This window comes from Capra hircus, chromosome 19 (assembly GCF_001704415.2).
Source record: "Capra hircus breed San Clemente chromosome 19, ASM170441v1, whole genome shotgun sequence".
Classification (NCBI taxonomy): Eukaryota; Metazoa; Chordata; class Mammalia; order Artiodactyla; family Bovidae; genus Capra; species Capra hircus.
In genome coordinates, this window is record NC_030826.1 from 43358644 (window position 1) to 43500604 (window position 141961).

General features: G+C 48.3%; 5 protein-coding genes and 1 long non-coding RNA gene across 18 annotated transcripts; 2 read left to right on the plus strand and 4 right to left on the minus strand.

The window, feature by feature from the left end:
* Nucleotides 18643-29651, plus strand: CD300LG (CD300 molecule like family member g). Of its 10 annotated transcripts, none has more exons than XM_018065188.1 (7): nucleotides 18643-18773; nucleotides 19676-20002; nucleotides 20831-21365; nucleotides 22209-22321; nucleotides 24355-24407; nucleotides 27565-27684; nucleotides 28165-29651. In XM_018065188.1, the coding sequence occupies exons 1-7, from the start codon at nucleotides 18731-18733 to the stop codon at nucleotides 28276-28278; spliced, it is 1305 nt and encodes a 434-aa protein (XP_017920677.1). In that variant the 5' UTR covers nucleotides 18643-18730; the 3' UTR covers nucleotides 28279-29651. The 10 variants fall into 10 exon arrangements, with proteins under 10 accessions (XP_017920677.1, XP_013827784.2, XP_017920679.1 ...); XM_013972330.2 differs by having other exon boundaries at nucleotides 20924-21365; XM_018065190.1 differs by having other exon boundaries at nucleotides 20996-21365.
* On the minus strand, nucleotides 47019-93386 carry MPP2 (membrane palmitoylated protein 2). 4 transcript variants are annotated; one of them, XM_018065193.1, is made up of 14 exons: nucleotides 93279-93386; nucleotides 76444-76550; nucleotides 73563-73613; nucleotides 68723-68841; nucleotides 54449-54601; nucleotides 54186-54335; nucleotides 53661-53888; nucleotides 52765-52896; nucleotides 52566-52671; nucleotides 52416-52484; nucleotides 52034-52195; nucleotides 51187-51389; nucleotides 50714-50842; nucleotides 47019-49535 (listed from the first exon to the last, which is right to left on the minus strand). In XM_018065193.1, the coding sequence occupies exons 3-14, from the start codon at nucleotides 73591-73593 to the stop codon at nucleotides 49359-49361; spliced, it is 1659 nt and encodes a 552-aa protein (XP_017920682.1). In that variant the 5' UTR covers nucleotides 73594-73613; nucleotides 76444-76550; nucleotides 93279-93386; the 3' UTR covers nucleotides 47019-49358. The 4 variants fall into 4 exon arrangements, with proteins under 4 accessions (XP_017920682.1, XP_005693967.2, XP_005693968.2 ...); XM_005693910.3 differs by lacking the exon at nucleotides 93279-93386 and having other exon boundaries at nucleotides 76444-76629; XM_005693911.3 differs by lacking the exons at nucleotides 76444-76550; nucleotides 93279-93386 and adding an exon at nucleotides 76084-76293.
* Nucleotides 93470-94199, plus strand: LOC108638226. Its single transcript, XR_001919655.1, has 2 exons — nucleotides 93470-93615; nucleotides 93765-94199. It is a non-coding gene; the product is annotated as an uncharacterized LOC108638226 (long non-coding RNA).
* PPY (pancreatic polypeptide) lies at nucleotides 96993-98571 on the minus strand. Its single transcript, XM_013972519.2, has 4 exons — nucleotides 98509-98571; nucleotides 97556-97746; nucleotides 97288-97359; nucleotides 96993-97142 (listed from the first exon to the last, which is right to left on the minus strand). The coding sequence occupies exons 2-4, from the start codon at nucleotides 97744-97746 to the stop codon at nucleotides 97118-97120; spliced, it is 288 nt and encodes a 95-aa protein (XP_013827973.1). The 5' UTR covers nucleotides 98509-98571; the 3' UTR covers nucleotides 96993-97117.
* Nucleotides 105520-106912, minus strand: LOC106503280 (peptide YY). The gene is made up of 4 exons (XM_018064049.1): nucleotides 106616-106912; nucleotides 106027-106214; nucleotides 105857-105937; nucleotides 105520-105703 (listed from the first exon to the last, which is right to left on the minus strand). The coding sequence occupies exons 1-4, from the start codon at nucleotides 106721-106723 to the stop codon at nucleotides 105679-105681; spliced, it is 402 nt and encodes a 133-aa protein (XP_017919538.1). The 5' UTR covers nucleotides 106724-106912; the 3' UTR covers nucleotides 105520-105678.
* On the minus strand, nucleotides 117647-118778 carry LOC102179414 (caltrin-like). The gene is made up of 3 exons (XM_018064048.1): nucleotides 118207-118778; nucleotides 118034-118111; nucleotides 117647-117890 (listed from the first exon to the last, which is right to left on the minus strand). Exons 1-2 carry the CDS (start codon nucleotides 118548-118550, stop codon nucleotides 118036-118038), a joined length of 420 nt encoding a protein of 139 aa, XP_017919537.1. The 5' UTR covers nucleotides 118551-118778; the 3' UTR covers nucleotides 117647-117890; nucleotides 118034-118035.

Genomic DNA, 141961 nt, shown 5'->3' on the forward strand with positions numbered 1-141961 from the left:
GAAGCTCACACACCACAACAACGAGTAGGCCCTGCTGGCAACAACTAGGGAAAGCCTACGTGCAACAAAGACCCAGCACACCCCAAAATAAAATGCATTAATTACTTTTTAAAAAAGGAAATCAAGTATATGTGCCACACATGGAAGAACCTCAAAACATAATGCAAAGTGAAAGAGGCCTGTCCCAAAAGACCACATATTGTATGATTTCAATAATATGAAAATTCCAAAACGGGCAAATCTATAGAGGCAGAGAGTTGGGAGGACAGAGGTTGGGAGGGATTGATAATGGGTGTGAAGTTTCTTCCTGAGATAATGACAATGTTAGATTTATAGTGATTGTTTTACAACTGTGAATATCAAAAACCATTGAATTGTACACTTTAAATGCATGAAATGTATGGTGTGTAAATTACATCTCAAAGTTGTTTTTGTAAAAAGTAAATGGTTTATATCCTCCAAATAAAAGACAGAGACTGTCAAGATAGATTTAGAAAGATTTAACCAAATGTTAGCTAGCAGAAACTCATTTTAAACACAAAGACACACATGTTAAAAGAAAATGAATTAAAAAAAGACTTAGCTGGGAAGTGCTGAAAACTGAATAAGGAATAAGAAAGCTGAAGTGATTACATTAATATAAGGCAAAGTGTTAGGGGCTCAGTTGTGTCAGACTCTTTTCCAACCCATGGACTGTAGCCTGCCAGCCTCCTCCATGGGATTTTCTAGGCAAGAATACTTGAGTGGGTTGCCGGTTCCTTCTCTAGGGGCTCTTCCCCACTCAGGTATCAAACCCATGTCTCCTGCATATGCAGGTAGATTCTTTACCACTGCATCACCTGGGAAGCCCCAATATAAAGTAAAGTGGACCTCAAAACAAGGACTACTGCAAGGGATAAAGGGATAAACTGATGAGGGATCAGTTAATCAAGAAAATATATCAACCCCAAATGCGTGTGACTGTAATAGTCAAATCTCAAGGTGCCTAACCATCACCAGAGTAATTAAACATCACTCTTGGTATGTTGGCCAATACAGGTAAGTGAAAAAAAGAAATAACAGGCATAAATACTATAAAGAAGGAGGCAGCACAGATGATACATGTTATGTGTAGAAAACCAAGGGAATTGGCTAAAAGTAGAAATAGAAATGATGGGAAATTAAATAAGATGTCATAGGACACAATTGATATTAAAGTTCAATGACTTTTCTATGAACAAAAAGAATTATAATTCATAATGAAAGAAAAATTCCAAGCTAAAATATTTAATCAACCAAGATTAGATTAAATATCAAGTTCTAAACTGCATAGGAAAAGTATTAATAAAAGACCTATTGATATATGGTAAAGGACAGACACAGCAAACTGCAACTCAGGGAAAAGCACAGTTCAATACCGTAAATACATCAACTCATTCCCAGATAATCTCTAAACCCAGTGCAATCTCAATTAGAATATAAAGAGAGTTTGCAGAAGGAACTCATTAAATGGTACAAAAATTCATCAGGAAAAATAAGCATTGGTAAATAGCAGGAAAATTCTGAAAAAGAGAAGTTATGGGACTGGACTTGGGGGTGGGAGTGGCACTAGCCCTTTCAGATACGAAACATTTCTGAGATGAAAACTACTTTTTAAAACTTTGTGCAGAAGAAACGATCAACGGCTAGACAATAGAACAGAATAGAAAGTACAGAAATAGTTCTCATGTATATGGTAATTTAACTTTTAAGAAAGATGACATTATAAATAAGTTGGGGGAGAGAAATTGCTAAAAAATAATAATAATAATAATGTAACTACATGCAAAAGAATCAAACCGGACTACTTTCTCACACTAGATACAAAAATTAGCTCAAAATGGATTAAGGACAAATGACTCCATCAAGTTCCCAGGAGAAAACCAAGGCAGCATACTCTTTGACATTGGTCTTTGCAATACTTTTTTGGATTTGTCTCCTCAAGCAAGGGAAGCAAAAGCAAAAATAAACAAATGGGGCTACATCACAATAAAAAGCTTTTGCACAGCAGAAGAAACTATCAACAAAAAGCTACCTACTGAATGGGAGACAACTTTTGCAAATGATACATCTGATAAGCAGTTAATATCCAGAATATATAAAATATTCATACAACTCAACATCAAAAAAACAAATGAACAAACCTAAAACAGAGAAAGACTCTTAGATACAGAGAACAAATTGGTAGATACCAGAGTTGGTGTTCCCCGGTGGCTCAGATGGTAAAGAATCTGCCTGCAGTGTGGGAGACCTGGGTTCGATCCCCAGGTCGGGAAGATCCCCTGGAAAAGGGAATGCCTACCCACTCCAGTATTCTTGCCTGGAGAATTCCATAGACAGAGGAGCCTGGTGGGCTACAATTCATGGGGTCACAAAGAGTCAGACATGACTGAGCAACTAACACTTTCACTTTCAGAAGGGAGAAAGTGGAAAAATGAATGAAATATATGAGAGAGAGATTAAGAGGTAAAAACTTCCAGGTAAAAAAATAAATGTCAGGGAGATGAAATGTACAGTAAGGGGAATATAGTCAATAATATTGTAGTAACTTTCTAAGGTGACAGATGGTAACTAGACTTATCATAGTGATCATTTTGTAATGTATGAAAATATCAAATCCCTATGTTGTGTACCTGAAATTAACATAGTGTTAGGTGTTTGGATGAATGAGAGTTTAGAGCTGGAGAGCTGAGGAGAGGGCCAAGCTCCAGGACAGAAAAGGTGACTCAGGTCAGTGTTGGCCAGGATGATCGGAAGCCCAGCAGGGTCACCCACCCAGGACTTGGTCAAGACGCTCCAGCCAGGGCAGCTACAGATGAAACAGGAAGATGAGCTTGATGCCAGAGGAATGAATGACTTGGGGAGGGCATCTTTGGAGAAAGATTAGCGTACAGGAAGCACACAGTTCAGTGGTCCCTGATCTTCAAAGAGGTGACAAAGAATCTGCTTCAGGCTACAGTCTGCATCCTTTGGTTTGGCATTCATCCCAGACACTGAAGGGAACAGGGAATAATTCCAAGAGAAGAAATGGGCTGATGCCCAGACATGGGCTCACCAAGAGAGTGAGTCAGAAGGTCTGAATAAAGGATGGGCTCAGCCAATTTACATCTCAGTGAGAATTAGGGACAGTACTGCAAGTTTAGGGAGGGGGGGGTTGAGAATTTTTTTCTTAAGGAGTTATTTATTTATTTTTGGCCGCGCTGGGTCTCAGTTGCCATGCGTGGGCTTTCTCTAGTTGTGACAAACGGGGGCTACTCTTCGTTGTGGTGCATGGCCTTCTCACTGCACTGGCTTCTATTGTTGTGGAGCACCAGCTCTAAGCGCTAGCTCAGTCAGTAGTTGTGGCACACAGGCTTAGTTGCCCCACGGCATGTGGGATCCCCCCAGACCAAGGATCAAACCCATGTCCCCTGCATTGGCAGGCGAATTCTTAAACACTAGACCATCAGGGAAGCCCCCCTTTTTATTTTTGGAGATTTCTGATAACTTCTCCTCTTTGTTGTTTTCGTTACTCCATCTCCAAAAAAACACAAAGTTTAGGTTTGTGAAATAAAATGTGCTCACAGGGCATAAACAAGACAATTTCACAAATTAATAAAAAGTAAACATCCTTGGAAGAAAAGTTATGAGCAACCTAGATAGTATATTCAAAAGCAGAGACATTACTTTGCCAACAAAGGTCCGTCTAATCAGGGCTATGGATTTTCCTGTGGTCATGTATGGATGTGAGAGTTGGACTGTGAAGAAGGCTGAGCACCGAAGAATTGATGCTTTTGCACTGTGGTGTTGGAGAAGACTCTTGAGAGTCCCTTGGACTGCAAGGAGATCCAACCAGTCCATTCTGAAGGAGATCAGCCCTGGGATTTCTTTGGAAGGAATGATGCTAAAGCTGAAACTCCAGTACTTTGGCCACCTCACGCGAAGAGTTGACTCATTGGAAAAGACTTTGATGCTGGGAGGGATTGGGGGCAGGAGAAGAAGGGGACGACCGAGGATGAGATGGCTGGATGGCATCACTGACTCGATGGACGTGAGTCTGAGTGAACTCCGGGAGTTGGTGATGGACAGGGAGGCCTAGGGTGCTGCGATTCACTGGGTCACAAAGAGTCGGACACGACTGAGCGACTGAACTGAACTGAAACATCTATGTAGCCACACCCCGCAGAAGTCCCCGAGTGACCTAGAGGACACAGGTCTCTGGAGATCACAACATCTTCCCACAAAGAGAGGCACTACCCTACGTTGACTTTTTTTTTTCCTACCTTGACTTTTACAGGAATCACTTCTGCTTTCTAGCTTTTCCATGTAAGTATATATGCGTGCATGCTTGCGTGCTAAGTCCCTTCAGTCACGTCCAACTCTTTGTGACCTTACGGACTATAGCCCGCCAATTTCCTCTGTCCATGGGATTCTCCAGGCAAGAATACTGGAGTGGGTCGCCATTTCCTCCTCCAGGGGATCTTTCCGACCCAGTGTTCAAACTCACATCTCTTGAGTCTCCGGCACTGGCTGGCAGGTTCTTTACCACTAGCAGCACCTGGGAAACCCAAGTATATATATCTGTTTTTACATTTCATCTAAATGGAATCAGTTTTTTATATGCCTGGCTTCTTTTACTCAACATTATCTTTTTTTAATGCATTATCTATGTTGTCTGTAATATGCATGACACGTGCATGTAACATGCATGACACTCTGTGGGTGTGTCTCTTTGCTCTTCATGGCATCTTTTGATGAATACGTTTTCATTTTAACGTGGTCTGATTTATCAATCTTTTCCTCTGTGGTCTGTGCTTTCTGTGTCTGGTTGAAGAAACTTTCTCTACCCTGAGGCCATGAAGGTATGTTCTATAAGCTTTGAAAAGCTTCATCATTTTTCCTTTTACATTTAGTCTTGTAATCTGCCTAGACCGACTCTTGTGTTTGATGGGAGGCAGGAATCAAGTCTCATATTTTTCCTACATGTCCCAATACTACTTACTGAAAAGAATACCCCACCCCCATTGCTCTATTGTGCCATCTTTGTCACCCCTCTAATGTCCATATTGTACCTCCTTTGGACCTAGGGAATATGGGTCATGCCCCAGGACACAGGCTTTAGCACCTCACATATTATAAGCAACAAACACCTGTTAAAAAAACGCTGGAGGTCCAGTGGTTAAGAGTCTGCCTTGCACTGCAGGGGATACAAGTTCGATCCCTGGTCTGGGAAGATACCACATGCCACAACTAAGCCCATGTGCCACAACTACTGAGCCAGGACTCTAGTGCCCATGAGCCACAACTACTGAAGCTCATATGCCTAGAGCTTGTGCTCTGCAACAAGCCACCTCAATGAGAAGCCTGCACACCGAAATGAAGAGTAGCCCCATCATCACAATTAGAGAAAGCCTGTGTGCAGCAATGAAGACCCACCACAGACAAAAAAAATTAAATAAATCTAAAACAAAACAAAACACCGAGTGTGTTTCTTCACATTTGGGACGTTACTGCCTGGGTGACATCCTCTGTTTTCTTTCTTCCCGTGTCTCCAATAAAACATATCGATCCCCCATTTCCCATATTCTCATTTCTCTATTTCCCATCCTTTTGATTCTCTCTGCTTCATCCTGGATAGTTTCTTCTGAAACATTTTTCTGTCTATACATCTTTCTACACTATAATCATTTCAGCTGTGTCTAATTTGAAACTCTTCAGTTGAATTCTTAATTTAAATGATTGTATTTTTTCAGTTCTAGAATTTTATGCCGCTCTGTTTCAAATCTGCTATGTCATTTTTTATACTTTCCAGTTCCCTGCCAAAAGTATCTAGCCTGACTTTTACCTCCTTGAACATAGTGAGGATGGTTGTGTCAAGGCTGTTCCTCCTGTTTTCAATATCTGGACTCTCCAGGCGTCTGTTTCTGTTGTCAGCTGTCTCCGCACACTCTCACTTATGGAGTCCTGTCTCCTCATACATCTGGTTACCCTTGATCATATATTGGGTTTTATTTGAAAAAAAATTTTTTTAATAATTGGAGGCTTATATTGATACTATTTTCCTCCAGAAAGGATGTTTCATTGGTATCTTTATGATATCTAGAGATAGGGGCCAGGAGGGTGTTACTAGACCAGGACCATTTTATTATATTTATTTGAGTTTAGCTGATTTACAGCGTTGTGCCAGTTTCTGCTATACAGCAAAGTGACTCATATATATATATATATTCTTTTTAAAAATATTTTTCCCATTGTGCTTTATCCCAGAAGGTTGGATATAGCAGTTCTCTGTGCTATAACTGTAATAGTTTGCCTCTATCAACCTCAACCTCTCAGTCCATCCCTCTCCCTTCCCCACTCCCCCTTGGCAGAAACAAGTCTGATCTCTACGTCTGTGAGTCTGTTTCTGTTTTATAGATAGGTTCATTTATGCCATATTTTAGTTGCCACATATAAGTGATATCATATGGTACTTGTCTTTCTCTTTCTGTCTTACTTCACTGAGTTGTGATAGTCTCTAGTTGCATCCATGTTGCTGCAAATGACATTATTTCATTCATTTTTAATGGCTGAGTAGTATTTCATTGTATATATGCACCACATCTTCATTATTCATTCATTCATTCATTATTCATTATTCATTCATCTGAGCATTTAGCTTGTCTATGTTTTGGCTACTGTGAATAGTGCTGCTATGAACATAGCATGTATCATTTTGAATTATAGTTTTGTTCAGATATATGCCCAGGAGTCAGATTGATGGATCGTATGGTAATTCTATTTTTAGCTTGCTGAGGAACCGCCATACTGTTTCCCGTAGTGGCTGCACAAACTTACATTCCCACCAACAGTGTGGGAGGTTTCTCTTTACTCCACATCCTCTCCAGCATTTGTTATTTGCAGACTTTTTAATGATGGCCCTTCTGACTGTCCCCTTCATGGATCACAGCCTTGTCACGGCAAAGGGGCTTGAATAACTCCATGAAGATATGAGCCATGGGATGAAGAGCCACCCAAGATAGATGGGTCAAAAGAGATAAGAAAGCCTTCTTAAGTGAACAATGCAAAGAAATAAAGGAAAACAATAGAATAGAAAAGACTAGAAATCTCTTCAAAAAAATTGGAGTCATCACAGGAACATTTCTTGCAAGGATGGGCACCATGAAGGACAGAAACGGTAAGGATCTAATAGAAGCAGAAGAGATTAAAAAGAGGTGGCTAGAATATAAAGAAGAACTATACAAAAAGGTCTTAATGATCCAGACAACCATGATGGTGTGGTCACTCACCTAGAGCCAGACATCCTGGAGTGTGAAGTCAAATGGGCCTTAGGAAGCATGACTACAAACAAGGCTAGTGTAGGTGATGGAATTCTAGCTGAATTATTTAAAATCCTAAAAGATGATGCTGTTAAAGTGCTGCACTCAATATGTCAGCAAATTTGGAAAACTCATCAGTGGCCACAGCACTGGAAAAGATCAGTTTTCATTTCAATCCCAAAGAAGGGAAATGTCAAAGAATGTTCTATCATACAGCTGAGCTCATTTCACATGCTAGCAAGATTATGCTCAAAATTCTTCAAACTAGCCTTCTGCAGAACCTGAATCGGGACCTTCTAGATACACAAGTTGGGTTTAGAAAAGGCAGAGAAAGCAGAGATAAAATTGCCAACATTCATTGGATCATAGAAAAAGCAAGGGAATTCCAGAGAAACATCTACTTCTCCTTCATTGACTACACTAAAGCTTTTGACTCTGTGGATCACAACAAACTAAGGAAAATTTTTGAAGAGATGGGAATACCAGACCACCTTACCTATCTCCTGAGAAACCTGTATGCAGATCAAGAAGCAACAGTTAGAACAGGACATGGAACAACAGACTGGTTCAAAACTGGGAAAGAAATACATCAAGGCTGTATACTGTCACCTTGCTTATTTAACTTATATGTAAAGTACATAATTTAAAATGCTGGGTTGGATGAATCACAAGCTGGAATCAAAATTACCAGCAGAAATATCAACAACCTCAGATATGAATATACCACTCTAAGGGCAGGAAGTGAAGAGGAACTAAAGAGCCTCTTGATGAGAGTGAAAGAGGAGAGTGAAAAAACTGGCTTAAAACTCAATAGTCAAAAAACAAAGATCATGGCATTTGGTCTCATCACTTCATGGCAAGCAGAAGGGGAAAAAGTGAAAACAGTGACAGATTTTCTTTTCTTGGGCTTCAAAGTCACTGCAGATGGTGACTGCAGCTATGAAACTAAAAAACGCTTGCTCCTTGGAAGGCAAGCTATGACAAACCTAGACAGCGTATTAAAAAGCAGCGACATCACTTTGCCGACAAAGGTCCATATAGTCAAAGCTATGATTTTTCCAGGAGTCATGTCTGAATGTGAGAGTTGGACCGTAAAGAAGGCTGAGTGCTGAAAAATTGATGCTTTCCAATTGTGGTGCTGAAGAAGACTCTTGAGAGTCCTTTGAACAGCAAGGAGATTTAACCAATTGATCCTAAAGGAAATCAACACTGAATATTCATTGGAAGGACTGCTGCTGAAGCTGAAGCTTCAATACTTTGGCCACCTGATTGGGAAGAGCCAACTCATTGGAAAAGACCCTGATGCTGGGAAAGATTGAAGACAAGAGAAGGGAGCAGCAGAAGATGAGATGGTTAGATAGCATTACCGACTCAATGGACATGAATTAAGCAAATTCCAGGAGACAGTGAAGGACAGGTGAGCCTGGCGTGCTGCAGTCCGTGGGGCTGCAAAGAGTTGGACACAACTTAGAGACTGAACAATAACAAATTCTGACTAGTGAGAGGTGGTAGCTCATTGTTCTGATTTGCGTTTCTCTGATAATTAGTGGGGATTTCCCTGGTGACTCAGCAGTGGAGAATCCACCTGCCAATGCAAGAGATGTGAGTTAGATCCCTGGGTTGGGAAGATTCCCTGGAGAAGGAAATGGCAACCCACTCCAGTATTCTTGCCTAGGAATTCCCATGAACAAAGGAGCCTAGTGAGCTACAGTCTACAAGATCACAAAAGAGTTGGACAGGACTTAGTGACTCAAACTACAACAAGAGCAATAATTAGCGATGCTGAGCACCTTTTCATGTGCCTACTGGCCATGTATGTCTTCTGTGGAGAAATGTCTGTTAAGGTCTTCTGCCCGATTTTTGATTAGGTTATTTGTGTTTTTCATTGTTGAGTTGTATGAGCTGTTTGCATATTTTGGAGATTAAGCCCTTGTTAGACCAGGACCGTTTAAAATTCAAGTTCAAAGCTTGAAGTTTCCTAGGACACCCAAAAGACAGGAAGCTGAGTGAAGTCCGTGGTGGCTTGGTTTATTTGCAATTCATCCTTCTTCCAAAGTGCAACTCTTTGAGTGATAAAAATACATACATAACAGATTCCTCACCTTTAGAGGGCCCTACACTCTTAGCTCACTTCTTCTAAATCAGTAAATGCTCCCAGAGACAAAGGCACCTTGCCTGCATAGCTCATCTTTCTGGGTTTTCTACTTGCAGACCTCAGCTTGGTAATCCCTCATGCTCTTGTTGGCTCTTCGCTGCCATTTTTTTTTTTTTTTTAACAAATAAACTTTACATTGGGGAATGATTTTAGATTGCAAAAACTTTGCAAAGTTAGTACAGAAAATCCCTGAATACGAGTCACTGTTTCCCCTAATGTGTGTTTCCCTATCTTATATAACCATGTACATAGGTCATATCTAAGAAATTAATATTGATATATTACTATTAATTAAATTCCAGACTTTAATAGTATTTCACTAGCTTTTCTAATGTTTCCCTGGTGGCTCAGTGGTAAAGAATCCACCTGCCAATCCAAGAGACGTGGGTTCAATCCCCGGGTTGGGAAGATCCCCTGGAGAAGGAAATGGCAACCCACTCCAGTACTCTTGCCTGGGAAATCCCATGGACAGAGGAGCCTGGCAGGCTACCAACCACGGGTCTTAAAAGAGTTGGACACAACTCAGGAACTAAACAACAAGCAACAAGGGTTTCTAATATTCTTTCTCTGTTCTGGGATCCAATCCAAGATACCACATTGCAGTTAGCCTTCAATGTTTTTGAGAAGATTTAAAAATATGTCTGTTGCATCCAGCTTCTGAGAGAGGATGGTCCTAATTATTCCATCTTACATTGCTGCTCTCCCCCATCATTTCACTGGCATTCCTAGAAATGAAAAAGAAAATCCTTTAAACAGTCAACATAAGCAGTTTTCAGATTTGTACAGTGGAGGAAGTTGAACAATTGAGTTTGCCACTGGCTGGGGACAAGGGAGCAGTAAGTGGAATAGAGGATGAAATGTATGTGAGAAAACAAAAAACTTTGTGTTGACTTAAGCTACACCCCAAGGGCTTCCCTGGTGGCTCAGATGGTGAAGAATCTGCCTGCAATGCAGGAGACTAGGATTCAATCCCTGGGTTTGGGAAGAACCCCTAGAGAAGGGAATGGCTACTCACTCCAGTATTCTTGCCTGAAGAATTCAGCGGACATGGGAGTCTTTCGGGCTACGGTCCATGGGGTCACAAAGAATTGGACACGACTGAGCCACTAACACTTTGACACTTCACACACTCCACAAACTGCAGCTTCTTTAACCATCTAATGTGTGGCTAAACACATTAAAGTCTATCTTTTGCTCACATCAAGTTTCCTGCTGGGTTGGAAGAGTGTCAACTCTTTTCTAAGTGGTAACTCAGGGATCCAGGCTCTCTCCAGCCTCTGCCTCAGTCATCTTTGTTGGGTATAACACCTTTGATCTCTCTCTACACCTTCGCTTATTTGACGGATGAATTGGAAGGAGGAAGAAGGCATGTGTCACCCGGCCCTCTTTTCTTTGCTTTTTCCTTAGAGCTGGCTTGCCTGCAGAGAGTGTGTGTTCTAGGCTGCCTGTGACTGTTGCTGTTTAGTCCCTTAGTTGTGTCCAACTCTTGCAACCCCATAGACTGTAGGCCTGCCAGGCTCCTCTGTCCATGGGACTTCCCAAGCAAGAATACTGGAGTGGGTTGCCATTTCCGTCTCCTTTCTTCTGCCTGTGACTACAGTCTTCCTAACTCTGAGGTTCAGGATTAGAAAGCTCACTCTCCTACATCTAAAACCTGGTTACTTTTCGTTGCAATGGTGAATGGAATTGTTTCCTTAATTTCTTTTTCTACTTTCTCATTATTCGTGTATAGGAATGCAAGGGATTTCTGTGTGTTGATTTTATATCCTGCAACTTTACTATATTCATTGATGAGCTCTAGTAATTTTCTGGTGGAGCCTTTAGGGTTTTCCATGTAGAGGATCATGTCATCTGCAAACAGTGAGAGTTTTACTTCTTCTTTTCCAATTTGGATTCCTTTTATTTCTTTTTCTGCTCTAATTGCTGTGGCCAAAACTTCCAGAACTATGTTGAATAGTAGCTGTGAAAGTGGACACCCTTGTCTTGTTCCTGACTTTAGCGGAAATGCTTTCAATTTTTCACCATTGAGGATAATGTTTGCTGTGGGTTTGTCATAGATAGCTTTTATTATGTTGAGGTATGTTCCTTCTATTCCTGCTTTCTGGAGAGTTTTTATCATAAATGGATGTTGAATTTTGTCAAAGGCCTTCTCTGCATCTATTGAGATAATCATATGATTTTTATTTTTCAATTTGTTAATGTGGTGAATTACATTGATTGATTTGCGGATATTGAAGAATCCTTGCATCCCTGGGATAAAGCCCACTTGGTCATGGTGTATGATCTTTTTAATGTGTTGTTGGATTCTGATTGCTAGAATTTTGTTGAGGATTTTTGCATCTATGTTCATCAGTGATATTGGCCTGTAGTTTTCTTTTTTTTGTGACATCTTCGTCAGGTTTTGGTATTAGGGTGATGGTGGCCTCATAGAATGAGTTTGGAAGTTTACCTTCCTCTGCAATTTTCTGGAAGAGTTTGAGGAGGATAGGTGTTAGCTCTTCTCGAAATTTTTGGTAGAATTCAGCTGTGAAGCCGTCTGGACCTGGGCTTTTGTTTGCTGGAAGATTTCTGATTACAGTTTCAATTTCCGTGCTTGTGATGGGTCTGTTAAGATTTTCTATTTCTTCCTGGTTCAGTTTTGGAAAATTGTACTTTTCTAAGAATTTGTCCATTTCTTCCACGTTGTCCATTTTATTGGCATACAATTGCTGATAGTAGTCTTTTATGATCCTTTGTATTTCTGTGTTGTCTGTTGTGATCTCTCCATTTTCATTTCTAATTTTATTGATTTGATTTTTCTCTCGTTGCTTCTTGATGAGTCTGGCTAATGGTTTGTCAATTTTATTTATCCTTTCAAAGAACCAGCTTTTGGCTTTGTTGATTTTTGCTATGGTCTCTTTTGTTTCTTTTGTATTTATTTCTGCCCTAATTTTTAAGATTTCTTTCCTTCTACTAACTCTGGGGTTCTCCAACTCTTCCTTTTCTAGTTGCTTTAGTTGTAGAGTTAGGTTATTTATTTGACTTTTTTCTTGTTTCTTGAGGTATGCCTGTATTGCTATGAACTTTCCTCTTAGCACTGCTTTTATAGTGTCCCACAGGTTTTGGGTTGTTGTGTTTTCATTTTCATTAGTTTCTATGCATATTTTGATTTCTTTTTTGATTTCTTCTGTGATTTGTTGGTTATTCAGAAGTGTGTTGTTCAACCTCCATATGTCGGAATTTTTAATAGTTTTTCTCCTGTAATTGAGATCTAGTCTTAATGCATTATGGTCAGAAAAGATGCTTGGAATGATTTTGATTTTTTTGAATTTAACAAGTTTAGATTTATGGCCCAGGATGTGATCTATCCTGGAGAAGGTTCCATGAATAAAATACTTAGGAATATATCTACCTAAAGAAACTAAAGACCTATATATAGAAAACTATAAAACACTGATGAAAGAAATCAAAGAGGACACTAATAGATGGAGAAATATACCATGTTCATGGATCGGAAGAATCAATATAGTGAAAATGAGTATAATACCCAAAGCAATTTACAAATTCAATGCAATCCCTATCAAGCTACCAGCAACATTTTTCACAGAACTAGAACAAATCATTTCAAGATTTGTATGGAAATACAAAAAACCTCGAATAGCCAAAGCAATCTTGAGAAAGAAGAATGGAACTGGAGGAATCAACTTGCCTGACTTCAGGCTCTACTACAAAGCCACAGTCATCAAGACAGCATGGTACTGGCACAAAGACAGACATATAGATCAATGGAACAAAATAGAAAGCCCAGAGATAAATCCACACACATATGGACACCTTATCTTTGACAAAGGAGGCAAGAATATACAATGGAGTAAAGACAATCTCTTTAACAAGTGGTGCTGGGAAAACTGGTCAACCACTTGTAAAAGAATGAAACTAGATCACTTTCTAACACCCCACACAAAAATAAACTCAAAATGGATTAAAGATCTAAATGTAAGACCAGAAACTATAAAACTCCTAGAGGAGAACATAGGCAAAACACTCTCAGACATAAATCACAGCAGGATCCTCTATGATCCACCTCCCAGAATTCTGGAAATAAAAGCAAAAATAAACAAATGGGATCTAATTAAAATTAAAAGCTTCTGCACAACAAAGGAAAATATAAGCAAGGTGAAAAGACAGCCTTCGGAATGGGAGAAAATAATAGCAAATGAAGCAACTGACAAACAACTAATCTCAAAAATATACAAACAACTTCTGCAGCTCAATTCCAGAAAAATAAACGACCCAATCAAAAAATGGGCCAAAGAACTAAATAGACATTTCTCCAAAGAAGACATACGGATGGCTAACAAACACATGAAAAGATGCTCAACATCACTCATTATTAGAGAAATGCAAATCAAAACCACAATGAGGTACCACTTCACACCAGTCAGAATGTCTGCGATCCAAAAATCTGCAAGCAATAAATGCTGGAGAGGGTGTGGAGAAAAGGGAACCCTCCTACACTGTTGGTGGGAATGCAAACTAGTACAGCCACTATGGAGAACAGTGTGGAGATTCCTTTAAAAATTGCAAATAGAACTACCTTATGACCCAGCAATCCCACTGCTGGGCATACACACTGAGGAAACCAGAATTGAAAGAGACACATGTACCCCAATGTTCATCGCAGCACTGTTTATAATAGCCAGGACATGGAAACAACCTAGATGTCCATCAGCAGATGAATGGATAAGAAAGCTGTGGTACATATACACAATGGAGTATTACTCAGCCGTTAAAAAGAATTCATTTGAATCAGTTCTGAAGAGATGGATGAAACTGGAGCCGATTATACAGAGTGAAGTAAGCCAGAAAGAAAAACACCAATACAGTATACTAACACATATATATGGAATTTAGGAAGATGGCAATGACGACCCTGTATGCAAGACAGGGAAAGAGACACAGATGTGTATAATGGACTTTTGGACTCAGAGGGAGAGGGAGAGGGTGGGATGATTTGGGAGAATGACATTCTAACATGTATACTATCATGTAAGAATTGAATCGCCAGTCTATGTCTGATGCAGGATACAGCATGCTTGGAGCTGGTGCATGGGGATGACCCAGAGAGATGTTATGGGGAGGGAGGTGGGAGGGGGGTTCATGTTTGGGAAAGCGTGTAAGAATTAAAGATTTTAAAATTTTAAAAAAAATAAAAATAAATAAATAAATAAAACCTGGTTACTGCACCTGTGTAAACACAGCTTCAGCTTTTTTTTTTTTTTCAAAGATTCATGCATCATCTAAGGCAGTGGTTCTCAACCCAGAGTAATTTTGCCTCCCAGAGAGACATTTGACAATGTCTAGAGAGTTTTTGATTGCCTATACTTGGGGGGCAGGGAAGAGACTGACAGCATCTAGTGAGTAGTGGCCAGAGATGCTGCTCACATCTCTGTCGGGGATTACTGACCCCCCACAACAAAGAATTATCGGTCCCCAAGTGCCAATCGTGCTGATCTTGAAAGCCCTGATCCAAGGGGAACAAATGACCATCAACAGAAGTGACTTAGTCCAAAGAAAGTCCAAACCAGAGGGAATGGATGGAGGTGACAAAGTGGCCCCTTCCTGGGCCAGATTTTGTCTGCCCTGCCAACAGGCTTTTTCTAAATCCCGCCCGGCAACTGGGACTTCCATTTCAATCTGGGTCTTCCATTTCAATCTGGGTTTTCTCAAATGACTCAGGGTAAATTCAGTCTCTTTATAATTTTCTCTGCTCCTTCCTTCCCCCTGTGTGTGTGTGTGCTGAGTTGATTCAGTCATGTCAGACTCTTTGCTATCCTAAGGACTGTAGCCCGCCAGGCTCCTCTGTCCATGGGATTCTTCAGACAAGAATACTGCAGTGTGTTGCCATGCCCTCTTCCAGGGGATCTTCCCAACCCAAGGATCAAACCCGTGTCTGTTACTCTTTACCAGATTGGCCAGTGGATTCTTTACCACTAGTACCACCTGGGAAGGGACTCTAAACCTGGAGGTCTTTACTTACCATCAGGGCCTAGAGCACTAGAGGGCAGCCTTCCTCACTGTCTGCCCAGTACTAGCATCCACTGTGCTCCCCAGTTTCTGATGGGCTGCACTGTGGCTGTTTCCTCCTCCCCAAGGCAGCTGCCCCATCTCCTCATCCCAGCCATGGCACCAACAGGCATGGCCAAACCACCTTTGGGCTTATGGATATCGTGAGGATGTACTGAGGCTGCCACAAGCCCGTTTTCCAGGAACGCTTTTGCCTGCCTGCTCTCCTATCCTGGGATGGGAGGGCATCTCCAAGTGCTCCAGGAAGGAAGCAGAACACAAGTATCCTCTCCTCTCAGATCTCCAAACCTATTGTGTACGGAGGGGTTTGTATCTCTTGTCCACCCCCCATACACCATGGGGCAGGGTCAGGTGTAGGACCCAGACCAGTGCCTCACTCCGGGGTCTTCTCTCTAGGATCTTTTTCTGTTTTGAAAGTAATTTATTTCTTTATTTTTGGCTCCACTGGGTCTTCATTGCTTTGTGCAGGCTTTCTCTAGTTACAGCAAGTGGGGGCTAGTTACAGCAAGTGGGGGCTACTCTCTAGTTGCCGTGCTCCGGCTTCTTATGGTGGTGGCTTCTCTTGTTGAAGAGCACGGGCTCTAGGGTGAACGGGATTCAGTGGTTGCAGCAGGCAGGCTCAGTACTTGCACCCTGCAGGCTCTAGACCCCGGGCTCAGTAGTTGTAGTACCTGGGCTTAGTTGCCCCATAGCATGTGGATCTTCCCGGACCATGGATCGAACCCATGTGCCCTGCGTTGGTAGGCAGATTCTTAACCACTGGACCACCAGAGAAGTCCTGCAGGATCTATTTCTAACAGAGCTGTCAGACCTCCCTCTCTCCTGGCTAAGGGTGGAGATGGTGGGGTGGACGGGAAGGACATCATAATACATATGAAGGGAATAGGGGGGTGCACAGGAGATGCCACTCCTCCATAAAAAAAAAATTTTGGCACACTGCCTTTACTCTCCCAAAATATCATAAATAACATGCTTTCTCACACACCTAATTTTAAAAAATGACAGTATAATGCCTGGGCTGTAATAGAAGGGGAAAAAAAAAATCAAAGGAAAACAATTTGTAGCCAAGTAACACATATTTCAAAGTATTGAGTTCCCTGGTGGCTCAGATGGTAAAGTGTCTGTCTATAATGCAGGAGACTCGGGTTCAATCCCTGGGTCAGGAAGATCTCCTGGAGAAGGAAATGGCAACCCACTCCAGTATTCTTGCCTGGAAAATCCCATGGACAGAGGAGTTTGGTAGGCTACAGTCCACGGGATTGCACAGAGTTGGACACGAATGAGTGACTTCACTTCACTTTTTTCAAAGTGTTGATGCTGAGGCCCCACTGGACACTGGAATAACACAATCAAGTGTCAGATGCTTGTCCCTGCTTATAACAAATAAATTAGGATTTAAGGAAAACAAGATCAGAAATTATTCTGTATAAGGACCACCCCCCAAAAAGAGCTGATACACTATTAAACACTAGAATTAAAATTATTTTGATCTGTGTTTTTAAAACTGTGATTACCTTTCGTAGTCTGAGACCATAACAGAATTCTTACCCTTTTGAACTCCTGTCCCTGCCCATTAAATGTCAGCAGCTCCCCCCACAATGTTGTGAAATTAAAACATATCTCCTAATTGACACAACACTGTAATTCAACTATTTTGTTGTTTCTTAGTCAGTAAGTCGTGGTCCAACTCTTTTGAGAGCCCATGGACTATAGCCCCCCGGGGTCCTCTGTCCACAGACTTTCCCAGGCAAGGGTACTGCAGTGAGTTGCCATTTCCTTTTTCAGGGGATCTTCCCAAACCCAAGAACCCATTGGCAGGCAGATTCTTTACCACTGAGCCACCAGGGAAGACCCCAAATCAACTATACTTCAGTGAAAAATAAAAGAAAATAAAACGTAACTCCCACATCACCAGAATCACACACACATACAATCTCCCTTCCCAGAACCACTGAGTTAATTGATGCTTCAAGTTATTAGCCCAGCAAGTGGGTAAAAGTTCCACCTGTACATACGGAAATACATATGCTAAAACATTAACAGTGGTTTTCTAAGAAAAGAGGGGAATAACAAACACTCCCATTCTTCTCTCTCTCTCTCTCTCTTTTTCTTTTTAACATTTCTGCATTATGTAAAATTTTGCTTAGAACATGTATGACTTTGGAGTCAGAAAAAACAACCGACAGAGCTATTTGGGGAAAACGATATGCCAGGACACCCTCCAGCGTGTGTGTTTGTTTTGTTCCCTTTCAAGGATTCGGTTCCACCGTGGGAAACCTCTAGCTCACTTTTTAAAAGGCCAAGAGAACCCAGTGCTCCTGGGGAGCGCAGCCTTTCTGCGTGGCCTGCAGGTGGCTCCAAGTACTCGGGCTCCGCCCAGCCGGACAGCTTCCCTCACCTCCGTCTGCACCGCCGCCTAGTGGCCTAGGGCGATACTGCGCCCTTCGGGAAGTGATGGGGACAAGGGGCAGCTGGCTGAAGCTTATGCACCACGTCTGAGAATAATAGTCTTTTAAACGTATAAGACAAAATATACGTTTAAAAGAAAACCAATAATATTGAAGAGGTTATTAAAATATTTATAACTATGTAACGCTATAATAAATGTGCTTTTTCATTAGCACTTTAAATAACTTACTGTAGTGGCAGGTCCAATAACTAAGTGGGGAGGTGCACACACAGTTATTTCACGCTATCGGTGACAAGTTGAAGTGCTAGTGTCATGACTTATAATTGGCGACAGAATCCCCATGGACAGAGGAGCCTGGCGGGCTACAGTCCATGGAGTCGCAAAGAGTTGGACACGACTGAGCGACTAAGCGCAGCACAGCACGGCAAACACGACTCCTAAGAAAAAGATAAATGTTACTTCAAGGTTAGTGGAAGTAAGGATGTACTATTTTCCCACCCAGATCCACGGACTCCCTGAATTCTACACACAGGCCCTCTGGAGTTAGGATCTCCTGCGGGAGTTTGGGAGAAGCGCTCCGTGGGTTTTCAGGGTGGGGTCTGCGCGTGCTGAGGGGCAGTAGAGGGAACAGCGGAGGCGCCTCCTCCGCCTCCAGGACCCGCACGGCCCCTCCCCTCCCTTCCTGGTCTCCATCTGCTTCTGGAGGAAGTTAAAGCCCCGTGTAGCCAAAAGAGGAGCTCCCAGTTGCCCAGCTGTGCGCTCCCGAGCGGCCCGGCGCTCACCATGCGGCCCCTCCTCATGCTATGGGGCTGCCTCGTGCTCCCAGGTGAGATGGGGGCGAGGGTGGAGGGATGTGGGGCTCATCCCCAAGCTCGCCCCCTGTGTCTGCTAGAGGGACCTCCTGAATCTACATTCGCTGGGGCTGTGACGCAGCCCCGCCGCCTGATCCATCCAGGCTTCGCCCCACCCTACTCCTTGTCCTCAACCCTCAGACGGGCCACTTGCTGTTCGTGGAACCGAGAGCCAGGTCTCCCCCCAGACCTGAGGGTCCTGGACCCCTCATGGCTAAAGGGCTGTGAGCGAAGCTTTGCCTCTTTTGTCTTCATTTCCTGACTCGGTGCCAGCCAGGGAGCTGAGAAGACACCCCTTATACTAAACTCAGCAAATATTTCTTGAACTTCTGCTGTAGCGCTCACAACAACCCTGAGCGATGAAGAATTATCACATTTCATCAGTTCACAAGCTTGCTTTTTTTTTAAATTTTTAAACATAAAATTTAGGATGTATCTTATAACTGATGTCAGTTCCATTGACTTTTTTTAATGTTTTAATGTTATCATGGTGAAATCATGGTAGCTCTTACATATGATAACATCTTAATTCAGTGACATAGGACATATTATCTATAGGTAATAGAAAACCTAGAGGGAAACTTACAGAAACTTAGAGAGGTCAAGCAGTTTTCCCAGGATCACACCGCTACTAAGCAGCTGTGCTGGGATTCAAACTCCCAGCTGTCTAAATCTAGAGTTTCCCCATCACTAGCTTTCAATACACCAGGTTTAAGGAAACAGTAACAGCCCTGCCCCAAGGTCCCTCGGCGGCAGAGTGGAATACCAGCTCTTACCAGGGTTGCCCCAAGAAGGGAGTGACTGAGGAAAAACTTCTGGTCTTGACCTTGGAACTTAAATCAGGGAATTCCAGTCTTCTCATGTGCTGTGGTTTCAGGTTACGGATCGGTGGTGGACCCGAAGGAGATCAGTGGCTTCGAAGGTGACACTGTGTCCCTGCAATGCACCTACGGGGAGGAGCTAAAGAAGCACCAGAAATACTGGTGCCGAGAGGCCGGGCTCTTCATCTCCCGCTGCGCTGGGACTGTCTTCTCTGGAGAATACGGCCAGGAAGGAAGGGTGTCGGTCCATGACAACCCGCGGGAGAACAGGTTCACGGTCATCCTGAGGAACCTCACCCTGAAGGACATGGGGAAGTACTGGTGTGGGGTCAAAAAACTGGGCTTCGATAAGACTATGTCAGTCTCTCTGCTTGTCTTTCCAGGTAACACACATCCCTCCTTCCCTGGGAGGGATTCAGGGGCATGGAGTTGGGGGCAGGGGAATTGCACCTCCCCACAACAGAGGACTTCCCTGGTGGCTCAGAGGTTAAAGCGTCTGCCTGCAATGCCGGAGACCTGGGTTCAATCCCTGGGTCGGGAAGTTCCCCTGGAGAAGGAAATAGCAACCCACTCCAGTATTCTTGCCTGGAGAATCCCAAGGATGGAGGAGCCTGGTGGGCTACAGTTCACGGGGTCCCAAAGAGTCGGACACGATTGAGCGACTTCACTTCACTTCACTTCACAATAGAGGACAGACTGCAACACAAGAGGGGTGTTCCTGAGGTGTGACCTGCTTGTTCAATACAGTTTCTTTCTTTCTTTTTTTTGGCTATGCTGGGTCTTTAGCGCTTTCTCTAGTTGCAGTGAGCAAGGGCTACATTTTGTTGCAGTGCACGGGCTTCTGACTACACTTACTGCGGTGGCTTCCCTTGTTGTGGAGCACAGGCGTGTGGGCCCAGTAGTTGTGGCTTAAGGGCTTAGCTGCTCCGGGGCATGTGGGATCTTTCCAGACCAGGGATCAAATCCATGTCCCCTGCACTGACAGGCAGATTCTTAACCACTGGACCACCAGGGAAGTCCTCAAAACAATTTCATTGAGACCTCTGTTTGGGGTGCCCTGTAGCTGGGGAGGTTCTGAGAAATTAGTCCTAGGGAGACTAGGGCTCAGGGGTCAAGGGCCAGAGGTCTGAGGGTGCTGGGAATCAAGGATCAGGGAAGGTGCTGAGGCATTGCTTTTGGACTTGTACCTTCTACTGGTCTCCTCCTGACAGTCACCACAGCCAAGCTGGGGAAGACAGAGGCTGAGGCCTCTCCGTTCACAGGGACCTCCTTGTCCAAGCACACAGCAGCTTCTCTGTACACAGGGACCTCTCCTCACCCGGCAACCTCTCCATTTGCAAGGATCTCTCCTCACCCAGCAGCTTCTCCGTATGCAGGGACCTCTCTCCACCCAGCAGCTTCTCCATTTGCAAGGATCTCTCCTCACCCAGCAGCTTCTCCGTTTGCAAGGATCTCTCCTCACCCAGCAACCTCTCCGTATGCAGGGACCTCTCTCCACCCAGCAGCTTCTCCATTTGCAAGGATCTCTCCTCACCCAGCAACCTCTCCGTATGCAGGGACCTCTCTCCACCCAGGAGCTTCTCCATTTGCAAGGATCTCTTCTCACCCAGCAACCTCTCCGTATGCAGGGACCTCTCTTCACCCAGCAACCTCTCCTCCTGCAGGGATCTCCCAGCCAGCCACGCAATTGGACTCTACCTCAACAGAGGACACCAGTTTTGTCCCCAGCAGCAGCTCCAAGTCCAGGTGAGCCCCAGGTGACCAAAGCCAGCTTTCAGGTCAGCACTAAACTCTGAGCCAATAAGAACCCAGTACTCCTTTCTCTGGGTCGCAGCTGCTCACGAAGGGCAGATTCTGCACCATCCCACCCCCTACCCGGCACTGCAGGGGCCAGGCCAGCAGCCTTGTTGCCTTGGACATGCAGGCCCCCATAGCCCCCAGTCCCCACCTCTCTCCCTGCCCAGTTTTAGGGAAAGCCACCCTAGTCCAGCAGCTTTTGCCTGAGCACTTCGCACTGGGCCCTATGCCAAGCATGAAAACATGGAACCAAACAAAATGATTTTTTCTTGCCCAACTGGATTCCCAGCTGGAAGGACTGGCTCTTGGGGGGTTGTATACAAACTACACTTCTCAGGTGGTGTTAGTGGTAAAGGACCTGCCTGCCAATGCAGGAGACATAAGAGATGTCAGTTCGACCCCTGGGTCGGGAAGTTCCCCTAGAGGAGGAGGGCATGGCCACCCACTCCAGTATTCTTGCCTGGAGAATCTCATGGACAGAGGGTCCTTGCAGGCTACAGTCCAGGGGGTCACAGAGAGTTGGACACAACTGAGTGACTGACCACGCATGCATACTCCATTACTGGTAGCCAGGCAACTGCTCACGGGTTCAGACCCTGCTGAAAGTGTCTCCTGGGGTTGGCGATGGGGTCTGAGGCCCCTTCCATTGGGACTAACGAGATGTTCTGGCCCCTGGTGCTCTCTGATCTCCTTGGGAGAGATGAGGGATGTGACCAGGACTCAGAATAAGAACGCCCAGTGTGTCACTGACATCTGGTGACAGCCACCAGGCTCCTTCCATCTCGCCCACAGGGTATCCGTCCCTTTGATCAGAATCTTGGCCCCAGTCCTGGTACTGCTAGCCCTTCTGCTGGCCACAGGCCTGGCCGCCCTCGGCAGCTGCATGTTTCAATGGAGAGAAAAAGGTGAGCCATGTGGATGGGAGGGGTGAAGGGCTCTCAGCCAGGGGTCTCCCTGAGACCCACAATCCCCCCATGACCCCAGAGAGACCTTATGGGGCTCAGTGTGTGCATCTCAGACATGGGTGTCAGGAGCCCTGCTCCTCTTTTCTGAGGAACCCACAGGACAGTCCATAAGCAATTCAAGTGGGGTAGCAAGAGACTGGGGGGCTCTCATCTTGCTTTGATCTGTCCCGTCAAGCTCATCAGCCATGTCGCTCCCTGTTGATCCCATGAACCCATCCATATCCAGTCTCTGCAGGTTCTGACCTTGTGTAAGGACTGACTACATGGTGGACTGCTGGCCGGAGCACTTAACAGGATGTTCCTTGAGGTCCTACACCTGCTACTGCGTCTCTAGAGATGCTCAGCCCCTTTCAAGGCTTGGCTTCAAATTCCCAACTCTGACATTTTTTAGCTGTGTGGCCTTGGGCAAGTCACCTAACTTCCTTGAGCCTCAGCTTCCCCAGATATATGGCCTACAGAAATATAATACAAGCCACATGTGTGGTTTAAAATTCCCTGACTGAGTAGCGTGGAAACATACACACTACCATATGTAAAATAGATAGCCAGTGGGAATTCGCTGTATGACTCAGGGAATTCAAACCAGGGCTCTGTGACAACCTAGAGGAGTGGGAGGGAGTGGGAGGTGGGAGCAAGATTCAAGAGGGAGGGGACATATGTGTACTTGATTCATGTTGATGTATGGCAGTAACCAACACAATATTGTATAGCAATTATCCTACAATTAGAAATAAATAAATTTTTAAAAGAGTTCCCTAATAGTCACACACAATAAAGAAGAAACTAGTGACGTTAATTCTAATAATGAACTTTATTTAACATGATACATCCAAAACTATCATTTGAACATGGAATCAATATAAAATACTAATTATACATATTCTACATTCAGTTTTTCATATAGAGTCTTTGAAACCCAGTATAATTCAAAGTAGTCACATTTCCAGTGCGCAGTGGCCACGTGTAGCTCCTGAGGTGGATGGCACAGATAAAGAAGGTTTAACTAAAATAACAGTACTGGGAGACGCCTTGTGCCAGGCACCGTGGTGTGGCTTATGTTGTTTTTATCTCCTTTAATCTCAATACTGTGGAATTCAGAACTGCTTATTACAAAACCTGGGCTTCCCTGGTGGCTCAGCGGTAAAGAATCCGCCTGCAATGCAGGAGCTGCAGAAGACAATAGTTTGATTCCTGGGTCGAGAATATCACCTGGAGGAGGGCTTGGCAACCCACTCCAATATTCTAGCCCAGAGAATCCCATGGACAGAGGAGCCTGGTAGACTACAGTCCATAGGGTCGCAAAGAGTCAAGATATGACTGAAGCAAGTTAGCATGCATGCCTGCATTACAATACCTGCAAATACCCCATTTTATAGGGCAAGAAACTGAGGCACAGAGTGGTTAAGCAATTTGCCCTTGGTATAGCAGGGAAGCAGTACAGCCAGGAAGCCAAATTTGCCAACTGGGAAACGACGGGCCTGCCACCCACCTCCTCCTTGTGTGGCCCCCAGGAAGAAATGTCAACTCTGCCCATGTCCCTAGATCCCCTCAGAGGAGTCGGGAGGATCCCACGGGGTGAAAACATTCCAGTCACAACCTCAGAGCCTTGTAGCCCCTTGCCTCTCAAATTGCAGTCCCCAGCTGGCAGCAGCGACATCCCCTGGTAGCCTGTTAGAAATTCAGACTCTAGGGCCCCAACCTCAACCTACTGAATTAGAATCTGCATTTTAATAAAATTTCCTATACACACATTGAGGTTTAAGAAATAATGACCTGAGCACACAGAATCACTTCCCTAGCCAGTTTCTGGCCCCCACACAGGGATTGTCGTGTATCTCAAAAGTCAGGGTCACTGCCAAGGGGTTGGGCTTCTCTGCCAAATCTTCTTGCCTGAGAAGCCCCAGGTGCAAGGGGCCGTCCATCTCTGTGGGAGCAGCTCCCGGCTTCAAGGTGCTCCTTCCTGTCTCTTTCAGCTCAGCTGGCCTCGGAGACACAGAAGAAGGACAATGTCCATCTCTCCCACTTGGTAAGGAAGGAGACAGGCCCAAGCTCAGATGCCCCTGAGGCCAGAATTTAAGACTCATCCTGACTTCCCATCAGGTGCCAGCAGGTCTCTGCTTCTGGCCTGGGGCCCCGTTCTCATTCCTCTCCTTGTAGCATCAGAGAACATTGGAGCTGGATCCACAGCGGGTCTTTGAGATCATCTAACCCAGCCTTTCTCTAAGTTTGGTACAAACTCCCTTTCAAAACACCTGGGGGTGGGGTTGGGGTTGGGGGCTCTTAGAAACATTCTCTTCTACACCAGTCCCAACCAAACCCTCTAGGGATGGGGCTGCTGCTAAGTCGCTTCAGTCATGTCCGACTCTGTGTGACCCCATAGACGGCAGCCCACCAGGCTCCCCCGTCGCTGGGATTCTCCAGGCAGGAACACTGGAGTGGGTTGCCATTTCCTTCTCCAATGCATGAAAGTGAAAAGTGAAAGTGAAGTCTCTCAATTGTGTCTGACTCTTTGCGGCCCCATGGACTGCAGCCTACCAGGCTCCTCCATCCATGGGATTTTCCAGGCAAGAGTACTGGAGTGGGGTGCCATCGCCTTCTTTGAGGGATGGGTCTAGGAACCTGAATTTTAAACACAGCCTTGGGGGATTCCAACAGCACACTGGAATATGACTACCAATAGATGCTAGTCTGCTTTTGCAGAAGAGAGCACTGAGGCCCAGAGAGGGAAAACGTCTTGCCCAGGGTCACACAGCAGGCGGTGGGTGGCTCCAGAGTTCTCAACCCCCATTTCTCCTCTTTCCAGAGCACCCTTCTCTGAGCTTTCCTTGGTTCTGAGACCAAGGCAGTGTGCTACCCTGACGTTCAGACTGAGGGGCCAGGGGGCAGGAAGAATGGGGGAGGGTCCCTGTGCCCATTTTCCTGGAGAGAGGCTACCTGCTGCCAGGCCCCTCCCTTATCCCTGCAAGGAGAGACCCCTGCTTTCCATATCACACCCTACAGAGAAGGCCACCCCTTAGAAGATAGCAGCCCCACCTGCCTCACCCCCCACCCCACCTGATCTCTCCTTCCTCAGCTGTTTACTGAGATGCCTCCACTCTGATTCCCTTAAACACTAGAGCAGGAAAGGAGGACTGCCATTGCCTTCTTTCCTGGCGCCAGCAAGGACAAAAGACTCAGGCTGGATCCCCCCAGGGAGGGCCTGCGGTGGGATGGGGTACTTGGCCGTCCTTCGCTTAGGAAGCAGCTGTTGTTGTCTCAGGAAGCTCGGTGGGAGTGAGGCAGAGGTCGTGGAGATAGACACAGGGACTGACAAGGTCACCGGCAGGACTCTCCTCCTGGCTCTACATCCTGGGGCTCGCCCCTCCCCAACCCAGAAAAGAGGCTGGGCTGGAGGGAGAATCTCCATGCTGCCTCACTACTTGTTCTTCTAGAAGCTTCCCAGGTGGCGCTAGTGGTAAAGAATCTGCCTGCCAGTATAGGAGACACAAGAGATGTGAGTTCAATCCCTGGGTCAGGAAGATCCCCTGGAGGAGGACGCAGCAGCCCACTCCAGTATTCTTGCCTGGAGAATTCCATGGACAGAGGAGACTGACAGGCTATAGTCCATAGGGTTGCATAGAGTTGGACACAACTGAAGCGGCTTAGCACACATGCAGAAACAGAGGCTCATATAGATCTTGTATAATACAATCCAGAAAATGCCTCCACGCTTGCTGGAACAGCCCAGGGTCCACCGCCTGGGCAGAGGGACCGTTGAGAGATGCAGATGCTCCTGGGGCAGAGGGCAGTGGTCCTGGCCACAGACTACATATGTGGTTTGGTCTCTGCCCCCCGAAGCTCTTTCCTCAAATTCGGTCACCCCTGAGTAGGTGACATTTCTGCAGCTGTTGATGGTCAGTGGTCAGCAATAGCTGGGTTTTGACCAAATCCCAAAACTGTCGGTATGGGATTCATGGGAAATGGAAGTGACCTCGGGAACTCTCTGGTCCAGCCCAGCTCTGCCATGTCCTCTCCACAGGCAGGGCTGGGGTTGACAAGGGCCGCGAGTGACAGCATTTGTGACATCTCTCTCCCCCTCTCATGCCTTCAGGCCCTCATTCTCCCACTCACATCTCACCTGAGAAACTCTGTTCTGACTCTTTCCTTGTCCCCAGCAGCCTGCAGGTGTCACCAGAGGTGGCTCACACGTCCACCTCTGCCCCCACCCCCCACAGCTAGGGTATTGCTCAAAGCCGGGGCCAGTTAGTAGACAAGAGACACTGTCACTAAGAGAAGTGTGCGTGAGGCCCTGCCAGGATGGCAGCATAGCATAGGAAAGAGCTTGGATCTGAGGTCAGCTAGTCACAGGTTCAAGGCCCGGCTCAGCCCCGCCTGCCGTGTGACGCCTGGCGAGTGACATCACCTCTCTGAGCCTCGGTTTTCCCATCTCTCAGGACTGTGGTTAGAACAAGTGAGATAAGCCATCTCGTAGTTATCCAGGAAGTGGGAGCTTCTTTCCTTGGCTTCAGTGCCCATCAGACTGTGGGATCTGCTGGCTGGTCCAACTCAGGGCAGCTGTACCCTTAGGAGAAGTGGCTGGGGGCCTCGGCCAGCTCCAGCCTCTGCTCTGCCCAGCTGCTGGGCAAGAAAGTGAGAGGCAGAGGGGCCCAGCACTCAGACCTGAGTACCCATGGGAGCAGCTGAGTGTCAGGAGATGGGCTGCCTCACTCGTTCTAGACTACCCATCTTTCCTCCCTGGGCCTCAGTTTTCTCATCTGATCAAGGAGGGGTTGCCTGTGCTGTTAGTTATTCAGTGAGTCTGTGAAGTGTCCAGCTTTGCTGTCTCCGGCCTATGACAAAAAGCCTGCAGCCTGCACAGTCTTCCTGCTTCAAAGAGAGAAATAACAATCATGGAAACAAAGTAATCACTCCAGGAGTTCCAGTTGTTGAGTGTGATAAAACATTATCAGAAATGTTTATTATTTGCCTAAGGGGAATATTTCACTCCTCATTTTACAGCTTGGGAAATTGGGCTCCAGAGAAGTTAGGTGGCTCACCCAAGGTCACACTGAGACGGAGTAAATTGGGCGTTAAGGACTCTGACTCCACAGCCCACCCGCTGCTTGTCCCTCCTGCTGCTCCAGCTTGCAGCCCATCCCTGTGGCCCCCGAGAACAGGCTGTTCTGACTGAATCTGTGTTTCAGGCGCTGGGGAACAGCTGTGTCCCGGAGTCCACTGTGATCAAGCTTGCAGAGCCCACTGGGCCTCCCGCCAGCCCCGAGCCCTCTGCCAGCTCCAACACGGAGATCTGGTGCCTGAGCCAGGTGTGGACAGAGGGCTCTGGGGGCCTGGAGCCGCCTAGCCTGGCTCCACTCTGACAATGCAGGGAAGTGGGGGGAGGGCCCTGCTCTCAGCATCCACCCACCGCCCCCACCATAACCAGAGTCTTGGCCATTTCACCCGGGAAGCCAGGGCTCCTGACTTCACATCCTCTTTTTTTCTGACCCAGAAAAATTCTTGAGTAGCATGGTAGGAGTGACAGCTTAAAGAGTTCTGGGCTGGCAGGATTCCCACATCTGCAGTCAGAACCGGGCCTGAGGCCATAGGATGCTCCACCAGGGAATGGGGAAATGGGGGGTGTGAAACAAAGCCTGGGGGGTCCTGGGGAGAAGGAGTGGTTAGTCCTACGTCTCTTAGATGGACAGAGGCCCAGAGCTTGTGGGAAAGGCCAGAGGGGACCCAGTAGCTGCCTGGAGAGCCCCCAGCTGGGCTCCAATTTTCACCCCATACTGTTGTCTTTACAGACTTCAGAGGATGACGAAGCCTCTTGGCGGGACCATAAGGGAGACATGACCCCAGCCTCTACCCTCCCCATGTCTGGGGACGAGCCGGGCTTTTCAAAGTTCAGCTCAGTCTAGCCATCGAACGCTCTCCTTGAATCTCTGGAAGGGCTGAACTTGCACTAACTTGGACAAGCTTTCTGCTATGACTTCAGAATCCTCCTGCCTGAGTCCAGGTCTCTCCCCTACCCTTCCCAAGCTTTCCTCTTGCCCATCTTAGCTGACCCTGAAGGCTTCGTCAGCCCTGAGGCCTGATGCGGTGGCCTCATATTTCCAGCTGGAAACTGGGACCTCTCCAAGATGGTCACATCCTTGGGCAAAGCATACAGCCGCTGGACCTTCGAGGGGTCAGGGAGGGCTCAGAGGGTCTGGTCGAAGTTTGTGTCTGCTCTGGGGGGTCCCCTGGGCCTCGGTGCCCAGTCACAGGTCCCTTCTAATTCCCCTTCCAGACGCCACCTTCTCCTCCCTTCCTTCCATCCTCAGACTCAGGGCTAAGTTCTCCCACATAAGCTGGTGAGGAGGAGGGAGCCTGTGGGGTTAGCCTGGATCCTGATTTCTCAGAGCCAATTGTGAACCACCTGCATCCCTTTTTAACCAGGAAGCTGGTTAAAAAGATGATTCTGGGGCCCCATCAAGAGCTGCCCAAACCAGGATTTGGCTGGTGGTCCAGTAATCGGGACTCCATGCTTCCACTGCAAGGGGCGCTGGCATGGTACTGCCGAAAAAGAGAAGAAAATAAACTACCAAAACCATCTCTGAGGCTGGGCCTGGGACTATGCATTTCTTCCAAGTGCACCAGTGATTCTAACACTGGTGTTTGAGTACCAGTGGGCTGGTTGAGCTCTCAGGTCCCTCCAGCTTAGAGAGTCAACATTTGGTGTGTGGAGTCTCCCCCTTCCCCTGATAGGGCCTGCTCTTCCCACCACACCATGGCCCAGCTGGAGGCTTTCCTGGACCTGCCTGAGTCCAGGCTCAGGTCAAGTGCACATCAGAAATGCCAAGCCCAAGACTGGCCAGGAGTGGTTGTCTATCCGATCTTGAGGTAGGAGGAAGATGGGCTCCAGGTTAGGCATTTACAACTGGCCTCCTCCTATTTAGATTTCTTGGGGACGAGAAAAAGATGGGCCTCAGGCCGGACACTTTCAACTAGCTTCCTGTTTGCATTTCCTGAGACAGGAGAGAAGTGGGCTCCAGGTTAGGCATTTATAATCAGACTCCTGTTTGTGCTCTGAAATGGAAGTAACAACAGAAACAGGGTAAATAGCCAGGATTTGTCTCATGTGGACACTTGCCAAGATAGCAGTCTTGGCAAGAACAAAGAGGGACTAAACCTTGCTGGAGCAAAAGATCAAGAGATCCCATATTCCCCCTCCTTTAACCTCAGATACGCAGATGACACCACCCTTATGACAGAAAGCTAAGAACTAAGGAGCTTCTTGATGAAAGTGAAAGAGGAGAGTGAAACAGTTGGCTTAAAACTCAACATTCAGAAAACTAAGATCATGGCATCCGGTCCCATCACTTCCTGGAAAATAGATGGGGAAACAGTAACAGACTTTATTTTGGGGGGCTCCAAAATCACTGCAGATGGTAACTGCAGCCATGAAATTAAAAGACGCTTGCTCCTTGGAATAAAAGCTATGACCAACCTAGACAGCATATTGCCAACAAAAGTCTGTCTAGTGAAAGCTATCGTTTTTCCAGTAGTCATGTATGGATGTGAGAGTTGGACTATAAAGAAAGCTGAGTGCCAAAGAATTGATGTTTTTGAACTGTGGTGTTGGAGAAGACTCTTGAGAGTCCCTTGGACTGCAAGGAAATCCAACCAGTCCATCCTAAAGGAAATCAGTCCTGAATATTCATTGGAAGGACTGATACTGAAGCTGAAACTCCAATGCTTTGGCCACCTGATGCAAAGAACTAACTCATTGGAAAAGACCCTGATGCTGGGCAAGATTGAAGGCAGGGGGAGAAGGGGACAGACAGAGGATGAGATGGTTGGATGGCGTCACCGACTTGATGGACATGAGTTTGAGCAAGCTCCGGGAGTTGGTGATGGACAGGGAAGCCTAGCGTGCTGTAGTCCATGGGGTCGCGAAGAGTCACTCACAACTGAGCAACTGAACTGAATCTGAATCTGAATGGGGCAAGGGAGGCAGAAGGAAGGGAGGTCACCCCATAGGCCTCTGGGCTGGAATCCATCTTGGCTGAGGGGTGTGTGCTCACCTAGGGGAGAGTCCTGAGACAAATTAGCCAGGGGGACAAACAAGACAGTTGGCCAGAGGGAAGACAATGACCTGTATAACTGCCTCTTTATAAAGGATTTAAACTTCCCAAAGGCATGGCTCTCAAGACTCTCGGAGTTCATCCATGCTTCTTTTTGCATGTACTCTGCTTTTCCAATAAATGTTTACTTTTCTTTTTACCTTCTGCCTCCTCTTCAGATTTCTTTCTTGTCAAGGACTGGGGATTTAGGCCCAGTGGTCTAGCAGTTAGGACTCCTGGTCAGGGAACTAAGCCAGCTGCTGCTGACTGCTGTTTACTGCAAGCTACTGTTCACTGCTGCATGAGTCCAGAATCAGTCTTCCTACTCAGCGTCCATTCCAGGCTCTGGAAGGAGGATGGGAAAAATCTCAACTCCTTCCTTGTCAAGAAAGGATTGATTGCCTGTGGGTTCTGGCAGCTGGGAGTGGGTAGGAAGACACAGAGTGCAGATGGAGCTGGATATCTAACAGGGAGAAGGGGGACTTCCCTGGTGGTCCAGTGACTAAGGGTCTGTGCTCCCAATGCTGGGGGCCTGGGTTCGATCCCCAGTCAGGGAACTAGACACCAAATGTCCCAACTAAGATCCAGCACAGCCTAATTAATTAATTAAAATATCTAAAATAAACAAGTAAATAAAGGCAAGGGAGGGGACAGGACAGGACCCTAAGGGGAACCTGAAAGTGACCCTGAATTTGGTCCCCTGGAATGAAGAGAGGGGAGGTAAAGTATCAGAACCATTACTTTTTTTCCTTTTTCTATTTTCTCTGAAAAATGAGCCAGGAGCTGCTCAGTACACAAAACCTAGAAATATGGAGGGATAAAAAGGAAAAAACATATCACTCATTGTCTCACCGCTACCCAGAGACCATCGTTACTGCATTTTGTTGTTTCTGTCCAGTTTTTTTTCTCCACATCACTTGCCGATGTGTTTTTAACAAATTATTTTGTCATACAATTTTATATCCTGTTTTTCATATTTAACTATTATATCATTAAGCATTCATGTTTTTGCATAAGGTTTTTACAAACATTTTCTAAATTAAAGTTTATTGGCTGCATAATATTTCATGTCAACTTATTTTAATTCTCTCTCACTAGATACTTGTTTCTCTTTTTGCTATTATAAATAACATCGTGGTGAATCTTCACACACTGCTTTGTCTGCATTTGGAGATTTCTTTCAGAAGGATTTGCTTATATGGACGTGCCAGGTCAGAGGGCATAAAGATTTTTGAAATTACTGATACTCATCACTGAACAGCTTTCAGAAATAGTAGAACCCATTTCAATCCCACCAGGGCCTGTCAGTCAGCATTTCTCAAAGTCCTCAATAGCCTCCACCCCTGCCCCTGTGGATTTAGGAGGAGAAACCACTTATAACGCCCCAGAAGTGAGGGCCAAGGGGGCTGGGCAAGGTGGAGCCGATCTTATGATTCTAACGAAACTCACCAGAAAGTGGCAGCCAGTGCAGGGTGGGAGGGGTGGGTGTGACATGGGGAGCACATCTTACCTTTTCCAAGTGGAAAGGGAGTCCCAGGTCTGAGCTCTGGGGACTCTGCCCAGGATCCTGGCACAGTGTGTGCCCAAATATTGGGGGAGATAGGAAGCAGTAAGTTACAGATGGTCTCAGAGAGACCTCAAAATTTCCTCCAAAGCAGGCTCCCCCTATGATAAATTCCTCAGCTAGAGGCTGGTAAGAATGGGGGCTTCTCAGGAGGGAAAGAACCTTCCTGCCCTCTCAATCGGTCACCTACAGCAGCCAGAGCTTTCGTGGGGACTCAGCCAAGGCCCACCACACAGGCCCACCCCATGCCTACTTTCAGACAGTGTTTCCACTAAAGACAGTTTATGTTTTTAAAAAATTACTTATTTATTTGGCTGCACTGGGTTTTAGTTGTGGCATGCAAACTCTCAGTTGAGGCATGTGGGATCTAGTTCCCTGACCAAGAATCAAACCTGGGCTTCCTGCATTGGGAGCTCAGAGTCTTAGCCACTGGACTGCCAGGGAAGTCCCAGACTTTATGTCTTTCAGAGGTAAAACTCTCTCCAAGGTAGCCTAGGATTGACATCCTCAAGATTCCAAGTTTCTATGGATTTATTAGAAACTTGAGCATCCTTCACAGACGCTGCCACACTGACCTAGCTCCCAGCACTGTCACAGAGCCAGCCTGGGCAGGGGAGGAAGTCCCGCCCCTCACCAGCTGTCACTCTGCAGTCCCTCAGCTTGATATAGCTTGGTTCTATATTTGTACCCAAATCTTCAGCTCTGTGAGCTACGAGAGGCCCTTGAACAAAAGACTTGCAACAAGCCGCTGTTCACCCATCCTGAGAGGAAGAGTTTCCAGCCTGGGAACCTGCTGAGAGGTAAAAATTAGGGGAATGTCAACATGGCTCATGTTCTGTTTTGTCAAATTGGGACATTAACTATAATAATCAACTATCCTTTATCGTCTCATTTGTTTCTTTCAGAGAAATATTTTAACACCAAAAAGAGTATTGATGGTGAAAATAAATGATTTAAGATTTAGGTCCTTCCCTAAACTACCCTTCTACAAAGATTTAGATGCTGTGATCCTAATCCACTGAAGCCTACTGAAGAGATTTTCTATAATCTTTCTGTTACAAAAGGGGAAGGGTGAGGAGAGATAAATTAAGAATTTGGGATTAACAGATACACACTACTATATAGAAAAGAGATAACAAGGATTCACAGTATAACACGGGGAACTATGCAGCGTTCAATATCTTGTAATAATCTAGAATGGAAAAGAATCTGAAAAGAACATATATAATATATACAAAATTGATGTTATACAGGGAATCCAAACACCTTCTTCCAACAACACAAGAGAAGACTCTACACATGGACATCACTAGATGGTTGACACCGAAATCAGATTGATTATATTCTTTAATACAGTCAGCAAAAACAAGACTGGGAGCTGACTGTGGCTCGTATCATGACCTCCTTATTGCCAAATTCAGACTGAAATTGAAGAAAGTGGAGAAAACCACTAGACCATTCAGGTATGACCTTAATCAAATCCCTTATGACTTCACAGTGGAAGTAAGAAATAGATTTAAGGGACTAGATCTGATAGACAGAGTGCTTGACGAACTATGGATGGAGGTTCGTGACATTGTACAGGAGACAGGAATCAAGACCATCCCCATGGAAAAGAAATGCAAAACAGCAAAATGGCTGTCTGAGGAGGCCTTACAAATAGCTGTGAAAAGAAGAGACAAGAAAAGCAAAGGAGAAAAGGAAAGATATACTCATTTAAATACAGAGTTCCAAAGAATAGCAAGGAGAGATAAAGCCTTCCTCAGCGATCAGTGCAAAGAAATAGAGGAAAACAATAGAATGAAAAAGACTAGAGATCTCTTCAAGAAAATTAGAGACACCTAGGGAACATTTCATGGAAAGATAGGCTCCATAAAGGACAGAAATGGTAGGGATCTAACAGAAGCAGATAGATATTAAGAGCCAGCCTGGGTAGGGGAAGAAGTCCAGCTCCTCACCAGCTGTCACTCTGTTAATAGATATTAACAGAAGATATTAAGAAGAGGTGGCAAGAATACACAGAAGAACTGTACAAAAAGGATCTTCAAGACCCAGATAATCACAATGGTGTGATCACTCACCTAGAGCCAGACATCCTGGAATGTGAAGTCAAGTGGGCCTTAGGAAGCATCACTATCAATAAAGCTAGTGGAGGTGATGGAATTCCAGTTGAGCTATTTCAAATCCTGAAAGATGATGCTGTGAAAGTGCTGCACTCAATATGCCAGCAAATTTGGAAAACTCAGCAGTGGCCACAGGACTGGAAAAGGTCAGTTTTCATTCCAATCCCAAAGAAAGGCAATGCCAAAGAATGCTCAAACTACCAAACAATTGCACTCATCTCACACGCTGGTAAAGTAATGCTTAAAATTCTCCAAGCCAGGCTTCAGCAATACGTGAACCATGAACTCCCTGATGTTCAAGCTGGTTTTAGAAAAGGCAGAGGAACCAGAGATCAAATTGCCAACATCCGCTGGATCATGGAAAAAGAAAGAGAGTTCCAGAAAAACATCTATTTCTGCTTTATTGACTATGCCAAAGCCTTTAACTCTGTGGATCACAATAAACTGTGGAAAATTCTGAAACAGATGGGAATACCAGACCACCTGACCTGCCTCTTGAGAAACCTGTATGCAGGTCAGGAAGCAACAGTTAGAACTGGACATGGAACAACAGACTGGTTCCAAATAGGAAAAGGAGTACGTCAAGGCTGTATATTGTCACCCTGTTTATTTAACTTCTGTGTAGTGTACATCATGAGAAACGCTGGGCTGGAAGAAGCACAAGCTGGAATCAAGATTGCCGGGAGAAATATCAATAACCTCAGATATGCAGATGATACCACCCTTATGGCAGAAAGTGAAGAAGAACTAAAGAGCCTCTTGATGAAAATGAAAGAGGAGAGTAAACAAGTTGGCTTAAAGCTCAACATTCAGAAAACTAAGATCATGGCATCCGGTCCCATCACTTCATGGAAAATAGATGGGGAAACAGTGGCTGACTTGATTTTTCTGCGCTCCAAAATCACTGCAGGTGGTGATTGCTGCCATGAAATTAAAAGACACTTACTCCTTGGAAGGAAAGTTATGACCAACCTAGATAGTGTATTAAAAAGCAGAGACATTACTTTGCCAACAAAGGTCTGTCTAGTCAAGGCTGTGGTTTTTCCAGTGGTCATGTTTGGATGTGAGAGTTGGACTATAAAGAAAGCTGAGCGCCGAAGAATTGATGCTTTTGAACTGCGGTGTTGGAGAAGACTCTTGAGAGTCCCTTGGACTGCAAGGAGATCCGACCAGTCCATCCTAAAGGAAATCAGTCCTGGGTGTTCATTAGAAGGACTGATGTTGAAGCTGAAACTCCAGTACTCTGGCCACCTGATGTGAAGAGCTGACTCATTTGAAAACACCCTGATGCTGGGAAAGATTGAGGGCAGGAAGAGAAGGGGACGACAGAGGATGAGATGGTTGGATAGCATCACTGACTCGATGGACATGGGTTTGGGCGGACATGGGTTTGAGTTGGTGATGGACAGGGAGGCCTGGCATGGTGTGGTTCACGGGGTCACGAAGAGTCAGACACGACTGAGTGACTGAACTGAACTAATGCTGAGAAGTGGTCCCTCATCTTCAATTTTCTGGAAGAGTTTATGTATAATTGGTACATGTTTTATCTGTTTGGTAGAAATCATCAGTGAAGACATCTGGGCCTAGAATTTTCTTTGTGGGAAGGTACAAACTAGACATTGCTCATTGCTATTTTACATAAACAACATTAACTTGGATTCTTACATATTAGCTTTTCTTTTTAAAACATCATGTAAATGGTAAAATCTGTCAGTTTTTATCTGAAAAACTCTATCAAAATTCTTGGAAGGATTTTGTTGGGTATACAATCCTAGGTTTACAGCCATTTTCTCTCCGCATTCTGGAAATACTATTGTTTGGTTTTCTAGCTGTAAGTGTTGCTGGTGTCAGACTGAGTAATGTGCTCTTTTTTTTCTCAGACTGTTTTTCTATTTCTTTTGGTGTCCTGAAGTTTTACTCCTGGCTGCAAACTTCAAATTTTAAAAATACGTATATTTACTTATTTGTTTGGCTGAGCTGGGTTTTAGTTGCAACACCAGGGATCCTTCTTGTGGTATGCGGGATCTTTTTAGTTGTGGCATGTGGGATCTAGTTCCCTGACCAGGGATTGAACCCAGGCCCCCTGCATTGGGAGCTCAGAGCCTAAGCCAGGGGCCACCAGGGAAGTCCCCAAATTTTTCTTGTTTGGTACAAATCCTTATATGTGTGGGTTCATGCATTTCATCTGTTCTTGAAAAATATTTATCTTCAAATATTTTCTGTACTTCATTCTTTTTAAACATGTCTCCATTGATCAGGATAAAAAATTTTTAGACCTTACCTTTATACCTGCTTTTACCTTCTCATATTTCCCTTCTTATCTCTCTGTTATTCATTCTATTTTTTCAGCTCTATCTTCTAGTTTAGTACTTCTTAAACTTGAAAATGCCTATTAATTACCAAAGAATCTTGGTACAAACTACAAAATCCTTAAAAATATTTATTTGTTTGGCTACACTGGGTCTCAGCTGCAGCACTCAGGACCTTCGATCTTCATTGGGGCACACAGAATTTTAAGTTGCGGCATGTTAGCTCCTACCTGTGGCACATGGAACCTAGTTCCCTGACCAGGGATTGAATCTGGGACCCTTGCATTGGGAGTGTGGAGTCTTAGCTACTGGACCACTAGGAAAGTGTCTAAAATTCAAATTTGATTCAGTAGTTTTGGATAGGGCCTGAGAGTCTGCATTTCTAACAAGTCCCCAGGGTGATGATGCTGCTAATCCAAGGACCATACTTCAGGGAGCAGCTTTTTTATTCATTCATCTCTTTTCAGCTGTGTTTGATTTGCTGTTAGCTCCCTCCAATTAGTTTTTGTTTTAATCATTGCATTTTTTTTTTATTTCTATAAGTTCTGGATGGTTCTCTTTCAAAACCGACCATTCTAGTGTCTTGTTGCTTGTTAATTTTTATAATGCCATCTTTTATTTCATTAAACATTTACACACATGTGGTTAGTTTACATTTTGTGGCTAATATCAGAAGTCCTTGGACCTATAAATATATTATTTATGTTGACTGTTGCTCATGGTGGTCTGTTTCTCTGTGTTTTGTGATCTCACGTTGTGAGCTTGTGTTTGGATGAACCTATGGAAAATCTGGAGGCTGAAATTGAGGATACTTTCTTCCAGAAACAATTTGCATTTGCTTCTGTCCAGAGAGGTCCAGAATAGGATAGCAACTTGGGACCAGGTCCCTAACATACCAGAATCTTAGGTTGCCTTACCTTGACCCTGGGTTAATATCTAACTTACCAAATGTGATGCTAATATTGGCATTTGCCTTTAGCACAACTCCACCTTTCCTGTCCATTCACCATGCCCAAGAGGATTGTTTTGTTTTGTGGCCTCTTTGAGATTTCCCTTCCCACAAGTCCCAGCAATGCAATGAAAATTGTTTCATATTGGATCTCATTGTTTAAAAGCATAAGGCTCCCCTGAGTTTTGATGTCTTAGTGATTTAGGGCATAGAAGCTTAATTCATATTTTGAAGCAGATCCCTAAAATCTTGTCTGTATTTTCAAAACAACTGAGGATTTGTAGATATGAAGATACATGCAGAAGTGTACATGATCAGTCGTGTCTGACTCTTTGTGACCCCTTGGACTGTAGCTCTTCTGTCAATGGGATTTCCCAGGCAAGAATACTGGAATGAGTTGTCATTTCCTCCTCCAGGGGATCTTGCAAACCCAGAAATCAAACCTGCCTCTCCTGCATTGTCGGCAGGTTCTTGACCACTGAGTCACTGGGAAACCCATGAAGATAGGTAGGGACTGATCTGTAGCAGCAAGTACAAAGGGAAGGAAGAGCAGCTGGAGAGTGAGAGGAGGTTGTTTTTTGTTTGCTGTGCTGGGTCTTCATTGTAGCATGTGGGCTTAGTTGCCCCGAGGCATGCGGGATCTTAGTACCAGGGATTGAACCCATGTCCAATGCATTAGAAGGGGGATTCTTTACCATTGGGCCACCAGGGAAGTCCCAAGATAATTTGTTTTGCACATAACTTCTAACAAATGCTTGTGAACGTGCCTTAGCCATGCCCTGTAAGTGTCAAAATAAAGAGCACGCTAAAATTTAAAAATTAAATAAATAAATATAAGCACTAGGTACCTTGTTCACTCCACCTGAACTAAAACCCTGACTCTCATTTTCCAGGCACCACGTAAGGTCCTTTAATTTTTGTGCACCTCTAGGAAAGTGAAGAAACTCTCCAAAATAGGGTTGAGATCTCATTTCTTTCCACTCTGATGAGTAGGGATTCAGGGAAAGATTTTATTCAGGTTAGAAAAATAATGCAGTGTTTCTTAACATTAGTGTGTGATGAAATAAAATTCACGCCAGTCTATGTCTGATGCAGGATACAGCATGCTTGGAGCTGGTGCATGGGGATGACCCAGAGAGATGTTATGGGGAGGGAGGTGGGAGGGGGGTTCATGTTTGGGAATGCATGTAAGAATTAAAGATTTTAAAATTTAAAAAAAAAAATAAAAATAAATAAAAAATTAAAAATAAATAAATAAATAAAATTCATAATCACCACATCACAGTAAAGGATAATCCTTAAAAGCAGATATATTCAGCTTAATGATAAACTTTCCTTTTGTTCTTAATTTTCTCATCTTGCTGCCAGTGAAATGGTCCACAAACCAACACTTGAGCACTAGTACTACACAGCATGAGGGCAGGTTTATGGGAAACAGCAGAGAGAAAGGAAGATCTCTTTCTGGAAGGGAAACCAAGCCCCGATAAAAATAAAAATGGGTGGGAGCAGGCTGAAACACTCAGATTATTTGTGAAATTGTCAGGCACTGTGCCAAGACTTGCACACATGAAATAAGAGAGGAGACAAATATGAACACCCAGATACTGCCTACTCCTTGGTTGGGGACGGCGGTCAGAGGTGTACACTCATGCCTCACACCTGGCATATTTGGTTCCCACAGTGCACTGCGGCTCCAGGATGGCATTTTTCGAGGACATTCCGCTGCTCCCACGAGCTAGACTCCTGCCAACTGAAAGATGTCCTTGGTTAAGTGGGTTCAATGAACCCTCTTAATCGTCAGCTCCATCTTCAGGCAACTGTCCATACACCTCCCCCCAGGGCTCCCTTCCTGATGGCTTTTCTGCTTGATTCCTTAGCCTAGAATAATTTTTCTAATTCACTCATGGCCGAAGTCCTGAAAATGGCTATTGTTATTCATAACTATTAGAGTCATTATTGAAATGAACAAGTAGATTGAAACATCTCTCTAGTTGACTGGACCCCTCCCAGGTGTGGGGATGTAGCTGGGAGTGTTTGTATTTGTATGTGCCTTTAAAGTTTACCTAACTTGGGCCAAATGTAACTTTATCCTTTTGTGTTGTCCCAGAAAGGTCATACTTCAAGGTGTTTCTAAGTCCTTCTTCATGAATTTATGCTGAAGTTTTATTAAGTTATATGGTAATAAAAATAATGAAGTCTCTGTTCCTAACCAGTTTCAGAATTCAGAACTTACACACCCCGGGTCTACTTCCTCCCTGTAAAAGAGAGACATCACACTGCATGTTATAAAACCCTTTCCTGTTCAAAGGACAGAGATCATTGCCCAACTCATAAATATTTAAGGGAAGAAAATGTCTACAGATGTCAGCCGATTGTTTTTATTTGTTCAAAGAAATGGTTTTCGCTTGATTATAACTGTATATATTAAGGCTTTGTGCCAAAGGACAAGAAAGCCTGGCCTCTGCCCTCTAGGAACTCTTAGTTATGGGGAGGCCAGGAACCATATAAACAATGACCACAGAGTCCAGATGGAGTTGATGGGGTTCTTGGAGGGTCACAGAGAAAGTGAACAGCAGGCACTTGAAACTGTGGCTTTGGGTCTTGGAAATTTTCTAAGGGACTTAGAAATTCTAAAGTTCTTCCAGGGACTTTCCTGGAGGTCCGGTGGTCAAGACTCCACACTCTCAATGAAGAGGGCATGAGTACAATCCCTGGTCGGGGAAGTAAGATTTCACATGCCACACGGCACAGCCGACAAAAAAAAAAAAAAAAGTTCACGTACGTGGAGATATGTCTCATGAGCAGTTGCAGATAGGGTTTGGGAGTCTTAAAGTATAACTGAAGCACGCAAGGTAACTGCGGCTGTGGATCCACTGGCCCAGGACCCCATGTAGCAGAGAAGAAACGAGAACTGAAGACAGTATAACATTTCGGGGGTTGGTTTATGGGTAGTCTCATTTCTTCCCACTGTCTCTCTTAGAAGAACACAGCTTCATCTTCTGCATTAAGTAAGTATATGGAGACACATCTTAACCCCGACAGGCAATAAGAGGGGCAGTATCTTAATCCAGGAAGTCTGGGTGTCTTAAGTCTGGCCCCAAACCAGGGTGGGCTGACAAACGGGGAGGGACACTCCCTAACTGGGACGTTTGTGACTGGAAGGTAGAGGGGAATCAGTTCAGTGACCTGTGCCTTAAGCAAAAACTCCACGACCACCATCCTCCCCTCACATATGTGCATACACACTCAGAGCCAGGATTCTGGAGTAGAAGAAATTCAATATCAAAAATACCAAAATACTTATCCTTTTCCAGGGTACAACAAGCATTCATTCATTCACTTAGTAAACATCCCCGTATATTTAAGAGTTCACTCCAGCATCAGCACCTCTTGGAAAGATGCCCCCATGGGTTGATTGAGTAACCATTTCTTGGTGCTCCCATAACAGCTTCTCATTACAGAGTGCTAATCAGGACCTTCTTCCTATCCACTGCCTTAGACTCTGGGCCTCTGGATGTAGGGATCCTGCCTTGATCAATGGTGCTCATTAGATGGTTGTTGAATGAATACATCCACCCCAACCTTATCCATGGTTTTGATTACCTGTGGTCAACCATGGTCCAAAAATATTAAATGGGAAGCTCCAGAAATAAACAATCTTCAAGTTTTCAATTGCATGCCATTTTGAGAAGACTGATGATGCCTGTCCCAGAGTATCTTAGCTGATAGTCACTAAGTAGCCTTCTAAATTAGATCGACTGTCTTGCTACCACATTGCTTGTGTTTATTTTTCTCAAAATCACCCCAAAGCATCAGAGAAGTGATGCTGGTTATTCAGGTTTGCCACAGAGAAGCTGTAAAACATTAATACTTCCTTTAAGTGAAAAGGTGAATGTGCTCAACTTTAAAAGGAAAGAAAAAAAATCAAACACTGTGGTTGCTAAGATGAACTTTCTATCCCAGAGAGTGTGAAGAAGGAAAAAGAAATATATTCCAGCTTTGCTCTTGCACCTCAAAGTACAAAAGTTATGGCTACACTGCGTGAAAAGTGCTCAGTTAAGATGGAAAAGGCATTAAATTAATACAATAAGATATTTTATGTATATGAGCGATCACATTCACATAACTTTTATTACAGTTGTTGTTAAGTCACTAAGTTGTATCTGACTCTTTTGCAACTCCATGGACTATAGCCCTCTGTCCATGGGATTTCCCAGGCAAGAATACTGGAGTGGGCTGCCATTTCCTTCTTCAGGGGATCTTCCCAAACCAGGAATCAAATCTGTGTCTCCTGCAATGGCAGGCAGGTTCTTTACCGCTGAGCCACTTGGGAGGCCCAGTAGGATGAGTACAACTTCCCAAAGTGGTTTTTAACATGCTGAGTTTGAGACCCTCTGCTTTGAACACTTGCTAATTCACGTGTGTTCCATGAAGAGTAGCCCCCGGGCGTGGCCAGGAACTGTTTAGATATGCAAAATCTCTGGTCCCACGCAAGATCTACAGAATCAGAATGGACATTTATTACAGTACACTGATAAAATCATTTTACTTTGTTATTATTGTTGTTGATCTCTTACTGTGCCTAATTTATAACTTGAACTTTACCATAGGTAAGTATATATAGGAAAAAATAGTGTATATATAGGGTTCAATACTATCACAGTTGCAGGCATCCACTGGGGTTCTTGGAACGTATCCCCCACAGATAATGGGTGACCACTGGACTTAAAGTTCATGCTATAATTTTTAAAGGAACTGGATAATTTATTAGAAGGTATAATAGGGGGGAAAGTCTTGCACGATAGCAACCCCAGTGCAAAATACTCAGCAAAACGCAGGACACCTATATAACTAAACCTAGCAAGGAATCTAATTCAAACTTTGAGATTTCACAGATCAGCAAAACTTCCAAAATATACATTATCAACGTAAGCATTCAGAAATAAGAAAATAATTCTAGGGACTTTCCTGGTGGAGGAACTTCTATAAAAAATTCTAATGTCAGAGCCCTTTTATAAAAGGAAGACCATTTTAACCCCAAAGAGTAGGGAGAGGAGAGAGAATCTTGAGACAAAGGGCAGTTTGCGTTGTTGTGGTTTCTCTGGACACACAGTGAGGCTGGTGGGACCTTAATTCTCCCACCAGCGGTTGAGCCCAGACCCGTGGCAGTGAGTCCACCGAGTCCTAATCACTGGACAACCAGTGAAGTGTTAGTCGCTAAGCCATGCTCAACTCTTTGCGATCCCATGGACTGCAGCCCACCAGGCTCCTCTGTCCATGGGGTTTTCCAGGCAAGGATACAAGGATGGGTTGCCATTTCCTTCTCCAGGGGATCTTCACGACCCAGTGATTGAACTTGGGTCTCCTGCACTGCAGGCAGATTCTCTGGACAAGCAGAGAATACCCAAAATGGCAGTTCTTTGAGAGGAATGAATTTTCTTTAATAAGAAAGTCACCATGTTGTCCTTTTTATCACATTGTCACTGCCTGGAAACACGCCAATCTAAACAGCATTGCCTAGCAGACAGGCCGCTGGGGACCCTGGGCTAGAGGGAGGCCTGAATATGTGGAGAGGCAGAACACAGTCCTGGATGGCAAGATTAAACAGCTCTTCACATCAGGTGGCCAAAGTACTGAAGCTTCAGCTTCAGCACCAGTCCTTCCAATGAGTATTCAGAGTTGATTTATTTAGGATTGACTGCTTTGATCTCCTTGTTGTTCAAGGGACCCTCAAGAGCCTTCTCCAGCACCACAATTTGAAAGCATCAATTTTTTGGCTCTCAGCCTTCTTTATGGTCCACCTCTCACATCTGTACATGACTATTGGAAAAACCATAGCTTTGACTACAAGGGCGTTTGTCAGTAAAGTCACATCTCTGCTTTTTAATACACTGTCTAGGTTTGTCATTGTGGATTATTTTAATGCAATTCCAGTTAAGATCGGAGAAGGCAATGGCACCCCACTCCAGTATTCTTGCCTGAAAAATCCATAGATGGAGGAGCCTGGTAGGCTGCAGTCCGCGGGGTCATGAAGTCGGACACGACTGAGCAACTTCACTTTCACTTTTCACTTTCATGCATTGGAGAAGGAAATGGCAACCCACTCCAGTGTTCTTGCCTGGAGAATCCCAGGGATGGGGAAGCCTGGTGGGCTGCTGTCTATGGGGTCGCACAGAGTCGGACATGACTGAAGCAACTTAGCAGCAGCAGCAGTTAAGATCCCACGTGGAAGAAGGAATATTCTGACCAAATGAACCTGGAGCTCCCCCTTCTAGAATAAACAAGCAAGACTAAGGAAAAAAAAAAGAGAGTAACTTGAAACTTTCCTTACGATTAGGTTGGTGCAAAAATAATTGTGGATTTGCATTGCTGAACTTTGCTGTTTGACATTGAAATGCATTCTTGAATAAATGTGGTTATGTTACACATCATTTTAATGTGCATTTCCCATTTTGTGGGTTTGTTTTTTTTTTTTTTTTTGCTAATGACATTACTTGCTGTTTATTTTACATTTGTTTTAGGCTAGGGGAATGATGTGAGACAAAAAACAAATTCAGGAAATCTTATCTGAGTTCAAACTGGGTCACAGAGCCTCAGAGACAACAAGCAACGTCAACAAAGCACTTGAGCCAGGAACGGCTAATGAATGTACAGTGCAGTGACGGCTCAAGAAGTTTAGCAAAGGAGGCAAGAGCCTTGAAGATGAAGATCGCAGTGCCCAGTCATCAGAAGTTGACAACGACCAATTGAGAAGATCATCGAAGCTGATCCTCTTACAACTACACGAGAAGTTGTCAAAGAATTCAGCGTCGACTGTTCTTTGGTCGTTTGGCATTTGAAGCAAATTGAAAGGGTGAAAAAGCTCCATAAGTGGATGCCTCATGAGGTGACTAAAAATCAAAAAAATGGTCATTTTGAAGTGTCGTCTTCTCTTATTCTTTGCAACAAACCATTTCTCAATTGGATTGTGATGTGCAATGAAAAGTGGATTTTATGTGATAACTACTGATGACCAGCTCAGTGGCTGGACTGAGAAGAAGCTCCAAAGCACTTCCCAAAGCCAAACTTGCATCAAAAAAGTCATAGTCACTGTTTAGTGGTCTGCTGTCTATCTGATCCACTACAGCTTCTGAATCTCGGTGAAACCATTACATCTGAGAAGTATGCTCAGCAAATCAATGAGATGCGCTGAAAACTTCAATGCCTGCAGCTGGCCTTGGTCAACAGAATGGGCCAACACTTCAACAGTTGAACTAATTGGCCTATGAAGTTTTGCCTCATTCGCCATACTTACCTGACTTCTTGCCAACCGACTACCACTTCTTCAAGCATTTTGACAACTTTTTGCAGGGAAAACATTTCCACCACCAGCAGGAGGTGGGAAATACTTTCGAAGAGTTCACTGAATCCTGAAGTAGGAAGTTTTATGCAACAGGAATAAATAAACTTATTTCTCATTGGCAAAAATGTGTTGGATGTAATGGTTCCTTTCTTGATTAATGAAGATGTGTTTGAGCCTAGTTATAATGATTATGAATTTCCCAGGTGGTGCTGGTGGTAAGGAATCCACCTGCAAATGCAGGAGACACAAGAGATACCAGTTCGATTCCTGGGTCAGGAAGATCCCCTGTAGTAGGAAATGGCAATCCGCTCCAGTATTTTCCCGTGGAAAATCCCATGGAGAGAGGAGCCTGGAAGGTTACAGTCTGTGGGGTTGCAAAGAGTTGAACACAACTGAACAACTGAGCATAGCACACGATATGATAAGAATCCTTTCTTCCCTTCGAAGCACAGGCTACTGTGCCAAGAGGGGAAAAGGATTAAAAAAAAAAAACTGGCAGCAGAATTCCCTTTAGAAATTCAACTGTCAGGCTTCCCTTGTGGTTCAGCTGGTAAAGAATCTGGCTGCAATGTGGAAGACCTGGGTTCGATCTCTGGGTTGGGAAGTTCCCCTGGAGAAGGAAAAGGCTACCCGCTCCAGTATTCTGGCCTAGAGAATTCCATGGACTATACAGTCCATGGGGTCACAAACAGTCGACATGACTGAGTGACTTAAAAAAAAAAAAAGAAAGAAATTCAACTGTCTTTATTAGGAAAATACTTTGGTGCCAATTTGGAGCTAAAAGGAAATTCCCTCCACCTGAAGGGTATGGGCAAAATAGACGGGCAACGGCTGGCAGATTTGGCTACACATTAGAATCACTAAATGGCAACCCACTCCAGTATTCTTGGCTGGAAAATCCCATGGACAGAGAGGAGCCTGATGGACTACAGTCCACGGGGTTGCAAAGAGTCGGATACATCTGGGCAGCTAACACTTTCACTTAGAATCACTTGGGGCACTTTAAAACATACTGCATCCCAGGTTCCACTCTCAGCCTCAGAGAGGCTGGTTAGACCCTGTTTCCTCTTCCGGAGCACTGAGAAAGACTACATTTCCCAGCTTCCCTTGTAATAACCCAGGAGACTAGATCCCTGAATCATTGTTAGGAGTGCCACCCCATTTCCATCAGATGTGATGTGGACAAGAAAGGAATAATAAAGTTGTTAAACTATTAAGCTGTGATGTTCTGATTGTTAGTTACAGCTGATAGCCTTTCTTGAATTTCTGATTTAATTGCTCTGGACTGGCATCCAAACAATTGTGTTTTTTTTTTTTTAAACTCTCCAGGCAATTTTTATGGGTAGCCAGTGCTGAGAACCACTGAGGTGGACAGAAATACGAGTGCAGAGTTGCTGGTATAGTAAAGAAGGACTGAGTTTCCAGGGGTGCCCCAGGAGACGGGAAGAAGTTTGTCCACAGTGAGAGAAAGAAGCAGGAGAGGGACCAGCGACATGAAGGGAGGACCCAAGGAGGAAAAGTTGGCTAAGAAAACATTCCCTGAGCTGGGAATGGTCAAGGGACATTTTGGAATTGGCGTGTTTACTGTTCGGTTCTCAGTTCTCGTCAGAGCTGTTAGGTGGATGACGTGAGGCCCCATGGCTGCCTCCAAATCACCAGTCAAGCTGTCCCCACACTAGTCCCTGTGTGAGTGGATGCTTTGGAGATATCAAAGGGAGGGAGCCAGTTCAACATTTGGTTGTCATAGAAGGGAACAGCCAAAGCCCTACTTGAGAATGTTCAGTGAGCATCCTGGGATCTCCTAAGGAACTCAGGTGGGAAGGAAGCTGACCCCTCAACCACACACCCATGGAGACACTGGGATGATATTTCAACCACTCTCTATGGCCCCTGCTGCTGAGCACCTAGAACCAATCCTAGCATTACCCCGGGAGAAGCCATGACACCTTACAGAGGATGAACCTGAGGTCCAGAGAAGGAGAAGAACCTGCCTAAGACCACACAGCTAGTCCTGGGTAAAGCTGAGTGGATTAGCTATGGGTTCCCTGAGTTCCCCAGCCCTCATGGATGCTCACAGACTCCTGGATACAAGCCTTTAACAAGAGCATCTTCTGGGGCTGGGGAGTGTGGAACAGTGGGACATCACAGAACACAAGACATGTCACTCCAGCTTCCATTCCAGAATCATCTATGCTGTGCTCCCCCAACTCTAAACCTTTCCCGAAGCCATCCACTCGATCCCAACAAAAGACAGACAGAGCCTCGAACCTTTGCTTTCACATTTAATCAAAGGAAAGAAAACCAGTCAGAGAGAAAGCTCGGGAATTAGATGGCTGAGGGATGGGACGGGGAAGGATAGCTGGGCTGGGACTGGGTATGGACAGGCGGACGGGGTCCTCATTATCCTGAGGTTCCTCAATACAAGCGTCCACAGTGGGAGGAGGGAGGATGAGCACACACACCTGTTCCAACCCAGCCCTGGTCCCTCAAGCGGGGCTGAGGCAGGGGAGGAAGGAAGCTGTTCAGAGAGGGATGGAGACAGGAAAGGAGGGGCCCAGCCCTGACCCTCGGGCGTCACCAGAGGTGAAGATGGAGATTCACCCTGAAGAACCAGGTACCAGCTCCTGAGCATGATGTCCAGTGCCCATTCCCATCCAAGAGGATGGTCTTCTAATCAGGGTGCTCTGGAGCGTTACCAAAGGGAGGGGGGTGTCTTCTCGGTGAGGTGGGGATGGATGGACAAAGGGCACCATGGCCCCGGGCCAGCAGGAGAACACCCATTTTCCTCCCACTCCCAGTCTCCTTGGGCTAAGGGTGAGGGGGAAGCAAGGGAGAGCTAATGGAGGATAAATTAAAAGAACCGCTGACTAAGGGAAAAGAGGAAAGTAGAGGTGCATAGTGGATGCAGAGCTATGCAAATGAGATGGGAGCAGGCTTGACCAGCACATCTCACTTGTATACCTAGGCAAATGCAAATGAGATCCCTAATATAATAAATATATTTCTAACTTTGTAATAAATATTCTGTTTCTTCTCCCTCCCCTTCCCTAAGAAATGGGCACACAGTGGTTCAGGGGCCAGCTTGGGCTGACACTGCAGCGAAGACGGACTAGACACTCAGAAGAACTGGGGAGCACAAAGGCTGGGGGTAGGGATAGTGGGGGAGGTCCCCTACAAGGACAGGTTCACCCCAGGAAAGGTCACAGAGAAGGATGAGGGATGAGATGCCGGGGGGAAGTCGAGGACAGCATTCTTTTCTTAAAAGGGATTCTCCTATTTTACACAATCGCCCTCCCAAGGACTAGAGGGCAAGCATTTAGGATCAGGAGACAATAGGAGAGTTGGAGGAAGATATCCCGGGAGGGCCAAGCCTCTGGAATCCGGGATAAGCGTCTCATAAGAAATGGGGGCTGATGGTGAGCCCCAAAAAGGGGGGCCCCCAGAGAGTAACCGCCAAAGCAAAACTACCTTTTGCTTCTCCCTTTCCCAAAACGAAGCGTGACACGCACACACACACCAGTGGCAGAAACAGACCAGACACCGCCGCAAGGCGAAACAGAAACTGCAGACTACAGGGGGAATGGCGCCCCCTGGAGTCACGCAGGGAGCCTGCTGGGGCACAAATGTCCTCCGAGCCCACACCGCATGGCCCGGCCCTCACCCTGCCTCAGCCCTCAGGCAGCCCTCATGCCACCTGGACCCGGCCAGAGAGACCAAAATGGACAGCAACGACGGACAGGGGGCCCAGACATACCCCCGCCACGGGCCACGGAGGGCTGCGAGTTCTCCCGTCACAAGTTGCAGGCTCCTCTCCTCACGGGGCTTGGCCTCCAACCCACCCCAGGGGCCCATGGCCCCTGCCAGCCTTGCCCTGCAGGGAGCAAGAGCTGCCCTGTCAGGGTCACCTTGGAGAAGTCCGTGGAGAGACTTCGGCAGTGAAAAGCTGTGGATGAGGGAAGGACAGGGACCCAGCCCCGTTCCGAGGGGGCTGAGAGCTGCACGGGTCCCTGGCTGTGGCAACTAGCTGGTGCTTTGGCTCCTTCAACCTTTGGGATGGCACCAGGATGGCACCCCCACCCGGGCCTGCCTGGTTGCCAGGGAGTCATGTACTCCCCTTGGTCACAGGGAACCAGCCTAAGACCGGCTCCTAGGCTGCAGGGGTGAGAAGTAGGAGGAGCCTAGGAATGGGGAGGGGTGGGGCCAGTCCGGAGGAGGAAAAGTGATTGGAGAAGGGACTGGTGGGAGGGGGGCGGGCAGTGTACCTACGACCACGTGTGGTCCCAAAGTAGCTTTTCTCTCTTCCCGACTGAGCATTACGGAGGTGACTCTGACACCCTCCTGGGCACGGTCTGGCCCCCAGAGAGGGACATCTGGTGGCCAATGGATGAAGGGAGTGGGCAGCACCTGGGCACAGGGGTACCCCATGAACACCCACCTCCCTGGCAGTACACGCCTCTGCGCTGAAGCCAGATGAAGGGCCGAGACCCAGGAAGAGCCAGAGAGCCAGGGACAGGAGCTGAGGATGGGGGCTGGGGGTCACGGGTGGGAAGGGGACAGATTCAGAGTTTGGTTATGACCCAGAGAGCCGAGGTCCAGGTGAACAGGCTCAGTACACCCAGCTGACAGGCACCCACTGGGGCTCCGTGCGCAGCTTCTCCATGGCGGCCTGGAGCTCACGGAAGGTCCTCTCCAGGTTGCTGTTGACCAGGCAGAGGTCGAAGTAGTGGCCATAGCCCCTCTGGATGCGGCTGCTCTCCTCCACTGTCCGCCTCAGGTCCGCCTCCTGCCAGCACAAGCAGGCCTACCACCCGTCAGTGTCTCCCAGACACCCCCCCACGTAGGGGACCCAGAGCCTGTATCATCTAGGCCCTTCCCCAGAGCCCAAAGTACCAACCACTGCGGCTCAGAGCCCCTGGCTTGGGAGGCAGCAGCCCCTCCCTGCATGCCCCATGGCAGCTCTCCTGTAACCATGGACAGAAAGGTGGGTAGAAGGAAGGAAGGAAATAACCTTTAGGAAGTGACGAGCGCAACACTGAACACTTGTAACCTGCATAATCTTCACCACAGCTCTGCAAGTAGAACTAATTATTCCCATTTAAACAGAGAAAACTCAGACACACAGAGGCCCCCTTACCTAGGCAGCCCGAGGGGCACATCCCTGTGTGGCCCAGGACAAACCTGGTCCCAGACCCAATCCAAGTTGGTGGGGCAGAGGTGGGAGGAGAACTTGAATACTGACTTAAATAACCCCAGGCAGGATCTCAAGGAGTGGCCCAGCTTTGTCTGAGGGGCTCCAGTAGGCCTTGCTTGTGTCCGGCGGTGGAGGTGGGGTGGGGGCTTGGTGCTGCAGCCCTGGGGAGCCCAGCCCAGACCTTGCTCCTGGGCCTGCATACTGCTCCAAACTGAGTCTGGGAGCTGCAGTACCAGATATGGCCAGCAGAGGGACCCCTAGGTTCAACTCTGCAAACCCTGCACCTGAAGAGGAAGACTGTTCCCAGGGATTCCTGGGAGCTGAGGGGTGCCCCGGAGTCGTGCAACACCTGACTTGAAGCCTCTCCTCCATGCACAGCCTCCTCCCTGATGCTACCTGGTCCCTCCAGCCAGCCTTCCAGTCTCTAGCTTCCTCCCTCCCTTCAGCCTTTTCCCCAGCTGTCAACAGCCCACCTCTGCCCTCCGGCCCTCTGGGCTCCCTAGAGTCAGCCTTCTGTTCCCACACAGTGGACTGCACAGGGCCTGGCAGAAGCTCCCGTGCCCCGGACTAGCTGCGTCCCTTCATTTCCTTGCTCAGACCTCCATGTCCACACCTATAAAGTGAGAACTGTTAGTCCTACCTCACTGGGTGGGTGCCTTGGGTGGGCGCCTCTCCCCTTGCGGACACCATCTCCTTCTCTTCCTCAGCTCTGGCTGGCCCCTACTCCCAGGCAGCCGCTAGGCCCCTCCCACCATACCTCAGGCCCTCACCGTGAGCTGCTTGGTGGACACCCCACTCTCCAGCGCCGCCCGGTTCATGGCCCGCAGGGTCTCAAAGTCAGGGGCCTCGATGAACACCACATAAGGGACAAACTCAGCTGTTCTCAGCACCTTCACTGCCTGCAGAAGAGGAGGGCCAGGAGTATATCCCCATGTGCATCTGGGGTGATGGGGTGAGGACAGGTACCTAGGAACAGAGGAGAATGAGGTACCTGGGCTTCTAGAACATGAAACCTGGGAGTGAATGGAAGAACAGCTGGCTGGTGGCTGGGATGGGGTGAACTGGAGGAAACTAGAAGAGTGGGGGTGCAGGAGGCTGAGAAAGGGGTTCTGGGTGGGCTGTGGCCCTAGCAGTAATTGAGGGGTTATACTAGGATGTGTGGAAATATATGGGGAAATACTGGGGGCAAGCAGAGTACCCAGAGAGGTACTGAGCAGGCTGGGAAGGAGCGGGCCAGTAGTACCTGGGGGTTGACATCCAGCACGCACACCCGGCCAGCAGCCACCACACCCCGGATGGAGTCGATACGTGTGCCGTACAGGTTGCCCTCGTATTCACCATGTTCCAGGTATCGCCCAGCACGGATGTCGGCCTCCATCTCCGCACGGGACACAAAGCTGTAACCCTGGCCTTCCCGTTCTGAGTCCTTGGGCCTCCGGGACGTGTCTAGGGGGAAGGAGGGGCCGATGGGCACAGGCAGGACGCATCATCTCAGACATAAGGGCTCGTGTTCTCCGAGAGCCAAGAACCCCTGTGCCCTCCTGCACACCTGCCCCTCGCCCTCAGCACTGGCACCTACAGACTCAAGATGTCCATATTGAGAGGACCTGCAGAGATCACTGCTCTAACCCAGTGTTCATAGATGCAGAGCTGAAGCCCAGAGAGGGCAATATGCAGCCCAAAGCCACATAGCAAGGCCAAGCACACCTGGGGTCAGCACTCAGGTTCCTGCCTCTAGGAACCAGGAGCTTTCATACCCCAGCTGCCTCTGTCACCAAGAAGCCCTGTCTTATATAAGCCCATGCACAGCTCATAGCTCTGTTTCACTATGGGCTTTCAGCAAGTGAAACGTGAGGGAAGAAGAGGCAAGGCTAGCAACGCCCACCTGGCCAATGGGTCCTGAGACAGCTCTCTGCGCCCTCCCAGCAGTTCCCACACTCACCCATAGAGGACGCACACCCTACACCTCGCCCAAAGGTATCACTTCACCTGGGGCAGATGCCCATTTAGAGGACCAGCCCTGGCCCCCAGGGCAGCCCCTGTTCCCTCGCCCCCAACCCCCCACCAAGCAGGACCCGGTTCCCACTCACAGGGCACTGTGGTGCCGTAGCGATCTGGATCCCACATGATGAGTTTGTTCTTCAGGCTGCGGCGGCCCACGCCCTGAGCCCCAATCAGCACCAGGGTTTTCCGGCGGAAGGGGGGCATGCGGGCCACCTCCTCATAAATGAGCAGCTCATGACGGTCAAACTCTGGACACAGGGAGATGGCACTGCTCATCAGATGGAGGGGGTGCGGTTGGGCTCTCAGGGAGGCTGAGAGTAAGAGGGCTGGGGCCAACGCAGCAGGGAGAAACCAGGCAGGGCTTAGGGACAGGACTGGCACTCTCAGAACCAAGAGATGCACCAGTTATTGGTGGGGAAAAGGGGGGCATTAGAAGAGGACAGGGAGAAAGGGGCGCCCAACACCCACCTGCATTCTTGGTGGTCAAATACATCATTCGCTTCTTTTTCTTTCCTGAAAGGCTGCCACATAGGGTCCCTGGCCGTAAGGAGATGGACCAGTGAGGCCAGGCAGGGCCACGTCAGATCTCAGATTTGCGGTCTTGGGGAAAGACTGTACCTGAGGTGGGTGTCAGTTCCAGGTCCCGCTTGACAAAGGCTTTCCGCTTCTCCTCCAGCAGCTGGCTGGGAATGAGCCCTGCACTGCCCCCTTCCACATGGCATGCCTAAAATGACCACGGACAGAGATCTGCCTAAGTGAACCCTCACCTCAATGACACGCTATGCCTGGGGAGACTACATGGGCGACCAGCACTCACCTGCCACCAGTTGGCATCGTCCTGGTTTACAATCTGAAGCAGGTCCCCAGCACTGAAGCGCAGGCCTGCCTCCTTGCAGGGGATCAGGCTGTCTCGGGTCGGGTCATAGTCAAAATGGCATTTCACAAATACCTGGCCAGGGATTTGCCAAGAAGAGTTAAGGGCAGAAGCAGGGGAAAGCTGGAGGGGTCAGAGCCCTGTCCCGTTGCCATCCCCTATGCCCAGAGTGGGAGCTGGGAGTGTCACACAGTCCCCCTCTTTTCACAAAGATGAGAGCCTGGCACTGCCCATCTAAAGGCATGATGCCTGAAGGCCTGCCCAGCCCACCTCCCTAGTACCTCCCTTTGCATCCAGAACAAAAGGACTCAGAAGCACAGGGGATCTGCTCGGGCCTGGGGTATGCGTGACCCTAATGCAGGATCCCTCTGTCCCCCCTACACCCTCCCCTCCCCCAGAGGAGAGGGCTTTGACAAAAAGCCAGACAACGAATAGAAGAGACGGCAGAGCAGCGAGACCTCCACAATCCACCAGCCAGGAGGCAGCTGTATGGGACACGGGACCACCCGACGCTGAGCACCCTGGCATACACATAGGCACATAGTGGGCTGCGGGCGATGCAGGAATTCACTTGTACACTTGGTACCCCAGGCTTTAGATGTGCGCATGTCCCTTGCACATGCGCATGAGTGCTCAAGACCAGGGCAAGTATGCAAGCGTGTTCACAAGGTGCACAGGCCTGTACGTGGCTGGATCTGCCAGGTCCCGCCCCCTCTTGCTCTGAGCACACTGATTGGAGAGGAGCCGCTCCCACCCCGAAGCCGGTGACCCTGGCGGGTGGGAGGCTCAGCCACCCCCTGGGCCTTGTGCTGGGGGTAGAGCTTGGTGCAGGGGCCCACCTGGCGGGGCAGATGGGGCTCCTGGTAGCTGGGCAAGATCTTGAGGATGACGCTGCCGCTGGCGCTGCGCAGGAGCTCCTGCAGCGCGCGAGGGTCGCTGCCTACCGGCTGCCCGTTCACCTCCTTGATGATGTCGCCCACGTGTAGGAGTCCTTGCTGGGCCACCATGCCCCCATGCAGAATGCGGGCGATCACCAACTCGCCACCCTCCACGCGGAATGTCACGCCCTGGGAGACGGAGGGCAGGCTCCAGGTCAGAATCTTCAAATGCGTGTCCTAAGAGCCCCTCCATTCTACCCTTCCACCTCCACCCTCATGGCCACTTTCTCTGCCATACTCTCCCCAAACTCTTCACCTCCAGGAGCACTAAAGGGCCAAAAGTGAGCAGAACAGAGATGTGTGCGCCCGACCCTGGACAAAGCTGACCTTGTCTTCAGACCTCCCCTGACCCAACTTGATCCCGCTGCTTACTCGTAACACCCTCCCCCCGAAGATTCCCCCTCTGGCGCAGCGGGGCATCCTCACCAGATGCTCTCCAGCTGTCTTGCGGATGCCCACCATGCGCACGGCGTCAGGAGGCACAGGCTGGTTGCTGAATGTGGGGTCCAGGCCAGGGCTAGGGGGTGGTGTCTCATAGGTCTTTGAGGCCACAGAGTCGTGCGTCTCCAGGAGGGACTGGAGAGGTGGGAGGAAGAGGAGGAACCATGGGGAAGTGCCCTGAGGTCCCTTCCCATCCCAGTCCTAACTTCCCGATGGCCCCAGCCCGGGAACCTGCGGGAGGGCCAAACCTGGAAGTGGGGCTCCTGGAGGATGCGGGCCAGCTCCGCTGCGGTGCTGCTCTGCTCCGCCAGCTGCGCCAGGTCCCGCAGGATTTCCTGCACCAGCTCCAGGTTGTTGTCCCGCACTGCCTCCAGCTTCGTCTCCTCCAGCCGCTCATGTGCCTGGGGGTGGGGGTGGAGCAGGTGAGGTCTGATGCCTCCCCAAGGGCCCCAGGGTACCAAACCGTGCCCCGTCCTCCATTCCCAGGCATCTTCCCACCCCCAGATCCGGACTTTAGACCCTACCCACAGCGCTGCTCGTGGTATTAGCCTCAGAGCCTCACTCATTGAGATATAAGCACACTCACAAATACGCACATGTGCCCTGCTATCTCCTTTCTCCCCCCAAAACGATTGGGACCCAGTTTAGGGAAGAGAGAATCCAAAAGATAAAACCTCATTTCCATCTCTTGCCACAGAGAGCCATTAAAGTCATCAAACTGTCCCCAGCCACCAGAACTCCATAAGCATCTGAGTTCAAGGACACCTTCTCCCACCCAACATCATGGTAGGGTGGGGTGTTGGACACCCCATGGCCCAGGATAAGGAAGCCAGGGAAGTGGAGTAGCTTGTCCAGGATCACAGGGACTCATACCTGGGTCTCCAAGCCTTGAGCTCAGTGTTCCCAGTGAGGAAAGGGACAAGATGTCAGGACACGGCACCAGGAGAGGGCTCTGAACCTACTTGTTGCTCTTCTGACTCTGGGCTCCATGAGAAAAGGGAAAAGGAAGTCTCTGCCAGTGACCAGCCCAGCAGGGAGAGTTATGTCAAGTGTGAAGAAAAGAGTCCCCTTTCAAGGATATATATGGAGACTTTCTTTGCCCTCTGAATCATTTGGAAGATAGTTGCAGAGACAAAGTACTTCACCCCAAAGTACTTCAACATGCATCTCCTAAGAACAAACAGGAGATCTGGTATATAAACTATAATAACATTATCACAGGCAAGAAACTCAACATTTGCACACCAAGATAATATTATCTAATAGATAGTCCATGTTCATGTCACTATTGCCTTAAACATATTCTATAGGGCTTTATTTTTCTGATCCACAGTCTAATCAATATCAGATGTTAACTTAGGTTGACACATCCTCTTAATTTCCTTTAACCTAGAACAGACCCTTTAGTCTTTCAGAACATTTTTAGAGTCCAGGTCAGTAGTTTGTGGAGTGCCCCACAGCTGGATTTATCTGTTGTTTCTACATGTTTAGACTCAAGTTAATCTTTGTGGCAAGAGTTCTATATAAGTGATCTTAAGGTTTCTCCACACTTTGAGACCATGTGACTATTCAGTTCCCCAATAATCATTCACTAATGGATTTAGTCTCCATTTATGGCTTTTGCCTGAATCAATTGTTATTATGTTGGGGTTGCAAATTAGTCATTATCTAACCCCATTATTCCTTCCACATGCATTAGCTGGCACTCTATTAGAAGAAAACGCTTTTCCTTTCCCCTCCCACTCCTCCTCCTTCTCTCTCGTTCTGCATCACTATGAACTTTTTTATTCAGTGTGTTCTAATCCATCATCATTGGTATCTTCATTGTCTCAGTCTGCCCCAAATTTGTTCAGGGGAGTCCGCAGCGCGCCTTTTGACTTGTTCCCATTATGAGCGCCTTCTTCCTTTCATCACCAGCTCACCTTGTACTTTCCCTACTCCAGATGTGGAATCAGCAATTTCCCCAAGGAAACCTGATTCCTTTTGCTGGGGAATGGTATTCAGAAGCCAAGATCTGGGCACTCAGTGCTCGCTGATTCTGGGTGTCATTACTTCAGTAGACATTAGCTAATACTGACTGTTCTAATTAAAATCTAACTCTTACCTGATTTTCCTTGCCTTCTCCTATTCCATATTTGTATCTCCCTTCTCCTTTGGTGAGAATTTTCTCCCAAGAACTTTAATTCATTTACTTATTTATTCAGTCCTTCAATGATCAGAAAGTTTCAGAATTGCTAAACTATTACTACCTATCACCTTAGGTATCACCTTCTGTATATTTTACCCAAGTAAAAATCAAGATTTATCTGCATTCTTTTTGTCCCCAGAATAGTTTTTAAAAACTTGCAGTGTTAATGTAAATATTCTATATCTGGGCTGTCTACTGTGGTAGCAACTAGCCACATGTGGCTGTTGAGAAATATGACTAGTACAACTAAGAAACTGAATTTTTAATTTTATATCAGCATTTTAGCTTAAGTATTTTAATTTAAGTAAAGTATTTAAATAAGTACCCACATAGGGCTGGCTAGTGGCTACTAATATTAAATAGTACAGGCTTAGTAAATATCCCACTTAAGGCATATAGTCAGAAATTTGTGAAGTTACTTAATTCCTTTTTCTGTTCTGCTAACAATTTGATGGGCAATAGATGGGGAAACAGTGGAAACAGTGTCAGACTTTATTTTCTTGGGCGCTGCAGATGGTGACTGCAGCTATGAAATTAAAAGACGCTTACTCCTTGGAAGAAAAGTTATGACCAACCTAGATAGCATATCGAAAAGCAGAGACATTACTTTGCCAACAAAGTGTGAAAGTGTAGTCGCTCAGTCGTGTCTGACTCTTTGCGACCCCATGGACTGTAGCCTACGAGGCTCCTCCCTCCATGGGATTGTCCAGGAAAGAGTACTGGCGTGGGTTGCCATTTCTTTCTCCAGGGGATCTTCCCAACCAAGGGATCGAACCCAGGTCTCCTGCATTCCAGGCAGACACTTTAACCTCTGAGCCACCAGAGAAGTCCAACAAAGGTCCGTCTAATCAAGGCTATGGTTTTTCCAGTGGTCACGTATGGATGTGAGAGTTGGACTGTGAAGAAGGCTGAGCACCAAAGAATTGATGCTTTTGAACTGTGGTGTTGGAGAAGACTCTTGAGAGTCCCTTGGACTGTAAGGAGATCCAACCAGTCCATTCTGAAGGAGATCAGCCCTGGGATTTCTTTGGAGGGAATGATGCTGAAGCTGAAACTCCAGTACTTTGGCCACCTCATGTGAAGAGTTGACTCATTGGAAAAGACTCTGATGCTGGGAGGGATTGGGGGCAGGAGGAGAAGGGGATGACAGAGGATGAGATGGCTGGATGGCATCACTGACTCGATGGATGCGAGTCTGAGTAAACTCTGGGAGTTGGTGATGGACAGGGAGGCCTGGCGTGCTGTGATTCATGGGGTCGCAAAGAGTCAGACACGACTGAGTGACTGAACTGAACTGAACAATTTGATATATGAATGGATTCACTTATCTGCACTTAATTTCAGGGTTAGATTTTTTTCATTCTTTTTAAATTTAATCTTATTTTTAATATGTACAACATTCACATGGCTGCAATCTTAAATCTATATAAAAAGTAAACTCGAAAAGTCTTATTTCCATCTTCATCCCTTCTACTACATTCATACCAACACTCTAAAAGGCATCATTTTCATTAGTTTCTGGTTTATTCAGTCTGCGTTTTTCCTACAAAAATAAATAAATATTTCCCTTTCTCTCTTATATAAAAGCTATGTATACTCTTTGATACTTTGGGGTTTTTGTTTAAGAAGTGGTTTGGTTTGTTGTTTGGGTTTCTTTTTGTTGTTTGTTCTTGGTTTTTGGCTGCACCACACAGCATGCAGGATTTTAGTTCCTCAACCAGGGATCAAACCCATGCAATGGAAACAAGGTTTCTTAACCACTAGACCACCAGGGAAGTCCCTGTTTTTTTATTTAACAATATGTTCTGGAATCACTCTGTGCTGCTCCATGGAGATCTTCCTTTATTATCGTTATCTTTCCATCACTGCATTTGCATGATTTCATGACTGGAGTACCATAAGTTATTCAACGACTCTCCATAGGTATGGAGGTTGTTTCTAATATCTTACTATTGCAAATAAAACTGCAGTGAATAGCCTTGGCATATCCGTTCCATATTCGTGGAGTAGATCTTTCATGTAAATTCCTAGAAGTCTTGCTGGGTCAAGCAGTAAATAAATACGTGGTTTTGTTAGATATTGACAAACTCCCCTCCATGGGGCTTGTGCCACTTTGTCTTCCCACCAGCATTAGAAGAGAAACTTTCCTGAAGCCTTGCCACCAGAGTGTGTGATCAAACCCTTGAATGTCTGCCAATCACATAGATGAGAAGCCATCTCTCAGTGGGGCTTAATTTGCATTTTGCTTATTATGAGCAAAGCTGAGCATCTCTTCATATGTTTAAAGGCCATCTGTATATCTTTTTCTGTGATCTGTCTGTTCACATCTCCTGCCAATTTTTCCATCAGATCTTGTTTTTTCTTTTTCTCACTTCTTAAAACATTCTCTATATTAAGAAGATATGCCCTTTATCTGTAATACCTCTTGCAAATATTTTCCCCCAGTTTGTCATTTATCTTTTGACTCAGCTTATGTTTTTTTTGTCACTGCAAAAACTATGTATTTAATTTAGTTAAATTTATTAATATTTTATGCATCCACATTTCGAGGCATAGTTTTAAAAAAAAGGCTTTCCTTTACACACAGATCCATGTTTTTGTCTAGGATGTATATAGTTTGTTTTTTCGATCTCTGACCTGCTTGTAAGTTTATTCTGATGAATGGTGTGAAGTATGGATCTGCTTTGATATCTTTCCAAATGACTGTCCAGGTATTATAACACCATTTAATAAAAATCTGTAAGAAAATTATTGCTTAACTTTCTACGTGTAATAATGGTAGTGCAAATATTTTTTAAGAACTTTTAACTACAAATATTGAAATACAGATAAAATTATATCTGAAACTTGCTTCAAAATAATTCAAGAGAGAGAGAAGGAGGTGGAGGTATGGATGAAACAAGATTGTTCTTGAGTTGTTCAATGTTGAAGTAGGGCAATGGATGATAGGGGTTCTGGAAATATTTTTGAAAATTTCCGTAACAGAAAGTTTTTCAAGTGCATAAGATGAGGAAATTTTAACAACATCTCATAAGGATACTCCGAGGATTTGATGAGATGGACACAGTGCCTGGCACACAGCAGTTGCTCAATTAGGTTGCTTTCTCTACCCTAAACAGCTTCCCATTTGGGGGGGGGGGCCTAAATCATCCTCCCCGGGAGGGCAGCCTTTCAGACTGACTCCCACAGCCCGGCTAGACAGAGCGTTCCTGCTGGGGAAACAGACAACTGAAGGGGCAGAAAAGTAGTACTCAGAGACCTGTTATGCCTTGATGATCCTCAGAAGCCAGAGGGCAGAGAAATGCCCCAGCAGTTTCTACCAAACGCTGTGTGCTCTTCAGTCATTAACTCAGCACAACCCACGGAGGACCTGGCCCTGTTACCAGTGTCTAGACAATGCTAAGAGCCCAGGACCCCAGGAACCATGTTTCAAGAATAAACGAAGGCACTCAGACCTGCAGCCCCCTCACCATGGCAACTCCAGCCAGACTCCTTCCGGTTAATGGGGGCTAGCTCTGGCCCAGGTGACATGAGCAGCCTAGAGATTGTCCATTTTAGCTTTAGCATCTTCTGCTCTATGGATGAGGGCATCAAGTTTCCCAAGGAGCCCTGACCTAACCAAGCAGGAAGCCAGTGTGTCTTCCAAGTCATTACCTCCCATCTTTTACTTAATGACCCCTCCCCCTAGGCTGATCCATTCCTACCCCTGTGGCTGCCCCTGGAGATCTTCCCCACAGATAGAAGAACACAATTCTCCAAGCTCAACCTTCATAGGCCAGAGGAAACTTGAAACATTTAATCATTCCTATACAAAAGAAACACTACCAGCAGGCTGACTGACCAATACTGAGGACACCCAACATATGTCACAATTTGCAACACTCTTTCTGGGATTTTGAGAACTCAGAATTGGATTAATCATATCCTTCGTTCATGATATGTTCTCATCCTTGGTTCCTGCATGACTTCTTTTTAGTTAGCTGCTATTAAACTGGGTTCCAGAAAAACATCTATTTCTGCTTTATTGACTATGCCAAAGCCTTTGACTCTGTGGATCACAATAAACTGTGGAAAATTCTGAAAGAGATGAGAATACCAGACCACCTGACCTGCCTCTTGAGAAACCTGTATGCAGGTCAGGAAGCAACAGTTAGAACTGGACATGGAACAACAGACTGGTTCCAAATAGGAAAAGGAGTACGTCAAGGCTGTATATAGTCACCCTGCTTATTTAACTTCTATGTAGAGTACATCATGAGAAACGCTGGGCTGGAAGAAGCACAAGCTGGAATCAAGATTGCCAGGAAAAATATCAATAACCTCAGATATGCAGATGACACCACCCTTATGACAGAAAGTGAAGAGGAACTCAAAAGCCTCTTGATGAAAGTGAATGAGGAGAGTGAAAAAGTTGGCTTAAAGCTCAACATTCAGAAAACTAAGATCATGGCATCTGGTCCCATCACTTCATGGCAAATAGATGGGGAAACAGTGGAAACAGTGTCAGACTTTATTTTTTTGGGCTCCAAAATCACTGCAGATGGTGACTGCAGCCATGAAATTCAAAGATGCTTACTCCTTGGAAGGAAAGTTATGACCAACCTAGATAGCATATTCAAAAGCAGAGACATAACTTTGCCAACAAAGGTCCATCTAGTCAAGGCTATGGTTTTTCCTGTGGTCATGTATGGATGTGAGAGTTGGACTGTGAAGAAGGCTGAGTGCCAAAGAATTGATGCTTTTGAACTATGGTGTTGGAGAAGACTCTTGAGAGTCCCTTGGACTGCAAGGAGATCCAACCAGTCCATTCTAAAGGAGATCAGTCCTGGGTGTTTTTTGGAAGGAATGATGCTACAGCTGAAACTCCAGTACTCTGGCCACCTCATGTGAAGGGTTGACTCACTGGAAAAGACTCTGATGTTGGGAGGGATTGGGGGCAAGAGGAGAAGGGGGCGACAGAGGATAAGATGGCTGGATGGCATCACCAACTCGATGGACGTGAGTTTGAGTGAACTCCGGAAGTTGGTGATGGACAAGGAGGCCTAGCGTGCTGCGATTCATGGGGTCACAAAGAGTCGGACACAACTGAGCGACTGAACTGAACTGAAACTGCGTACTTTTATAATAATATAACAAGGATGCAAGAACCCACCACTTAAACCATAAATAAGGATCTTGACACTATCCTACATCTAAGCACATGCCCCCCACACCCATCCACCCACCTCCCCCACTCAGAAACCACATCTTGATTTCCTGTGTTCATCATGCCCTGGCTTCTCATTTTATATAGTTTTATTGTATCTATAGATATTAAATATATTCCTAAAATAAGTACTGTTTTTAGTTATTTTTACCTTTTAAAAAAAGGGAATTGTGCTATATATAATTCCCAAAGGCCTGATTTTTTTTAACATTATTAAGTAAAAAACTATTTCACTTACTATTTTTTTGCAAAAATTTGTTATTTTTCATATTAAGTGAAAACATATTCACTTAATATTATTTTCCATTTAATGTTATTTTGCTATGATCCATTCTTTTTTCCCATATCCCATTAGTTTGTTCATTTTAATGGCTATATTATATTCCATCATGTGACTATGCCATATTTGATTCATCTCCTCTCTCTCTGAGAGGCCTCCGGGTCATTTCAGGTTTTTACCATTCCAAATGGCAATGAACAAAACTACTATGAATACTCTGGTCTGTGTCTCCTGTTGCACATGTGAGAGTTTCTCGCAGAAGCAGAGTTGCTGGGCCATAGGAAGTACTGACTGAAGCAACTTAGCAGCAGCAGCAGGAAGTACCGAGGGCTCAGTCATGTCCGACTCTTTGCAACCCCATGGACTGTAGCCTGCCCAGCTCCTCTGTCCATGGAATTCTCCAGGCAAGAATACGGAGTGGGTAGCCATTCCCTTCTCCAATGTATGAAAGTGAAAGTGAAGTCGCTCAGTCGTGTCTGACTCTTCGCGACCCCATGGACTGCACCCCACCAGGCTCCTCCATCTATGGGAGTTTCCAGGCAAGAGTACTGGAGTGGGTTGCCATTGCTTTCTCCGCACATGGAATAGTCCCCAAAACAGACAATGTTTGGGATCATAAAACAAATCTCAAATGATTCCATTTCTTAAACATTTAGTCATATCTAATATGTTCTCTGACACATGGAGTTAAATTAGTAACCAATGCTTACAATAGCCAAGACATGGAAGCAACTTAAGTGTCCATCAATAGATGAATGGATAAACATGTGGTACATATAAACAACAGAATATTACTCAGCCATAAAAAAAAAATGCCATTTGCAGCAACATGGAGGAATCTAGAGATTATCACACTAAGTGAAGTTAAGTTAAACAAAGATAAATATTAGGTGATGTCACTTATATGTGGAATCTTAAAAAATCCGACAAATGAACTGATTTACAAAACAGAAACAGACTCATAGACACAGAAAACAACCTTATGGTTACTGGAGGGGAAGGGGAGCAGAGATAAATTGGGAACTATGGGATTAATAGACACACACTACCATGCAAAAAAACAGATAAAGAACAAGGATTTACTGCATAGCAAAGGGAACTATGTTCAATATCTTGTAATGAATAACTATAATGAAAAAGAATAAAAAAGAATTAGAGATATAGATAGTGAGATAGATAAAATTGAATCACTTTGCTGTACACCTAGAACTATCACAATATTGTAAATCAATTATACTTCAATAGACATCTCATTTAAATGTCAAAATGATGGTAAGATTAACAGTATAAAGGCCATTTTCCCAATAAAGAATCTGAGGCTTTAGCAGGTAAAATGAATTCCTTTTCACAACTCCTGGGTGTAGAGCAGAGATGCAAGTCAAAGTTTCCTGAGCACCCCCACAGCTGTGGTGTCACTATCTGGGCGCCGGTTTTTAGAAAGTGTTCTCTTGCACAGCACACACTATAATATTAGGAGCACGAGGGCCCATAACCAGGAAAGCAGTTTTGAATTTCTGTGGTAACCATTTGCTTAATTCTGCTCTGAAAAATCACCCTCAGCACAGCACACCCTCAAAATCCTTACAGACCAGAAACTTGGGCCAGGTTTATACCCGGCTGACGAAAGAGCTGGTTCTTAATCCCAAATCTGCCAGCTCCCCATGCAGAGCCAGATGTAAACTGCAAATGCAGAAACACGCCACAGCCTTTCTTTGGAAAACTTTTCCCTCCAACTTTCCACTCCAACTTCTCTGATCAGGAGACAGAATTGCCACTTGAAGCCCAGGCTCATAATTAAGTAATTCAAAATCTGAAAGTAATTCACAATCTGAAAGCATGGTGAGCCAGAAGGTAAAGGGACTCTTCCACCTGAATTTGGCCACATGATTTGCTTTGGCCAATGAGATGTAAAAGCAGAGGCTTGAAAAGTGCCTAGGACTGGGGGCTGGTCTTTCATTACTGCTGAGACCACCATGTGAAGCAACCTGGGCCACCCTCCTAGAGGATGAGAGATCACACTGTCCCAGACAGTGCAGCCTTCCCGGCTGCGTCACCAGTCACATGACTGAGGCTGTCCTACCCCATCCCAACTGAGCAAGCCCAGACCAGAAAACCACCCAGTCAATCCACAAAATCACGAGACACAAGTCACACCACTATGCTGTGGGGCAGTTTGTTACACAGCAAAAGCTAACTGATGCACTAGGCTCCCCACCATGTCCCCTGGTCAGAGTCTCCATCTTGGTGACCCTCCTGGCCCCCCGTTCTTTTAAGACCCTGCCTTTCTTTGCCAACTATCTCACCTTCCCACCACCACCACAGGACTGGCTCTTCCCTCTGAATTCCAGTCCAGTGGCCAAACACTTCCACATCCATGACCTCCCCCTCTCCTGACCACAACTCTGAGAGGTAAGTATTGTTATCCCCATTTCTCAGAAGTAATGGCTGAAGCTCAGAGAGGTTGTCAGCCCTACTAAGATCACACAGCTGGTCAATGAATCGGACTTCAAAGGCTGTTTATTTTCATCTTCATCTCATGTGGATAAGTTCACAGGCCTCCAAACTGGCAGCTGTCCCCACTGATAACAGTTTGCCTAAATTTCTGAATGTCATCTGCCTTTGATTCCTCACTGTGGCCCTGCCTGTTGTTGGAACACCTGCTACTGGGTCCACGTCAGTGCTCCCAGACGTCACCCACCTGCCAGGACTGCACCTGCTCTCTGTAGCCAACCCTCTGGATTTCCGAGCTGCCTGCCAGATTTGACTTTCTTCAGCACCTGTAACTCTCTGGGCTTGTCCTCTCAGGGCCTGCTCCTCCCTGGTTCCAGATCTACCCAAGGCAGCCCCTCTCGCATTGTCTGGCACCTCCCCAGAGAGGAGAGGAGAGTCCGTGTCATCAGGGAAAGGGAAGGAGGTGAATAACTACCACATCGGTTTCTACTTGGGCTCTACTCCTGTGGGTTTCTGGGCTTCTAAAGCTTTTCCTGCTAAATCTTTGATAAAATACTTTGTCTAATAGGTTAGAAATTGACCTGTGTATACGTAATCATTAAAATGGGTGAGAAGGAGTAAGATGTAGGTCTGGTAGTCCAAAGCAAGTCATGTGGTCAAGCCCAGACTGAAGAGTGGAGAAAGTTTACCTTTTGATGAGAGGACTGGCAAAGTTGTACTGCAAAAGGTCACATATATAGGGGTTGGAGGAATTTTTCCTGAGCTGACTCTTTGCAACCCCATGGACCATAGTCCGCCAGGCTCCTCTATCCATGGGGATTCTCCAGGCCAGAATACTGGAGAGAACTGCCATGCCTTCCTCTAGGGGATCTTCCCAAACCAGGGATCAAAACCAAGTCTCCCACATTACAGGCAGATTCTTTACTGTCTGAGCCACCAAGGAAGTCCTTACTGAGCTCAGATGCTCCCTTATGGAGATTCATTTCCTGTTTGTTTCACAGCTAGATGGAGAGAACATTCCTGGAGAAGGAAGTTTACTTATGTAAACTGACAGTGCATTGGTAGCTTTTCCATCAGGCTGTGGTCCCAGGACTAGGACATTGCTGAGCTCAGTGAGAAAACGACAGGCTCGGGGCTCCCTCAGGAGAAGAATAAACTATCTGACGTTTCATTGCCACCGTCCTAGCACTGCGCCTGGCCTTGGTGAGCACGCAAAACATATCTGTTGACTAGAGGACGGATGACGGAATAACCAGGTGAATGACAGAGCCATCCAGCCATCAGCCTCACCTTTGGAGCGCTGCCAGGTGGGTTCTAAGAGGCCACTAGAGAGGAATGCTGTGGAGGTGGGGATGCGGGTGGGGGCGTGTCCCACTCTGGAGGGTTCTGGCTAAAGAACCTTCTAACCCTGAGGTTCTGCATCCCGAGAGAGCCTCCTTATTTCACTGGCTGTCACACTATAGAAGCAATAGCTAGCGTGACTCAGAGATGGTGTGGTTAAATAAATCCAACTGTGAAGTCAGCTTTGGAAGGTTATAGATGTTGAGGTTCAAATGCAGGTCCTCAGCAATTCCACTGCCAAGTGTCCACCCTAGAGAAACTCTAACCCAGGTGTAGAAGCAGATGGATGTAAGGATGTTCACTGCCGCACTGTGCTTAACAGCGGTTAAGTCAGCAACAGTGTACCCGTCTCTCAGTAGGGGGACAAGAAAATGAATACACTGGGCTCTGTTCACATATTGGAGTACTACACAACAGTCCAAATGAATCTATATCTCTATGCATGTCAGTAACTGTATTACTTATATGAACGAGAGATCTCAAAAACCATAGCTGCTTCCACTATCATTCCACTATGTAAAGTTTAAAAACACATATAACAGGGGCATGTGGTTTACATCTAAATACATATGTAGTCAAGATGGGCAAATATTCAGGGGCATGGTATCATCAACTCCAGCCACCGGTCACCTGTGGGCAGGGATAGCAGTGGAAATGAAAAGGGGAGAGGCATTTACTGGACACGCTTTTTATTTCTTAGAAAGAAAGAGCAAGAACGAAAGCAAACGTGATCAGCATTCACATCCTGGGGGTGGGTACTTTTTCTACGCACTTTCTTGTATTCATTCATTCAACAAACATTCAGTGAGGACCTATTATGCGCCAGGCACCGTTCTAGGCTCTGGGGACAGTAAACAAAGCCGGCATTGCTGTCCTCGAGCTCATATTCTCTCTGTTTGAAACATGCATAACTCCTCGTTTTGATTTTTATTACCTAAGTCCAGTCCTTAACCACTGACTGAGAGGCAACCTGCCTTTTTCCAATCTCCTCCAATCTGCTCGGTTTTCTCTTCCCCAGAACCTCCCACTAGCATCTGGTCCCCTTCCAAGCCCCATGTCAGGAAAGGCCACAGCTGTCCTGTGACAGAGTCCCCACCTCACCCTGTGGAAGACCCACCTCCTAGCTGTACTGCCCCACCCCCCACCCTTGCCATCACTATCATCCAACTTCCTGGTCACACCCACCACCATTTACCGGAGACCCTGGGGCTGCCTCCAGTGTCTCCCCACCCTCATGGCCGTGTAGACACCCCATCCCACACTCGACCCATCCATTCCTAGAATTCTTTAACACTGATGGCCTCTTTGCCCCCCATAGCTACATTCAAAATGTTATCCCTAGAACCGTCCTCCTTGGAAACCTTTCACTTCCCACCTCCCTCTCTGACCTCGGCCTTCTCTTCCAGCTGTACACACTCTCGCTACTGACCCCAGAGAGCCCCCAGGCCTTTGCCTCCATGTTCTCCCTGCCCTTCTGTTTCTTCCTGGCCACTCTCCCCTCCCCTCCCAGCCTCGGCCCCAGAGGTGATGCTCTGAGCCACTCTCACCTCTTCCTGCACCTCAGCCTCCCACAGCCCCCATCCGGCACAAGCCCTGGACCAAAGCCACCCTCAGTGTCTCTGGACTGAATCATCCTCACCCTGGATTAATGATCTGGGGCCCTGTTGATCCTGCTCCCTGACTTTTGGTGGGTTCCCTCTCTCCTCTTTAGTAATTAATTATTACTTGAACCTTCACTTCTAAATCCCACCCTCCACCCCCACTCCACTCAACCCCTGATCCTTAATTCTCAGCTGAAGACCGCCCACCCCCCTGAGAAACCTGAGCAATTAACACGATTCCCTGTGACTCCCAGCCTTGCCTCCAACACAGCTATTAGCATCATTCTCACCTCCTCTCCTCCTCCTCAGCAAAGGGGTCGCCCCCTCCCCTGGTCCATCCTTGCTTGTTGCCTCAGTTGAAGGTGGCACCAACCCTTCCCCAGTACAGAATCCCAGGTGCCTGGCTACCCCCACCCCTGACCGTCCACACCCGAGCATCAAGTACTGCTGATTTATTTCCTAAATATTTCTTTTATCATCCCCTCCCTCAAGAACTGTTACCACAAGTCTAATTCAGGACGATCGCTGACTCCAGTCTCTCCAACTCCAGTCATGACCCTCCAACCATCCTCCCCGTGGCTACCAGAGGGAGGCTCCCAAAACATCCATGTGCCATCATCACACGCCTGCTTAAAATCCACAAAAGGCTCCAAGTTGCTCACAGGGCATCACAGGACGATGCCTAAACCCCAGGCACAGCTCCTAGGGCCCTTCATCAGCTGCCAACAGCTGCCAACATCTCCACAGCTCACACTCCCTGTCTCACACCTAAAGCTCCAGCCTCACAGCACCACTTACAGCCCTTGTACATTTCTAGCTCTCAACACTTACAGCTCCTGTATGTTTCTAGCTCTCTCACCTCTGTTCCTGTCGAAGTACTTCTCGTGGCCTGCAATGCACTGCCCCTCCTCTTCAATCTTCAAGACTCAACACAAGTGACCCTTCCTCCAGGGTAGCTTCCCTGCCCACCCTGGGTTGGGTCAGGCGTCTGTCCTTTACCCTCCCCAAACACCTAGTGCATCTGCCTCTATCAAAGTCATTACCAAACCAGTTGATAACTTTCTCTTTCAGTGAGTCTCTCCCCTGCCTGGTATGTGGCAGGTGACCTTAGAAAGATGTCTGCACAAAATGTCCAGAGGCAGAAAGATAAGCAGGCTGAACTTCAGAGATTCTACAGCACAAGCATGCTCGTTCCCAACCAAGCATACCCTCCATAAGCTGGCAGTCACCAAACACCCATCCACATGGGCATGTCTCCACACTCGTCAGGAGTGGAGGTGGGCCCCCACCACCTGCAGTGGTTCAGATTGATCACCCGGGCTTGGATGTCCATGCATATCCCCCTCCCAGGGTCTCGGATGCCACCTGTCCCATTCCCAGGGCTCCCTGCATCCCACCCCCGCTATGCCATCCCAGGCACAGCACCCTTGTGTCCACCTCCCTGGAGCACACTACCTTGGCCAGGGATCTCACTATAGGACTTTCCATAATGCCTCGAAGGAAGATCAGGTCCAGTTCGGCTGCTCCCGTGGCATTGGGGAGAGATCCCAGGTTGTCCAGGACTTGCTGCATGGCTGGAGGGAAGGAGCAGACAGTGAGACACACAGGTGCCAGCTGAGCACAGGGGACCCAAACACACCATAGAAACCCCACCCCTCTTACCCTCCATCCCACAGAAGACAGCCCCTCCCCACAGCACATCCTTCCCTGCCTGGCACTCCAGGCCCTAGAATGCCTGTGGCAGAGGTCCTAAGAGGGGAAGGGCAATTTCCTTGGCCTGTTCTCTAGGCCCTAGGTAATACTAGCCTGGGCAGGTGGAAGGCTCCCAGCACCAGGAAGTGGACTTTGAGGTGGGGGAGGAGAGAAACGGAAGCAGATGTCAGGTTCCAGTTTCTGCCCTAAACCAGAGAACCACATAATTCAATCTCTGGATGGGCTGAAGCCCCAGGACTCAGCCACCTGCACGTGGCAGGCTCAGGGATGAGAAAGATGGAGCTTGGAACACGTCCCTGGAGTGTGAGCCTGGAGTCAGCAGGCAGCCAGGCAGGAGGTCAGGGCCTACCTGCCATCCACTACCAGCTGTGCCACTAATTCAGGGTGATTTTGCACAAGTCACAGTCTGTCACAGGCCTCAGTCTTTCTTTCCTGTAAAATGGGTGGATTAAACTGGATGGTATCTACAGGCCCTTCAGCTCTGAAAGACAATCACCTGGAAATTAATACAGATCATAGGAAGCCAAAGCTGAGGCCCAGGACACTGGTAGAAGCTGGGGGAAATAGGCACTCTAGGGCTTGGGATGGCTGTGGACACCCAGGGGTAGAGGTCAGACCAAGTCATCCTAGGGATCACCAAACCCTCAGCTGGGGATGGGACATCAGCAAGGGGAGAATACCTGAAGCTGGGCCACTGCTTAGGGGCTCAGCCTCAGGTAGGGGCTGTCTTCCCCCACCAGCAGAGGTGGGAGCTACTGGCTGTGGCAGGTTCTGAGGGAAGGGAGGCAGAAGCAGAGTGTGCCCAGCTGGGGGCAGAGATGGGCAGGGGGTATCATTACTCTGCCACCCTGCCACCCACGCCTACATCTGCATAACAGCACCCAAGCTGGGAAGGAGGAGGGTGGGTACAGTCCCTGGCACCTCTCACTGTTCTCAGCCATGCCCTCTCCTCCAGGAAGGAATGAGGGTGGGCTGCAGGAGGCTCTGAGATTGGAAGCTGGCATCCACTGGTCAGGGACCCTTGGCCTCCCACTCTCTTCCCTCTCATTCTCCCCACCTTTTCCACAAATGACATTCATGCCTGCCCTCCAGACCCCTCCTGCTCATGTCTGGGCTTGGCATCGGTCAGAAACCTGCAAGATCCTTAGTGGACTCAGAAAGAGGCCAGGGCAAGAACCCTTCAGACTCTGCCAGGATATCCTGGGACCCTTCCTCTCCTATCATCTTCATACACAGATTCCCCAGCCTGCCAGCTATGGGAGGGGATTGAGCCAAGGGAGTTGGTGCCCTCAGTACAGGTCAGCCCTCCTGGGGGACCGCGCCCCGAGACCCTTAAGCTCCGGAGAGCCCGCTTCTAGGGTACCCTCTCCAGATGCCCTAAACCCCTCAGGACCAGACCCCAGCCTCGCCACTCCACCTTTCCCTACCTTCCCTCCGGATCTCAGCTTCCTCAGAGGAGCCCAGGGATATACCCTCCAAAGAGGCCCCGCTCCCTGGGCTGCCGGCCATGGCTGACCCCGTCCGGGACCTGGGCTGTGGAGTAGCCTCCACGCCGCCGCCGCCGCAGCCTTCCCAGCCAGAGGTGGGCAGCGCTGGAGGAGGTGGGACTCAGGGAGCGCCCTCTGCAGGATCAGCCAATTGTAAGGCTGAGCAGCCTGACCGCCTTGTTGATTGGCCAAAGCCCAGACTGGGAGCAGACAGGCGGGAGGGGGCTGTGAAAGAGCTGGGAGGGGGCCGTGGAAGGGTCCTCGTTCCACGGTGGCCAGATTCCCGTTTGAATACCTACCACTAAAAGGCAAAGAGGCGGCTGAGGAAAGGTTTCCGGCCGGGGGGTGGGGGTGCGGGTGTTGTTAAGCTTGCCCCCCATCAAGATTGGAGCGGTGCTCAGAGACCCTCCCCTCCCAGAAACCCAAGGTGGGTGGGGACTTGGCCCCATCTTATTCCAGTCCCTCTCTTCTAGAAGTCCCTCCCGCCTGCCAATTACACCGCCTGCCACCTCCTCCTCGAGACTTCCAACCGCTCCTCTGAGACTTCCAACCGCTCCTCTCGGTCCCCTCACCAAGCCCAGTTTTCTTTACAGTGACCCCCTCAGGGTCAAAGGAAGCCCCCAAGAACGACTCTCATGAGGAGGCAGTTGGCACAGCCCTCAGACCCCACATCTCAGGAGTAGCTTCTCCATCCCCATCTCCAATTGCGCCCCGCCTCCAACTTGCTTCAGGGGCGATGCCTGTGGGCAAGTCAGGCATCTTGGGACTGGGGTACTGGGGACTTGGGAAAGGTGAGGGAGTATTCATGCAGAAGAGACTAGCATGGGCAGGAAAGGAGGGGTTTTGAAAGTTACCCCAGCCCAGAGCCACCATTCCTTCCCCTGAGACCCTGCACCCTTGAGGCCACCACTAGGCACTGCTGCTGCCACCAGACTGCCATTCCCTGAGGAGTGGCACAGGGTCACAGCACACCATGGTTGCCATGGCAGCAAGCAGGATTACACACTAGAACATTAACCCAGAGATTTAAAGGGACAGCTCCACCTGAAAGCCCTACATCCCAGCCTTAATTCAAAGAAAGGAGGGAACCCGGTGCTGAGGCAGAGCTTCAGGTCTGGAGTCCAGGGGCAAGGCGTCCAAACTCGCAGCCCATGCCAACACCCACACATCTCCAACCCTCAGGGAAAGAGCTCCTCCTCCTTACTAGAAATGGAGTTAGGGTCTCTCTGCAAGAGGAAAACATCCACACCATCTCACTCCCTTCATGATGATAGTGGCTATATTGATACATGGATCAGGGTAGAAGGACCCTGCTAGCTTCAATCTCTGCAGAGGCCAAGGCAAGGATCTCTGGGGGAAGGTAAAGGGGAGGGGGGGGGTGAACTTGACCTTAGAGGCAAGGGTACAGCTGTCTACCAGACCCATGGGAAGTGTAATGACCACCAAATGAGAAGGGGCAGAAGCCACCATTAGAGTTTTGAGGCCAGGAGCCAGTCCAACCCCAGGGCAGGCACAGAGGGCCACCTGAGGGAAAGACAAAGCTTCTGGCCTTTGAGTCGCCCATAACCTCTTTTCAGAGGAAGAAATGCAGCCTCCAAGAGGTTAAGCAACTTGCTTTGCTTAAGTTGCTTTAAGCAACTTTCTTCCTTTGGATACAGAAAGCCCGTTGGATACACAACACCCAGGGGAGCAGGTACCCCAGGAGTCCTCCGAGGAAGCAGACCCTCACACCTATCTCCTGAACTCCACTCCCTACCCTGTCCCCCACCCCACCAGGGCCCATCAAGCGGCCTGCAGCAGGGAAACCAAAGCGCTGGGCCTTCCCCTCCCTCTACACCCCTGCCAGGCACCATTAATGGGTTTACTGGACAGCCCCAGATTGACAGGCCTTTAATCACAGGCTCAGGGATGGGCTTAATTAACCCCTAAGCAGCTTACAGAGGGGCCCAGGCAGGCTGGAGCAATGGGGAATGCACTGAACCCTCCAAGGCTGCAGCAGTTAGGGGACATTGGGAGAGTCTGGCCACTGCATGGAGAAGAGGCCTTTCCTGGGGGGACAAGGGTGTCACAGTTTAGTTCTGGCCCCTCACAGCAGCCTTCACTTTCCTGCTTCAGCTTTTCAGAGGGGAGGGCACAGAGAAGTCACTCTAACTGAACTGGGAGGCCTGGAACATCTTGCAGAAGCAATAGCAGTGCCTAGAGAGACAGAAGGGGCTACACGGTCAGGAGGCACCCAAACGGGGATCAATGAGAGAAAAACAACAATGGTTCACAATTGTTAGGGCCCTCTGAGAGCCTGAGTACAGGGCACTTCACCTGGCGGGTCTCTGCATACACTCAGGGTATGATCCCTGAACCCCTGGAGCAGAATGCAGACTTCGTGCATAGAAGTCTATGATTAAGGCCCTCGGTTTGCATCAGATTCTCAATAGGATCCAGGACCAATACAAGTTAAAAACGCTGATCCTGTCCTATCACCTCATTCTACAGATGCGGAAACCTAGGTCCTCAAAGCAAGGTGACCCTGACTCAGGGTCACAGGTTAAAGAGGTAACAACAACTCAGTAGCACAGCAAAGCTGTGAATATCCCTAATGGTAACATGCTTTCCCTATTATAGCCTTTGAGTTTCACATCACCTCTCGACAGAAGAGACACAACCTCCAAGAATCTAAGCAGATCGTTCCTGAGGTGTCCTAGCTTGTCTGGGTGGCCCACAACCTTGCCCTAAAACCTCCTACAGAACTAAGCCAAGGCTTCCTGACCTGGCATTCTCCACAGCCCAGCACACACACACTCCCATGTGTTGGTCCACGTTACCTATCTGGGGAGCACTGCACTGTGGACGTCTCCAGAGCATGCATCCCCCTCCATGGAGGTGAGTTGTGCTCTGTCTCCAGCCCCACCCTGGGGCAGATGCAGCGGGGTGATAGAAGTTGCCCAGAGGAATGGCTGAGCAGCTGGATGGAACAGCTGCAGCAGGGTCAGTTTGCTCTTACAGGGAGCTGTGGCAGTGGCAGTGGCAGTGTGCTCCCCAACCTGCCTGGAATCCCCTGAACCACTGATATAACTGACATCCCAACCCCCACTTCTTACCAGTCTCGGAGTTGGTGGCTGCGACCGGCATGGTGAAATCAGCAAGGGCTCCTGAAGAAAGGGAGAGAGGAGGTTGAGAAGGCAGAAGGGCAAAATAATGGGGAAGGAATTGGGAAGGACCTCCCCCTCAGGAGGAGCCAGTGGGGTAGGGGAGAGGGCACCGCCCTGATACTAAACTATCCCATAGTTCTGGGAGGCAAGAAGGGCAGACATGACACATCCATCTCTCCAGGGAGGAGGAGACAGAGGATCAGAGAGGTTAGTTGATTTGTCCAAGGTCACAAAGCTAATAAAGAGAGCTATGGGGACTTCCCTGGTGGTCCAATGGCTAAAATTTTGGGTTCCCAATGCTAGGGGCCTGGGTTCGATCCCTGGCCAGGGAACTAAAACCCACATGTCAAAACTGAAAATCCCACATATATAAGTAAGATTCGGTGCAGCCAAATAAATGAATAAAAATATTTTTTTAAAGAAAAGGAGAGCTACAATGAAACTCCAGGTTTTATGACTCAAAAAAAATTTATTTCTGCCTACCATCTGTCTTTTTTATTTTATTTATTTTGAGAGAGAGAGAGGATGGGGAAAAGTCCAATGTGAGTAAAAAGGTAAAAAGTAAGAAAATGGGTGTTCCCTGACTTTAAGCTCCATGGGTCAAGAATCACAGCTGTTTTATTTTGCCTCTGGATCCTAGACCCAGCACAGTGAAGATGCTCTACAAACATCTGTTCATCTGTCTAGCAGAAATTATGTCATACCTCACTAGGGCCTCTCTTGCTTTCTCTTTCTCCCTTTACCCCTTCTTAGCCCAGAGCTGGGACAAGGAGAGCAGGGGGCTCTGGGCAAAACCCATCATGGAACTTATAGACCCAGTTTCCATCCCGGGTCCTCCTGGAATGGGGTTGGATCCCTTATTCTCCAAGGAAGGGTGCAGGTGGGTAACCCACCATCCTTCATCCCTTTGCCTTTCTGGGCCTGTGCCACTGGAGAAAACCCTAATTCCCGGTTGCCATGACAACAGGAGGCGCGGTGGCTCCCAGCAGGGGTGGGGGAGTGGAAGAAAGCATCTGGCAGTGCCCACTTTAGGACTGAATGCTACTGGGCCCTGGGGGTGGGGGAGCCACGATTTCACCTCCTCCCCCTAAAAAGGTCCCTAGAGGGACCACTACCTGATTTTAATGAAATCCTCTCTCTTCCTATCACCTTCCCAGGCCTGAGCAGGTCATCTGTGCTCCCTGCTACTTGTAATTTCAAGTAGCAGAAATTACAAAAGTGGAAGGATGACTCCCCTTCCTCCTGGATCTGCCCCGAGGACAAGGAAGAAAGGAGCTTTAGGGGAAAGGGAGGACATCCCCTGTCAGGCTAGCACCCAGACTGGGAGCAATGCCCAGGATCCACTGTGCCAGCTAGTGCCCTGGGCACAACCCCTGCTACCCCTATTCCTAGAGAGCATCAGAGAGGGATCCCTTTCTCCCCACCCCCCAACCCCACCCCCGGCCCGCCCGGGTCCTGAGGACCTGGAGCCTGCAGCTCTCTCCAGCTGGCACTACTCTCCCAAGTCCTCCTTCCCCAGAGGGTGGAGGGTGGGAAGAGGCAGGGAGGATCCGGTCCCCAGAAGTCTTGCCCAGCCTGCCTGGGTTTTCTCCCTGAGAAGTCGATTCCCACGGGCATCGGCTAGCTCTGCCCTACCCCCACCCAAGCCTCTGGGAGGGCGGGGCCGGCTGTGCCCACAGGAGAACAGCAGTGCCAGGCAAATCAGCCTGGCTCCGAGTCAAGGTCCAGAGCCCAGGCATCTGAGAACTCGCACCTCAGCTTCCAAAACCCTGGGCCCACGTGCCCTCTCACCCCTATCTCCAGGCTACCCACACCACCCAGGGTCGGTAGCCGATGTGGGCCCACCGAGAAAGGGGGAGGTTTCCTCCGAGCTCTGTCAATACGCGTACAAAGAGACATAGAGGAGAAAGGTCTGACAAAAGAGCTTTGAAGATCTACAGGTCGTGGGGAGCAATAGGCAGACTGCAGGATGGGGTCTAGTGTCCAGGAGGGCCTGCACGCACCGACGATCGGAGCGCCCCCGCCCCAAGAGCCCGGCCCTAAAAAGCTGGGCGCTAGGACCTGGGAGGAGGGGGGTGTGTTGCGAGCCATCAAAGAAGACTCTCTGCGTGCGCGCCCGGCGGAGACTAGGGGATGAGGTCACTGAATGGCTGCACACCCCGCACCCCCGCCCGCGTCCTCACGCTCCCCGCTCTGAGTTGACCTAACTTTCTGGCCCTGACTCCTCGCTCCTGTCACCGACCTATTCCCAGGTCTCCAGATCCTAGTCCTGGCCCCCGACCCAGACCCGCCCCCTCTACAACCTGGGAGGCGAAGCAGCAGCACACCCCCTTCGCAGGACCCTCTCCCAGGAGAGATTGAGGTGTTGGCCTCAATCTCAACCCCCCAAGGTGGCAGGGGAGCCAAGGGGACCCACACAACCTCCGTCTTGCGCCCCCACCCCCGGAAGAGCTAATAACGCGGTTCTTACGTAATGCCCGGCTCCGAAGTCCCCAGAATCCGCACAGTCCCCGGAGAAGCCGCACGGACACTCGGGCCCCGGCACAGCTCACCAGGCTCTGTGCCTGACGTCACTTAGGAGCCCTCACCGCAGGGGCGGGGGTCCAGTGTCCACGGGCAGCGAGGTCTGATCTCTCTCTAGGAGCCCCGAGAAAAGGGGAGTGGGGGCGGGAGGGTGAGAGGGAGAGAAGGGGCGGGAGGGTGAGAGGGAGGGGAGGGGCCAGAGGGAAGAGGCCAGGAGAGGTGTAACGCAGAGAAAGGGCCCCAAGTGCCGTTCCAGGACCAAGAGGGCCCTCGGGTGGGTGCTGGCCAGGGGGCCGGGGGCGCCTACCTGCGCCCGGAGAGGCCCCTAGCTCCGGGTGGCTCCCGCGCAGCCGGGCGCTCCGCGTTGATTGCTTGTCAATCGCTACTCCGTCTCTTAAAGCGGCGAGGCCTCCTCTGCGCGAAGGGGCGGAGACCGAGAGAGGAGAGGGAGAGGGTAAGGACGCCGCGGGACCACCCGCAGAAAGTACCCTTTCCGAGCAGCTAGTGGGTAGGCACGGAGGTGGTGACTTAGGAGACACTACACAGCCCACGATTCCCCGCCCGCAGCTGGCTTCCTACCCGGGGAAGCAAGGACTGGGACCTGTACCCACTAGTCTCTCGGCGCCCAGTGATTCCCTTAAAAGGGCGATGGTAAGAGACCCGACCCCCTCTCTCAGCTTTAGACCCGCGTTCCAGTTCAAGGTTTGCCTCACCTTTCCTCATTATCCTGCTTCCCAACTGGGTAAGGGAGCAGAAGTTTAGGGAGACCCCTCAAGGAGCAGGAGACCCACCCCCACAGGACCTCAAACTCAGGAGCAGCTTTTAAGAATTCTTTGGTGGATACCTGGATCCCAGACTCGCTAGGCGAATTTGAAAAAAAAAAAGGCGGGGGGCGGGGAGCGGGGCGCGCTGAAACCCTATTTCAAGCCTGGACCGGAGAGCTGGGCCATACCCCAGTTTACGGAATACAGAGCAAGGTGACTCGCCATCCTTCTTCGTAGTTCCATCTCAAGAAATAAAGACAAACCCAGTTGCCCGCCGTCACCCCAGCTTCTGGCTCCACTGTAGACCTGCACTTAGTTCTAGCCGTGGAGTACTGAAAGCTCAGCCGGATGACTACGAAGTGCGCGGTGCACTCAGGGTCAGCCGAGGTACTACTCTGGCCGCGGTATTCCCCATCCTGCACCTTCTCCAACTGTTCTCTAGAATATGAAGGTCTCCTAAGATCAGAAATGCACTGCATTCTGGAAACTTGCTTAGAAATCTCAGAAATGGGTTTGACTTGGAAATTGATCCTGGAAGCAGGGGGGACTGGTCCCCTTGTTGCAGGAGACTCAGCTTGCCCTGAGCTCCGGCAATCATACGTTTCAGTACCGTTGTTGTTTAGTCACGAAGTCTTGTCCGACTCCTTTCCGAACCCGTGGACTGTAGCCCGACCGGCTCCTCTGTCCATGGGATTTCCCAGTCAAGAACACTGGAGTGGGTTGCCATTTCCTTCTTCAGGAAATCTTCCCAACCCAGGGATCAAACCTGCATCTCCTGCATTGCAGGCGGATTCTTTACCACTGAGCCACGGGGGAAAGCCAGGTTTGAGAATAGCTAAAGAGTTTGCCTGCGGTGCAGGAGACCTCGGTTCGATCCCTTATTACTGAGCAAGGAGAAGAAAGTTAGTTAGCGACCCCAGATGGCAGGGACTGGAATTACAGGCTTCTGTCTCCAACCAAAGAACTTGCTGGAACAAAATGCTTTCTGCCCTCTCTTCTGCCTTCAAGCCAAAAGATCTTCCTAATTCAATTTAGGAAGAAGTCCCCTGGAGTTCTCTGGTAGTCGAGTGGCTAGGACTCTGCGTTCCCAATGCAGGGGGCCCGGGGTTCGATCCCTGGTCGGGGAAATAGATCCCACATGCTACAACAAAGAACAGGAGTAGCCAAATAAATTTTTTTTAAAAGAGAAGTCTTCTTCCCATCATGAAAGTTACCCTCTACTCTAGCCTGTCCACCTGGCTATTTGGTGGTGGGGAAGTGGAAGCATCTTGAATCTCTCCATAGTATTACTTCTCAGTCAGGCAACTATTACCCCATAGCAACATACAGCAAACTTTTAGTTTCATTCAAGATCCCCAGAACAAGGATCCCTGATTTTGGCCCTCTAGGAAATGGAGCCCAACTCATTACTCCTACCAGCTGCCTCCTCGCACTCCCCCCACCCTGCCCCCTGCCCCATTAGTCAGTCAGCAAGCATCTCTCTTATAAGGGCCTTATAGAATGCCAGCTCCTCACATCTGTTCAAGACCTTACAATTGATAAATTGTTTAATTCTCACAACAGCCCCATGAGGTTACAGAGAGAGGAGAAACATTTCCTGATACAGAGTAGGATGCTCTTATTCTGGTCCAGATAGGGTGCCAGCCTCACTGATACTGTCAGATACCAGCTACGGGGCCAGCATCAATGATTCCTGAAGGTGGAGGTCCGGAAGCGGGAATGTCAGACACACAAATCACTTTCTAGCGGTACAACTGAATGTCATAATAGACGTGCTGTGTTCTAAGCAGGGCCCCAAAGAATGAGGATATTACTGATGGGGTATAGGGTAGCTGGGGCAGGAAGCAGGTTGGAGGGGTCCACACGCATTCCATGGCAGTTAAAGGCTGCCCCCTCTGCCGGTGGGATGGAGGAACAGGGGGAGTAAGGAGAACTGAGGCGGTGGGGGTGGGGAGGAGGTAGGTGGAAGACAGGAATGTGTCCTCTTCCTCTGAGGTCTGTCTTCTTCCCTGCCTGCGCCCCAGAGATCACAACGGTGTAGGCAGTGTCTCTGCTTACCCTCAAATCGAGATATTCCTCTGGGGGATATTCATTCCAAGGCGTTGGGATTCAACGCACAGAAAGAGAGAAAACTCGGAGCTGCTGCTGCTAAGTCGCTTCAGCCGTGTCCGACTGTTCTAAATTTTCAGCAGAAGTGAAGTGAAATAAGTCCCTCCGTCGTGTCCGACTCTAGTCCATGGAATTCTCCAGGCCAGAATACTGGAGAAGGTAGCCTTTCCCGTCTCCAGGGTATCTTCCCAATTCAGGGATCGAATCCAGGGATCGAAGCCAGGTCTCGCGCATTGCAGGCGGATTCTTTATCCGCGGAGCTATCAGGGAAGCCCTAAAAGAGCCTGCTATATTGAGTGATGTTGCACTTCCGGTAATGACCAGCATGGGCCGCCAACAGTTACCCCGAGTCTGTTTCTTCACCCACCCGCTCCGATCTCTTAGCCCACTACCGCAGCAATTCACCAGTCTTGTTCTAGAAGCCTTTTCTACTGTCTGTATCTCTCAGTTAAAACAAAAAGTTTGGAACCATCACTGTAAGTATACTTATATTTATATATTATTATATGAAGTGAAGTGAAGTCGCTCAGTCATGTCTGACTGCGACCCCATGGACTCTAGCCTACCAGGCTCCTTCGTCCATGGGATTTTCCAGGCAAGAGTACTGGAGTGGGTTGCCATTTCCTTCTCCAGGGGCTCTTTCCAACCCAGGGATCAAACCTGGGTCCCCTGCATTGCAGGCAGACGCTTTACCATCTGAGCCACCAGGGAAGCCATATTATTATATGTATGCTACTAAATAATCATTAGAATTTTCGAGTGTGATTTTCAATATACATAGTTACTATTAATATGTATATTAAAAATCACACTCAAAAATCCTAATGATTATTTTTAAACTATAAATAGAAGTTCCAGTATTTTCTCACCACACCCTAAAGGATCATCTGATGCACCCCTAGGTGCATTCCCCATTTCAAAAACCAAATTTCTAAAGAAAACCAAATATCTATGAGAAAGGATGCTCTTATTCTGTTCCAGATAGAGTGCCAGCTTCACTGATACTGAGTCAGATACCAGCTTCAGCACTAGCATAACCCAAGCCTCAACAGGGCATCTGGACAGCTAGCTGTGGCCCCCCTCCCCACCTCTCAACCCCGGCCTCCAGGATCAAACCAAATTCTCCCTGGAGAACCAAATGTTCTGGGCCCTGACTCCCATCACAACCCCAGACATTCTGAAACCCCCTCCACCATCATCATCACCCACCAGCCACATACCAACCGGCCCTGCCCCCACATCAGATTCCGGTCTAGAGGTCCAAAACTTCTCCCAGAAGCCGCTGCATTGCCCTCCCCTCCTTACCCCACCCCTGGCCCAACACTTCCACTTTGTCCTGCCTCCTTGCTTTACTCTGCCACAACCCCATGGGGTGGAATGTTCTGGAACTAGAGAGCTCTGCATTGAAATCCTGGCTCTGCCATGTGGTATATGTGTCCTAGGTCAGTTACATAACCTCTCTGAGCCTCAGTTTCCTCATCTGCACAATAGGGATAACAGCCTCCACCTTGGGAGAGGGCACAGAGTGAATGCCACAGTACCAGGCACACAGAAAATGCCCTATAACTGTGCTCCTTCCTGGGAGTAGGTCTGAGCAGGCCCTCACTAGGTACCAGCTGAGCAGTGGGTGGTTAGTCTCTCTCTCTGGCTGTCTGATGTGCCCATAACTGACCTCGGGTCCTCCTGGGGAAGACGGCGGCCTCCCCCCCCCAAGGGCTTCTGGAGCCCCAGGTATCTGCTACAGACAGCATGTCCTCTTCCTTCCTGCCCACCTGTTAGTGGCATCCTGCCTAGTCCTAACTGTGCCACCCACCACACTTATCCTCTTTCCAGCGCCCGATTGAGGTGGCAAGAGCTTTGCTTCAGGCACCATGTAAGGGGACCAGGCATAAGCAGTCCATCGATAAGAGTAGGGACGAGCTCACAAAAGGCTTCCCTGGTGGCTCAGATGGTAAAGTATCTGTCTGCAATGTGGGAGACTTGGGTCCGATCCCTGGGTTGGGAAGATCCCCTGGAGGCTACCCACTCCAGTATTTTGGCCTGGAGAATTCCATGGACTGTATAGTCCATGGGTTCACAGAGTCAGACACGACTAATCTACTTTCACTTTCTTTAACTTCACAAAAGGCAGTGCAGGCTCTGGGCATGGGAGGACGTCCTGCTATCCACCCCCATAAGCCAGTGTCTATTGCTGGAGACTCCCACACACCAACTGGGCCTTGGAGTGCCCCTGCAGACCCTGGACAAGGCAGGAAGGTGGAAGGGTCAAAGATGAAGGAATGAAAGGAGGCTGAGTTTAGGAGAAATGAGAGAGATCTTTTTCATCTGAGTCTGACGCACCTGCCTCCTCACAATTCACCCCACCGGTTAGATCTGCATTCTTCGATTTTCAGAAAGCTTGCTCATAATTCAAAATTTTATCTTGCAATTGTGGGTTGATGCTCTGTGCTCTTCCCCGCCAGAGCCACTATTTGTAAGCACACTGCCAGGCACAATTCCTGTCTCTTCACATGTGTTCATTTCTTTGATCCTCATAATTACATACCAAGGTGGGGAATTCTATCACCCCAGTTTACAGATGAAGAAACTGCACACAGAGACGTTAAGCAATTTGCCCAAAGGCATTACACTGCTAAGTGGTAGAGCTGGTATTTGACCCCAGGTCATCTTGGCTCTGCTGTACGCACGCTGCTCCTCACTTCATAGCTACTATTATTAGCTTCCTTTTATAAATGAAGAAACTGAAAGCCAGAGAAGTTCAGTGACTTGCCCAATATCACCCAGCAAGCAAGTGGCAGAATCTGGCTTAGTAGGTTTGGTTAGTAAAGAGATTTGCTTGGTTTCTCACCAATTATTCTTCAATTTCCAAAAACATGGTAAGTCACAAAAAGAGCTGAACTTAAATAACATTTAAATTGGACTTAGTTTAAGATCACTCATATAATAATCAGCCTTAAAAGAAATAAATACTTAAAAGCAATTGTAATCTTCCTTGCTAATCCTTAGCTGTTATTCATCACAGCTTAATCTAATCTTTAATTTATCTAAACTTGATTATAATACTAATGCGCCTTAAATCTTTTATTAACTTGGCATCAGATACTGGATTGAGAAAGGCTTAGCGGCTCTCGAGAGCACCTGGCAGGGATACCATAATGCAAGCAAGAGTCTTCTAGTTTTTGGAGAACAGCTTCCACCTCATACACAGAAAACATGGCCATTTGGCCTTGGTTTTCTCATCTGTAAAATGGGAGGATTAGTTAACTAAAATCCCTTCTGACTCCATCCATCCATATATCTAAAGAGATCACCTTCCACTCTGCTCATAAAGGAGATAAAAACCTTTCCAACAGGGATTTCCAAAAAGTAGCCTCTTGATAGATATTTTTTGAAATATTAATTATTCTACTAAATAAGTACCTATTCCCATTCCCTTATACCTCAGTCAGTAAAGAATCTGGGTGCAGTGCAGGAGACCTGGGTTCGATTCCTGGGTCGGGAAGATCCGCTGGAGAAGGAAATGGCAACCCACTCCAGTATTCTTGCCTGGAGAATCCCATGGACAGAGGAGCCTGGCGGGCTACAGTCCATGGGGTTACAACAGTCAGACACGACTTAGCGAATAAACCACCGCTGCCGCCCACTACTGTAAAGTTCTTTGAAGATATTTTTTGAAATATTAATTATTCCACTAAGTACCTATTCCTACTACTGTAAAGTTCTTTGAAGATGTTGACTTCATCTTATTAACCACTGTAATTCCAGCATCTAGTGAAGCGCCTGATGTCAAGTGAATGCTCTGCTAACATGCATGCAGACTCTGAGGGAGGGGTCACATAAAAGAAGTTTGAAAAGTTCCCAGGGTATTCCAACATACAGCCAAGGCTGGGAACAGGTTCAAGGCAGGGATTGTCAGCAGGAGATGTGGCCTGAGGCCCTTGGGTGTGAGACTGGGGCTACGGTGTGGACAGGTGAGGACTGCCAGGTGACTAGATGCAGAGATGACCCCCAAAGTCTCTTTGCTGAGAAGGCAGCTGTGAATGAGGCAGGCACTGGGGACAGCAGGAGGAGCTGAGGGAACCCAGGAGAGGGAGATGAATGGACCCCCAGAGCCAAGAGAAGAAAAGAGGCCACCCAGAACTGATGCTTCCCTCTGAGCTCTCTAGTGCCCACCCTGTGGGGGGAGCTTAAGTTTGGTGTCTTAAGGACTCAGGAGCCCAGAGAGGTCCACGACTGGTCTCTGGCCATACCCAGCTGAGGGCTGCAGGGCCTCTGGTCCTCACTGTCCCTGGCACAGCATCTGAGAGCAGGGGCAGAGCCGATGCCTTCAAGAGGAGTCAACTCCGTTCCCTCACTCAGGAAGACTGTCCCCCTTCTTCCAAAACTGAAAGTGAAAGTCCTACTCTTTGCCACTCCATGGACTGTAGCCCATCAGGCTCCTCTGTCCATGGAATTCTCTACGCAAGAATACTGGAGTGGGTAGCCATGCCCTTCTCCAGGGCATCTTCCCAACCCAGTGATGGAACTCAGGTCTCCTGAATTGCAGGCAGGTTCTTTACTGTCTGAGCCACCAGGGAAGCCCTCCTTCCAAAGAGACATGCAAAAATGGTTGATCGATATCTGCATGATGAAAGATGTTTCTCTTTGTATCCTGCTTTGTGTGAAAATTGTATAAATCTTAATTATGTTGGTTAAAAAAGATATTTCTTTTTATGAATTTTAAGACTATATGCTTTCATGTTTCATCAGACTTTTTTTTTTATTTGAGGTATGGGCTTCCCTGGTGGCTCAGACAATAAAGAATCTGCCTGCAAAGCAAGAGACCCTGGTTCAATTCCTGGATCAGGAAGATCCCCTGAAGAAGGGAATGGCAACCCACTCTAGTATTCTTGTCTGGAGAATTCCATGGACAGAGGAGCCTGGCAGGCTAGAGTCCATGGGGTCAATAAGAGTCGGACATGACTGAGAGACTAACACTTCCACTTTCGTAGTTGGTTTACACTGTTGTATTAGTTTCTGGCGTACAGCAAAGTGATTCAGTTGTAAATATATTCTTTTCCATTATAGGTTATTACAAGATATTGAATACAGCCCCCTGTACCTTAGAGTAGGTACTTGTTGTTTACCTATTTAGCAGACATTTTTATTAAGTCAATGCCAAATTCTCTCCCACTTCTCCTGGGTCTGATGTGAAGCTAACATTCCTCTTAGGGCACCCCTATTTGGATGGGAGAGGGGGGCTGGGAAAGGGACACATTAGGCATTCGTTAGTTTGTGATACTATGATAAGGGAGCTGTCTTCCTTCTCTTCTAGGGTCTAAAGATGAAGGATAGGAGGGACTTCTCTGCCAGCAAAAATTCGGTCAAAATAGCTCCTCTTCCATGTATTGTGCTGTGTGCTAAGTCGCTTCAGTTGTGTCCAACTCTTTTTGACCCTATGAACTACAGCCAGCCAGACTCTTATCCATGGAATTCTCTAGGCAAGGACACTGGAGTGGGTTGCCATGCCCTCCTCCAGGGGAATCTTCCCAACCCAGGGACCAAACTCCTCCATATATTGTTAACCTTAAAAATGCATTCCAACACACACTGGGTGTGGACAAATATTGTTTGATTCCACTTATACGAGGTATTGGGCTTTCCTGGTGGCCCAGACAGTAAAGAATCCCCCTGCAATGTGGAAGACCTGGGTTGGATCCCTGGGTTGGGAAGATCCCCTGGAGGAGGGCATGGCAACCCACTCCAGTATTCTTGCCATTCTCCCATGGACAGAGGAGCCTGGTGGGCTATAGTCCATGGGGTCACAAAGAGTCAGACATGACTGAGTGACTAAGCACAGCACACACACGAGGTACTAAAGTAGACTAGACTAGTTGACTAGAATATAGTCAACTTCATAGAGTCAGAAAGTACATTGGTCAATCCCTGAGGCTGGGCCCAGGTTAAGGAAGAAGGGAGAGGGAATGGGGAGTTAGTGTTTAATGGAGACAGAGTTTCAGTTTAGGAAGGTGAAAATTTTGGGAGATAGATGATGGTGAGAGTTCTACAACAATGTGAACATACTTAGTGCCACTGAACCATAAAGTTAAATATGGTTAAAATAGTATGTTTAACATTATGTGACTTTTATCACAATTAAAAAAAAAAACTTTTTAAAAAATAAATAAAATATAATTAAAAAAAAGAAAAAACAACCCAGGGATTTCCCTAGTGGTCCAGGAGTTAAGAATCTGCCTTGCAATGCAGGGGATGCAGGTTCAAATCCCTTATGGGGTAGCTGAGATCTCACATGCAGCTGGGCAACCAAGCCCGCACACCACAGTCTGCAACTAAGACCCAGCACAACCAAACTAAATAATAAATATTTTTTTAAAAACCCAGCTCTTTCTCGTCCTCTGCCTGCACAGGCCTCAGGGGTCACGCACATGGGCATCTCACCACTGCTCACGCTGACAATGAAGCCAGAACCGGGCATCCCCTGGGACTGAGAATGTGGCCCAAAATGGAAGGTTCTGGAGGAAACAGTTGTCTGTGGTGGTTTATGAGAGAATGTAGCTATCAGGTTAAGAAATCAAGTAGGTTATATATTGACCCTTCAGTAGTAGACTAAATATTTGAATGACAAGAATCCAAATAATATTATCTTAAATTGAGGCTAGGAAACTAAACTCTGGTTGGGAAATTACTGGTATTTTGTCTTACAGGAAAGATGACATCAGCTCACTAGTTCTCACTCTGGTCTGGCCCAGGGGAGCCTCCCTCAGTGAGAGTGCATAGAACCAATGGTGCAGCAGCCCCGTGGGACACAGTCTGGCAGTTCCTCAAAACGCTGAACAAAGAACCATATGATCCAGCGATTCCACTCCTAGGTGTGGACTCAAAAGAAATGAAAACCTGGGGTCCACATATAGCAGTGTTATTCATTATAGCCAAAAAGTGGAAACAAACCAAATAGATATCAATTGATGGATGGATACACAAAATGTGGTATAGCCATGAAATGGAATGTTTTTCAGCTAAAAAAGTTGACTGCTGGCTGTCTAGGGCTGGGAAGGATAGAAGCTGACTGCCAAAGGGCATGGAGTATCTTTTGGGAGGTGATTAAAAAAAACACTCTGAAATTGATTGTGATGGCAACTGCACAGTTCTGTGAATATACCAGAAACCAGTGAACTGTATTCAGTAAATGGATGAATTTTATGATATATGAATTATATCTCAATGAAACCTTTGAAAGTGAAAGTGATAGTTACTCAGTTGTCTCTGACCTTTTGTGACCTCATGGACTGTATCTCACCAGGCTCCTCTGTCCATGGAATTTTCTAGGCAAGAATACTGGAGTGAGTAGCCATTCCCTTCTCCAGGGGGTCTTCCCGACCCAGGGATGGAACCCCTGTCTCCTGAATTGCAGGTGGATTCTTTACTCTCTGAGCCACCATCCCCCAATAAGAGTGTGAGTGGGACTGAAGCTCCTAGAAGGGGAACTTTATTGATTTCATGATGTGCCCCAGTGCCTACAACCCCTGCAGGCAGACAGGTGCTCCATAAACTGTGCAATAAACATGCCAAGTGGGGACTTCCCTAGTGGTTCAGTGGCTAAGACTGCATGCTTCCAATGGAGGGAGTCCAGGTTCAATCCCTGGTCAGGGAACTAGGTACCATGTGCCACAACTAAGACCCGATGCGACCAAATAAATATTTTTTTACTAGCTTGCTGCTAGAAAAAAAGCACTCTCTGCCCCCTTCTGATGTCTATGTCAGAAGCTTTTTCTATCCCTTTTTCACTGTAATAAAACTTTTACCACACGGGAAATAAAAAGAAATGCTAAGTGACCTCTTGAACTAAAGCAGGACCCTGAGGGCTTCCCGTCTGGGATTTTCCAGAACACTCCCCTTTGCATAAACAAGAACTGTTTTTAGAACACCTGCACCCCTACTCTGCTTTGGGATCCAGTCAAAAGGCTTAGCTAGATCAGGTCAAAGCCTGTGGCCTAAGAGTGAGGTCAAGACAAAGAGGATGGAAGGACATCAAGAAGATTGAGCTACTGAGTCCCAGGCATGGGAGCAGCTCCGCCAGCCTCCCATGAGTTAGCCCAGATACCCACATCATCAAAGAGATTCCTTAAGGCAAAAGATTTGAGTCTGAAGCTCTCAGCTCCACAGGCTGTGAGGAGAGAGCTAGGCCGGCCCCCTTTGGAAGGAGTCTCTGCTGCTGCTGCTGCTGCTAAGTCACTTCAGTCGTGTCCGACTCTGTGAGACCCCATAGACGGCAGCCCACCAGGCTCCCCCATCCCTGGGATTCTCCAGGCAAGAACACTGGAGTGTGTTGCCATTTCCTTCTCCAATGCATGAAAGTGAAAAGTGAAAGTGAAGTTGCTCAGTCGTGTCCGACTCTGTGCGACCCCATGGACTGCAGCCTACCAGGCTCCTCCATCCATGGGATTTTCCAGGCAAGAGTACTGGAGTCGGGTGCCATTGCCTTCTCCAGCTTGAGCAAAAGGGTATTGGATGTCCCTGCCAAGCTCAGGCAAGAAGAACCAGACTCAAGAACTGGCTCCCCCATTTCTCTCCAAGGTTCTCTGATCCTTCCCCGGGCAGCTTTGGCCCCTTCTGGGAGGTGGCCTGCCCTGCCCCTCCTCCTCATCCCTCTAGGAATATTCAAAGAAGTGAAACTCACATCCTGATTTTTCATATTCTGTTACTCAGGCAAGGTAGTTAACACACGTTCTCCCAACTAACCCCAGGCATCTGTTCTCCAGGCACTGGGCCCAGCCGTGGGATGGGGAATGACTAAGGCACTGTTCCCTCTGCTGGAGTTCAGGCTGGCACAAGAACCAGACGTGGGCATCACCTGTCAGCAGACCCCATAAACACCATCACAGTCACCAGAGCAGAAAAAGAAGCCCCAGGAGCCCAGGGCAGGGCAGGGCAGGGAGGGGACCAGGGAGGCAAAGCGGAATTGCCCCCGGGGCTGGGGGGCAGGGGTGTTTTACCAGGCAGAGGAGGAGAAACAATTCATTCCAGACAAGCAGCAGCACAAGCGAAGGAGGAGGAATGTGAAAGTGCGAGGCTATCTAGGAGACCATTGGAATGTAGCAGGCAGAGGGCTAGACAGGTGAAATGAGCCAGGAACAGTGGGAAGGTGGCTGAAGAAAGTGGACTGAAATGCAAATGGCGAGAACAGGGGGAAGATAAACAAACTGTGATACATCTCACAGAGGAAGAGTACCATCCAACAAGAAAAGAGAACAAATGGCCAAGATGCCTAACACTACACAGAAATGTCAAAAACGTCATACTGAATGAAAGAAGCCAGACACAAAGAGAACACACTGTTTGATGCCATTTATATGAATGGTGAGGGACAGGGAGGCCTGGCGTGCTGCAGTCCATGGGGTTGCAAAAAGTCAGATATGACTTGGCGACTGAACAACAATAGTATGATGGCAAAACTAAAATAAAATAGGCAACACTAACCGATGGAAATCAGATCAGCGCTGGCCTGGGGCCAGAGGAACTGAAAAGGAGCAAGAGGGAACTTGCTGGGGTGGCGGAAATGTTCTGAATCTATGTGGGGGTGACTACATATTTGTCAAAATGCATCTATTATCTATTTTAAATGGGCAGATTTTTGTGTTTAAATTCTTCTATAATGTTTTTACAGGTTTTTCTTTTTCTTTTTTTTTTTTAAAGTAGGTTGAGTTCCAATTGTGAAGGACTTGAGTTCAAATTGTGAAGACATCATGCTAAGAAGATTAGACTTTATCCAGGAAGTAACGGGAAGTTTTTCAGTTTTCTTTGGTTTGGTTCTGTTAGGTAGGTAGAATAGGGAAAAGGAGTCCAAAATGGCAGTGGCTAAAAGACAAGGAAGGGAAAAGCCCGCAAAAATAGAACAAAAGAAGGTCCTAGGACCGGAGTGAGGACCTCAGGTAAAACAAACAACACTCCAGGCTGGCCCAATTTACATAGGACAGGCCCAGGGAGAGATAAACATATAAATAGAGGAGCCAAAGCCAGCTCTCTCTCTCTCTCTCCTACGCGTTGGGGCGCTCTTCTCCTCTTTGGATCGACGTGCCTCGAAGATGGATTTTCCTGCTATCTTCTAAATAAAATAGAGCTGTAACACTGATTTGTCTAAGAGCTATAACATGGTCCATTCGAGACCTGAGAGCTGTAACACGGTCTCTCCAAGACCTGAGAGCTGTGACACGCTGAGGGGGCTTTAATGTTTGTCACTGCAAATCTTTGTTGTGACGAGACAAAGAACTGAGGAACGTACCCTCGTGTGACAGTTGGTTAGTCGCTCAGTCGTGTTGGACTCTTTGCGTCCCCATGGACTGTAGCCCACCAAGCTCTTCTGTTCATGGAATTCTCCAGGCAAGAATACTGGAGTTGGTGGCCATTTCCTTCTCCAGGGGATCTTCCTAACCCAGGGATGGAACCCAGGTCTCCAGCACTGCAGGCAGATTCTTTACCATCTGAGCCACCAGGGAAGACTTTGGTTGCAAGTAAAAGTCCAACTCAAGCCAGTTTAAGCAAAAGAGGGAATTTCTTTGAAGGGTCTGGGGGCGACTCACAGAATTCAAGGCAGATTTGTAGCTTAACGCCTGAGGAGCTTCCTCTCAGCTTTGCCTCCCAATAACCCCATGACCTAGCTGTGTGTACCGGCCATAGCTGAGGACATCATGCTCAGAGAAGCAAAGTGATTTATCCAGGAACACACAGTCAGCAGGCAGCACAGCAAACTTGGAGCCCAGGTCAGTCTGATGCCGATGCCTGTGTCTGGCCTGGAGGAGCAGGGAAGCAATCACTCGAAAAGGCCCCTGGGAAAAACAGCCAAGCAGATGGAAGGAGACTGGGGAGGGGAGGGGTATAGAAGGTGACCAGCCCCCCTGCGGGAGTTAGGAGCACTAGATGGGTGAAGGAACTGGGAGGCAATGGAGCGGGACTCAGGACAGCAGATGGTTGGAGGCCTGAGGGAAAGACAGGCATGTACCTGGCTAGGGGCAGCTTTCCAAGAAGATGGGACTGCTCCTCCAGATCCAGTTAGGTAGGTCTCAGAACTTCTCTGACTCCTCAAATGTGAAAGCAGTTAATAACGCCTGCATGGACCATCAAAATTGTAGCTGCTGTACCAGAATGCTCCTCCTGGCGGCACTGAGCAGCTGCAATGTTTATCAGTTATCAGTATGTAACTCTATACTCACAGAACTACTGTTATTGATAATAACACAGCGTTCTTTAGGCCTCCTCCCCCAACCTGCTCACCCCATCGAGCATTTTCTTTTATCCTGGCTAAGGAAGGAGGGGAGTCGAGCACCAGCCCTCAGAACTTGAGGGTTCCTGGAATGAACTGAACCCAGAAGAGTGAGGGACTGAAGGCCCTGGTGCCTGAGGAGGAGCCCAGGGATTTGTAAGGGCAGCCTGGGTTCTCACAGCCAGCCCTACAAGAAGACACGTATTGGAGCTCTTTTGGAGACGGGGTATCAGAGCTGGGCTTGTGCGTGCATGCTAAGTCACTTCAATCATGTCCAGCTCTCTGTGACCCCATGGACTGCAGCCCGCCAAGCCCCTCTGTCCATGGGATTCTTCAGGCAAGAATATTGGAGTGGGTGGTAATGCCCCCCTCCAGGGGATCTTCCCAACCCAGGGATTGAAACCATGCCTCTTATGTCTCCTGCATCAGCAGGCAGGTTCTTTACCACTAGTGTCACCTGCGAAGCCCCGGGCTTGTGCCTAAGTGGAATAAATAATAGCCTGTTTGTTGCGATTTGAGGTATACTGGCCTCTAGATCTCACCTCTCATCTGTACTGTGGAATTTTATCATAGGAATCTCATTTCTTCTCCTGGAGATCCTTGGCTCCATGGAAGTGTAGTCCTGGTCTCACTTGGCTACTGAGCCATCCCATAAATTTCTATTATGTTGACACTGAGTTTCTCACCACTTCCCCTGAGGGAGAAAGGCAGATGGAGGTTGGGGGTGTGGGGGAGCATATCTTGGAGTGGGAGGCCTCATACTGGCTAGTCGCTTATTTATGCCAGGAGTTGTCCAAGGGCTTCAGCTGCATCATCAGACTCAGTTTTCACAACAGCTCTGTGCTGTAGGTGTAGCCAGCTCCATCGCACAGACAAGGCTGCGGAGGCTCAGGGAAAATAATGTCCTTTGATCACAGTCACATGGCCAGGAAGTAATGAAATCAGGATTCCTACCCAGAAGCCCCTATTCTTCCTACTGTGCCCCTTCTGGGGATAGGGTAGGCATGAAAAAGCATCAGTCTATATTTCACAACCTTACCCCAGAAAAGCAGCAATGCTGAGCAGTTGGAGAGGCCCTGACAGGTCCAGACAGCCAAAACTCTGTGACCCGAGGCAACCCAAGACCTGAGTTCCTCCTTCAAGCAAGTAGCCAAGACCAACCACCCTTCAGAATGCTCTGCAGATCATACAGCAGGGGCTCCAAAGTGGCTGAGCAGGCCAGAAAATCCTCCAGGATGAGCAGAGAGGTCTGTGATCCTGAAGGCAGAAACCTCAGCTTCACTGCCACCCACCTCCCGAGGCCAGAGGCCCAGAAGCCAGCAGCTGAGGCCTCACAGTAGCCCTGTGGGGAAGGGAGGCACCCTGGAGGCTGCTAGAAGGTAAGGGGCACCTAGCTTCCCTCCTGTGCTTAGTCGCTCAGTCGTGTCTGACTGTTTGCAACCCCATGGACTGTAGCCCACCAGGCTCCTCTGTCCTTGGAGATTCTCCAGGCAAGAATACTGGAGTGGGTTGCCATGCCCTCCTCCATGGGATCTCCCCAAACCAGGGATCAAACCCAGGTCTCCCGCATTGCAGGCTGATTCTTTACCATCTGAGCCACCAGGGAAGCCCTCCTATCCCTGAAAATAGCCTCTGGGAAAAGCACTGCCCCATTTCAACCCCAGAGACAGTTTCTCCCTGGGATCTGTAGGCTTGGAGCAAAATTACCTTACTCCCCAGTGCTTCTGCCTCTGCCACCCACACCTCTGGGCCTCTGGCAGGGACTGTGCCCTGCTCAGGACGGCTGGCAGCCCATGTGCTTCCACCCCCAGCCTCTCCCTGTTCCCAATTCTCAGGTTATTACACAGGGCAGGAGGGGGGGGTGGAGCCTTAGAGGGAAAGAGGGCATGGATGCCGAAGAATATAAAGAGCCAGGGAGGTCCTGGGCAGAGATACTTTTGCCGTGCCACTCTGCACCTGCCCAGCACCATGGTAATGTCTGGTGGTCCCTGTCAGCTGTGCTCTCCTGGAGCTTGGGATGGAGACTGGCACTCAGGGGCCCTCCTCAAGCCATTGAGGGCATGAAGGAGTGAGGCCAGGGCAGCCCCCTCTGCCAGGACAGCTGCCAGGGTTGCCTGCTTTGGGTGGTGGGGAGGAGGGGAGTTCCTGGCCAAGAGAGGGTTAACGGTCTCACAGGCTCCAGCCATAAGCAGCATGTATATGGGCATCACAGTGTATCAATCACTGGATCCGCCTGAGTGTTGCCAGCACAAAATTCTCTGTGTGTGACGGGTGTTCATGGGGACTCTTGGACTATCATTCCTGTACGCAACTGTGTTAAGTCTTTCATTTAACATGTACTATTGAGCACCCGGGATTCCCTGGTGGCTCAGATGGTAAAGAATACGCCTGCAATTCAGGAGACTCGGGTTCAGTCCTTGGGTGGGGAAGATCCCCTGAAGTAGGAAAAGGCAACCCACAACAGTATTCTTGCCTGGAGAATCCCATGGGACACCTACTAAGCGTCAGGCATTGTTCTAGGTGCTTGCGATACATCAGTAAACAAAACAGGCAAAGGGCCCAGCTGCCCATCCCCTTAGCTGCCAGGTGCTTACACTGGTAGAGGGGTTACCACTGAGGATTTACTCATTTTAAAAAAAGGCATAGAATATAGTAAGATAGAAGCTGCAAGAGAGGGAGAATAGAACAGGATGAAGAGATGAGTTGCAATGTTAAGTAGGGGCATCCCAGTAGGGTCCATTAGAAGGTGAATTTTGAGATGATTTTTGAATTTTGAGATGAAGGAGGGGAGGAAGTTGGTCATATGGATACGTGGAGGAAGGCTCCAGGCAGAGTGAATGGCATGTCTGACACATTTGAGGAAAAGCAAGGAGGCCGCAGAGCCAAGAGTGAGGCGAAAAGGAGTTGCAGCAGAAGTCAGTGAGGTCACGGAGCTGGCCAATGGCTCTATACCATCCCGGTGCGTCCATCTCAGGGTGTACCTCCCAGGCCATCGCCAGGGTCCCCGTGTACCTGGTGCTTTGTGTCCATCACTGTGCGTGGCCAGGTGTGCACCATTCGGCCTGGGTACCTGGAAGTCCCTTATGGCGCTCGTGTACCTGTCTACGTCCCACGTCTCGGGTCTGGACGTCACGTGACCGCCCCTCCTCTGTCTGCCCCGCCCCCTCTAGACCACGGCTCTGCGCTGCGCGTGCGCACTAGCCCTGGTTTGCCTAGTGGTGCTTCGGCGACCGGACGGGGCCGTGGGGGAGGAGCTGCAAGGACAACAGCATCGGATGTCCCGGGCCGCCCGTTGGCTGTCCAACTTAGGCCAGTTCAACAAGTACATAGAGAAGCTCTTCAATAGCAGGTGGGCAAGGGGGAAGGGAAAGGGATGGAAGGAAACAGACGCCACCTGCCCCCCTGGCCCACCCCACCCCACCCAGCTCCCTGCTCATCGCAGCCGGGAACTGGGCTCGCAGAGCAGCCCCGTGGCTTCTGAAAAGACATGTTCCTCAGCATGAAGTCCAAGAACACCAAGAACTCTAGTGACGCGAACAACCCCAGGAATAGTACGAAACCCCTATCAGCGAACGCGACGAAACCTCTGCCAGCGAACGCGACGAAACTCCGCGGACGGAAAACCACGAACCCCTAGCCGCGGAACACCGCGAAACCCCAACCACCAGCCTCCTCCCAGGGCCCCAGGTAGGAGAGCCTGGGCCCGGCTGGCCCCAGTCGGGGTCCTCGGAAGTGGGGGCAGGTTGGGCGGGAGCGAAAGGAGGGCTGGGGGGACCCAGGGGATTCCCGGGGACTTCCTTCTCCAGGCTGGGCTTTGACTTCCGAAGTTTAACTCAAGTCTCCCCGCCCATCGATCCTCTTTATACTATGAGAGGGGCCCTAACTCCTGCCCAGCCCGCCCTCAGTGAGAACAATAAAGAGAAACGGAATCTCTGTTGCTTCCTTGACTTCTGTGAGCCCTGGGCGGGAAGGGACCTGTCCTTGGAGGGGAAAGCGGGGGTCCTGGAGCTCCTACCGTAGGAAGGAAAGACCTGGGTTTAGGGGTCTTCCCTGCCTCCTTCCTGCAACCCATCCACCTTCCCACGCCCCAGGCACTTACACTACTTGGGGGTTGGGGAGGCGGCTGTGGAGGCCCTAGCCAAGAGGGTTTGATTTTGAACGCGATTGCGCTGCTCCTTCCGTGTTGCTGCGGCTTCTTTGCCTTTGGACACAGGGTATCTGATGCTGGGAAAGATCGCGGGCAGGAGGAGTAGGAAGCAGAGGATGACATGTTTGGATGGCATCACCGATTCAATGGACATGAGTTTGAGCAAACTCCAGGAGATAGTGAAGGACAGGGAAGCCTGGCAGTGCTGCAGTCCATGGGGTCGCAGAGAACTGGACACGACTGAGCAACTGAACAGCAACCAAGAGGGAGAGCATCGGTGAGGGAAGTGGATCCCAGCCACCTCAGAGGAGGGGCTCCAGCCAGATAACACCCGCCCCCCTCAAGTTTCTACACAGAGCAGGGCAGCCGTGATGCCAGCCTGCAAACAAACAGCACCCACCCACCCCACCCCCCACAGTGTGCAGAGCATAAGTCCTGCCTTGGCTTCGGGGATCATCTTGGCCCCTCTGTCTGTGAGCAGAGCAAAGGGAAGGCAGGAGCTTACCTAGGCATGTCCCTAAGAAGCTGTCTCCTCTGGGGGCTGGGGACCATCAGAGGGGCAGAGGCCCCATCCTCATCCAACTCTCAAAACAGGGATGTTCTGAGTAGAGTCCCAATTCCTGCCTCTGGGAAGTATCTACACCTCTCCCCACTCAGAACCCATCCCCTTAGCTGCCAGAGAAAATTCTGGGACTTCTGGCTCCATCATCCAAACTGTTCTTCTGCTGAAACCAGCATTCCTCCCAGACGCCCCCTTGCCTGAGCCATGCGCTTGCCCAGTGTGGCATCCTTGCTAGCCCTTTGACTTTTAGGGCCTAGGTCCACTTTTGAGTTGTTTGCACAGCCAGAACTTGAGGGGAACCACGACTCTGGTGTCATTGCCATGCGTTCAATATGAGGTGCTGAGCCCAGGAAAGTGAATCCCCTCATTCCCCAAACCCACAGGCTTCATCCCTTCAGGCAGAGCATGTGAGAGAAGCAGAAGGAGGCATTCCAGGAATCAAAAAGATTTGCATTCTCTCTCTTCTTGCTCCCAGCCCCACCGTGACGGTCCCTTATCCACAGGTACTCCTAGGCCAGGAAAAGAGGAGAGAGATGAGGTCGCTCCCTCTCAGTCACACATAGACACACATCCCACGTGCCTTATTCAAGATGCCCGAGAAGAGGAGGGCTGGCAAAGGCCACTAAGACCCCTCCGCAGCCCATGCCTCCCCAGGCAGAGTCCGGCTTCTCTCCCTCCCTGAACTGGAGCATGCAGACCACAGATTGGTCTCCTGGAGGTGGCCATCACTCAGCTAATCCAACCTCCTCCCTGTAAGGTCAGCTTCCTCCTGCAGCCTCCCTTCTGCTACTTGGCTTGAGTAACCCTTAAATGCCCAGGAGTTCACTGCCTCTCAGAACAAGTTCTTCCCAGCTTTCTGGTTCTTCAGTGATGCTTCCTTACAGTCAAGGAATGTCTGCCTTCCAGAGCCCTTTTCTGGAGGCACGTGGAGGTAACTCTAACCCTCCGTAAGCTGAAGCTGTGTTTGTTTGAAGACCAGTCATCCCTCTGCTCATGTCTTTCCGCCACACTTCATGGAAACAGCTGCTTGGCTGCAAGTCTGCCCCTCAGAAGCTCTGGTCTGCTGAGCGCTTTCCCGGATTAAGGGCCATGCTAAAAACTTCACATGTCCTGCTCATCATTTCATGTCCTGCTCACTACAACCCTATCGTTCTTTCCATTTTACAGATGAGGAACCTGAGACTCAGAGAGGTTATGGATCTGCCCAAAAGCACACAGAGGGAATATGGCCAATCCGGGATTCAAACCCAGGTTCATCTGACTCTAAAATTGATGCTGTGTCCCTGTAGTGGATTACCATCTGCTGCCCGACCTTGGACAAAATGCTGGACCTCTCTGAGCCTCGGTTTCCTCCTTTGCAGAGTGAGGATAACAGTATCTCCCCCCTCTCAGAGTCGTTGAGAAGGTTAAATGCCCCTGGCACACAGACGCCCATTTTCCCAACAATTTAACGTGACACTATCTCCAGACCCCTCCCCATCTCTGTCCCCATCTTCCGGCCATGCTTCTGCTGTGTGCTGTGCCTGTGAGGGGCCACACTTCAGCCCATCATGCACAGTGACCCACCTCTCACCGCCCCAAGGAGAGCAACTCCAATGGCCCCGATGTAAACCGTGACTGTCTTAACCCCAGTTGTTCCTCTGGGCTGGACTCTCTCTAGGAGAAACTAGCACTTCACCTACTGCCTAGGCTATAAGAACACATTGGTGGGGATCCATTTGGGGGCAGGGCTGCCATCAAGCCAATGATTGGGAGGGTCTAGAGGTGTGAAATGGGACCACTGAAGTTTCACTGACTTTCTGAATGACCTTGGGGGAGTCCCCGTCTCCCCCTGGGCCACAACTTGCCCCTCTGTGAAGTGGACAGGATGAATTAAATGGCTCTGATGACCCTCCAGACATTCTGGATCCGTCATAACACCCTCGGTTCCCTTCTCTCTGCCTGCCCCTTTCTTCCTGTGCATTTGGCCTGCTCCTGCCCCAACCAGGGGTCCACAGAGACACCGAGACAGTGAGGCTAAGAACTTTGATTTGCTTTATTTAGCCAATATGGAAGCAGGGAGCAAGCTACAGCCAGAGCCAAGGGAGCAGGTGGGAGAGCTGGGCCAGCCTCACCCTGGAGTCAGAGGAGCAGGAGGTGGCATTATGAGTCCATTGTACTGATCTCCCTGCAAGAAGAGGGCAAAACATGGCAGTGTGAGTGAGTAGTCCTTGTGCCCTCTGGAGACCTCAGGCACCTGTTCTCCCCCATTCTACACACCCCCATTTCCTGCCCCAGGCATCTGGGCACACAGGACACAGAACAAAACCCACCTGGGGACCGCTGAGTGGGGAGACCCACACTCCAAGAAGTCCAGCGTGCCTTCTTTGTCTCTTTTCCCATACCTGGGAGGGGAGAGAGAGCTGGGGCCAGCCCTATGGCCAGGTACCAGTTCACCTGCCTCATGCCTACCCCTGGGCACCATCCTGCCCAGGGCACAGGGACCTGGGCCAGACTGTAGAGATACTCTGCTCCCGAATAACATGGAAGTGGCTGGGCCTGGGGTCTTGGCTGGGGCCTCTCTCCCCGTCTCACACTCACCTGGGCCTGGTCAGCATGTTGATGTATCTACGGAGCTCAGCTGCATACTGGGCCATTTGCTCTGGCGTGGCATTGTCCCCCGGATACTCTGGCTCCAGCGAGGCTCCCAGGGCACCCAGGGGTGGCTGCAGCAACAGAGCCACGCACGTGGACAGAAGGAGCAGGAAGAGGCAGCGGTACGCGGCAGCCATCTGAGGAGCCAGGATCAGGGAGATAGAGGGAGCATAGCGCCCACCCCGCCCCCCTCCCCATAGCCCATCACCCATTTCTCCAAGCCTGGAGACCAAGGGGCAGAGCAAAGGGCTACTGGGAGCTGATCACCCCACCTCCTAGACCTGCCCTGGAGAGCTCACCAGCCCCCTCTTCAGAGCAGAACAGCAGCTGGAGCTCAGCTAGGGCCTTGGCAAAGCAGAGAAGTGTAGCAGAGAAGTGGGGGGTTGGGACTTGGGTAGGAGACCCAGGACTCCAGACACCAGGGCCTGATGGCTCTGAAGAGGCAGCTACGGGTGAGAGTTGGAGGGGAGGGGCTGTGGGAAGTAGGGGTGCTCCAGCTCCCCTACAGGGTAGGGGCACACAGAAGGGACTTGTGAACCAAAGGGCAGAAATCCACAGCCTTCCACCCCACTTTCCCTCAGCCACTGTGCCAGGGGTAGACAGGCAGATGCAGGTCCTGGAGAGGACACCGCAGCCCGTGTCACCAGGAGGGATGGCCACACACACGGACTTGTGTTCACAGCCACCACCCCCTGCCCGGCGCACACCTGCAGGCTTCTAGCCAGAAGGCTGCTCTCCCAAAGTAATGGATTTGTCCAAGTGTAGAGCTAGACCCAAGCAGGACCTCAGGCCTCTGGAGGCCCCCAGCCCTGCAAAGCACCATATCCTTCCACACAACCCATCCTTGGCCCCTCTGAGCCCCCAGGCCCCAGAGCTAGGAACAGGCTGAGCCCACTTACCCTGAGTCCTGAGCGAGTGGGCGCTGGACAAAATCAGTGCCTGCCTCAGGCTGGATGGACCCCACTCCGTCCCTGACCACGGCCCTTTTATAGTCCTCAGCCCCCCGAGTCCCCGCCTCCTGTCAGCCTCTCTCCCTCCCCAGCCCTCACCCCCTCCTCCCATCATCTCCCTGGTGCCTGCAACGCCAGCACCAGGACCAGGGACAGGAGGGGGAGAGGGCAGTGTTGTGGGTGTCACACTGGCAGCATAATGGGTTAAAGTGGGCCACGATCAGTCTCCTACAGGCCCCCGTCTGCCTTCGGGAGCCAGAGCAGGCTTAGTTCAAGAAGGATGGGGTCCTGGGAATGCAGGATAACTGAAAGGTTCTGATTGCAGAATTCAGAACAGCCCTGCCTGCCTCCCCAGGGTTAACCCAAATACTCAAGCAGATTCCCTCTGGGCAGAAGATTGAGGCTGTGGCTCTGAGACTCCAGGGATGAAGGCTGGAGACTCAGGACTTCCTGTGCATCTGTGATTAGAACAAGATGGAACGGGAGAGATCCCTCAGGGAACCGGGGAATGTGGAAAGGAGTGGGGACCCAGGTAGGGAGAAACCTCTCCCCGGATAGCAGATAGATGCGCAATGAGAACTGGTGTGCCTGTTCTTATTCCTGGGTAGGGAGGCCAGTATCTGGTAGCCATTTCCCAGTGCCTCCATTCCAAGATAAAGATAAAAACCAGAATCACTTGTACAGCCTTGAATTTTCTAAAGTGCTCCCAGCTCAATCACCTCAGTGAGTTCCTACAACAATCCGTTTTACAGATTCAGAAACTGAGTCTCAGAGACATTAAGTAACTAGCCTCAAGCCACGTAACTAGTCAATGGAGATCCAGGGTTTGAAACAGTCTAACTCCAAAATCTGTGCTCCTTTTTTTTTTTTTTTCCTAAGTAAGGCTGTGAAAGTATTGCTATAATTTCCCACTTTTTGACTAAGAAACGTGAGGCTCAGAGAGGCAAAGATACTAGCCCAAGGTCACACAGCTCTCTAAGACTCAAGTTCTGACTTAGATTTCCAACCCCACCAGTGCCAGCAAACCACCACCACCTCCCCCAGCCCCGCCCCGCCCCCGCCTGGTCCCAGGAGCCTCTGAGTCTTCCCTGCTCAGTGTCCCTTCCCCCACCCCTGGCTCCCTCCCCAGCTCAGGGGTAGGAGCATAACTGACTGTGTCTGAATGACTCAGTGAAGCCCTAGTAGTGGGCAAGGGACTTCTCACCCCTGAGGTTCTGCCATTTCAGATCACAACACCAAAAGAGTGTGTTGGGAGAGGACCACGGGCAAGAGTGGGGTGGGGATGAGGACTGGAGGTGATGCTGCACAGATCCAAGCTTTGATTTTCCTCATGGTAATGAGGATAAAGGAAGGCTCAGGAATTGCCAGAGTTCTGCCTTCCTCCTTTCAATTCTGATTTCTGGCAACAAGAACAATAACGCTCCACCCAATTCCGCAAAGCAGAATAGAGATCGTTCTGTCTCCAAAAGCCCTGCTGGCCCTTCCCTGGGCTTCAGGGTCCAACTTGATAAAATGAGGCTGGTGAATTAGTGGCTGGTCTCCTAATGGCTGGAGCTGCCCAGGTGGCACCTGTGGTAAAGAACGCACCTGCCAGTGCAGCAGACATAAGAGATATGGCTTCGGTCACTGGGTCATGGAGATTCCCTGGAGGAGAGCATAGATACTCACGCCAGTATTCTCGCCTGGAGAATCCCACGGACAGAGGAGCCTGGTTACAGTCCATAGGATCGCGAAGAGTTGGACATAACTCAAGCGACTCAGCATATACACCCCAATAGGCGGGCCTCTAGTGAGGCCACCAGGGGGCGCCAGGCTCCAGCCATAGTACAAAGGGCTTGGGCTCCCACAGGACTGCAGCTGCTGTGGGACCGGTTATGGCCATTACCCAGGGCAGGTCCCAGCCCCTGCGGACACATGGTAGATCTGGGGATTGGCTCAAAGCTGAGGCCATCTATAGTTGCGTCCTGTCACAGAGGTAAACAGCTTTGTCAGTGCCTACAAAAACGACACTCTACAATGTCAGCAGAACCTACAGCTTTCATTTTTCTCCGTTGTGAACAAGAGATTCTTCTTCTGGATCCTCTCAACGATGCTGTGACAACTGAGGAGGAGTGGGCAGTGGATGCGTTTTCTCCAACGTATGATCACATCCAGACTGGGTGATCCTTCTCACTCACCTTCATCTGTTCCCAGGGCTTGCCATGGAGCTCTGCTTCGAGAAGCACCAAGGACGTACCTGCAGACAGACTAAGTGAAAGTGGTCCGCCTCCCCTGCCCAACCCCACGCTCTCTGGGACAGGGACGGTGGCCACTGGGCAGTGTTAGGATGGAGTGAAGGCTGCAGTAAGACCAGGAAAGGAAGACCCCAGAAACACCTGAGGTCACAGGGCGAAGGTGGTCCCTACATACAGGACTGCAAAGGCAGGAATGCGATTAGCTTTACATACCCCTCCAAAAATTCCTCCAAAGCAGCCTGGGCCAACTGTTAGGCCACTGTCTTATTCTCACACTGGGTTGGCAGCAGCAAGGAGGCAGGGAAAGGAAATGGTGGCCAGCCCCAGATACCAGGAACTCAGAGGGGTCCCCCATTCCCTAGGGAAACCCTTGGGTTGAGGTTTATCTCTCTCTCTCTCTCTCTCTCTCTCTCTCTCTCTCTCTCTCTCTCTCACACACACACACACACACACACACACACACACACACCCCTGGGGTCCTTGTCCCACCCACTCAGGCCCAACTAGGGGCTCAGGTCATTAATTTGCAACCTGGGCTCTGGCCCCACTTCTGTCCACCATGAGGAGTCCATCTGCCTCCAGGGTCCCCTAAAGGCTCAGGAGGGCTGAGTAGTCCTCCCTGCCCACAGTGCCTGCAAAAGCAAATCCTATCATTGTCAGCTCAATTTTTTCCTGAGGAGGAAGGCTTTTTTTCTTTCTAAGAGACAGGCTAAACCAATCCGTATAATAAATTATCGCAGGAGAGGAATAGTTGAAGGGGGAGGAAAGAAAAACTGGGTGTGGGTCAGGTAAGGGCTTTGGGTCACATATGGGCTGGGTGTGGAAGGAGGGGAGTTTTTCCCTTGGGGTGGTTGGAAGGAAACAGTATCAGAGCCGTTTTAAGATGGGTTAGGAGTGAGTTCTTCCCTGGTAGTTCAGCTGGTAAAGAATCTGCCTGCACTAACAAACACATGAAAAGATGCTCAATATCACTCATTATCAGAGAAATGCAAATCAAAACCACAATGAGGTACCATCTCACGCCTGTTAGAATGGCTGCCATCAAAAGGTCTACAAACAATAAATGCTGGAGAGAGTGTGGAGAAAAGGGAACCCTCTTACACTGTTGATACCTACCACTCTGGAGAACAGAATGGAGATTCCTTAAAACACTGGAAACAGAACTGTCATACAACCTAGCAATCTCACTGCTGGGCATACACACCAAGGAAACCAAAATTGAAAGAGACACATTTACCCCAATGTTCATTGCAGCACTGGTTACAATAGCTAGGACATGGAAGCAACCTAGATGTACACTGGCAGAAGAGTGGATAAAGAAGTTGTGGTACATATACACAATGGAATATTACTCAGCAATAAAAAAGAAAGCATTTGAGTCAGTTCTAATGATGTGGATGAAACTGAAGCCTATTATACAAAGTGAAGTAAGTCAGAAAGAGAAACACTAATACAGTATATTAACGCATATATATGGAATTTATAAAGATGGTAATGGCGACCCTATAAGCAAGACCGCAAGAGAGACACAGATGTAAGGAATAGACTTTTGAACTCTGTTGGAGAAGGCAAGGGTAGGATGATTTGAGAGAATACCATTGAAAGATGTATATTACCATATGTAGAATAGATGACCAATGCAAGTTCCATGCATGAAGCAGGGAACTCAAAGCTGGTGCTCTGGGACAACCCAGAGGAATGGGGTGAGGAGGGAGGTGGCAGGGGGTTCGGGATGGGGGATACATGTACACCTGTGGCTGGTTCATGTCAATGTGTGGCAGAAGCCACCACAATATTATAAAGTAATTAGTCTCCAATTAAAATAAATTAATTTAAAAGGAAAAAAAAAAAAGAATCTGCCTGCAATGCAGGAGACACCAGTTCAATTCCTGTGTCAGAAAGTTCCCCTGGAGAAGAGATAGACTACCCATTCCAGTATTCTTGGGTTTCCCTGGTAGCTCAGATGGTAAAGAATCCAACTGCAATGCAGGAGACCTGGGTTCCATCCCTGGGTTGGGGAAATCCCCCGGAGGAGGGCATGGTAATCCACTCCAGTATTCTTGGAGAAGGAAATGGCAATCCACTCCAGTATTCTTGCCTGGAGAATCCCATGGACAGAGGAGTCTGGCAGGCTACAATCCATGGGGTCACAAAGAGTCGGACACGACTAAGGGATTAACACTTTCACTTTTCAGAGTGAGTAGGAGAAGAAAGGAAAAGAAGAGGGACATTCATAAGCATGTGCCAGGCTATGTCAAGCTGACTCAGCTCTTCTACTCACTAGCTCTGACATTCATTAGCTGCGTGACTTTTGGCAGCTTACATCTCTCTGAGCCTTAAAACGGTGAACTAATATTATTGAATTGGCCAAAAGGTGTGTTAGAATCTTTCCATAAACTTATGGGAAAACCCAAATGAACTTTTTGGCCAATCCAATATTATTTAAGGTCTGAGGATCCCTGTTTCATCAGTGAAGAAATAAATGCAGTGACATGAAATGACTAGGCCAGTCACACAGCCAGTGAATGATAGACGTGGGACTCAAATCCAGATCTTTTGTCTCTGAGGCTTCTGCAGCAACTGTGGGGTTCCTGCCCTTGAAAGACTCAAAGTGTAAGATAGAGCTGCTTTTAGGATAACTTGCTGTGCAGGGCAATAACCAGCACAACTACCCTTTCTCCTTCCCTCCCTTCCCAGTGGCTAGAACTGGGATGCAGCTATGAGCCAGATGGGTTATCTTCAGTCATTTAGATGAGGGCTTGGGAAAACCACAGGATAGGCAGCTGGGCTGTTAACAACCGCATGGAGCAGAGCTGCCAATGCCCCAGATGAAACTGGCATTTTATGTAAGAGAGAAATAAATTTCTTTCTTAAGGAATTTTTAATTACATCTCAAGTTTAAAAGCCAGATCAATACCGTGGCCATATGATGTATGTAAAACAATTAGCTTATTGTCTAACACATAAGTAAGTGCTTTTTTTGGCTGTGTTATGCCAAAAAAAGGATCTTAGTTTCCTGACCAAAGATCAAACCTAAGCCCCTGCAGTGAAAGTGCTGAGTCCTAACCACTGCACCACAAGTGAACTCTCAGTAAGTGCCTTTTTCAAAAGTAACTATTGAAATAATATTGGCATCATTAATGTTACATCTAAGGTTCCCTCCAGCTCCAACATTGGTTGAGTCTGATCAGCAGTGGATTAATCATCTCTCAACACTTCCTCCAGTGGACTTGAAGCAAACCCTTGTCACCTATGGTGAACCAGACATGTCAAGCTGGGCAGAAATTGTCTGTGGCCATAAAATTTATACCAGAGGTCTCTTCTATTAGCTTCAAACTGACCACAGCTCTCCCAGCAGACCAACAGATAGGAGACCATGGACACAAACACAGATTCACATCCTCCCACACCTCCAACCACAAAATGAACCAAAGTCTGTAGCAGCCATTGCATGATCCCATCCTACCTCTCCTGGGGTTGGGCCGGGGACTTGATCAACTGGTTAGAATGGTTAGAGAAGAGGAGTGGTTAGAGTAGAGAGAAGACAGGAGGAATTGTGATGGAAAGTGAGTCTCAGAAGGTAGACTGTTGTAGGAAGAGGAAACCAGAGAGATCCAACTCCACCCCCAAGCAATCAGGGCAGGCTTCTGGGAGGAGGTAGCCACTACCCTGAAGCTCATCCCCAGACTGAGGAGAGGGAAAGGGATCTACAGCAGGGGGAGTGGCCAGGCCGAAGGCTTAGAGCATTGGAGTCTGCACGGCCTGTGACCTGACCAGGCCCTCGACCTGCTTCCCTCTCCCCTTTCCACTCTACCTTCTAGGAGACTAGAGGGAAGTGCAGGGAAGGGAAGGTGGGAGAGCCCCAGGGACCCCAGGGCAGGTGGTGTCTGACCAGGGGCCTCTCCTCCAGCAATGGCAGAGCCAGCTTGAGGCTCCTCTCCCAGAGCCACCTCAGGAAGGCATCCCTCTCATGACCTTGTCCCCAGGACACCATGCTTGGTGACTTATCTCCTGAGTGTGAATTCAGAAAGGGGAAGGGGGCAGCAGAGAGAAAGGGCAGCCTCCACACTCCCACTGCTCCTGCCCAGGCATTGGGGGTGTTGGAAGTGACCCCTTCCCCCAGCACACACACCCATCTCACCCCACAAATGACTCTCCCTCCACAGCCCCAGCTGGGGTCCCATCTCCACTCCTAGTCACTACAGCCCCCGGGGTTAGTGATACATCTCCTCGGGGTAACCTGGGGTGTTGGTGCCAAGCCCATTCTCCAGACACTTCCCTCTTTGGGGGATGGCGCAGCTCTGTCCCCAGCTACTCTGCTGGGCTGCCTAGCTTGCTCCTTTCCACACCCTTCACCCTCCAGCAGCAATTCTTCCTGCTCCTCCCTAACCCTTTGGAAGAACTTTCAACCTGCCCCCACCCCACCTGCCTAGAGCGCCAGAGGACCCTTGTCTGGGTGCCATCCACTCCTCAGGCTGGGGGGTAGCGTTTTCTCTTAGTTCAGAGCAGAGAGGGCCCCTCACTCCACCCCAGCCCTGGCCTCAGGCTCCTTTGGTCTCAGGCGTCATCTTCTATCCTCTCAGCTTTCTCCCCTCCACCTTCCACTCCCACCTGGATGCCACCTCCACGAAGGACAAGAGACAAGATGTAGAAACGCACCATTTCCAGTTCAGTGAAATTTGCACTTTATTTAGAGATCAAGGAAGGACCACATCCGGCCCTCCAGCCCAGGGGCGGGGACGGGGAGAAATGGAAAGAAGGACCCCAAATAAGGACTTCAGAGCCAGCAAGCCCTGAGAGGAATCCAGGCTCCGGGGTCAGGAGCAAACATGGAAATGGGGTTGGTGTCTTAGCACATGTCTCTCTCTCGAGGCCGTCGGGGTCTTCACCACAGGTAGGCTCCTTCTGGCCTGTAGGAGGGAAAGGAAAGGAGTCATACGGAGCCAAGCCCGGCGTCGGATCTGGGTAGGCGAGATTGGGGAAAAGTACTAGGCGGCGGGAATAGGGTGGAAGGAGGACCAGGCCACCCTCCAGGGGACAGCCGTCCGGCGGGGCGCTTTTACCGCGACTTGACCGGCGGGTCCTCGCGATCTGGAAAGAGCAGTATAGACAGAAGAGCTTCTGAGAAGTCTCGTTTCCCAAACCTGCGGGGCGGAGCCAGAGATGGGTGGGGTCGTGTCTGGCCACGCCCCTGGTAACAGGCAGGCCCCGCCCACCCCGCACACGTTCTCACCGTTGCCGAGTGACCAGGTTGAGGTAGTGGCGCAGCGAGGTGTAGTAGCGGTTCAGCTCATCTGGCGAGGCGTGCTCTCCCGGAGCTTGGGGTTTGGCGGGGTAGGCGTCGACCAGCTCCCCCAGGCAGACGAGCAGGGTCAGTAGCACTGTGGCCATGGCAGGCCGCGATCTGCGCCCCGCCATCATCTGCAGAGGGGCACTAGAGTCAGTCCGAGTATCTACTCGGAAGCTAGAAGCTGAGGTTGCCATCTAGCCGAGGCTTCAGCGACCTGTCTGGGGCTGGTTCCCGACCAAGGCTTAGCCACCTGCTGGCTGTGTGTTCTCAGGCACTGCACCATCTCTGGCCTCAGTTTCCTCATCTGTTAAAAGGGCATACGCCCTGCCTGCCTCCACCAGAAGGGCAGATGGAGGAATAAAGCTATGCTGGCAGCAGGGACTCCCCGGCTTTTCTCCTTCCCACTTCCGCTGACTCCCTTCTAAACCAGCTTCTCACCACTCAGTCCGTTTCCACCTTGCTAGCCTCAGTTTTCCCACAAACTAGCCTGGGATCCCCCGACCAGACCATTGCTGGGTCCCAGGCCACTCACAGCGACAGCTCCAGAGGCAGAGTGGTCAGGAGATGGAAGGCCAGAGGAGTCCGAAGGGCTGGACTTCTGCAGGTGGGGCTGCGGCCTCCTCAGCTCAGTGCGTTCCATGTGGGGCTTATATCCTGGTCTGAAAGGGGAGGGGAACTGGAGGGGGGAGGGCTCTCCTTCCTCACTCCACCCAGGGGCAGATCGCTGAGCTTACATTCAGACAGTAAGTGATGTCTCCACCTCCAAGGAGCCAAGGCGGAGCCCCCAACACTTGTACTCAGGGTACCTCTGGACAGGATGCCTAGTCAGAACCCCATCTTCACCCTTCAGCACCCCAACAGCAGGTGAAGCCTCCTGAGGAAGTGAACCATCTGGTCTAGATTCCTGGGAAGACCCCTAGGACCAGGGTTGACATTCCTTCTTTCCTAGCCTGTCCATGGTGGGGGAGAGGAGATGCAGGCAGGAGGCCAGATTCATATTTTCCAGCCTGTGGGACTTACGACCACTCCTTCCAAAAGCCAACCTTTTCAGCCTATTCTCCATAATGCATTGACAGGAACTGTGGGGAAAACCTCTTGCTACTGGAGGCAGAACGGGAGCTATAACCTTGGCTCTTGACCTGCTGTCTGTGAAGTCTTGGAGGAGGGAACCCTCTGGACACTCCACTATGTCTCCCTCTGTTCAAGAGTTGGGAGAGGGGTGGGAGGGGGCAAAGGTCAGTCCTCTCCCCAGAAGCAGCTGAGTCAGCCACCTGTACACCCAGCCTGACACATACATGTTCGGGTCCAGCAGGCCTGGTATACAGACCCCTTGCCAGGCAGTGTGCCCCCATTTCCATCCAAGGGTCACTTGGGTACTGGGGTCTTACAGGATTGAGTGATGCCAGGAATGCCCAACAACATGCCACCATCCCTAGCCCATTACAATCTCCACTGGGCTCAGGGTCAAAGATCCCCACCAAGGAAAGGACTCTTGTTTGTTAAGCACCTACTGTGTACTGGGCAGTACATGATTTCAGGCACAATAACACAATGAGATGCGTTTCTCCCCACATTACAGATGAGGAAACTAATGCTCTGAGAGGTAAGGAAACAACAGCCAAGGTCACTCGGGATTCAAACCAGAGAAAAGGGCTGAGGCTGACCCCAGGGAGAGGCCCACTCAATCACGATGGACAGAAAGCCTTACTATCTCAGACAACCGTGAGGCTTAGGAGTCAGGCATGCAGGGAGGGGAAGGGAAGCTAAGTAAGTATGGAGTCTACTGACCCCATCAGACCCACCTGCCTCCGACAGGAAAAAAGAGTGCTACAAGGAAGTCTCCAGTGAACATTTCCAGCTCCCTTTCTCTGCCCTGGCTGGATCCTCCAGTGCTTGCAGACTTCCCATCAGCCTATGAGAGCAGGAGGGACCCTCTTGTTCAGGCCCCGAGTTCTGGGCCAGCCCTTCCACCCTCAGGACAGATGGCCATGGGTGTTATTTTTAGAGCTCTGGAAGTGGAGCCCACGGCTCTCTCAATCACCTTTTTATGGGTTCAGTCACCTGTACTCTCCGGAAATGGCTGCTTATCAGCTAGCTGGGCCCTCTGGGCCCCACACATCCCAAGAAAGGCCAGGTGGGCACACTGAGCATGGATGTGGAAGATGCCCTGAGGATGAGGGGACATGAACCCTATCCTCAGTGCGGGGAGAAAAATCTTTTTTCTCAGGACGTCATGTCTAGAGGGTGAGGCCCAACCCTGTTCTCCAGAAATCCCAGGTCACATCCCTGGGGATTCCCTGTCTGTGGTGAGAGGAGCAGCAGTTTCACTGGGGAGCCCTCATCTGAGGGCAGAGATACTCCGTCATCCCTGTGCAGCCCCAACTGGAGTAGTTCCCGCAACACAGGGACAGACAAAAACATGGGAACAAGCCTGTGTTTGGAGAGGAAACAGCAGAAATAAAAGAACTCCACCCTTCCAGAGGCCTTGGGAAGACAAAGACAGGTGCTCACCGTAGCGATGGAGAGGGTGGCCACAGAGCTGGTGAGGACAGCTACAGTCCCAGGGTCAAGGCCTAGACAAGGAGCCTGCAGGCTAAAGGGGTCAGGGACATCTGAGCTAATACCGCAGCACCAGCTAGGGTGGTGACAGGGTGTTTGCAGCATTCTGACCAAGGCAGAGAGTGATGACATGAGCTGTGAGATGCCCACAGGGAATTTGTGGCATCCCTGGAACCCGCTGACATCTTGGGGAGGGTGGAGTCTGAGGGTAGAGGGCAGAAGTTAAGAAGGCATGGGCAAAGGCCCAGATTCAGGTTCAACCTCTCAATAAATCATTTTCCCCTCTACTATTAGAGTGAAAGCAAATGGGACCAGAAGAGGTCCCTCAGGGTGGGCCAGAAGCCAGACTCCCACTGCACAATTATAGGGCCAGCCAATTGACTCATTAATCACCACTCCCTCATTGAAGAGTGTATTAACTTGTTGATTGGTGGAGAGGATGTCTCAGCCATCGATCAGTGGGCTCAGCTATCCCCCAACTCACACACCCACCATCACTGACACTTGATTCAGTCGCTATGAGACCTGTCTGGATGGTGGGTAACTGACATCTGAGAGAGGAGAAACTTCCAAATAACTGTTATTGTAGACTTGGGATCAGCACCTTCCTCCAACTTGTCCTCAAAGGGAAGTGGGGACAGCACTGAGGTTCCCTTGATCCCCATTCTCGGAACACCTAGCAAGGCCACCCTAGGGGTCAAGGAGGCTTATGGACTTGGACCCCTGTTGACCATTGCTCTTGCCCAGTGGGCTCAAGGGCTACTCATCAGGAGAGGGTAGCCCATGCCATTCATCCCTAGAGTCTTAATTCCATATATCCCATCACCTGCCCACCTCCCAACCTCCCCTACACAAGCCCTCTCTCTGATATCCCATCCACTGGGCAGCACTAGCCCATTACCTTCCACCCTCGGGTGGGGCCTCATGTCCAAGGGTCTACACACAGTACATGGCCATGTAGCGAGAATAATCAGTCTTCACTCAATGAACACTTCTTAGGTCCCTACTATGAACCAGACACCCTTCTAAGCACCAGGGACCGAGCAGTGAACAAACAGGCAAAATCCATACCCTGGTGGAGTTTACATTCTAGTGGCAGATGCCAGTTACAAATTGGCACTTGCTATCTACCTCTACAAGGATTATCAGGTACTGCTGCGGCTGCTGATCTTCAACACCCCCTGAAAGGAGCTCAGGGTGGAGAGCAGAAGTGAGGCACTCTGTGCTCAGGGAAAAACCGACAGAACAGTTCTTCAGATAGACATTTTCAGGAGCCGATTTTATGAGACCAATTCCTCATATCTAGAAAAGCACTGAAGTCCTTTGTGGTAACATCTGCCCTTTGTGACTAGCAGAAACTTTTTGTCAAAAAACACATGCTTGACTGTCTGTACTCCCCCTTCACCAAATTCACATGTATACAGATCTTCTTTCTCTCTCACACACACACACACACACATACACTCACTTCTTTGGAGCAGTTTTTCAGAGCTATCTGAAATGCTGCCTCAAATAAAACTTAACTCATGAAACTCACATTTACATTTTTCAATAAGTCAGCTGTTATGGGAACCATGAGGAAGGGACCCAGAGTGGAATTCTGTACTTTGCCTGAACTCTGTGAGGATCCAGAGCCCTCATACCAGCCCTTGTGCCCATCTGCCTCCTTGGAGAATTCAGACCCATTTGGGTAAGTCTCTGAATGAGATGGGAATACCAGACCACATAACCTGCCTCTTGAGAAATCTGTATTCAGGTCAGGAAGCAACAGTTAGAACTGGACATGGAACAACAGACTGGTTCCAAATAGGAAAAGGAGTACGTCAAGGCTGCATATTGTCACCCTGCTTATTTAACTTCTATGCAGAGTACATCACGAGAAACGCTGGACTGGAAGAAACACAAGCTGGAATCAAGATTGCCGGGAGAAATATCAATAACCTCAGATATGCAGATGACACCACCCTTATGGCAGAAAGTGAAGAGGAGCTAAAAAGCCTCTTGATGAAAGTGAAAGAGGAGAGTGAAAAAGTTGGCTTAAAGCTCAACATTCAAAAAACTAAGATCATGGCATCTGGTCCCATCACTTCATGGCAAATAGATGGGGAAACAGTGGAAACAGTGTCAGACTTTATTATTTTGGGCTCCAAAATCACTGCAGATGGTGACTGCAGCCATGAAATTAAAAGACGCTTACTCCTTAGAAGAAAAGTTATGACCAACCTAGATAGTATATTCAAAAGCAGAGACATTACTTTGCCAACTAAGGTCCCTCTAGTCAAGGCTATGGTTTTTCCTGTGGTCATGTATGGATGTGAGAGTTGGACTGTGAAGAAGGCTGAGCGCCGAAGAATTGATGCTTTTGAACTGTGGTGTTGGAGGAGACTCTTGAGAGTCCCTTGGACTGCAAGGAGATCCAACCAGCCCATTCTGAAGGAGATCATCTCTGGGATTTCTTTGGAAGGACTGATGCTAAAGCTGAAACTCCAGTACTTTGGCCACCTCATGCAAAGAGTTGACTCACTGGAAAAGACTCTGATGCTGGGAGGGATTGGGGGCAGGAGGAGAAGGGGACGACCGAGGATGAGATGGCTGGATGGCATCACTGACTCGATGGACGTGAGTCTAAGTGAACTCCGAGAGTTGCTGATGGACAGGGAGGCCTGGCGTGCTGCGATTCATGGGGTCGCAAAGAGTCGGACACGGCTGAGCGACTGAACTGAACGGAACTGAACTCCTGGTTCTCGGGTCTGCCATACTGGTTGATGGTCCTGAGTCTTATGTAGCGGTGCGTAGCAGGTACCTAGGACTCCCCTGATAACTCAGTTGGTAAAGAATCCTCCTGCAGTGCAGGAGACCCCGGTGCAATTTCCGGGTCAGGAAGATCCGCTGGAAAAGGGATAGGCTACCCACTCCAGTATTCCTGGGCTTCCCTTGTGGTTCAGCCAGTAAAGAATCTGCCTGCAATTCAGGAGACCTGGATTTGATCCCAGCCTTTCCTTAGAGAAGGGAAAGACTACTCACTCCAGTATTCTGGCCTAGAGAATTCCATGGCTATACAGTCCATGGGGTCCCAAAGAATCAGACATGACTGAGCGACAGGTAGCTACCCTACTCCAGTGAAGGATACTAGTGAGGTGGGGTGGGAAGGATGCCAGGGTTTGCTCAGTTGTAAGAAACTTGAGTGGTCTGTGCTGGATGGTGAGGTAAGAGCCTGATCTGATGTTTTCCTCCATTTGACTGCCTTAATAGAATTTGTTGGAATAAAAGTGAAGATATTACATGAAAGCTCCAAAGAAAAAGGATAAGACTCCTTCCAGCCGGTTATGGCTTTCTCAAGAGACTGAGAAATTTACAGGAGTGGTGGAGGCAGAGCCCTCATGCCATGCAGTGGTCCCATAGGGAAACCCCATTCATTAATTAAAATATTTGCTCACTGAGGGTCACGAACACGAATTGGACAGTCAGTGATCTGAGCACCCGCCACCAAAAGAAGAAGCTAAGACATGCAAGAGGACTGAAACAACGCTAGGGCGACACATGCGGGAGTTATGCTCACAAGCAGCACGCTGGCCCATCACACAATTTCACTAGCAAATTTTGTCCCTGACAAATAAATTCAGTTTTCAAAATGGGAAATAGAGCCTCTCAAACACAGAAACAGGGGGCATCAGAAAGCCAGTCTCTAACTATCACCCCAGCCAGAGTTATGTATATACAAAACTCACAGTTACAAGTATGTAATTAATTGGCAAATCATACTAAAGGAGATCTCAACCTAAAATGGCCAAATTGGAGTTTTCAGATATTCCAAAATCGCTATTTTTTTGTGCACACAATTAGAAAAGGCCTAGGATCAAACAGACAGAATGGAATGCTTACTTTGATTGGTACCTAGAAGATTCTAAAAGAGAAATGATAGCGTAACTTCTTTGCAGGAAATCAACAATTAACTGCTTGAAACTATATCAGAACTTGAAAAGGTTGCTAGCACTCTGCCTCTGGCTCTGCTTCTCCGTCTGCTCCTCCCACATATGCTCTTCTATCTGAATTGCCTGTCCCAGACACTGTCTTTTTCTCTTCCAATTCTTTCGCCTCTTCCCTTTTCTAGTAAAGGAAGATTTTAAAAAAATCAGAAGTGATTGTAGCTACCTTTAAGAAGAAACCTATTATAGCAAGAGATAAACCATCCTTGGTTGTACACACTCTGGACCAAGCAGAACTTAGAACCTTAGTTAAGGAATTTCCAAGGAAATTAGAATCCCTTAGTTAAGGAATCCAAGTCAGGATCTATTGAGATTTGCTACAGAATTTATATTTAATATATATAGTAAGGAATCCAGTTAACCATCCTGACCTACAAGCCTAGGTTTTCAGTTAATACATCAGTTATTTTCTGAAAGCAAAGTGTTAGTCACTCAGTCATGTCTGACTCTTTGCGACTCCATGGACCACCTTTGGTTCCTCTGTCCTTGGGATTTCCCAGGCAAGAATACTGGAGTGGGTTGCCATTGCCTCCTCCAGGGGATCTTCCCAACCCAGGGATCGAACCCATACCTCCTGTGTCTCCTACACTGCAAGCAGATTCTTTACCTGCTGAGCCATCAGAGAAGCCATCAGAAAGCAAGGGAATAAAGAAAGAAAGCAGGATGGAAACACCTCTTAAAGGATTTTGAACCACAAACTCGCACTGAATGCAAGGAATTGGCCAGAAATTGCTCAAACTTATCCCAGAGCTTTCCCCCAAAACTGTAGACTAGACAGAGATTCAGCAGTTCAAGCAAAGATGATACAAATCCATTTTGGACTATTATGAAAGATTTGAAAAAACCTTTAAGTAGTATTCTGGTTTGACACCTGAATCATTCTCTAAGCACCATAATGAGCCTTTGCTTGGCTTCACATTTTTAGATGACTTAGAGGATATGGCTGCTCTAGGCAAAAGGCACAACTTAGGTTGGTCTGAGTTACACACACTCTTGTTACACAGGCTGACCAACTTTACAAATCATTAAAAAGAAAGTAAGGGGCTATCTATGAAAATTATGAACCTTCAATGATGCCAATTAAGTACATAATGCTAGCTGAAATTTAACCTACCCCTGCTTAATTCCCAACCAGCAGAGAAAGCCAGATTGAAGGGGGGAAATATATCTCTCTAGAATTCTGACCCTGAGGGAGTAAGTCCTTCTAGAAGACTCTGATTTTTCTCTCCCTGAGACCTGAGCTCTCAGGATAAAGTATCTTATCTAGATAATCTCTGATTTCTGAGACTGAGAAAATAAATGAAAAGAGGAGAGAAAAAATTATTTTAAATTTAACTTCTTCCAATTATTATTTACAACAAGTGAGTCATATTGTGATAGCTGCTTCATGACTAAGTTTAGAAAATGGATCAATGAGATCTCTCCTTCTGTCTGCCTGGATATATGTATGCCTCAGTAGGTGTCTTTGGAGAACATTGCTGAGGTTAATTTGTAAGTGAGCTCTACCTGGTTGGATTTAAGAAAATTAAGTACTTATATAAATTCTGAAATATACAGAAGACAACTGGCCAGGGACTCCCTTGTGATCCAGTGGCTAAGACTCAGCACTCTCAATGCAAGGGACTGCAGTTGGATTTCTGGTCAGGGAACCAGATCCCGCATGCTACAACTAAGTCTTCGCATGCCCCAACTAAAGAACACATATGCCCCAACTAAAACATTTCAACTAAAGATCCCACATGCCACACCTAGAAAAAAAATTCTGCCTGCTGCATGCATGCTCAGCTTGCAACCTTATGAACTGTAGCCCTCCAGTCTTCTCTGTCCATGGAATTATCTTGCAAGAATACTGGAGTGGCTTGCCATTTCCTTCTCTAGGGGATTTCCCAACCCTAGGATAGAAATCACATCTCCTATAGCTCTTGCATTGGCAGTTGGATTCTTAACGACTGCTCCATCTGGGAAACCCCCAGCATGCTGCAATGAACATCAAAGATCCTGCTTGCTGCAACTAAGACTCAGCCCAGCCAAATAAATAAATTAAATAATTAAAGAAAAAAAGATGCTATGTGACTTCTGAGGCCAGGTCACAAAAGGTAATTATTATGAATTAAAGTGTGTTCTGCTCTCCTCGCTTTCCAATTCATGTGTTGAAATCCTAACCCACAGTACTTCAGAAATGTGACATTACTTGGAAATAACGTCATTGCAGATGTCATTCATTAAGGTGAGGTACTTCCCTGGTGGCTCAGATGGTAGAGCGTCTGCCTACAATGCGGGAGACCCGGGTTCGATTCCTAGGTCAGAAAGATCCCCTGGAGAAGGAAATGGCAACCCATTCCAGTACTCCTGCCTGGAAAATCCCATAGAGGAGCCTGGTAGGCTACAGTCCGTGGGGTCACAAAGAGTAGGACACGACTGAGTGACTTCACTTCACTATACTGCAGTATAGTGAGCTCCTAATCCAACATGACTATTGTCATTCCAAAAAGAGAAATTTGGACACAGAAGCAGACAGGCATACAGGGAAGATGATGTGAAGAGACATAGGGTAAAGACCCCCATCTAGAAGCCACAGAGGGAAGCCGGGCACACCTCCTTCGCTCACAGATCTCCAAAGGAACAAACCCTGCCAACACCTTGATTTCAGACTTCCAGCCTCCAGAACTGTTGTGAAACCACTCAGTTTGTGGGACTTTGTAATGGCAGTCCCAGCAAACTAGTACAGCAAGGCAGTCAACCTCCTGGTTCTCTTGGACCACAAGCTCTAGGAGCCACTGTTCTGTAAGTCCAACCACCCCAAGACATCAGGCTGGAGATGACACGTGTAGGGGTCAGTATGAGCTCCCAGCTAACACCCACCAGAACCCACCAGACATATGAAAGAGGCTTCTTGGGTATCAGACTCAGACAGCTTCTGACAGTTACTGCATGAGACACTCCGCATCACAACGGCCTAGTCAGGTCCTTCTCAATCCTGACCCACAAAATCATGAGTGAAATACAATGGTTAAGTCACTAAGTTTTAGGTTTAATTGTTACACAGCATAGTAAGCGGTACACCTACTCTTTCTCCTTTCCTCCCTCCCTGGTGGCTAAAATACAGCTTCAGTGATTGTGGACCAGGTGAGCCATCTTCATTCATGTAGATGAGGGCATACGGAAGCCACAGAATAGGAAACTGGGCTGTTGGACATTCTCAGTGGAGAAGAGCTGCCAGCTCCCTGGATACTACTCACATTTTATATAAGAAAAATAAAATACTTTCTTGTTTAAGTCATTCTTAATTCTGTCCCGATTATTAAAATCAGATCAATACCTTAGCAATATAATGTATATAAAACAAATAGCTAGTGTCTAGCACATAAGTAAGTGCTTTTTGTTTCTTTTTTTGGATAAGCTGCACAACTTGTAGGATGTTAGTTTCCTGACCAGTGATCAAACCTAGGCCCCTGCAGTGAAAATGCCAAGTACTAACAACTGGACCACCAGTGAATTCCGAGCAAGTGTTTTTTTTTTTTTTGAAAAGGTAGCTATTGATATTATCGTCATCAATATTACATCTAAGCTTCCCTCTGACCCTTAATATTGGTTAAATCTGATCAGCAATGGATTAACCACCTCTCAACACTCCCCACAGTGGACTTGAGGCAAACCCATGTCAAGCTGGGCATAAATTGTCCGTGGTTATATAATTTACACCAGAGTTCTCATCTACAAGCCTCAAACTGACCACAGCTCTTCCATGCAGACCAACAGACAGAAAACCATGGATACCAACACAGATTCACATCGTCCCATGCCTCCAACCACAAAATGAACCAAAACTTGAGGCAGCCATGGCATGGAGTGGTTTTAGGGGTTGGTTAGAGTAGAGGAAAGAAGACAGAGGAATAGTGGCAGGAAATGGGTCTCAGACAGTGGAATGCTTTAGGAAGAGGAAACCAGAGAAAAGAACTAACTCTACCTTTCAAAGCAATCAGGGCAGGCTTCTAGGAGGAGGTAGCCACTACCCTGAAACTGATCTCCAGAATGAAATGAGAAAGGGATCTACAGCAGGGGGAGTGGCCAGGCCGAAGGCTTAGAGCATTGGAGTCTGCACGGCCTGTGACCTGACCAGGCCCTCGACCTGCTTCCCTCTCCCCTTTCCACTCTACCTTCTAGGAGACTAGAGGGAAGTGCAGGGAAGGGAAGGTGGGAGAGCCCCAGGGACCCCAGGGCAGGTGGTGTCTGACCAGGGGCCTCTCCTCCAGCAATGGCAGAGCCAGCTTGAGGCTCCTCTCCCAGAGCCACCTCAGGAGGGCATCCCTCTCATGACCTTGTCCCCAGGACACCATGCTTGGTGACTTATCTCCTGAGTGTGAATTCAGAAAGGGGAAGGGGGCAGCAGAGAGAAAGGGCAGCCTCCACACTCCCACTGCTCCTGCCCAGGCATTGGGGGTGTTGGAAGTGACCCCTTCCCCCAGCACACACACCCATCTCACCCCACAAATGACTCTCCCTCCACAGCCCCAGCTGGGGTCCCATCTCCACTCCCAGCCACTACAGCCCCCGGGGTTAGTGATACATCTCCTCGGGGTAACCTGGGGTGTTGGTGCCAAGCCCATTCTCCAGACACTTCCCTCTTTGGGGGATGGCGCAGCTCTGTCCCCAGCTACTCTGCTGGGCTGCCTAGCTTGCTCCTTTCCACACCCTTCACCCTCCAGCAGCAATTCTTCCTGCTCCTCCCTAACCCTTTGGAAGAACTTTCAACCTGCCCCCACCCCACCTGCCTAGAGCGCCAGAGGACCCTTGTCTGGGTGCCATTCACTCCCCTTGCAGGGCGGTAACATTTTCTCTTAGGTCCGAGCAGAGAGAGACCCAGCCTGAACTCTGCCCCAGCCCTGACCTCCAGCTCCTTTTGTCTTAGGCGTCATCTTCTACCCTCTCAGCTCTATCTTCCCCTCCACCCTACAACTCCCACCTGATGCCACTTCCAGGAAGGATTAGGTAAAGGAAATAGAAAATCACACTTTCCATTTCAAAGAAATTTGCACTTTATTTAGGGAACAAGGAAGGACCATTCACAGCCCTCCCCCCCAAGGGAAGGGACACCGAGAAAAGGGATGAGGACCCCACCCCCAACACTCATCAGACACAGCAAGCCTGGAGAGGAATCCAGGTTCCGGGGTCAGGAGCAAACATGGAAATGGGGTCGGTGTCTTAGCATATCTCTCTCTGGGGGCCGTGGTGGTCTTCACCACAGTTAACGGCTCCTCTGGCCTGCAGGAGAGAAAGGAAAGGAACCAAGCTCGGCGTCGGATCTGGGTAGATGAGACTGGGGGAAAGTAGTAGGTGGCGGGGCTAGGGTGGCAGGAGGATCAGGCAGCGCTCCAGGGGACAGCCGTGTGGCGGGGCACTTTTACCGCTACTTGACTGGGCGATTCGCATGATCACCGATCCGTTTGGAGAGGAAAGATCCTAAGAGTTTAGGATTCAGAAGTCTGTGGGGCGGGGCCAGAGACGGGCGGGGTCATGAGTGATCACGCCCCTGTCATGGACCCTGCCCCGCCCACCCCGCGCACTCGCTCATCGCTACCGATTGGCCAGCTTGGCATAGTGGCTCAGCGAGAAGTGGTGCTTTTCCCGTGAGGCTTTTTCACCTGAAGGCTGGGGTTTGGAGTCGGCGTCGACCAGCTCCCCCAGGCAGACAAGCAGGGCCAGCAGCACTATGGCCATGGCGGGCCACGATCTGCGCCCCGCCATCATCTGGAGAGGGGCACTAGATTCAGCTAGAGCAACTGCTCCTGAGGCGGGAGTCTGAGGCTGCCATCTGGTCCAAGCTTCAGCGACCTGTCTGGGGCTGGTTCCCGACCAAGGCTTAGCCACCTGCTGGCTGTGTGTTCTCAGGCACTGCACCATCTCTGGCCTCAGTTTCCTCATCTGTTAAAAGGGCATAAGCCCTGCCTGCCTCCACCATGTTTACCCAGAAGGGCAAATGGAGGAAAAAGACTATGCTGGCAGCAGGGACTCCCCGGCTTTTCTCCTTCCCACTTCCGCTGACCCCCTTCTAAACCAGCTTCTCACCACTCAGTCCGTTTCCACCTTGCTAGCCTCAGTCTCCCCACAAACTAGCCTGGGATCCCCCGACCAGACCATTGCTGGGTCCCAGGCCACTCACAGCGACAGCTCCAGAGGCAGAGTGGTCAGGAGATGGAAGGCCAGAGGAGTCCGAAGGGCTGGACTTCTGCAGGTGGGGCTGTGGCCTCCTCAGCTCAGTGCGTTCCGTGTGGGGCTTATATCCTGGTCTGAAAGGGGAGGGGAGTTGAAGGGAGGGGGTTCTTCCTCTTTCCTCCCCCCACCCCACAGCAGATCGCTGAGATTACACTCAGACAGTACATGATGTCTCCACCTCCAAGAAGCCCAGGAGGGAGCCCCCACACTTGGATTCAGGGTACCTCTGGACAGGATGCCTAGTCAGAACCCCATCTTCACCCTTCAGCACCCCAACAGCAGGTGAAGCCTCCTGAGGAAGTGAACCATTCGGTCTAGATTCCTGGGAAGACCCCTAGGACCAGGGTTGACATTCTGTCTTTTCTAGCCTGTCCATGGTGGGGGAGAGGAGATGCAGGCAGGAGGCCAGAATATATTTTCCAGCCTGTGGGACCTGTAGCCTCACCTTCCAAAAGCCAGTCTTTTCAGCCCCTGCTTCATAATATGTTGGAGGAGAACTGAGGAGTGACAAGACCTGTGGGGGAAAAATCTCTCTCCACTGGGGGCAGGATGTGAGCAATAACCTTGGCTCTTGACCTGCTGTCTGTGAAGTCTTGGAGGAGGGACCCCTCTGGACACTCCACTATGTCTCCCTCTGTTCAAGAGTTGGGAGAGGGGTGGGAGGGGGCAAAGGTCAGTTCTCTCCCAGAAGCAGCTGAGTCAGCCACCTGTACACCCAGCCTGACACATACATGTTCGGGTCCAGCAGGCCTGGTATACAGATCCCTTGCCAGGCAGTGTGCCCCCATTTCCATCCAAGGGTCACTTGGGCACTGGGGTCTTACAGGATTGAGTGATACCAGGAATGCCCAACAACATGCCACCATCCCTAGCCCATTACAATCTCCACTGGGCTCAGGGTCAAAGATCCCCACCAAGGGAAAGACTCCTGTTTGTTAAGCACCTACTGTGTACTGGGCAGTACATGATTTCAGGCACAATAACACAATGAGCTGCGTTTCTCCCCATACCGATGAGGAAACTAATGCTCTGAGAGGTGAGGAAGCAACAGCCAAGGTCACCCAGGATACAAACCAGAGAAAAGGGCTGAGGCTGACCCCAGGGAGAGGCCCACTCAGTCACGATGGACAGAAAGGCTTACTATCTTGTATAATCATGGGGCTTAGGAGTCAGGTATGGGAGTAGAATTAGGGAAGCTAAGTAAGTATGGGGTCTACCAACCCCATCTGACCCACCTGCCCATACCACTAAAAGAGAGGAAAAGAGCCAGACTGCCACTCCACAATTACAGGATCAGCCTATTGATTCATTAATCACCACTGCCTCATTGAAGAATATTAACTTTCTGATTAGTGGAGAGGATGTCCTAGCCCTTGATCAATGGGCTCAGCTGCCCCCCACACACTCCCAACGCTATCACTGACCCATGATTCAGTCACTATGAGATATGTCTGGAGGATGGGGGACTGACATCTGTGAGTGGAGAAACTTCCAAATGGTTGTTATTATAGACTTGTATCCAGCACCTGCCTCCAATGTGTCCTCAAAGGAAAGTAGGGACAGAATCACTAGGGTTCCCTTGATCCCCATTTTCAGAACACCTAGCAAGGCCACCTTAGGGGTCAAGGAGGCCATGGTCTTAGACCCCAGTTGACCATTGCTCTTGCCCAGTGGACTCAAGGGCTACTCATCAGGAGAGGGTAGTCCATGCCATCCCTGCCCTAAGTCTTAATTTTGTACATCCCACCACCTGCCCACCCTCCCCTATCCCCCCCCACTCTCTGATATCCCATCCATTGAGCAGCACTAGTCCACTACCTTCCACCCTCCGGCAGGGCCTCATGCCGAGGGATCTAAACACAGCAAATGGCCATGCAGCAAGAGTGATCAATCCTCACTCAACGAGCACTTATTGGGCCCCTACTCTCTGTCAGACACTCTTCTAAGCACCCAGGACTGAGCAGTGAATGAACAGGCAAATCCATACCCTCTTGGAGTTTACATTCTAGTGGTAGGTATCACCTATATGGCACTTGCCATCTGCACTTGACATTTACCTCTACAAGGATTTAAATCATGTACTGCTGCAGCTGCTGACCTTCAAGATCCCCCAGAAAGGAATTCAGGGTGGAGCAGAAATGAGGCACTCTGTGCTCTGGGAAAATCTGGCAGAACAGATCTTCAGATAGTTAGATATTTTCAGGAGCCGATTTTATGAGCCCAATTCTCATATCTCCTTATATCTAGAAAAGCACGAAAAATCCTTCATGGTGACAACTGTGCCTTGTGACTAACAGAAACCTTCTGCAGAAAAATATGTGCTTGATTATATGTACTCCCTTTTTACCAAAATCACATACTTACTGACCTTCCCCTCCTACCTCTTTGGAGCAGTTTCTGAGAGCTACTTGAAATGTTGCCTCCCAGGCTATAGTCTTTATTTTGCCCCAATATAAGGTAACTTGCAAATCTCATGTGCATTTTTTTAAAAGTTAGCCCAGGAAATGAATAAATAAGAAATCATGTATTAATAATATGTCTGATTTCAAGAAGTGCTGTAAAGTAATTAGCCTTCGATTAAAATAAATTTTAAAAAGAGAGAGGGAGAGAGAGAAAATAAGTGCTATAGAAAACAAATCCAGGTAAGGATAGAGTGCAGGGTGCAAGGGACTTGCTTTATGTTGGATGGTCAGGGAAGACCTCACCATAAGATGGCGTTTGAAGGATGTAAGGAAGCAAACCATGAGTCTACCCTAGGAGGAATGTTCCAGGCGGGGGAAAGAGCAAGTGCAAAGGCCCTGAGGTTGAAGTCAGGTTGACAGTTTGAGGAATGGTGAGGAGGCCTGTACGGCTGGAGTGGAGTGAAGTGAAGTGAAGTTGCTCAGTCATGTCCGACTCTTTGCGGCCCCATGGACTGTAGCTTACCAGGCTCCCCAGTCCATGGAATTTTCCAGGCAAGAGTACTGGAGTGGGTTGCCATTTCCTTCTGTGAGCAATGAGAAGAGTCAGAAGGAGCTGAGCTAGGGAGGCCATTTCAAGTTTCACGTGGAACTGGCATATCATGGGCATCTAGGAAATGATCATTGAATCGATCAGTGATTCAACTAGTTAAGATGAACGCGTGCTCAGTCGCTTCACTCGTGGCTGATTCTTTGCGACCTATGGACTGTAGCCTGCCAAGCTCCTCTGTCAATAGGATTCCCCAGGCAAGAACACTGGAATGGGTTGCCATGCCCTCCTCCAGGGGATCTTCCTGACCCAAGGATCAAACCAACGTCTCCTGTGGCTGCTGCATTGCCGGCAGATTCTTTGCTGCTGAACCACCAGGGAAGCCCATTAGTTAAGATAGAGCTGCCTTATAGAGACCAAATAACCGTAGCTTAAATACCACCGAGGTTTACTTCTCTCTGACATAAGACTCCAAGCTGTACACCTGAAACTAACACATCATTGTAAATCAACTATGAAGTGAAACAAAGTGAAAGTCACTCAGTCGTGTCTGACTCTTTGTAACCCCATGCGCTATACAGTCCGTGGAGTTCTCCAGGCCAGAATACTGGAGTGGGTAGCCTCTCCCTTCTTCAGGGGATCTTCCCAATCCAGGGATTAAATACAGGTCTCCTGCCTTGCGGGCAGATTCTTTTACCAGCTGAGCCACCAGGGAAGCCCAAGAACACTGGAGTGAGTAGCCTATCCCTTCCCCAGAGGATCTTCCCAACCCAGGATTTGAACCAGGGTTGCAGGTGGATTCTTTACCAGCTAAGCTACCAGGGAAGCCTTGCCTTAATAGAGACCAGATAACAGTAGGTTAAACACCACCAAGGTTTATTTTTCTCTTTCATAAGAATCCAAGCTGTACACCTGAAACTAACACATTATTGTAAATCAACTCTACCTTAATTTAAAAAAAAAAAAGAAGAAGAATTTAAAGTCTTTCCTGACCTACAGGATATACCAAAACATGTCCACAGACTATAGTTTGCTGACCCTCAGTGTGAAAAAACAGGACTCTCTCTGTAATGAATTGTCTGTTTACCAAGAGTAAGCTGGGTGTGTTCTCTTGCTGTTTATACCAGGTATACTTTCACTGATATCATATAACAGTATAATCTATTACTACACACACCGATGAAATGTGAGTGCCTAAACAATCAGTTCCTAGAAAACTAAGTTGAATGCTTTGGAAAGACTCAACAAAGGGAATGACTGAAATGTGAGATTAGGTGTGAAAGATGACTGCAAAATAGTCAGGGAAAGTCCTAACAAATCAAGGCAATTCTATGTGGGAGAATTTCACATGTGTCTTTAAATTCTCAGCCCATTTAGTGAAACAGGAAATAGTAGTGATGGATTGCGGGACTGTCAGTGGGATTTACGCAGGAAAGACAAGAGGAGCTTGAGTCAGGAGATCCAGAGAGAGGTGGGTACCTGAATGCGCATGATATGTTTGAAGTCCAAAGGAAATGAATAAGGCATGTTTGAGTCTCTTTTTCTGATTGCCCAACTTTAACTGAGATTTTTAAACCCAAGGCCCCAGTATGTTATCCACTTTCTATTTATAGTTTGCCAGCAAAGGTCCATCTAGTCAAAGCTACGGTTTTTCCAGTAGTCATGAGTGGATGTGAGAGTTGGACCATAAAGAAAGCTGAGCACCAAAGGACTGATGCTTTTGAACTGTAGTGTTGGAGAGGACTCTTAAGAGTTCCTTGGACTGCAAGGAGATCCAACCAGCCCATCCTAAAGGAAATCAGTCCTGAATATTCATTGGAAGGACTGATGCTGAAGCTGAAACTCCAATGCTTTGGCCACCTGATGCAAAGAACTGACTCACTGGAAAAGATTCTGATGCTGGGAAAGATTGAAGACAGGAAGAGAAAGGGATAACAGAGGATGAGATGGTTGGATAGCATCACCAACTCAATGGACATGAGTTTGAGCAAGTTCCGGGAGTTGGTGATGGACAGGGAAGCCTGTTGTGCTGCAGTCCATGGGGTCACAAAGAGTCGGACATGACTGAGTGACTGAACTGACTGATCTATAGTTTTGATGTTCTTATAGGGTGTATATACATTACTTTAATAATTGAAATCACAGTTACATTTTTTTTAACTAAAATTTTTTTAAATGCTGGCCTGTGTGCTGAATCCTGGAACAAGACACTGTAAGGAGCCCGGGCTCCAGCCCCGCCCCACCCCCCGGGTCCCTGTGTGTTTCCCTAACATGTAAGCACTCCTGTTCTTAGGAATGAGACTCCTGTCTGAGTCTGAAACTCCTCAGGGGCTAACAGTCACAGGAAACTTGCACTGCTGGTGCGGAAACTCACGTCCTGAAAACGGTGTGAACCGAAGGACAGTCAGCTCCCTGATCGCCCAGCATTTTCAGACCTTGTATCTGTGATCAACGATGTTTCACATGGGCTAGTATAGCGTTGGCACTAGGAAATGGTCATTGAATCAATCAACAGCGAACACATTAATTAAGATAGAGCTGCCTTAATAGAGATCAAATAGCAGTAGCTTAAATACCACCGAAGTTTAATTTTCTCTCACATAATGGTCCACGCTGGCAGACAGTCCAAAGGGTGGATGCCTCTGATCCACAGGGAGCCCAGACCCCTTCTGTCTTGTTACCCCAAGATTGTTGCACCCATCTGGATGGTTGAAGAACACTCATCCCCCCACATCCTCATTCTAGCTATGGAAATGAGAAAAGAGGAAGTAGAAAGCAAGCATTTTCCTTTTAAAAATCTGATAGGAAAGCTGCACACCTTCCTTCTGCCCCACCCCAGTGGTCAGAGCTTGGCTGCATCCACACCAAGCTTGGAGGGAGACTGGGGTGTATAGTTCCCACCATGAAGATATTATCTACCCCTATGGGTACCTCTGGGATGTTTTCAGTACCAACAACCAATTCTCTGATTCTCCTGACACTGACTGGATGTTCAACAGTTCGATTCAATCCTGACAGTAACTACCTGAAGTTAACACAGACCCAGAACTTAAAGCTCCATCCCACAAGACTGTCCTCCCCATACCCCTCGAGAAGCATCACAAGTCTTGGGCCTCTTGTACTTCTGGCCACCTGGTTGTAAATTGAGAATTCCCTCATCCCCTCCTCAGGTTTGATAATTTGGTAAAAGAGCTCAAAGAACTCGGGAACACACTTTACTTTTACATACTGATTTATTATAGAGGACGTTATAAGGAACACAGATAAAGAGGTACACAGGGTGAGGTCTGGCATGTCCCAAGTGCAAGACATTTTGTTCTAAGGAGTTGGGGTGTGCCACCCTTCTGGCATACGAATGCTGTCATCAACTCGGAACCTCTCCAAATCCCATCATTTAGAGAGTTTTGTGACCACATTAGGAGGTGGGGGCCTTTGGTGGGTGATGAGGTCATGAGTCATGAGGGTGGAGCTCTTATAAATGGGATCAGAACCCTTATAAAAGCGACTCCAAAGAGCTCCCTCCCCTCTCTGCCATATGAGGACTCAGTGAGAAGATAGCCTTCTTTGAACTAGGAAGGGGGCCCTCACCAAAGACTGAATTTGTAAGTGCCTTGATCTTGGACTTTTCAGTCTCTAGAACCATGAGAAATTTAAAAAAAAATTTTTTTTGTCTGCATTGTATAGCATGTGAAGTCTCCCCCCCCCCCAACCCAGGGATCAAACCTATACCTCCTGGAGCAGAAGCACCGAGTCTGAACCACTGGACCACCAGGGAAGTCCCTACATTTTGCTTTTTAAGCCACTAAGTTTGCAGTAATTTGTTACAGTAGGCTGAACCAACTAAGATCCTACTAGAATGTTTGTCTGTTTTCTTCAGAGACATATGTATATCTAGAGTAGGGTCTGCCACATAGTGGGGGTCTAGCAATACTTGAATGAATGAATTCACATCCTTACTTTCAGTGGCAGCACAGTTTCCACAAAATCACACATATAAATGTGTATACACCCGTACATGAGTTGCTCAGGGCCCCTCTCTGTGATCCTCACAGCATAGCCCTCCATACCCTGCATAAGGAGGACAGAGGCATCTGTCCATCTGGACCCTCGACCGTGGCACCTTACATGCAATGCCTTTGACTTATTCCTCTGCATCCTGGCCACGGCCCAGTGCCAGGTCAGGGAAAAGCCTCAGTAAGTGTGTGTCAGATGAAGACATGAATAAGTCCCCATTTCACAAAGATAAGAGACACATGGAAGTTAGCTGACTTGCATAACCTGAGATCAGCTAATCTTAACTATTGACCCTGGCTCCCACTTCCTGTGCAGACAGGGTGGGGTGTGCTCTTTGGCTCTTCCTGGTGACCCCCAGTTCTCTTCTTCATGAGTCAGAGAACTCCTGACTTAGCTGTCACCTGGTCATCCAGAAAAGAACCGTCTCAGCCTCATTTGCAGTTAGTTTTATATATGTAACCTAGTTCTGGCCCATCAATTGCAAATGGAAGTGCTGATTATAATTATAATTTCCAGGAAGTTTCTTTAAAGACATTTTAAGGCACCATAACGACATGGGTTTTAGGGTTTTTTTGAATTTTGTTTTTTTCCTGCTTCTTCCTCTTTCCTGTTTGCTGGAGGAAGACCTGATGGTTGGAGCTCAAGCAGCCATAATGAACCATGAGGCAAATGACACGTGAGGAGGCCAGAAAGAAAAGTTTAAAGTACCCTGGGTCCCTGACAACTAACTGCCACACCACTTGGGTTGCCAACCTCTGGGCTTTTTATATGAGAGAATAAAACCTTGTGTATTTATGGCAGTCATTTTCAAAGTGCAGTTTCCAGATAATAGCAACATTATCACCTGGCAACTTGTTAAAACTATAGTCTCAAGGCCCATCCTAGACCTACTGAATCAAAATCTTGGGATGGGGTCCAGAAATATGATTTTTTTTTAAATCTCACACTGTTTATTTTATTGTTTTAACTTAAAAAAATTGAGATATAGTTGATTTACAATAGGTAATCTGTGGTTTAACAAATCCTCTATGTGATTCTGATGCATGCTCTAGTTTAAGGACCACTGGTTTAAGACATTGCTGATTTGAGTTTATCTTCACTCAAAGTGAACCTAATTCCAACTGATAAAATATCAAATGGGAAATAAGACTTCCAGGCAAGGATTGCACTTGCCTATACAGCATCTTTGTGAACCATAAATTTAAAGCATTCCTTCCTCTAACAAAAAAAATTAATATATTTGGATATAATTATATGACCTGAGCAATCAGAAGCAGGCTGGTCCTGAAGGAAATGAGAATGTGGGCATCTAGATGAGGACCAAGAGGAGAAGAGGGCGAGAGGATGGGGGTGGGGACAGAGCAGAGAGAGTTGAATCAGTGGTGCAGAGCTGAAATTCATCCAAACAGGAGCTCCATAAATGTTAAAAAAAAATCCACTTTTTATTTGAGAATAGTACCCACACATTAATATGTACGAATTGTAAATGTTCACATCAATGTGTTTTCTTCTTTTTTAATTTATTTATTTGTCTGTGCCAGGTCTTAGTTTCAGCATGTGGGATCTCAGGTGGAATCTAGTTCCCTGAACAGAGATTGAAGCTGCGGCCCCTGCATTGGGACCTCAGAGTCTTAGCCATCGGACCTCTAGGGAAGTCCCTCAGTGGGTTTTCAAAAACTAAACACACCAGTGTAACTTGCACCCAGCACAACAAACAGCATATTACCATCACCCTCCCCGAGAAGTCCTACTAGCGCCCCCTCCCATCACGTCCCTGCCTGGTCACTTTACTTCTTACACAGCAACAGAATCACATAGGTATTCGTTTACGTCCAGTTTCTTTCACTAAACATTATGCTTGTGACGTTCATTCTTGTGTGTAATTAGTTTGTTCATTCTCATCTCTATATAATATTCTGTGAATATTGTGTGAATTTGTCACGATTTATTTCTTCATTCTACTGCTGATGGGTATTTGAGTAGTTTCGAGTTTGAGGACACTATGAAAACTGAGGTTATGAACACATCCTTGGAAGTGTCTTTGGGTGACTGTGTACACAAACATTTCTTTTTTAAATTTATTTTTGGCTGCGCTGGGTCTTTGTTATTGCACACAGGCTTTCTGTAGTTGCAGTGAGCGGGGCTACTCTCTAGCTGTGAAACAAGTGACCTAGGGTAGGCAGGACCCAACCGTTGTGGCGTACAGGCTCTAGAGCACAGGCTCAGTGGTTGCGGTGCAGGGGCTTAGTTGCTCTGTGGCATGTGGAATCTCCCCAGACCAGGGATCAAACCTGTGTCCTCTGCATTGGCGGGCAGATTCTTAACCACTGGACCACCAGGCAAGTCCTGTGTGTACACATTTCTGTTGAGTGTATATCCTTAGGAGTAGAACTGCTGGATTATAGGGTGCATGCGTTAAGCTTTAGTAGAAAGGGAAGACAAACAGTTTTGCCAAAATGGCTGTACCAGTTTATGCTCCCACCAGCAGGATAAGAGTCCTGGTTGCTCCACATCCCTGTCAATACATAGCATTTTGGCCATTCTGATGGATGTGTAGTAGTAGCTCATTGTGGTCTTAATTTGCATTTGCTTTTGACTGTGTAGATCACAATAAACTGTGGAAAATTCTGAAAGAGATGGGAATATCAGACCACCTGACCTGCCTCTTGAGAAACCTGTATGCAGGTCAGGAAGCAACAGTTAGAACTGGACATGGAACAACAGACTGGTTCCAAATAGGAAAAGGAGTACGTCAAGGCTCTCTATTGTCACCCTGCTTATTTAACTAATATGCAGAGTACATCATGAGAAACGCTGGGCTGGTAGAAGCACAAGCTGGAATCAAGATTGCCGGGAGAAATATCAATAACCTCAGATATGCAGATGACACCACCTTATGGCAGAAAGTGAAGAGGAACTAAAAACCCTCTTGATGCAAATGAAAGAGGAGAGTGAAAAGTTGGATTAAAGCTCAACATTCAGAAAACGAAGATCATGGCATCTGGTCCCATCACTTCATGGCAAATAGATGGGGAAACAGTGTCAGACTTTATTATTTTGGGCTCCAAAATCACTGCAGATGGTGACTGCAGCCATGAAATTAAAAGACGCTTACTCCTTGGAAGGAAAGTTATGACCAGCCTAGACAGTATATTGAAAAGCAGAGACATTACTTTGCCAACAAAGGTCCGTCTAGTCAAGGCTAGACGGTTTTTCCACTGGTCATGTATGGATGTGAGAGTTGGACTGTGAAGAAAGCTGAGCACCGAAGAATTGATGCTTTTGAACTGTGGTGTTGGAGAAGACTCCTGAGAGTCCCTTGGACTGCAAGGAGATCCAACCAGTCCATTCTAAAGGAGATCAGCCCTGGGTGTTCTTTGGAAGGAATGATGCTAAAGCTGAAACTCCAGTACTTTGGCCACCTCATGCGAAGAGTTGACTCACTGGAAAAGACTCTGATGCTGGGAGGGATTGGGGGCAGGAAGAGAAGGGGACAACAGAGGATGAGATGGCCGGATGGCATCACCGGCTCAATAGATGTGAGTTTGAGTGAACTCTGGAAATTGGTGATGGACAGGGAGGCCTGGCGTGCTGCGATTCATGGGGTCGCAAAGAGTCGGACACGACTGAGTGACTGAACTGAATGACTAATAAGGTCTTCCCCTGTGGCTCAGTGGTAAAGAATCAGCCTGCCAATGCAGGAGACTCCAGTTCGATCCCTGAGTCAGGAAGATTCCTCTGGAAAATGAAACAAAAACCCACTCCAGTATTCTTGCCTGGGAAATCCCATGGACAGAGGAGCCTGGCAGACTACAATCCATGGGGCCACAAAGAGTCGGGCACTACTTAGCAACCATAACAACAATCACTAATGAAGTTGAACATTTATTCATATGTTTATTGACTTCTTTTGTGAAATTCCTGTTCATGCCTTCTATCCAATTTTTTAAATCAAATTGTCTTCTTCTTATTGATTTGTACAAGTTCTTTATATATATTTGGATATGAGTCCTGTACAAATCTCTTCTTCCACTCTGTTGCTTGCTTTTCCACTCTCTTAGTGGTATGATCACTACAGTCCAATGTTATCAATTTCCATAAACATTTTAAGTCGGCAGTCAAAAAGCATATGCATTCTTTAAGGAACTGGATGAAATTATCACTGCATAGACACACCTCCAGCTCTGTCCAGCTCTGCCTGGGCAGGGACGGGGTCTCCAGAACCCCAGAGGATGGAAGCTCTAGCCACATGCACACTTGAAACCACTTTCTCACCCACACACATTTCCCCAACGCTGAAGTTGAATGGCAGGTCAGCGCTAATTGGCAAGCATCCCCACTTCAGAGTGAATGGGCTGAGAATTACATCTCAGAGTGGCAGGCTGTCAGAAAAGGCCAGAGGACTCTGGAGCACAGATTGGATGGGGTCAAACCACTTGTGCGTGTGTGAGCCATTAGTGTCTTCTCCCATGCATATACATGGCCCTGGGTATCTGTGTGGCCTCCCCTTCGGATCAAGGACTTCATGGGGAGGCTGCCGTATGCTCATATACACCACTCTATGTCTACAATGTGAACGGTGCCCCTGAGAGTCAATGCTCTTGTGCAGTGCACAACCTGGATCCTAGTACTTGGCAGTCTTGCTTTCAAGCAGGAATAGAGCAAAATCAGAAAAAGTTTGAGCCATGGCTCAAGCCAAAGTAAGGAAATACAAAAACAGACATAAGTACGTGGCAGGCTCCTGCGTCTGCTCAGACATGACTGGACAGAACTGGACCATCTTTCAACCTAATCAGAGGTCAGTAAGGCTCTGTTGCTGTTGTTTAGTCTCCAAGCTGTGTCCAACTCTTCTGGCCAGCTTGGGCCAAACTGCATTCTGTACTCAACTGGGAATCTGGGCCGTATGCCTATGACCCATCTATGTTTGGCAGGTTTCCCTGGTCTGGGGCAGCTGCTCATTTTATCCTAGATAAGATGGTTTCTTCCGCAGACAACCCTGGGCAGGGGGTGCCCTGAGGAGGAAGAGGAGGGTTGTGGCCCCAAGTCTGAGGTCCCCAGCAGTATGTTGAGATTCTGAAGGCAGCTTGGAGTGGAAGATGGGGGCCAAAGGAGGGATGTGGGGATGGAGCTGACAGCCCTGGGACAAAGGAGGAAGTGAAACATGGGTGTGGCCTTCCCGGGGCTCTCTGGCCCTGACCCCTGACTGGTGACACCCTCAACTCTGGGGTCTGCTCAGTGTCCCCCAGTCCCAGCCCTGCTGGAACACAGGCAGCCTGAGCCTCCCACTCCTGGAAACCCACGGGTGTGGGTGCCTGTCTCCAAGGGCAGGAAGGTGAGGTTTGTCAAGGGGCAGTGGACAAGTAGGTCCCCGCAGGCTGGCTGGAGGGGACATGCTGGATGTGAGCCTGTGCCCTGGGGGCTCACACTCCACAGGAGGCCTACTAGCTCCCACTGCCAACTCCCCCGCAAGCTCGGGCACCCAGCTCTCACCCTCAGGAAGATGGACAGAGCACACACGCTTCCACTCTGACCCACATACCCCCCACCCCCGCCCCACCCCAGGCTCAGGGGGACACACTCCAGAAACTGACAAAACCCCACAGTTTGCCCCATGCCCCTCCATGCTCTCCCATCCCCCACACTGCTCAACTCTGGCCAGGAAGCCACAGTCGCGCCTGCCCAGGGTCCTGAGCAGCCAGGCGAGCGGCGCCTGTTTGTGCAACTAAGTGGCGTCTGTGTACAAAGCTTCGCGCTTATCTCTCGCAAACACGGCGCCCACTGCCTGCCTGCATTAGGCCCGGGCCCGGAACCCTTAGTTCTGTGCGCTCATCCGGCCATCACTGATAAAGAGCAGGTCGAATGGAGGGCACCACCCCTCCCCGGCACCCCAGGGCCTCCAATCGCCCCGTGGGGCCAGGAAAAGTGACCGGATCCCTATCAGTGGAGTCCCAACCCCCGGGAGGCCCGAGCCCTTCCAGCGCCTCCCCCGCAGCTGCCCCATACCTGCTCGGTCAGCCCTGATCCCTTCCTCTCCAGACGGCCGCCGGGACTGTGGCCTGATAGCAGCCTGGCTGCCCCTTAGACGCCTTGCTGTGCTGGCCTCCTTCCCCTTATGGTACCCACATCTTGACCTGGATTCTCAATGAATGGGAGCAGGAGACTCAACAGGAATCCCTAAATGTTACCCCACCCCCCCCACCCCCCACTGCTGCTGCGGCTGCTCCAACTACTACTACTACTAAATAATATCATCATCAAAATAATATCTAATGTGACCAAAGCTTAATGGGGCACAGGGCTGCCTGAGAAGCATCACTATCATCTGATTTCATCTTCCCAGCCATTGTCCAACAATCGAGTGAGGAAGGCATTGTTATTCGCCCCTGTTTACAGAGGTGGAAGGGTGTCCCTTGTAGCTCAGCTGGTAAAGAATCTGCCTGCAATGCAGGAGATCCTGATTCGATTCCTGGGTCGGGAAAATCTGCTGGAGAAGGGATAGGCTACTCACTCCAGTATTCTCCAGCTTCTCTGGTGGCTCAGCTGATGAAGAATCTGCCCACGATGTGGGAGACCTGGGATTGATCCCTGGGTTGGGAAGATCCCCTGGAGAAGGGAACCCACTCCAGTATTCTGGCCTGGAGAATTCGCAAACAGTGGGACACAACTGAGTGACTTTCACTTCACAGAAGTGGAAACTGCTGACTTAGAGAAGTTGAAAAGCTTAGCACACAGCACTTGAACCTGATGCCCCCTGAATCCGGAGCCTGCACCCACCCCCTCACAAGAAACCAGCAGGTTCATCCAGCTTCCTGAGCCTACCAATGGAGAAACTGAGGCATGATCAGGAAGGCAACTCCCAGACAGTCCGTGGTGTGCCACGTCTGTGCCCTGCCCATTGCATTCAGGCCTCAGGCAGCAGGTTGGCTCTGGGGTTGCTGATATTGATCATCTAAGTCTAGATCTGGACCTGCGACATTGTTACATCTCGGTTTTGCTCTTAATTAAATCCAGTCCAGTTAAATAAGTCCATGAAAAAAGTCAGAGACCCCTGTTTTAAACTGTGAGGAAGGGTAATGCACAAATAACTTACAAATGGGAATTGATTCTATTCCACTACTAATCAAAAAATGCAAATTAAAACAAACATGTGTTTTTTTCTATTAAGAATTTTTGGCAAAGTTTTTTTTTTTTTTTAATGATAATGCCCAGTGCTCCTCAGGCCCTTTTGCAAACACTAGAGATAAGACTACAAGAGAACTTTCAGAAGGCTGGTAACATGTATATAATCTTTCATCCAGAGTTTCCATTTCTGTGAATGTAACCAATGGATATATCCAGGGATAAGCACCTGGATACACATCACAGCCACAATTAACAACAGCACACACACAATAAGGGAAACACAAATCCCCCAAAATGTCCAGCAACAGGCAAATTATAGTATGTAGGAAATATGTACCATTTTAATGGAGCCATTAAAAATGATGTTTTAGAAAAATGTTAAGTGATATGGAAATGCTTATGTGCTTAAGTGGGGGAAAAGCAGAGTACAAAAATCATTCATATAGAATGATTCTGAGTTTGTAACTATGTTATGTATATATATGTACTTATATATACATAACCCAGGTTCAGGACCTGGGTTGGGAATATCCCCTGGAGGAGCACATGTGGACAGAGGACCCTGTCAGGCTACAGTCCATGGGGTCGAAAAAAGTTGGACACAACTGAGCGACTAACACATACATATATATTTATAGAAAGAAATGTTTCTATATATCTATTTCTAGGAAGAAATCCTGCAGGGATATACTATACATTAAAATGTTCATATATGTATAAATGATTTATTTTGCTGACACCTGAAATTAACACAATTATAAGTCAACTATATTCCATTAGAACTTTTTTAAAAATTAAAATTAAAACAAATATGAAGAGTAAATATCTCTTAGGGTGGAATTATAGATTTTTTTTCTTTACGTTTCTCTACTTTTTCTAGCTTACAATGAATATGTATTTAGAGTCAGAAAAGTGCTAGTCGAAAAAATTAAAAACAAACAAAAGAAATGAGAACAAAAAATGTGGAACTGACCGCCGCCTTCCTGGCCCAGCGTCAAAGTCCAGGCCCCTCTCCCACCTCCTCCAATCTCTGGTCAGGAATGAGGAGCCTGAGTTAGGACCAGACCCCAGAGGGGCTGTGGTCTCAGCTGGGAAACAGTAGCGACCAGACTCCGGACCGGGGAGGAGGACAGACCCATGATTCGCCAGGATTAGGTAACAGGGTAGGTACACCCCCAAGGCCCATAGAGAAGTGAGTATCCAGCTCTTTTTCTCCTGAAGACACATGCCCAAGTGTATGTCCAGGAAGAAGGCCTTTTGGGTGACTGAGGAGGAGGCTGGGTGCCCCATCACTCCCCATGGAAGTGATGGGGCCTTGTGAACCCCAAGTTTCTATAGCCTTTCAGCCTAAAGGAAAGGGTTATTTGAGGAATACGGTACCAGACAGGCCTAAGCTAGAATCCCAGCTCACAACCCTCTGGTTTTCAGTAAGCCACTTTGCCTCTCTGAGCCTCAGTTTCCTCATCTGAAAATAGGCATGAGAACACCCTTACAAAGATCATTGCAGGGACCACACATAATGGATGTGGTCCCATTATATTTGCCATTATATTTTTCACATAATGGGAAAACAAACAAACAAACCAAAAACCACAGAGTAAGTGTCTGTTAGCAGTACCCGAGGCTGTTGTGCCTGCCCCAGGACTCAGAACACAGACCACCATCAGGGCAGCCTGCGAGTTCCCTACTCCCCGCCCAGTCATCTGCTCCCGCGGGGACTCTCACACCCAGCTGTCACAAACTACTTTTTGGATCCCAGCTCTACATGTGTGTGCTGCTTGCTAAACACTCTGCTCATTGCTTTCCCTTTATTCTGCAGAGCAGTCCTGTGAGGTCCGAGTTATTAGCTCCATTCTACTGATGAGGAAACAGGCTCAGAGAGGTGAAGCACCTTGCCCCAGTCCCACTCCAAGCAGGTGGCCATGCCAGTCTAGTAGGGCCAGAGCTCATTTCTCTGCTTCAGGCCGCCTCACGGAGCCAGGTGCCAGCGCACTCCTGGGCCCCTGCCCCTCTGGTGTCAGCACAATCATGGGTGGCTGAGGCCGTGAAGCCGTGTCTCTATTACCTCTATTCCCAGACTGGGCAGAGCTCTGCCTTCCTGTGCCCTGATTAATTATACCGAGAGCCTCCTGAGAAAATCAGGCCCTTCTCCCCCCACCCTTGCTCTTCTCTGGCTTAATTACTTCTCCTCCTGGCTGTAATGAGTGTCTCGGAGCCCCCAGACAGGAAACTTCATCAGGATTGGCCGCCTCCATGACTCAGCCCCGCCCCCCAGCCTCGTCCCTTCAGACCCAGACACAGGCCCAGCCTCTGCCTCTGACCCGCTTTAGCTACAGAGAGCATCTGTGAGAGGGAGACCCCCAGCGCCTCCACCTCCCTGCCCCCGATCAAATGCAGACCCGAAAACCAGACACAATAGATCTTCCCCAGGTGAGGGGGAGATTGGATCCTCAGTGTGCCCCCAAACAATCTGCCCTCTGGCTTTGGAGCAGATGCTCCCAATGGCAGCTCCTCCTGGCCCCCTACCTGCCCACACCCCGCCATAGGACCAGCCCAAAGAAGCCAACCTTCCTTCATTCACCCAATACTCCCTGAGCACCTGTTTGGTGCCGATCCCTGTTCCCACCACTGGGAACACGACAAGGAGCAAGGGAGACAAGCTATGTGTGTCCTCTAGGAGCTAACAGTCTAGCAGGAACACAGCCCCAAACCAGCAAACAAACAGATAAATACAATTATTTCTGAGGAGGTGGAGAGTGGGAGCAGAGAGAGAACGATAGTGTGGGTGGCAGGGAATGGACAAGGACAGGTGACACAGACACCTCCTCCCCATCTTGCTTGATCCTTATCCTGGAAGTTCTTAACAGCAGTCTGCTCTGCATCTCTCATCCTGTTAGGCCAACATGGTCTTACTGGATCGTCACCTCCAATGACCCAATGCTTCAGTCACACACCCACCCCAGCTACCACCTAAAAGAACCACAGGGAGTAGAGGGTGACCTGCGGGAGCCCGGGAGCCTCCATGTCAGGAATGAAGGCAGGGTTCCCTGCAGCCACCCAACCTCCCCTGTCGGTCCCTTGGTCCTTCCACTGGGGTCTCTGATCCCTACATCAACCACCAAAATAATTTCCAGGTAGATCAGAGAGTTAAATGCAAAAATAGACTGAACCCTAGGAAACCAGGAAGAAACAGGATGATCAGACCTCTTGAGGAAAGAGCTCTTTACGAGCGAGCATAAAAGCACTGGAAGAAATCACAGAGAGAAAGGTCAACAGCAGCCGTGCCCACGGAAGCGTTAAGCGTGTGTGCCTGTCATAAAAGCATAGCCAATATTACGGCTCGGATCACCTCCCTCTGCCAGGCTAACTCCTAATGTGTTCTAGATTCAGCCCCGCAAGGAAACTTCCCTGACCCCCACCCTACCACTCACCCACTCTAGTTCCCTCTGGATCAGCTGTCACCCTTGACTGCTCCCTGCACCCCAGCTGCTCAACCCTCTATCAAAGCAGAGATGAAGCTATGCTGAGAACAGTGATTTCTACTTTGATCTTCATGGTCCGTGGGCACCTTGATGTCTTCTTGTGTTTATTTTTATTTTTGATGTTGCTGTTCAGTTGCTAAGTCAGGTCTGACTCTTTGCAACCCCATGGACTGCAGCATGCCAGGCTTCCCTGTCCATAGGATTCTTCAGGGAAGTCCTAGGACATTATTTATAATTGGATGCAAACTGGATGCAAATTAGGCATTTAATAATAGAAAGCTGATTAAGTCATAAATGAAAAAATTTTACCCTTGTTGAAGTCTTAAAGCAGTCACTACAAGGCACCATTAAGAAGTACTATGGGTTGAACTGTGTCCCAAAAAGAAATGTTTAAATTCTAACCACTGTACCTCAGAATGTAGCCTTATTGGATCACATTATAGGATGGTTATCAGTTCAGTTCAGTTCAGTTCAGTCGCTCAGTCGCGTCCAACTCTTTGTGACTCTGAACCGCAGCACGCCAGGCCTCCCTGTCCATCACCAACTCCCGGAGTCCACCCAAACCCATGTCCATTGAGTCGGTGATGCCATCCAACCATCTCATCCTCTGTCGTCCCCTTCTCCTCCTGCCCTCAATCTTTCCTAGCATCAGGGTCTTTTCAAATGAGTCAGCTCTTCGCATCAGGTGGCCAAAGTATTGGAGCCTCAGCCTTAGCTTCAGCATCAGTCCTTCCAATGAATATTCAGGATTGATTTCCTTTAGGATTAACTGATCTCCTTGCAGTCCAAGGGACTCAAGAGTCTTCTCCAACACCACAGTTCGAAAGCATCAATTCTTCAGCGCTCAGCCTTCTTTATGGTCCAATTCTCACATCCATACATGACTTCTTCCAAGAGCCTGGCTAGGATCTAGCCCCTTTCCTCCTCAAAAGTCCTTCACTGTCTACTCAGACTCTTTAATCTGCACCCACAGCACCGGCCTCAACCCATCCTGGAGCTGAGCCCTTCCCTCCCCTTCGCCCGCCCCACCACACTAACAGTCCAGGCGGCAACACTGGTACTCTCCCCAGGGCGTCTCAGTCGACCCGGGCTGAGTTTTTAGGGAAGAGGGCTGGAGTAACCGGATCCGAGAGAAGCGCGCTAAGATGGGGTGGCTCTGGGAAGGTGCTGGCTCGGTGGCCAGCTTGGTGGCCAGAACTCGGAGAGAGGGGGCGTAAGTCGGGCCACGAAGGACCCCGGGGTCCAACCCCAGACCCACCGCTCAAGGGTGTGCTCCCACTGGCCCCTCACGCAGATCGCTTTACTGAGGAGATCGCTGCACAGGCGGATGGGACGCGGCCTGTCGGAGGCTCACCAGGGTCTCGTACCGCGTGGCCGGGCCGGCGTCACCCCCTCGTGGCAACAGTGTGTAATTACAGCCTGCGGGCGCACAGGGAAATCCGCGTCCACTGCCCGCTGAGGACCAGGCGCGAAGTTTGGGGTGTGGAGCTGTGCCCTGAGTTCGCTGAGTCCGGAAGGCTGACTATTCACCCTTAGGACCGTTTCCTGAACCTTGCTGCCTCTTAACCCGCTATCTACACGTTAACCTCACCTCTAGACAGGCACATCTCAGGATTAACCCCAAGAAATTTCCATTAGTTGACCTTTTTAACATATAAAGAACACACAAAAACATCTCAGTACAAATGACACGTATGAACTCTGTCCCACATCTTATCTTCATACATGCAACACACACACACACACACACATTCCTGTCTCCTCTGGAGAACACAGGAGCTTTCAGCCAAATGACGCAGGAATGCCAAGTAGCACCACAATACCTTAGCCCTGAGTGCCGCACAATACCCCAGCCCCCGGACGCCCACAGGCACACACGCAACACACCTCGGTCCAGCTCCCCAGCCCCAGCCTCTTCACCTCTCCCTCTCCTCCTCCTCACACTCACTAGGGAGCTCCCCATATCAAAAACCACCGCTCCAGCCCATGTCTCTACAACACTACTTTCCACACTTTAATGCCCATAGAATCCCCTAGGGGTCCCGTTAAACTGCAGATTCTCACTTGGTAGGCCTAAAGTGGACCCCAGACTGGGCATCTCTAACCATCTCCCAGGTGATGCCACGGACCACACTTTGAATTCCGTGGCCCTGCTTTTTTCTCCAGCCTCATTTTCTCCAGGACTTCCATGCTATGGTCTTATCCCATGCCCCTTCCCAACTCCCTGCCACTTGACTGCTCCCCCCCACCTCTCCACCACCCCTCTGAACAGTCACAGATGAGTGAAGCCAGTGGTCCTTTCTCAGGCTTTGGGACATCTACACAGAGGGCTGCCCCTTCCTTCTTGAAACATGGATTCAGGGTGACTCCTGGTGGGCCTCCTGCCCTGCACCCCCTCTAACCTCTCCTCTTCCTGCAGCCCTCCTTGGCAGCTCATGCCCAGGCCCAGGGGCTCATGTATAACCCTCTCTGTGCCTCTCCAGCCCTGACCTCTCTCCTGAGTTCCAGACCCCTTTTCCAATTGTCTGCTAGAAAGCTCTGCCTATGCCCTGAAAGCACCTTACGTCCACTTGTCTGAAACTAGCCTCCTAGGATCTCTGTAATAACGGTGGGAATTCCCTGGTGGTCCAGTGGTTAGGACTCTGTGCTTTCACTGCCAAGGGCACGGGTTTAGTCACTGGTCAAGGAAATAAGTTCCCCTAAGCTGGGTGGCATGGCCAAAAAAAAGTAATGCCTAACTTCCTGGCCTTGTGTGAGAATCAAGTTAATACATATCACATGCCTAGATCAGGAAGAGTTTGCCTTATTTGTTTTGCTGCGCTGCACAGCTTGTGGGATCTAAGTTCCAGGCCACAGCAATGAAAGCACCAAGTCCTAACCCCTGGGGTACCTGAGCATTCCCAGAATTCGCTATTATTATAGTGCGTGCTCAGTCACTCAGCTGTGTCTGACTCTTGGCAACCCTATGGACTAATAGCCCTCCTTTGTCCAAGTGAGAATCTATAGGGCTCTTTTGTCCATGGGATTCTCCAGGAAAGAATACTGGAGTGGGTTGTCATGCCCTCCTCCAGGGAATCTTCCCGACCCAGGGAATGAACCTGCCTCTCTGAGGTGGGGGTCTTTACCACTAGTGCTACCTAGGAAGTCCATTATTATAGTAGCCCTTCCTGAAATAAATATCCTCGATACCTAGAGATTATAAACTCAAGAAAGACCCTTCTTATCATAAGGTTATGGACAAAGCCTTCTTTCTCCCTGTGTTTCCTTCTGTCATCTCAGATAGAGAGGCTCTATCAGATGTTAACATGTCTGCATGCCAGCCTCGTCTTTCTTAAACCACGGATCCTTTATTCCTTTTAACAAATCCCCAGGACAGCAGGGTGAGCGGGGCAGAGAGTAGAGAGCCCCCTGCTGGACAAGAGGCTCGTGACACACTTAGAACTGAAAATCTTAAATCCATAAATCTGTGGGTTTCCTTCTCCACCTTGTATTATGTATTTATGGAGTATTTATTATTTCACATATTTATGCCTTGGAGGAAAACTGCTTGGAAGGAAAAAACTAGTTTTTATTAAGTGTTTACATTATGTCAGACTGGGAACATACACATGTGGGAATTCATTAAATCTTGTATTTTGCAAATGTCCAAGCATTCATAGAGAAGGCAATGACAACCCACTCCAGTACTCTTGCCTGGAAAATCCCATGGATGGAGGAACCTGGTAGGCTGCAGTCCATGGGGTCGCTAAGAGTCGGACACGACTGAAGTGACTTAGCAGCAGCAGCAAGCATTCATAAAAGTTGAGATTGTACAGTGAATCCCCTGGAGCCATCACCCAGCTTCAACAAGTGTCAGCTCCTAACTCATGGTCAGTCTTGTGGCTTTGTTCCTCCACCCCACTTTCTGTTCTCTTGGCTTTTTTGAAGCAAATTCAAGGCATCTTATCATTTCACTTATAAATATCCCATATGTACACTAAAAAACATGGAATCATTTTTAAAACATTAATGCACAATCAAATAACACCTAAAAATTAAAATACAAAATATCTTTTGTGCTCCAATTTCCCTGATTGTCAAAACACTTACTGTTTGTTTGAATCAGAATCCAAATAAGAAACAACAAGGTCCTATTGTATAGTACAAGGAACTATATTCAATACCTTATGATAAACCAGAATAGAAAAGAATATGAAAAAGAATATATACATGGCTACCCACTCCAGTATTCTTGCCTGGAGAATCCCATGGACAGAGAAGACTGGCGGGCTACAGTCCATGGGGTCACAAAGAGTTGGACATGATTGAGCGACTAACACACACACACACATATAACTGAATCACTTTCCTGTATAGCAGAAATTAACACAACATTGTAAATCAACTATACTTCAATTTTTTTAAAAAAAAGGAATCCAAATAAGGACGAAAAGGGACTTTCAAAATACATCTTTTGACTTAAGTGTTCGTCCTTTCCCCTCCTCCTCTTTTCCTTGAAATTTGTTGAACAAATCGGGTTGTTTGTCCTACAAAATTTACCAGGAATTGGCTGACTGCATGCCCACCGAGAGCTTTACATCTTCACCATGATGCAGTGAGATCAAGTTTTATGATCTTTCCCCCATTTTACAGGTGAGAAAACTGAGGCTCAGAGAATACATGCCTTGCCAAAACCTCTATAATCAAAGAAGCAGCAGAGCCCAGGCCTCCTGTCTTCCATCCAGAAAAGAAAAAAAAAAATGGAACCTCATCCTCAGAGCCCCTAGTTCAGTACCTGGCATGTACGTACTGAACAGTGAAGAGGGCTGCCTCAGGGCAGCCTGTGAACACAGATTCCACAGACCTGGCAAACCATGAAGCCAACCTTTCCTTGCCGTGGGTTCTGCTTTTTATTTTTATTTTTTGCCACACTACAAGGCCTGTGGGATCTTAGTCCTCTGACCAGGATGAGATCTGCCCCCCCTGCTTTGGAAGCACAGAGTCCTTAACCACTGGACCGCCAGTGAAGTCTCATACAGCCTCTGCTTCTTTCTCTCTGTTCTCTCTTCAATAATTCATCCAATAAATAGTTGCTGGACACTTCTCACATGCCAGATGCCATCACAGCATGTGAATGAGTGCGGCTGCGTGCCTCTGTACATGGGTAGATGGGTGTGGTCTCAAGGAGGAGTGGGTTGGGCTTCTAACTCTGGATGTTGTACGTGTATGTCTGCATGTGTGTGTGCACAAGTCTGTGTACATTTGAATCTCCGGATCTACATGTCCCTGAAACTGTCCATGACTACAGCTAGGTGTATACCTACATGCTCTCAGTACCTTTGCACATATATGTGCGTGTGTTTCTATGTATGACAGTTGCTGAGAAAGTCTCTGCAAATGTGCAAATGTGTGTCTGAGCAGAACTCTCTCTCTCTCTACATCTGTGTGTCTACACTGCGTACCCATGTGCACATGTGTGTCCGTGAGACTGCAGATGCTGGGGGTCTCCAGGTTGTGCACTCTGTGTCTGCGTACCTGTGTGCATCTTAACGGATGGTGTGGGTCTCTGCCTTT

Excerpts from the sequence above, each read along its gene's own strand:
- MPP2 (XM_018065194.1), bottom strand. The coding sequence starts at position 70,489 with ATGGCCGGCAGCCCAGGGAGCGGGGCCTCTTTGGAGGGTATATCCCTG. Across the intron at positions 52,897-53,660 it reads AGCCCCATCTGCCCCGCCAG|GTATTTGTGAAATGCCATTT; the intron begins GTGGGCCCCTGC and ends ATCCCTGGCCAG. Across the intron at positions 49,536-50,713 it reads TGTCCACCAAGCAGCTCACG|GAGGCGGACCTGAGGCGGAC; the intron begins GTGAGGGCCTGA and ends TTGTGCTGGCAG.
- LOC102179414 (XM_018064048.1), bottom strand. The coding sequence starts at position 118,550 with ATGAGGAAACTGAGGCCAGAGATGGTGCAGTGCCTGAGAACACACAGC. Across the intron at positions 118,112-118,206 it reads TATGCCAAGCTGGCCAATCG|ACTTCTGAATCCTAAACTCT; the intron begins GTAGCGATGAGC and ends CCCGCCCCACAG.
- CD300LG (XM_018065188.1), top strand. The coding sequence starts at position 18,731 with ATGCGGCCCCTCCTCATGCTATGGGGCTGCCTCGTGCTCCCAG. Across the intron at positions 18,774-19,675 it reads GGGCTGCCTCGTGCTCCCAG|GTTACGGATCGGTGGTGGAC; the intron begins GTGAGATGGGGG and ends CTGTGGTTTCAG. Across the intron at positions 20,003-20,830 it reads CTCTCTGCTTGTCTTTCCAG|TCACCACAGCCAAGCTGGGG; the intron begins GTAACACACATC and ends TCCTCCTGACAG.
- LOC106503280 (XM_018064049.1), bottom strand. The coding sequence starts at position 106,723 with ATGGAACGCACTGAGCTGAGGAGGCCGCAGCCCCACCTGCAGAAGTCC. Across the intron at positions 106,215-106,615 it reads CTGCCTCTGGAGCTGTCGCT|ATGATGGCGGGGCGCAGATC; the intron begins GTGAGTGGCCTG and ends GCCCCTCTGCAG. Across the intron at positions 105,704-105,856 it reads GACCCGCCGGTCAAGTCGCG|GCCAGAAGGAGCCTACCTGT; the intron begins GTAAAAGCGCCC and ends TCCCTCCTACAG.
- PPY (XM_013972519.2), bottom strand. The coding sequence starts at position 97,746 with ATGGCTGCCGCGTACCGCTGCCTCTTCCTGCTCCTTCTGTCCACGTGC. Across the intron at positions 97,360-97,555 it reads AACATGCTGACCAGGCCCAG|GTATGGGAAAAGAGACAAAG; the intron begins GTGAGTGTGAGA and ends CTCCCCTCCCAG. Across the intron at positions 97,143-97,287 it reads CCCCACTCAGCGGTCCCCAG|GGAGATCAGTACAATGGACT; the intron begins GTGGGTTTTGTT and ends CTCTTCTTGCAG.